This window comes from Eleginops maclovinus, chromosome 21, assembly GCF_036324505.1.
Source record: "Eleginops maclovinus isolate JMC-PN-2008 ecotype Puerto Natales chromosome 21, JC_Emac_rtc_rv5, whole genome shotgun sequence".
Classification (NCBI taxonomy): domain Eukaryota; kingdom Metazoa; phylum Chordata; class Actinopteri; order Perciformes; family Eleginopidae; genus Eleginops; species Eleginops maclovinus.
The window spans coordinates 3,928,159-4,050,054 of NC_086369.1; the positions used below are offsets into that span (position 1 = coordinate 3,928,159).

The window sequence follows — 121,896 nt, forward strand, 5'->3', positions numbered from 1 at the left end:
ACAAAGCACTACAAGTTGATAAAAACAGAAGATGCCAGAGGTTTTTAAAAAACCCATTTGTGTTTAGAGTTGTTAAACATAAGTTAGAGTGGATATAGCCCGCAAATGCAACAACACATCATAATCTCTTCAATGTCCAATCATTACTCACTCTAAGAAAACAGAACTCCTCAGGCAGTTCACAGCAGGACACATACACCATCCCAGTCTTAATGTGCTCACTTATGAACGAACACATTAGTGGACCAGTAGACAGGCCATTCATATTTGATGTGCTGTCACTGGCTCTGCCCTTTTGCTGGATATTTACACACATTTCTCTCTTATTACTGTGGCCTGCTTCTCCCCAGGGGGATTGTTTTACGGGGCTGTGACAGCGAGGCGGCCGACGGGGCCATTAGAGGAGCAGAGCGGGGTCTGGAGGTTGGCCACCAGCTGTTCTGCCCACACTCTCAGCTGTTCCTGCAGGCCCCCGCCAAAGCAGGGGGTCTCAAGTGCTCCTAATACAATCCCAGCAAACCTTTAAGGGCTAATGGACTATAGATATCATTGTGATCATAGAGGATGTTTTGCAAAAGGTAAACAATTTTTAGCATCATACATTTCCTGGCAAACAACCACATAATGTCTTTTTGAAAATCGAAAAAAAGAAAGAGAAAGAGAAATCAGTGAAAACGACTGTGTGGGTGTTTGTACAACAAAGTAGTGATTACACTTAAGGTAGAAATAAGCTTAAACTCTCTGAAGAGAATAGGTTATGTAGCTTTAAGATTTAAAACTGCTACAATTGGGTTGTAGTAATGTCCATTCTAATGAAATAACATGGTGAGTAGTTTGAGAATCTTGAGTTGTTTAATGATGATATTCCTGCTCCAACGTATTGTTGCTGCATGCTAACTCAATCTGACTGCATCAAAGGGCCGTCTCCACACAGTTAAGATACTTCAAATCCAATTTCACAGATATGCATTAATCTGATACAAAAATCTAAACGGCAGCTCCCGACAGGATATTACATTTTGCATTGACCAAGCTTTTTCATACCACATATGAGCTTTTGGGGAATTTTCAAACCCAGAGGACAGGTTTACTTAGAACCAGGTTAGAGGTGAGTTTGACAAAAAGGTAATACACAAGGAAGTATACTCATTCATCACCAAATGTCCTTCGGCACTTTCCTATTAGCACCTGTCAGGTGGGCTGGGCTCATTATTACATCATCATAATGGTGTCATCCTTGAACTTCATCAATAGTAATTGCTGTAATTTGTCACATTGAGAGGGATGTGCATGTAGACAAATATCTGCACCGGTCGACGCCTGAAAAAGTAGCAAGACGAGAACTCGACAAAAGAAAAACAGGGAAAGACATTTCCATATTTTGCAGGGTGATGGGACCTTTCATTTGAAATATCCGTTGGATCTTTCGTCGATACCGTTACAGAAAGTGTGAAGAAGTGAACGTGAAAGAGAACCATAAGGCCTACAATTAACCACGGGATGTACCAGTGGAGTCTTAGCGAATCGTGGTCACCGATCCATATTTTTTTGGAGCGTGTCCTACCATCATCTTGTGCAAGTATGTCCAATATTAAGTCCTCTATTAGTTTTGTTAGTGTCTCCGTCACCTGAGAAAAATTTCTTTAGTTGCTTGATGCACTTGATACCGTTGACTGTTGCATGATTCATGATGAGCAGATTCAAAGCTTATTTTGCTACCAAAAGCTAGCTGCTGTTGGATGATACTGTTTTCCGGGTGTATAATGAAGTATACCATTTGGAAAATAAGTGAGTAACACATTTTGTTGGTTAATATGATACATGTATTGGTAAGTTATACATGTATGTTGTCCCAACTGAATGTGACAACAATGTTACTAACCCTGTGTAAAACAGTCCTTAATGTGATAAGCTGTAACTTAGTTTCTAGAGTTGGAATAGCACTGGATTCAGTGATCCTAATAGACCAACAAAGAGTAAATGGAGGAAGCAATAATCGTCACAATGTGCTTCTTTTAAACAAATCCACAGTGACAGACTCCCTGAAGTGTGCAAAGGGAGAACAGGGGTGGGATGCACTTAAAAAGGACCCATTCTGATATTGCCCGCTGTCACCGAAAAACACTTCTGTGCTCTCAAACAAGACTAAATAATAAATGTTGTTGGACACAGACAGAGGAGACTGCAGAGAATTAAATGCACACACCTAAAACAGTTAATGCATTTCAACCCCATCCCACCTAAAGACATAATAGAGGTTTAAACGAATGGGCACAACTGCAATTGTATAGTGCACCAAACAGTATGAAAATGCTATGGACCTTTTGTTAATTCAGTTAGAACAGTGTTCGCTGTATATAATTATGTCTGTGGTTTGCTTCTTTCATTTGACATTGGTTAATATCTCCCTGAAAATGTGTGGGTTTTGTTTTCATTACAAACCCGTTTTGTTTTATTAATACTCTTTTAAAACACAATGACGTAAAGTAAGGCATGCAAACTGTTAACTTTACATGTAATGTTATTCCTATAAATAGATGATAAAGTATTCCGGACAATGGCTCCGACATTTTCCAGATCGGTTAGTTTCCCCACGCTTGGACAGGTTGATGTAAATTAATGTGACAGCAGGGACGAGACAAACTGGAGGCGTGTGTTTAAAGTTGTCATTACGCCATTCAGAGGAGCATTTGAAGGGGGGTGAGATAGTCCATTGTTTACTGCTCACACCTAAACCTGTCTCATTGCAAGCGGCGGGGACAAAAGTCACAATGAGGAACATAATTTCAGCTAACAGAAAAAAATGAAATATTGATGATTAAATGCTTGTGGATGTTGATGAGTTCAAACCAAAGTGTATATAACGCTCGACTCTTCATTTCTTTGAGCAAATAACGTACTTTCAGCACGGTGTCACACTATTTCTATCAAGTTAACTTGGAAAACCAAGTGAGACAAAAAGTTTAAATTGCTTTTGTGGAATTTTTCAGACGTGTGGGAGAGGAGACAGGCAACACGGCACCCATTGGCTCGGCTCGCTCAAGCAGCCCATATTGTAAGCACGCCAGCACATTTACAACATTAGTCACATCACTGCTCTTGTGTCTGCCTGACGGAGAACCTGCAGAGAAGAATGCAGTCGACCCATTTCTTCTCTCAGCCCCCTCCCTCCCACTCAATCGCAGTGCCTCTCACCCTTTATAACAAGGTCAGTGGGGATGCAATCATACCGACATCCATTCAGAGCAAAAACAGTAAGGACATGTTTGAGTTTCAGGTAAATTAAAGTACCCCCAGGTCCCTGAATTCACATGCGAGGAGAGGTCGATAATAAGAGGGATCCAGAGAGTCTTAATATTAGCAGGGTTGAGGGGTGGGAGCGTTTTGATGGCTGTGTGTGTTCAGTGCAGCCGTAAAATCTGCTGTTTACTTTGGTAAGTGTTGGAGACACTGTCCTCTATCATAAAACCTCCATTTCCAACCAATTTATACGATTATTTTCTATTCTGGGCTCCACATGTTGGTATTTCATAGCAGACCGCATGCCCCCCTGCGGTAAATCACATTGCCTTTGTTTTCTTATTGACAAACCGATCACTATTTAGCGGTCAGTCATACATTGGTAGATAATATCTTGTTTAAAATGAAAATAGCACTCTTAATAACTCATGACATTTCTATCATGGTTTGGCTGATTCTGAAATGTGTAGTAAGGTGTGTTTGTGTGCGAGGTGCTGAACACAAGTGTACATCTTCAAGGTGTTCACAGCTCAATATCCATAATACTATAGCAAGTGTTTCTCCAAATGACAGTGGTGAAAAACTGCAACCATAGAACAAACTGTGATGGAATAGTAAATGAATAACATTCTCAAAGTAAGGGTCACTTTTATACTGCCAACTTCTGGCTCTGCAGTTACAGAGACTCAATTTTCGGCCAATTACTTCTCACCGTTTCTAACTAAAACAAGTGCCACAGTCAGCAAGTTTACTCGTGTCATGTACAAAGTCAAACGTGTGCAATTGCTATGGATAAAACCTTCATTAAACACTTCTGACATCCAGAGCTAGAGGAGCAACAAACAATAGGGAGACAGTGCCTGTTCAAGTTGATTCCAATGAATGGTTCAAACACAGCGGGTACTTCTCCATTGTACTAGGCTGATGAACAGAAGATCCAGAAGAAGAAAATAAATCGAGCACACCTAATTAAATCTTTGCTCTCTGGGAATTATCTCAAGAAAACATTTGCGTTGAGGCATTTAGTCTTTCAACAGTCAAGAAATTGGCAGCAAGAAAGCTGCTTGTTCAGCAAACGCCTCGAGCAGAGGAACAGAAGATGGCAAACAATAGCAGAGGAGAAAGACCAGACGACAGTGGGCATGTGATTTACATTCATCGACACATTGCAGCTCAACATTTCTCACGTCCTACGTCCCCGTGACACAGGACTGGTTTCTCTGGTTAGTGTGGACAGTTAAAGGAGATTGTAATAGTTGTTTGTCTGTAAAATTGTCACGTGGACAAAACTCAATACACATCATTTCCACGGCTCAAATCCACATTTCAAATACGTTTTTTTTTAGGATGCTTTGGCTGTTACAACAATTGTGTTTATTATTAAGGGGATAAGATGTGGATGTTGAGATAGCACAAAACATGTAGGTTCTCAATAATAATATTAATGACCTAAACTGAAAGTAGGGTATATGTTTAAACCTCTTACTTCAGACATCATTTATGTTTGAATGTATAAAACAATTTATGAAGAGAAAAATGACAGCACAGAGCAATGGAAATTTAATGCAGTCTCCCCCAGACCTGTGGGCGTGTATTGCATGGTGATCAGCATAAAACAAATAAAAGGTAATTACGAAAAGGAATCAAATCTGATATTAGCAATATATGAAATCTTTCGTCGCCAATGACAACCCATTAGGAAAGAATAGAAAACCATTCTTTGCCTGTCCGTCTGCAGTTCCCATGGCGATGGAGCACTTAACCTGCCGGCATGGTGCACAGCGGGGTTTCCACCTGAACACAGGGCCTGTCACGAGAGGGAGGTCTAAAGGGACGCAAAACAAAAGGCCATGTGCACGCAAGGCCGGGCACAATCTGTCCACCTCTGCACTTACACAAGAAGACAACTCTGACAGGCAAAGAAGCGGTTATGTTCCTTAAAAGTGCTGAGCTAGACAAGCGATATGACGGTGGCACGTGGAAACATCTGACCACAGCAACGGCTGTACACACGAACACAACCTACAGTGATGAAAATCCATGTTTTCTTGACAGTAAATATAAGAGGTATTCTTGTCTCCCTTGTAGGAAGCATGCATGCCTGAGGTTATGATGCTCGCAATGAGACTGTCCTGGAAAGACTTTATCTGAACATGAATGTCTAATTTAGTGGAAAGCAGATAATTGTCTTGTTCAGCTGTGTAACCGTTGTTATATATTAGACAGTACAAACCCTGAACTGAACTGACATTTATTTGTAGTGGAATAAAAACAAATTGCATTTTACTTAAGTGCCAATCAACAAAGCAATGGACGGAGCTATTCTACAATATAATATGGTCACACTTCTCCATGTCTTTGTCATCCAAATCTGTAGAAATTAGGGTTTACAAAAGGCAACACAGAAGAGATGGAAATGGTGTAACAATCATGTATAAGCCCTTTTTATGCTCCAACAAATCAAACCATCTTCCAAAAAACCAATCAACAAAATACCAAAATGTAAAGTGACAGTAATCCTGATAGAAAGGCAGGAGGTAGGCAAGTGGACTGCCCCCTCCTGCCAAGACTGTTGGAGCAGGAGACTCCGGGGAGGCCAGTCGAGGCTTTTGAATGGCTGAGGCTGACAACTGACAATGAGGATCATGTCCAGAGGACAGAAATAGAAATTAGAACAAAAGAAAAGAAGGCAGAGCGCAGCAGGCTGTCTGTGATGAGCCATAAGCCAGGATGGTTAAGAAGGCGTATTGCCTCTGAACTGAAAGCATCCTTACGGTCCATTGTGCAGGGAAGGTTAGTGATACAGATCCTGTTGCGGGAGAATGCGACAACTCTTTCTCTCTCCGTTTAATGTGGCCATAAATATATCCTTATGAAGCGGATACCAAGCCCTGTGGAAAATAGGGTGAATCACACTCAACATATAATTGCAACGTTGCTACAAGCAGCAGTAAGCATGTTTGAATCCACATCACAATTACCTGCTTCTGCCTTGATGTTTGAAGTTTCCTATGAAAAACCATATCCCATCAGGCAGTTGGGGGCTGCTTAAGGGACGTATTAACGTATTGGAGTTCAAGAGGAAAATAGTTCTGTATAATTTATTTCGTAAATATTAATCAGAATCAGCTAAATCTGTCTCTTTGGACACATGTGTCTGCTACAGCTCCCTTCCATCCTGTCCCCCTGAGCTATGGTAGCCTGTAATTGACACAAACAAATTAAAGGGATGAGTAAAATAGCTAATTAGACACGAGATCTAGCAAAAAAAGTATAATGCTGAAGAAACAAACGATGATGCAAAGTACTGTAACAATAACTCTGCTTTGTGAAGTGGTTCTCTTGGCTTGAATAGCTATATAAGCCTTTTGACACCTGCCACTTGGTAATTTGCTATTCTCTTTTACAAATGATAAAGCCTGAGCAAGGAGAGGAAGAAAGCAGAGTGCGGTACTAATATATTTAGTACAAACAAGACTGACACTGGCATTATAAACTAAAGACAGCTCGATGTCAGCTGCTGTAATGGAGTTCCCCAGAGTCTTTCAATACAGGAAAAGGACTATTCTTCTTAACAAAATATAAATATTTTAACCTAAAAATAGGTTTTAAATAGCACAAAACAAACCAAAGTTGTTTTATTTGCTGCATGACTACTGACAGCCTTGAATATTTAATATGTGTAAGTCATCAGCAAATTTGCGAAATGATGTGGTGCAGTTTCTAGCTAGAACGAGATCAAAGAAACATTTTGTAATATTGTTTCATCTAATGATATGAATATATTTAAAAGTTCAGGGAGATTTTAGTCAAGTAGGAGTATAATACGATTTCTCGTGGTGGTCGCATTGAGTCATTGTGAACAATATGAAAACAAGATCCTGAAGCTCAGAATAAATCCTCTAATGGACGCTAATGCAGCTAATGCAGAGGCACTGTGGGAACTTCCATGTGTGATTGAAATGGATGGAATTGATCCCACCATGCACATTGTGAAGGGTAGCATATTGGAGGGCACGGTGCCCTAACAAGATGGATGAGGCACACATCTCTTGGCCGAACTACAAACAAAGGAGAGAAGGCTGGAGGGGTCGTAAGTGTGCAGCCAAGTCTGATTCATCAACTTTTACAGTTCAAATAAAAGGGAGTGCAGCTTGCCAGCTTGATTATCAGATGGCTGCTGCTGCATTAGAGAAGATGACATGCTACATTTTCTCTGATGTCTCTGCACTGCCTGGGAACCGCTGGCTATTGTACCGGAATTACAGTGCACTTTCTGTCACGGCTTGCACATATACATTATATTATCCATGATCCTTGATGTGAAGTGCAGTTTTCCATAGGCTTTTTATTTCACATGAGCTGCTTTCCGTCCTTTAATTTAAAGTGCTTCTTGTGAGTGTGAAGAATTCTTCTTTAAGGCTGTACGGACAATGAAGAGTACCTGAATAACTATCAAAGCTTCTTTTTTTTTCACACGCAGTGCTTTCCAATAAGCTTTTTTCAATCAAGTACATATTATGTGTATTGTTTTTATTTTGAGGGCTGAATGCAGGAAGTTTTGGTCATTCCTGCTTTTAAATGACTTGTTAATGAATTGGTCTGAGACTCTAAGACCAAGTAATTCATATATGTTAATTTGATTGTCTACTTATTGATCTTTATAAACTTTTCGGGACATTTCTACCGTGACGTAATGACATGATGTTTAATATGAGACGTTTTAAAAATCCCACTTGGGACAGGTCTCCTGTAGCAGCCAGCCAGCTTGTTGTGGTGACAGCACTTACTGAGATAGATATAAAAACATAAACTCGACATGAGACATTATAAGCTCCTTAAGCACATCAGTCGGTATGGATCACTGCCATATATTGGCTATTGTGAGTGGACATTAACTGGGCTTATTGACTTTGTAAACAACATTATACGCGAGTAAAAATGCCCGAGAGGCATTTAGGGCAATAAACAGGACCAAAGGTATCAAGACAGATAATGCCCTAACCCACCCAAACACACAGAACACACATCCACACACACAAACATAAAGATGGTATAGGCTCAGTCTTTGTGCCTGTAGTTTTAAGGCACCTACATTCATAAAAATGGCTCCTTGCATATTTTCCAAGTTGTTCTGGAAGGCTAAAGGTTGAAAAGAAGAGAACTGTAAGCACCTGCTCACAGTACCATTTTAAAACGGTGCACTATAGTTGTATTAGTGTCTCCACAGGCATCCACAGCAAACACAGTGGGGACCTTAAAATCACTGCCCTGAAACCAACAGTTGTCCAGTGAAGGTCATGGAGCGGAGAGTATCTGCTCTAAAGGCCTGCTTTCTTGAATAGATGAATCACAAATGACCAGAACAAAGTTTATTTCCCTTTGCTTGGTAAGGTGAACTTTTTGACAAAAGAATTGTCAAAAGATAAAGAAGCGGATGAAACTTTTACAAGATCAAAAAATTAACACGACTTCTCTGAAAAGTGGGCATTTGGGTATGATGTAACTGCAGAGAAAGGCAAACATCTGACGTACAAAAAATGACACCCCATTGTAAATTGGAGAGCATGATATATGACAATGTCCTTTTCAAGCTGTCAACTGTATAGGAGGTGAAAAGAAAGAATGGCTGGGAATTCAGGAACATTCTTGATGTCTGAGATAATAGCAAAGAGAAACTAAACACGTTGGCCTGAAACGTCTTTTTTGCTGAAAAAGGTCTGAGTCATCACATTCAGGGACTTGAGATTTAAATATTTATAACAGCAGATGTTTTCCTTGACTGAGGCCAGAACCTCTTCATCTGTGTATTCACCAAGTGCAACACCAACGCCTGGTTTTGTTTAACATTCTGTGTGTGTCTGCATGGGTCTTCAAATGTGCTCCTGGAGACAGCTACTGGACTGAACTATGTCAGTAAGTCATTCCAAGTGCTCTCAGGTGTTCGTATGTCAGTCTGTGGACTATTGTCAGAAGGCACAATTGGTGTCACAATTGTGCAAGATTTAGTTATGAACCTTTACCGATGTTGAGTTGAGATGTGGAGTGTAACAAAAAGTGTGGTCCAATCAAGAGGGACCAATAGGCCATTGTAAATAACATTGAATTTAGCAACTGCAACTTTAGCTGTAACCTGGCTGCAAATACAGAAATGAAGAACTCACGTTTAGAGTGAAAGCATAACAGTATTTTCTGTTCAGGAACTACACGTCTTTCTCCCTCCCATCCAAGCAGACCTCGGTGACAATCTGTTGTCTGCCAATTATTAAAGAGGCGGCTGGATAAGGAACTGCATGGAGGAGCTTCACACTTGTTTACTCAAGCGTGTAAACATCGAGTAAAAGAGCCCCCGTTGTGTTGTATTTGTGTTCGGGAGATAATCCCATTATATTGGCATTAACGTACTCCCTGTGAACCAAAGTCATACTGCACTATGGTTACACTAATTGAAGTCCTAGCAACTCCACATGAAGCGTAGCAATCATACAAAACAACATGAACAACCGCATGAATATTCAGGCGGGACAGGAGTAGATGGACCGTTCTCCTGTCACCTTAATAATTGCAGGACAAACGCAATTGGAAGCAGCTCACCAACGGTCCCCAATCCCAGCAGCTCGTTATTAGAAAGAAGCCCAGCGGAGCTCGTTAGAGGATGAGGGGAGACGCGGTAAATAAGGTTAATTGGCCGATCTGTCAGAGCGGGTAAGATGCTCACGCTGACATGGAACAACCGGAACATGATTTCACCCTTTGTGCCAACACCCACCCACCTTCTCCTGTTTGCCTTCATTAGCATTGGAGGTGTGGTGCGGTGGATGACTCGGTGGAGATTGTAGCCAAGGTGTGCTTTGTTGACAACACAGGTGATAGGAGATCAACCTCTTGTGTTTAGTTAAATAACCATGTCATATCTACCAAGTCATTTTTGTTTTTTTTGACTTGGGTAAATATAAATGTTATTTTTGTTGTTGTTTAATTAAATCTTAAGTAAAGTGCCTTCATCATTTTAATTGTAGGACACCAAGTTGTTGTTTTCCATAAACAGTAGCCTGTCAATGTATTAGAAAAGGACTACAGTTTCCATAATAAATAAACAAATATGACATCAGCCCTCTCGTTTGCTTTAGCGCAAAGATAAATAAAAACAGTTCAGTGGACAGAACACTTTAAAGAAATAGCCTCAGTGTTAATGAGGCTGATAAGACAATTACTTCCAGGACCAACTCATTAGCTCTGAGTGGGAAGAGGACAGGAGAGTGCTGGTTGCTTAGTAAGCATGACATCAACAAACCCTTTTGTTCTATTTCAAACTTGGATTTGTTTACATTCACTGTTTTATGAGTGTGGGACTCAGCAAAGGCAGGCTTTAGGGTTTCCGTACCAGCCATCAAGATTTCTGGCTGCTCCTGTTAATGACAAAAGACAGTTAATTAAAGGTCCTGTCTTGTGGGAAATGTATCCATCATCCTGCTCGCTAAAACCTTCACAGCCCTGCAGGAGAAAAGGGAATTCCAAGCGGCACATATATCTCTATTGTGTTGCACCAAGAGTGTGAATGCACAACCACATTGTCCATCATGGAGTTATGTTCATATTTAAAGACAAAAAATAACTTGAGATTATCTTCTCTGATTCTAAACATGACAAATTCTGAATGGTGAGTAGCCCCCGTGCATTTGTGGGATAAGTAAAGGAGCATGCAAAATGTATCCTTCCGGAGGCCAAAACCTGTGCACACGTTTTCCCAATATAAATTATTCCTGTGCTTTAAAATCCACTGCAGTTTCAATGGTATCCGGTCTTAGTCGAAGAGAGCAAACTCTTAAAAATGTGTACAAATGAGAGCAGCATATTATGCCATTGTATGGAAAAGATATATCATGAAGTCAGGGGGGACAGGGCTAATATTTAAAGAATACAGTCAGTATTTAAGAAAAGAACCCCTTCAACCAGCAGCTGTCAATCACTGCAACATAACATTCTTGGTCTTTTTTCCTAGTTGAGATATACAGTAATTATGTTGTGGATGTGTCATACACAAACAGTATAAAATTATCTATGAAAGGGGATTTATTATTTCCATTTCACTCAAAGCTGAGATATTGAACATGGAGCACGTGAGCCATATAGGATAGTAAACCTGTTCTATTTATGAAAGTTCAATTGTATTTTTTTTTACAAATTGTATGTTGGCAGCCCCATTTGTAATTCCTTGTGGATGTAGGGCTGCAATTGCACTGCCTGTGTATATTTAAAAGAAACTATCTGAAACCTTTCTTACTACATACAGTACATCATTCAGGTAAAAAAGTCAAAGAGTCTCTCCTGTGTCCTGTAGAGATAATCGAAAACTCATACCAAAACTGAATTATTAAAAGAATGGAAACATCTAATGTTCTGTATTTTGACTCTAGCTTCAAGCCATGTTCTTGATTCTAGTAGCATAATTAAAACAGGTGCGTATTGGCACAGTCATTTTACTGTCTTTGGATATGGGGTAGACCTTCCTCCATTAGCTGATGTGCCTTTGATGTTAATTTATACTGCTGGATCTCCTTGTCTCCACTGAACCAAAGTAATGGATTTTGAACTAGTGATCAAAGCACCCCCAAGAGTTCCTCTTCTGCCTTCCAGCGTTTAATCCGTTTGCATTTAAGCCGTCTATGTTGAACAAACCACTTGGTCCAAGTATAAACTATGCGCTTTAGTTACGACCTCCAGAAACTTCAAACTTGGGGCAAATATTATTCTTATATCAGGTGTCAGGCTGCAGATGCAATAGACTTCTGTTGATTTAACGTCACAAATGATATGGGGCCACTCGGAGACGGATACATGTTGAAGAAAATGTAAAATGGCATTCCTATATTGAACAAAAAAGAATTTCCACTTCAGTAGACACCTTCATCAGATTATTGTGTGATGAAATGTGAATCGACCAGAAGATATAATTACTTTGAGTTGTCATGTTCTTAAGATACTAACCTGCTAAAATAATCTAATGATGATAACCAATTTAAACCAGTGTGATTACCAAGTCACTCTAAGGGTTTAAGATGTGTACTTAATTTGTTCATGTACAAGAAGTCATGACAAACCATTTTGAAAACATTGACCATCTATAAGGCTTCAATGTTTTAATGCCTCCATTATGCTGTGTAGAAATAATGAACGAAGCTAAATGTCCCTCATCCCAGATCCCAATCTAAATCATGTTTTAATCAAGAGAGTGCCCTCCCTAATAAACACTAGTTGTGAGAAGCGATAGTTTGTGTGTGACCTTGGTTGGTGATGTATCTGTCAATGCTTTTATTTATGCACCCATCTCATGATCATGCATCGATAAATCCTAGGAGAAACTTTAAAGGCACTCATGTTCAAAGGACTAAGCTGTCACCTAACAGGAGAGGAGGACTTTATGAGCACGAGGAACAAAACCATATAAAATAGCCCCTTATTTAATCCTTGGTAGATCGAGGGGGATTCATCAATAGGGCTATTACGGTTCCCCCAAGGCGAGAGCTGCAAGACTGATAATAAATCAATACTTTGCCATGCATTGGCTTTACTAAATACTTGGCTGACAGAACTGTGCATATTTCAGTTTTAATGTTTGGCCTCAAGCGCTTGAAAATGAAAACAACAAGATATGCTGCTTTTCTGATTACTTGAGCAAATGTCATGAACGTAGACAAATTGTAGCTAATGCCAGGACCGGTTTTCTGAGAGCACAGGCTTTAGTAGTTTCTTATCCTAAGGCAGCTAAACCTCATAATATCTAATCTGAATGAAGGGGTTATAATCCAAACTACTACATCTGAATATCAAAGTCTTGTTGAAATACAAAAAAAGGTGGTAGAATATGACAAATACAAGTTCTGAAACGAACAGCATTGTGATTTCAAAGCATTACTTATACTCCCTCGTGAGTATTGCTTTCAATATCTGGATATAAATTACAGAAATTACAGCTGTCTGACAATCGTTTCATATCGAGGACACTGAAATGAAGGCAGCTCCAAGCATCCTAATGTTGAATCACAATACAACACTTACTTCAAGTGATAATCCATCTGCATGCTGCATCACTGTTCGGACATGGTCCGTTTTAAAAGGTCACAATCTAAAAGGTGTGAAAGGTCCTGGTTCGGTTAAATGACTGGAAGGAAGTCAAGGTCAGTCGCATGAGATTCCAGCACATAGGAAGATGGATCCCACGCATACCTCATGGAGGTTATTGCAATGTTTAACCCACATTAAACAGGACCAATTATCTTGTATGGAGTAGTTTAACAGCCCTCACCTTACTACATAATGCTGAATAGAGTGGTGTAGGGATGACGTATTGTTGTACCCTAGGCCAACCCAACAACTATAGCATGTCATTTATGATGTAATATTGCAGAAAACAAGATAGATGATAGTTACAGATTTCGTTCAGGAGGAAAATCTACACCAACACTACTTTTTGTTAAAGCCTTTACACATTGCCAGAATTCAAAACTAACGTTAGTCTTTAAGCAAATCAATGTTCTGAATGATAAAGATCACAGTCTCATTTAGACACTTGCTAGCAACAAACATTCCAAGACACAAAGGCTTCAGACATTCACCAAAGGATTGTTTACGGACGTATTCCATGTCGTAAAAAAAACAAGTTGAAATCTCTTAAGCTTGTGTATCGACCTCATTCCAGGCATCTAACCACAAACGGAAAAAAACTAGGGAGCAGGAAGCTGTAAAATGCTAATTAATTTCCTGGTTTTAGGAGGTTCTTTTTTTCCCTAACCACTATATCTAAATCAAGTATGAAGTTATTTCTAGAGCTAGAAGTGTTGAGAGACAAAATGAAACGTACAATATACAAAGTGGAAGAAATCATGACAACTAATCTAGCCAATAACTATTGATTCCCAACAGAGGGTTGGGTGATACATGAAGTCCGCTAAGGCTAAACAGAGTATGATAATATATAGGGTTTACTTAACACACAAAAGCATTGGGTATCCCACACATATGTTAGTTTTTCAAACGTAACATTAATTACATTGATGGTATTTGTAAAGATGTAGCCATTACAGATGCAGTGAAAAAGAGCCCATCAGTCATGTCTATAGTTGTGGGAAAAAAATGCACTTGTATCCAAAATAATAAAACATACAGTTTCTATGTGACAAAAACAGAGTCTTGTTACTATAAATGCACACTCTTTGTCAAGCAGTGACTGTTGCAAATTGTCTTCTGCATTTAGATATATGGAGCTTGATAGCGGGAAGAAAGCTTTGGCTCATTGCAGATCCTGCCACTGTTTTCCAGGCAGCATAAAATGGAACACCCTAGTGCTATTCATCATATGCTACTCAATTATGAATGTCTGAAAACTTGAACGTGCTGCAGTAATATATTTGCAGGGGATAAGAAGAGAAAGCTGAAAGCTCGGAAAGTCGGAGCGAATCATGACGTTATTAGAATGCAGAAAGGATCCTTTGGCAACAAGACTTGGAAATAAAACCCTTTCTTATATCCAAAATATGGTTGCATTCACCATAAAATGTAAAGTGCACACACTCATCCACGATTTGTTATTGATTTTACAGCATATAAAATACATGCAAGAATACCAGAAAATACTGCTTAGTTGGCGTCTGTGACTAATGATGCGTTTAAAGGCTGATTCATTATGGTACGTGACGCCCTGAGGTTCATTTTCTTTTTGATGGTTTTAAAACACGGCTAAATAATCAGGACGGACTTATTATTCCAGTCATTGTCCTCTTGCAGCCCTAACTAATAACAGTGAATCAGCCAAAGCCATTGGGGTCCCCAGACTTAATTACCCAGTCTCTTTCTGTCGAAGGAGGCTCAATAGAAGATCTAAAGCAGCCTTAGATGTGTCCGATCCGATCTTCTAACTGTGATGAGATTTCACTTCCTTTATGGCTCTAATTACTGAAATTAGATCTCCAGCAGAGAATCTACTGTATAGAATTGCAATGGGCTGGCCCTTTATCTCTGTAACTGTAACCTAGTTCCTTTGTTCTTGGCTATGAGCCCTCATTTCTTTGAAACGTTCCTTCTTCCACGAACATATCTGCTGGTCCTGTGGTGAAACATGATGCGTCACAAGATGAATCACAGTTGAGAAATGTTATTTCTTAAATGTTGCAATCATTTCTAGATGCTTAACAAGTGAATCATTTGTGCACATACCTGGCTCCACTTTCTCCTACTTCCCAATATGAATAATAATGAGGACTGACCAATGGTGTGTGTGGTTGCACTAGTCCTTGACCTGGGGTAGCAAACCTTGCCAAAAGCTCAATTTTACAGCCTTGTTATCTTTAACATACATAGGACTAATTAAAACCTGAAAAGTTCAGCTTCAGAAAAGGTTCCCCCTTGGAGGTTTTACATATTTTAATAGGGTACTCCAAGGGCCAATCAGTAGCTTGCTCCCTACTGAATATCTACACAGTTTCACATGCCTTCATTTCATTTAAAAAGCTATTTACTTAACATTTCAGCTGTTTATGAGCCACTGATGGCTGGGGTTATTCAGCAGTCACAGTGCTTGGTAAAAACATACTTATACATTTGCTTTAGAGAAACAGCTGCTACAGCTAGAGTACAACATTGGAAACTCAAATTGTACTTGTTTTATAATGCATCATTTGTAGTTGTGGTCATGCGTTATGCATTTAGGTGTTGGAGTAAGTCCAGAATAAAGCTTGGGAACAAACCAGCTGTTGGAAAGTCTGTAATCCAGCTCATCTCGCTCAAGCCAAATCAAAAAGTACCTCTAATTGATTAGAATTTACCGCAGCCGTTTGAGAAAACTGCTACCAGCTTTGCCACAGCCAACGCTAGAGTTTGTCAAGCAACTCAAGAAAAGCTATCACGAACATTTTCTTCAAGGACACTCACAAATTGCATCACTTCTGCAGTGCAAAATGGCACAGGGGTAAAAAAGAATACAAAAATAAATAGCAGCCATCCATAAAGAAATCCACGTTCTAATCAAACTGTGCAGATCATATTCTTCAAATGTATAAGGCGCCAAGCCATTTAGTGTTTATATTAAATGGTGAGACCTCTTTAAAAGATACAAAATCAGGCCAAAAAACAATTTCATTGTGTGATAATTGATTAAAAGCTGCTTTCATCAGCCCACAGATTCCCTGAGCTGCTGTGCAGAACTTATTTCCAGACGATTCAGCCGTACTGTTGGCTCGCTGGTAGTCAGTAAAATACACTCCGCTTTAGAGCAGGCCAAAAGTGACGTCCAAATATGCTTTCTTATAAAAACACTATTCAAATATATCTATTTTTCCAAATTTGCCATTTTGGGAGCCCAGTTGATATTCCTGTCGCTCCTTTAAAAGTAATGAAATGGACGAGGAACTGCTGATTCGTGAAGTTAAAATGAGGATTTAACTATACAAAAGCTCCTCATTTTACTATGAAAAAAACCAAGATAAGGTCACCTGAAAGTTTTACAGTAAATATCCCAATATAAACGGTGTGTATTTTATCCTATCTTACATGTAATTTGAGAGTACAGTTGTGTTTTGAATGTTAAGTGTGTTATTGTGCACTGCCATGTGCGATATGAAATTCAATTCCAGGATTTATCATAAGCATTAAAAGTAAACGATCCCACTGATGTGAGGTTTAAGTAGTACAGGAAGATAACTGTTGATCTACTGACCAGGCCTAATACAGTTAAATAAGCACATATTATTGACTCACTACCTTTATAAACCCCCGAGAAAATATATATTAAACCCAAAAAGGGTAAAAAATGAATTTAGCTCAACCAAGCATGCAATAAATGGTGATGGCAGAAAACAAATAAACACATATTTCGCTTTAGTTTAGAGTCGTGCTTAGTAACACTGAAATATCATCACACACTGGATGCAGACAGCCAGGTTAGGACCCGGAAAATATTCATGAGATTATTTTAATCAATCTTGTAGCTTTTCAATACCAGCCTTCTTCGGACAATGCTATCTAATGTTTTCTCTTTGCATAATAAAAAGACAAACAAATACAAGATGTATTTATTTAATAATTATGCATTACCATGCAGGATGGTTGTGACATTACAGTGTTCCTTTTAAATAGTTAACCGATGGAATAATATGTCTCTATGCACTGTGAATTTCTTCAGCTCTCTACACTAGCATGTGTAAACATACAGTATGTGACCTCCCTGACACCATCTCGCTCATATCTGTCAGTGAAAGCTGTTGGTTGACATTAGACAGAGATTAAATAAGATATTTGGGTTTTGCTGTCGACATGTTCAGAGGATTAATGCGGTCAGAAGTCAACAGGCTCTCCAACATAGGCCGAGCGAGACTCCCCTGCTGGTTCGTCACAATCACACAACTGCAGCTCCTACTGTGCTTATCAGGAAAAAATCATCATGTGGCCCAAAGTCCTGATTACAAAGTACTCTATGTATAATGGAGCTAGACTTACTGATCGAGAGCAATCTGAATTCATTTTAACAATCCCCCAAAACATTAATTTGGAATAAAAAGATTGTGCTCCGAATTCTCTATATATGGCAAGAAAACTGACTGAAGCGACTGAACGCAATTAGTTTGAGAGAAGAACTGAGGCAACAATAACATTTTTAGTACGGGAGCGGCAGTCGTGATAAGAAGTCAAATTATCTGAATGCTTAGGAAAGGTGCTTTAATGCTTCTTTTCTTATCTCTTTCAGAACACTGGACCATCCTTTACAAAAAGAGAGGAGATAATGCTGTCCCAAAATTCCCCTGCGGCAACATTTGAGGAGAAGCAGATCAATAACATCCACCCCCTCCTTGAGTTGGAATGAAATACTGCAATAGACAGAAGGGTTAAAGTCGGTTGCTGGGATAAGACAAATATTGATAATGAAAATAGAATAATGTTAAATGTGGCAAATGTTCAGCTACCGGGGGTATGCATTTTTAGAAATGATTGCAGGGAGCAATGTTACTGTTTCTTTCCAGGTTTGTCAGGTGTTGTGTGTGCAGACTCCCAAAGTATCTGGCACAAGTTTATTTATTTTAGAGAGATCAATAAAAATCTACAATCCTGTCAAGAATGTTTGATTTCTGACTATTGTGTTATTAAGATCTAACCGGGCTAAACATTCCCTAATTAGAGCATCACTGAAAGGTGTGAAATAATAAGCAAAGAGAAACAACCTTTGATCCGTGCCTGGCCAAGAAAGAAGCAATTACAAATGCTGTGTACAGCAGCCAGCGCCCTCTGAATGTGTGCCAGCTCCAAACACTGGCACACTCGTCTCATTCCCCAACTGCAAATAAAGCGTACCGGAGAAACAGCAGGCAAAGTGACAGCTTGGGTAGAATACCATTTACAGAGGGGAAAACCAGTGAAGCTTACACCAGAAAACATACAGGAGCATTAGAACACCTTACTGTGAATGGTAGTGGAAAGCACTGTTGGTATTTATAGTCTACTACGATGCACACTAAAAGGCGAAGCTTTTACCATAAAAATGTATAGCTTGAGTGCTTATGTGATTGGGCAACATCTGCTTATTTGAAATGCTTAATCCTGAGCTTTCATTACTTGTTGTCAATTGAAATACATAGTCAGAGGGCACTGGGTATCCCTCGCCTTTTGGGTTTGAGAGTTGTTTGCTCCTCAAGTTATGAACTCCCTTTGCTTATCCTTCTTGAACAGCAAGTAAACAATTGTAATTCATTGGAATTAGAATAGATCTCGCAAAAGTTTTGAAGCCTACCAACCACTTGGACACAGTCATTTGTCCATTGTGATCATAGTTTGCTTTTCAGGGAGCTCAAACTTTCTTGGAAGTATTTAGAGACTTCTGAGTGTCAGTGTCACAACAGGGCCACAGATAATGCCCCGTCTGCTTAAACTGTGAAACTTCACTTTGAAGTCCAGTCAAGGGATCAAGCAGAACATTTTAAGTCCTTAATCCCTCATTTTTAGTCAAATTCATGGTATCCGCTTAATATTTACCGCAGAGAGGTTTGCAATTGTCCTGCGTACTAGTTCAAACTCTTAGAACCATACTGATAATTAATGTGACCATTAGAGAGACATATGCTGCATGTTGGGAAATTGAGAAACCCTGCGGAAAAGGCTTTTAAATGACGGAAATAGCGTACCTTTGAAAAGGAAAAACTGGCATGTATTTTTTTAGTGACTGCAAGGTCATGGTGTTTAAGCACAGTAGTTTAATTAAATTTGCTGTCCATAAAGTTTTTTGGGAAGCATTATGCAAATACGATTTTAATTACTGCCCATTCCGAATGTCATCAAAGTGCTTGTCTAAAAGAGGATATAATGCTTTCACCAGCCTTCTGTGATTCCCCATAATTCTAAAATAAAATAGGAAAATAAACAAAGTAATAATGAATTGAATTAGTTTCAGTTCACAACAGAAACTTTTTTAAAGATATTACTTTCTTGTCTACTGAGAATAACTCTTAATTAAATTGACCCGCACTAACCATTTGCACTTTGACAATGCCTGCGTGATGATACAATATAAATAGATACGTTTGACAAGTGTGAAAAAACAAAACAGAACGTGTTTATTTTTCTAACCATTTACTATATTTGTACATCAGGTAATTTCTAATGTCTCTCATACAGCTCTGTTGCTTTTCATCCACTTAACTTCTTTATATGGCAGATGTGTGGGCAGATGATTTGAATGCATTTAGGGAGCACACTATATGGTCAATGCAAAGCACATGGAAGCTGCTCATGCCTGAAATTGTACAGTTCAAAAGGGCACTGATTGTGGCTGCACACTTAGAAGATCAAATATTGGCTAAAGCTGCCATACCAGTTGAAAGGAATGAGAGATCTGGGGAGGGAATTAAAAGTTAAAATGGGGATGCATGGGCTCTGATGACATGGAGCTTGATCAAATATTGATTGTGTACAGTAGGGAAGCTGAAACTGCTGAGAAATCCCGAATCTATAGCGCGAGATGTGCGATACGTGGGCCTCCATTACTTAATTATCAGCGCTCAAGTCATGTTCTGACAGCTCCTCTTCAAAATAACCTGCCAGGGGTTTAATCTGCTACTTTTCTCTCATTTCCACATGACTGCTTCACCCTGAACTCAAGAAACTATATTAAGGAACACAGAAATATGCTAGCATGAAAAACAGGCACTGCTTAAGGAATGTATCACCACAAAGCCTACCTTTGAAACTAAAAAGGCCATCTATGGGAATTTAGAATTTAAAGGCAAGGCAAGGCAATATAGCACCTTGCATGTATGTTGAGTTGGAGGAGCATGGGATATAAGATTTTCATTGCCAACATATACGTTGTATATGCTGTGCATATGACCAATAAAACCTTGAACACAAGGCAATTCAAAGTGCCTTACAAAAATAAAAGACATTTAAAGCATTAAGAAACACATTATAAAATGGCCTTTAAAAGTAGTAAGAGTAGCAGCCGACCTGCAGGGTTCTGGGAGTTTGCTCCAGATATTTGGAGCATAATAACTGAACGCTGCTTCTCCTTCTTTAGTTCTGACTCTGGGGACAGCAAGCTGACCCGTCCCAGAAGACCTAAGAGTTATGGATGGTTCATAATGTAGCAGGAGATCAGAAATGTATTCTGGGCCTAAACCATTCATTGCTTTATAAACCAGCAGCAGATCTTTGAAATCAATTCTTTGAAGGAGAACACTTGCATGAGTGTGTGAGTGCAAATGTTCCTTAACAATCACAATCTCCACAATCCTTAAATTGTGATCAGTCAATGAAAAAGCAATGCAAGTGTATTCAACTCATTTGATTTGTGTGTGTTTTTGTATACATTTTTGTTGAGAGTTAAATACAGGCATACTTTCTCTACAACTTAAAACATAACTCTCTAAGTTAAAGGTTTCAGAAGGGACCTAGAACTTAGATGTGGACTACATAGTATGCTTTTGTAATGGTGGGTGAGAATAAGAATGTGTTGTCAACGGGTGAGTATGCATCCATGAATACATGCATGAGTATGCAAGAGAAATGTATCAACAGAAGTAAGCCGTTAGCCCTGCTCTCAAGAGACCTTCATTATGAGGAACCTCAGGTAACAGATGAACTATTAACAACCTCTGTGGTTTGTGAATTAGATGTTGAGACAACCTAAATTCAATCAAACCATTGGTGGACTAGATACAACAATTTAATAAATGATCACTGTATGATTTACAACAACATACGGTCTGATTTGTCCTGCAAATATATTGAATACCTTCTTTTGTTTCACTTTAAATTTCACTTTTATATAAATAGACACAAATAACTTGCATATTTACAGTACAGCATCAGGGAAAATGCAACTATTTCCAGGTACTGCTTTAACTGAGTCCGATTTCAATGAGGTGGAATCTCCACAATTATCCCAAATCAAATATTTATCTTTAGCTTCTATAATACTGAATGTGTTGTAATAGAGCTGAGCAATACCATTCATATAAGTCTGCTAACACCGCTATCGCTTTTTCTGGAAGATGAAAACTTGGGGGTCAACCAAAACAAAGGTCAGGAGAAAGCCAATAAAGCATTAAGGATGTCCCAAGGCCTAAACAACACGGCAGGAACGTTCTATCTGTACAAACATACACAAGGAAATGCATTCCATTACTGTAAGGGGTTTTTAACTGTTCTTGATTTGAAGATGAAAGTGTGTCACTTTTGTCATTTCCTCTCCAGATATATAAACTTGAAATCAGCTGCCAGCCCAATGTCAACAAGGTGGAAAAAAGTAATATGTAACTCTCCAAGGAGTTCCGAGTTGACGTTACCGCTGGCGCACAACACTTATTGCGGTTTATGAACTATCCTTACCCAAAAGGCTCAGATGTCCACCCAGCACTTCCTGTGAACCGTGCCTTAAAAGAGTAAATGCATGAAACAGATAAATAAGTAAACACACACTCATCTTTATATTCTGTGTTTGTATATACCCACCTCCTGTCATATTGTTAGGACCAGCTTCAAACAAAGTGAGAAGCTATACCCTTCAAGACTTCAAAAGTGCATCTCGAGATGGGCATTTGGCACATTAATAATGGATAATGTGTGATTTTATCATTTAAAAATGAATGGACGTCTCTTCCGTTTCTTTTTTATCGTCTTTATGTGCAAGCAGGTGGAACATCGAGACAGCTCCATGGGGTGTTAGAAAGGGGAAACTGTCAAGATGGCACCAACTGGCTTTTTTCCAGCCCTCCTCTTCTACACGCTATGGAGGGGTAAATGCATTTGCTCCCCTTCACTATGGAAGGGGGAGGGATCAAAGAGCAGTGGTGGTGTATGCCTCACAAAGCAATTTCCCCCTTCCTCTGCACATATAAGTGGATGGCCCACATTTCACCTGTGTCCCCCATTAACATGCATGCATTGAACAAAAGAACCCAGCATCTATTTGTTTTTATGCTAGCCACATATTGCTGGTAGGAACATGACCATACTTATATTGTGACAGGACAGAATGGTCACCATCAATATTCAAGCCAACTCATCTGCATTATCTTTGAAGTAAAGTCACATTACATCACGCTGATGTGCCCTTTCAGATTCCCGAGCATCTCGAAGCATAGCGGGGTGCTATCTGAAGGCTCATGTCACGTACAAATATCATACCCACTGCCTACACAGAGGAGGTGAGATCTGATCAGTGTTCCGCAGCTTTAAGGACATGCAGAAAGGTTGGACGGCTGTGGGGTGTCTTCCTCTGACATGCAGCCCTGTCTGCACCCCCCCTCCCTTATGAACACCTTTGCTTCTCTCTACTCCTAGATGCTTCCCACTGGAATGCTTGGGGGGGACTGTGAGCAACATTTTATCAAAAGTGGGGGAGTTGATATGTGTGTGGATAATAGGCTACAGAATGAGAAGCAAATGCGGCATGCATAGCATACTAAAGGTCAGGTAGAGTTCTTCGGTAGTAATTGTGACTTATTCTTATAAAATGACAACTTTATTTTTAGAAATATCACAACCTAATCAAAAGTGTAAGACTAAGATCTTATACTCTCGGAGAACAGAGTAATGTGCAGAAGTTTTGAACATGAATAGAAAATCTTTCTGAGTTCTGAAAGTTTGAAAAATCAATTATAATTGAATGTATCATTGATCGGATTAGGTACCATATGCAGATCTGAAGAGCTAACGTCCTCTGACCAAAGACACAATATAGGAGGGAAGCGTAAATAACTCCCAAGTACAGTAGATGTCGACTCGGCAGAGATAAGATTAAATAAGAGAAGTTGATCAACAGGATTAGCTATAGAATGTCAGAGCGTTCCAGCATGTGCCATTATATTCTAAAATGTCAATAATTGATGCAAAAAGTAAATCCCTTCTGTTTACAGGGACAATGAGTGTTCTACAGTTCTGTACCGGACCACCTGCCCGAGGTGCAGACAGAAAGAACATAGATCTCTGAGAATGTCGAGAAAGAATCCAACCTTTGCATTTCTTATTAGACTTTAGTTATAAATCCATTGTACAGGGGCTACTGTTGTTGTTGCATTTATGTTACAGAGTTCCTAAACTTTATGTTTGGCCTACAGCCCTGTAAAAGCAAAACACATTTAATATTATTCTTTGCATTCTGGGACAGGATCTACAAAGACAGATTCTCATTTTCTTTTCTTTTTCCTCTCACCTGAACCTTTGTATTATTGATTTATTTTTATCTGATTACTTGCTCCTCCCGTTTGCCTGAGGAGGTTGTAGATTGCCCAGTTGTCTGCCTCCACTCAAGAGCACCACAGAAAATATACATGAATGGATTTGTTCTGATAAGAGGAGCAACACAATCAGCCAAGAAAAATAGCTATCAGCTCAGCAAAAAGTCACCAGAGGTTACCAGATAATCCGACACTGACCCACGGTCCCCACCGTTAGTGGAGCCAAGCGTGTTTTTGTTTAAAACTGATTTTATATTCCTCATGGATTTGTTCTTATTTTATTTAGGTGTGCTGGCTCTTCAATTACCAGTTTAGTCCACTAACTTGATTTCTCTGTATCTGCACTGTCCCTTTGCTGTCAGATGCTTATTTCCCTGACTAATAAAATGTATTTCTGACAATTGCTTTAATATTAAACAAGTGTAACATATAGATAACAAATACATCTCATTTAGTTTTTACCATGTACTAAACATTCATTCATATTCTGGGTCCCATCCTGAGACCACTTCTCTCCCCCTATCCCAAATGCAATCCATTCCTTTCCCTTTCTTAAATGTTCTTTCATTAGCAGAGTTCTTCCCTGAGCCTTTAACTCTGTTAAACTGACACATTCTGGCCTTCCTGACAGAGACCAATTAGTGAGCGTAAGGTTGAACAGCTTGAGACCCAAGGCTGCCAACAGTACTCTTTAGTGCCTGTTGGAAGAAACCATTGGATAATGATCCCACACTCAACATCACCATAAGCTAGGTCCAATAATGGCCAGATCCCCCTCACCGGGCAAACTAGCCCTGCTCATGGCAGGTCATAGAAAAATATCTGTTGAAATACTGTGTAATAACAACCATTTTTTAAACCCCTATAGGTGTTGTGCAATGGCACACAATAAGCCCTCAGCAGAGGATCCAAACATTCACAGCAGAACCAATTTATTCTGTCGTCTTCAGATGTGCTGTGTATGCAGGTTGTTTTTCACATTTGTCTAAATGGAACAACACATACAGATTGAAATCTCCTCGTCACTAAGAGCATTCAAGCAAGAACAGCATTATTTGTCCTGCACAAGCCTGTTGATGTTACTGAAGAATGCCTGTGATATCCCTTGCCAACAAACACATTAAATATAGAACATCTAAAAACTTGATTTCCTTTGGTAAAAAAGGAAATTGAAAATGCCCTTGCATGTAAGTAGATCACTCACTGTATTTCCTCAAAGAGCCTCATTCTACTGAATATCCAAAGCTTGTTTCCTTCTTACTATGATACACAAATGTGTGTCAGGGAGAAAAGCACTATGAATTATGTTCACAGCCAAGGACCATATCAAATGATATTCCACTATTAGCTCACACATTCAGAGGCAACAGCAAGTCCCACCAGCCCCTGGGGGAGATTACTGAAAGAAATAGCATGGCACTTTTAGCAAGCACCCACTCCATCTGTAGCCTTTTTTTTATTTCCGGATTTCCCTGCAGAAGTTATATAAACAGACTTATCAATTTTCTCTAATTTGCCACACATGTTGACCACTGATAAACACTCTATGCATAATGGATTGGACAACTCATTCAGCGTAGTAAATGACACAGTGAAAAAGTGCAGCACGTGATAACATGATTTCTGATGAATTTATGGGAAAATGTGTGCTGGGACGCACACGGTTTTAATGGTGTGGACAGATGTGTGGCTCAGTATGAAACAGAAAAGACAGCTGGCAGATTCAGTCAGAGAAATAACTTGCGGCATGTACTCTGATGTGTTTATGAGTTGTAGTAATGACATGCAGCCGGCGATACACGTTTATGAAGCTCAGTATTTACTCCTGATACTTTAATATGACTTGTTATTCACAGTTGAAACCGCTCCTTAAGGAGAAGGTGGTCATTTGCTAGTGGAATCCTATATTTTTTATAATCTGTGTCTGCCCCAATCTTTATAATTTTCTGCCTGTGTGTGTATTCAAACCAATCCAGCTGAAAATTAATTTAAGCCCTGCTTGCCAAGAATGGCGGCTCCAGCAGTGCTACAACAGCATCGCTCTGGCATTAATGACTCAGTGCCAAATGAATTAGACTGACAGCTATTTACTGACCCAATTTTAAAACTGGATTGCTGGAATCACCATCAGTGACAAATTGAGCTGTGGAGGGTAACTGCTCCAAAGCTACCTGGATTGTTAGTAATATACAAGTGGCTCATGAGTCATGCGAAGGGCTCATTATTTTCTGCTTTTAAAATAAAAAATAAAGGTGCATGATAATAGCATCAAAGAGCCCTTCCAAGTAGCCATACAGTATGTCTCAGAATGCTTCCTATCTCCATAAGTATGAACCCAATTTATTCAATCTTTCAAAAGAAAAAACTGTTTAAATATACTTTTTATATTTTAGTTGCTCCTGAAAGACTTCAGTAAAAATAGGTAAAAACCAGAAATAACTGTTGATATTGCATCTTATAAATGTACTGTATGGAAGGTGTCTACACTGAGATGCATGTTTTACTGTAGTTGTGTCAAAGGTCAAAAGCAGTTGGTGACATTAACACGTTAACACATTATGTGTTGACCTGTATTCATATTGTTACAACACCCGCTCTAGACATAGCCTCGAGCTAAATGCTTTGGTTGGATATTTCAGCTGAAGGACAAAGCATTTGCTCAATGTCATTTACACACAAACACATTTGCAAACAATGCCTTGGCAATCATGACGAATGTGCCGTGTTGTCACATGATAGAATATCAGTGGCTGTGCGGGAGGCTCGTTGGGAGGGAAGACAAATTCAGTTTAAACACATCTGTTGATTGGCCACACCGTGGGAATTCAGAGGATAATAACCCTGTGAAGGCAGTGGGAGAGAGCTGGGATGAAGGGATCTAAATCCATGCTGTGGACAAACAGGAAAGCTGTTTCCCTGGCACCGTCCTACCCTCAGAGATTACACGTCTCTCGTTTTCATCATAACATCCAAGTTGGCTCGCCACCATTAATAGGACAGACCTCAGTACTTATCCCATCAAACTGCAGTGGCCAGAAAAAGCGACCACAGAGAAGCAACTGTGTCACCTGCACACCAGGTTAAGTTAGAATAGAGGGGAAAAAATGGGGTACATTTTAGCAGCCTGAGTGAAATACTAAAATACTCTCTCTAGGTTCAAGTTTGGGGCTGTGTGCTGCAGTCAGGTGGACAGCATATAAAAGTAATATACTGTAGCTGCAGAGCACAACTCAGAGCCTACGGTGAGTCAAGGCACTTTCTGCACCACAGCCCTCCTGGCTGTTCAGCCCGTCCTCCTTCACTCGTTCAATATACCTCCACCTCTGCAGGCAAGAAACCATATGCTGGCCGCTTCATCTCTCCACAGTATTTAATGCGTTTCTTCCTTCCCACTCCCACTCCAAACCTTTGCCAAATGCTTGCTTGACTACACATCCCTCAGCCGATGCGGCAGACGAGTAATACGGGCTCACTTCGCAGCCGCCCCTGGCACTGACAGCAGTGGGCTTGTGTCTGCCAGGACTGATTACTCGCGAAGATTGCTGATCAAATTGTCAAATCATCCAAACTTTGAGACACTCCTACCTGGACAAAATGTGACCTCATTCTATTTGTCGAGTAATTTGTCTGACATCCACATTTTTTCACAAGGCACTAAATCAAATTGCTTGTGGATTTTTCTCCCGTACAACCAATGCATTTCCCTCATGGTCAATATCTTAAAATCAAGAATAAATCTCTCAGCTTTGTTACTGTGCTTTTACCTTTAGCAGGCGGAAGAAACACATCATCAGGGAAACACCGCCTCTCTTAAACAGGCATTTTTAATCTCGTTCATTAGGTTGGCAATACAGCTTTGGGAAACTGATTAGATGTCTCATTCATGCAGCCTGCACTGATTGTTGTTAATGGCAACCTGTGTTGCGGGGCATTGTCAGACCGAGTGTTTGGCTCGCTCCGTTCAACTCTCTGCAACGCATGCTGTCTTAATTACTGCTCCATTCAGATCAATGTGGAAATGGTACTGTGATCCGTAAACAGCATTTGAATTTTTCTTAAAAACACTCTCACTCCGGTCTTGATTGTGAGGAGTGTGTTTATGTGAGCATGCTTAATCAAAGATTTGTTTGTTCTGATTGAACACTTAGCCTGACTTTTTCCTCAAGGCTAAGCAGCGCTTAGTCACCAACTGATTCGTTGAAATAAAGAACGCTCTCAGCCAAAATAAAGTTTTCACCACAAATGTAAATTATGTCCTTTTTTTCTATATCATTACAATAACATATCCAAAATGTAATTTCAAATGTTGCATTTGTTTGCTTTATTTTTGTGGCATTTTGTGTGTTAAGTACGGCAAACGTTATGGTACATTCATGGGATGCCTGGGTCTTCTATGCTGTATAATATGCATATGTCAATAAAGCCTTTGATCCTTGAACCTTAAAATGTAAGAATAACCAATTTTCCTCTCGAAATAAAATAAAAAGTCAAATCACATTAGGTTTACTGCAAAAAGTATAATAAAATAGATTACATTTCATCAATCTATTACAATGATTTGTCCCTGAAGCCGTTCAAAACCAATGTGTGCTTGATTTGAATGTCACCATAACCAGACGTTTGTATTCGCAGATCTCAAGTATTTGTTTCAGGATGATGCCTCTGATGCTGGTAATTGGTAAAAAAGTGTGTGTGTGTGTGTGTGTGTGTGTGTGTGTGTGTGTGTGTGTGTGTGTGTGTGTGTGTGTGTGTGTTTTTTTGTTTTTTTTGTTTTTGTGTGGAGCGGGTGGCTCCAGATGCCCTTTTTGGGCCAGACCTCCCTCAGGACTCCTGTCTTCAGCCGGCGAGAGGCAGACTGGTGAATCCATTAACTTAGCCTCTAATAGGAACTACACCTGGGTCCCACCCATCCAACAGACACCCATGTCATCCCCAGCCATGTGGAATGGAGTAGAAATAGAGTAAAGTGAGAATATTTCATCATGGCTTGGAAAACGGATGTCCATTTAGCCTTTGGAGAGATGATCATGTGTTAGAAGGACCTCAGCACTATGAAACACGGAGGAACGGAGAGTATTTCAACTGTGGGGCTTCACACATTTGTAAATGTACAAGGCTGTGATTATAGAATGCAATTTTATGGTCACCAATTAAACTTAACAGATAAACCAACATGCAATTAAATCAAAGCATTTATACCGTGCATTAGATTTACAGTACACATTTTCTATTGTACAGACAGTATAATTAACTGTACTTGATGTTTATAAGCAATATTTCATTAATTTACTCAAGTATGTGTATGTTTCCAACCTCATCGGTGACTTTGATGGCTTCCAAAACGAGTCAGTTGGGAAGAAAATTCTGAGATTTAGACTTTCACCAGACTTCACCAGTATTTTTTATTTTGCTAACATGGTATGGCCATATTAACTTATTTAAATGAAAATGTGCAAGAAACGCTACTGTAAATAAGCTTTACAAATCAAAACATCACTTGTTTTCTAATATCCAATATTTAATTTGTCAGATAGGCTATGGGATGTGTGCTACACAGCTTTCTACTTTCTTTCAGCAAATGAGTTGTTGAGGCTTTAATCCGGTATTTTCTCTGTCTGTTCCAGAAGGTTATGTTTTCCCAGCTGGAGCTTTCATCATATCTGCAGTGCGCCTTCATGACTGCCCTGTAACGTATCATGACCTTCAATTAAATGTCATTCAATCCTTTCTATGGACTGATGCCAGTGCACTTGTTGTCTCTGTGTCCTGCACGCGTACTTGCGTGGGACTCTTGTGTGTCTCGCACAGCAGTTGGCCGGTCTGAAAAGCTGTGATTGACGCCTGACTCTGAGCATCCGTTCCACCTCTTGCTTAGCTGAGCCTGTGCCAAGAGGATTAAAAATGGAGTCCTCTTGGGCCATGTCATGCCATCTGGACAGGGTTGATCTGGGAGCAGGGCTGTCAGCCAGGACTGCTGAGAGTATAAAATGATGCATAGTTACATTCAAATACAGCTTTCAGCTTTGGAGAATCTTTGTCTTTTTCATATTGGCATCAATTAGGTGTTTCCTTTTTTTTCCCCAAATTGCTTTCTGTTGACTATGGAAATGGTATGATTGGAATGATTTGAGTTGATGTGGGACAGTTCAGTGTAATATTCCACAAATGTGTTTTCTCTTTGTGTAGATAAAGTGGTTCCTGCTGTCGAGCTCTCTACTATTTCCCTGTGTTGAGATGTTCACCTGTCCTGAAACTTAAGAGGGAATTACGTATGTGTATATGTAACTGAAGAAAATTGCTTTGATTCGAAAGTGAAAGCGTTGAGGATTCAAACTGTTTTGAGAGAGAGTCTTTTTAAGCAAAGGGAAGGAAATGAAAGGGTTTTTTTTTTCTTTGGTCGTTAGCCTTGTCCATCTTCAAGACAGTCAAAATGAAATATAGAGAGGACTAAATGCTAATGCCTCCATAACCTTTTCCATAGAGTGATGTCTGCCACCTTTGATTCCCTCTGCGCATCAAGGTCTAATTTTAAAAGGTTAAAGCTGGTGGTTGCTCCTCAATATGACAGGGAGATCCAATATGACATATGTATTCTGCATGACCAAGGAAGGCAAGTAGCGCTGCATTAATTCCTGCAATACAAAAAAGTAAGGGAATTTAGGTCACCGTCGGCGACAACTGCCAGACTTCAGAGGAACCCGTAAAGTTTTGATGTATTGATGACGTAATTCTTCCTCTTTGGTGATCTCTGTTGGGAATCCGTGGAGGAGGTGTTAGTTTTCTGTATTAGCTCTGTTTCTTTGAGAGGTTATGGGTATTAGCAGTAGACTAGCTGATGCTTCTTCTTCCAACTGGAAACCCTCAAACCTGGGTGGTTGTCCTTACCCGTGTACTTCCTCATCTCTGCATGTAAACAAATATCACAACACCAACAATACACCTCTGCACCCTAATATCCTATATCAACCAGCCATTACACAACATTGACCTTTGGTTAACATAATATCATTTTGATCCTTCTATTAACTTTATATATTAACCAAATATCAAAAATACCCCTACAATGACCTTCCTAACCCTAATACTTATTTATTTTTATTCCCTGCTATGTTCCAAAAAAAGTTAAGACTCTACAACTAATCTTAGTCCCAGTCTGCTGTTAACACTAACTCGTACTGTAACTTTTTTAACTACCCCTTACAGATGTGATATGTCCCACATAGAACATAAAAATGCATGGATGCGTAATTGCACTCATACATCATCTTCCCAATACGGCACTACCATTTACTTAGAGCAGTAAATTAAATTGTTTAATTTGCCACGTTGATTTATTTTCCGTTTTAATGACATGCCTTTTGGCCTCCCTTTAAGGAAAGGAAAAAGATAAAATTGGAACCCAAAAGCGACAAATTAATTGTATTATCTGCCAACAGTGTTGCCAGTGGGTATCCACCTATGTAAATGGGAAGACATTTGCATAAACATTGGCCAAACAAAACATTTTATTTTAAATGGTATTTGCATAAAGCAGTAATTGTCAGCTGCTTATTGCAGCGTGACCTTAACAGGGAACAAAACCAGTACACATCACGCCCCGTCCCTTGCTGGCTCAGCTGTCAGTCCAACAAGAAAAATGGACCCCCCCACTACCACACCTTTCACTCCAATGACCCCCAAACATCCACAGCACATCCCTGGACACATCCCAAAAACTTATTTTTCCTCCTTTCCAAGAAAAGATGAATCAACACACTTGTGACTGCAAAGAGCTAGAAGTTCTCTAATTCCGGTCGAGACCTCAGAGGGGGTGAAGCTCATGAGCTCCGGACAAAAGCAGCATCTCTGAGTGTCTCTCCAATTAGAACATCCCCGGTGACCACAGCACACACCACTGGCTCTGTATGTGTGCCATTGGGGGGTTTGGGGGTGGGGTGCTTACTAGTTGGCTCTAATCTGCTTCATGATGAAGATCCCCTGTGCTCAGGGGACCTGACAAGAGGGGAGGAGAAGGGGGGATTGAAATACTGCTGTACGCCAATGCAATCACGACTGTCGCTTGCCTCCGAGCCAGCAGCAACCCTCTCACATTCCCGTCCCTCTCGCTCTCTCTCCTTCACACACACACACACACACACACACTTCTTCTCTGACGCGTACACTCACACAAGCTTCTTTCTCTCACTTCACCGCTCACTCACTCGCTCCCTCTCTCAGTCGTCATTCTGTAACGGCACCGACGCGCTCCACTTTGGTTTAGCTCCTGTGTATTCTCTAGCTAGTCCGAAGCTGTTTCTCTCTGTAACTCACGCAGCATCTGATCTGTTCCAGCGTGGGCTCTCCAACTGTAAACCAAGAGCGGGATAATGAAAGCAAGGCTCCAAAGAGGAAAGCAGGGAGAGAGAGGGAATTAAAAGAGGAGTAAAAGGGGAGAGTGTGCTCTTGCAGAAAGGTTTGATTCAGTGATTATTTGGATTAAACTGGCTACGTCTCTGCTCTTAAGTGTCCCACTAATGGTGAGTGTATCTTCTTATTTTTATTTTGCACATACCCTAGTTCACCTTTGTAGAAATGAAACAGATTTCCTGAACTCCAGCGTGTCTTGCCGTGTGCAGGTGATATACATTTATAGGTTGTTGACAGAGCTTCTCACAACAGGAGGTGTTTTATTTGATTGTGTTACCGGCATATTTCTTTCTTCTGAACACAGTTAAGACACTTGTTTCTAACAGCTGGCTGAGTGTGATGAAATGTGGTCCAGCTGTGTCCTTGCTAACGTTTCAACAGAAGCAGTTGTGAGGAACACGACTGCTGTAAGTCCGAGGACCGCAGTTGGGTGTCACTTGTGCTTTCTGTCATGCCTTAAGGACTGAAAGTAGAATTCAGAAGGTGTTGATAAAAGCAGATTGGTTCACATATCAAGCAACATTCTGTATGTGCTGGCCTCATTTGCAGGTTACTTTATTTGCATATGAAAGGCTATGTAGCTTTTCAACACTGTTTTGGAGAGTGTTCAACAGCGATTATCACACCATGGCATGTCAAGTGCTTTTGGCAAGTCCATCTAATTGCTGTGTAAATAAGCCGCCAAAATCATTTAAACCATATTTATGTATTTTAATAACAATGACAACGTGATGTTATACATGAAAGTTAAATTCTACATGGGAATGGAAGGTGGATCTTATCATTGTAAATGTAACAGCTAGTGTTCACACAGTGCAGTGTTGAGACAGTGTAGTGCTAATAAAACTACTTTCGGTTGAGAGCAACAGCACACGGGGTCTGATGGCTCAATCGGTGGCAAGAGATTATTCCTTTTGTTTGCACTCAGTGTATATCAGCAATATTATTAGTGGCTAAGACCATTCTAGTAGTGTTGGAAAGGATTAGGGAGAACAATCTGAAAGAATAGAAAAGAGGCTCGACGGAATCTGATTTGCTGAAAAACGTGGGATCACAGATGTAACTTTGCCCTTGATCCACAGCAGATGCTCATTCAGATGAGCCAGAAAGTAGATGTAAGGACACAAGATTTTTAAATGTACCCTGGAGCGATGCGGAGCCACATCTGCTGCGAACTTATACATTTGATTGTTACATCAGCAGTCCCACTGGACGTTGTTATACCATCCACTTTGCATCTCTGGAAATATTCCAAGCCACAGTGATCCCAAGTACTGTGGTGCATCAAATGCATCTAGAGTCAGAGCAACTGGCAGGCATGTGGACAAGGAAATATACAAGGCAACGCCTATCGTCACTTTAAAGACTTTTAAATTGATGTGCATTGCACCAGAAATAACGGAGATGACTTGCTTACTATTCTCAGTGTGCGTGTAAGATTATTTCAGACAGATTTTCAAAGTCAATTACAGATTAGATTTTAAAAAAGCCTACCACTATTTTAGGCACATCTAATGTAACTCACTTTTGTGTCAGAGGCTCTGCATTTCCTTATCAGCATTCAGCTGAAAACACCTGCTTTGGAATAATCAAATTACGCTCCAAGGAGTCCAGTTCCACAGGAAAAGAGGAGCTGGACCCTTTGAGTACACAGAGGCTACTGTGCAGAAAATGAGCATTCAGGGCATGCAGCCACCAACCGCTCAGGTATTATAACTGCATGAGAGGGGATAAATGAAGAGAGAAGCACTATACTTGTGCTATATTAAGTGATGATGGTGACAATACCTGTCCATGTGTATGTTGTGAACAATTCAGTGGAAGTTTGTTCTCCCGTTTCAGAACAACAGGTTTACTTATACTCTGTGCAATCAAGTTAGATTATTTATTTTAACAGGGACTTATGATTAATTGTACTTAATAACCCTGGAGCCCAAACAAAAGAATGCCACTTTATTGACATTAATGCTAGATTTTTCAGACAAGCTCATGAATGACTTTGCATGTAACATGGAGTATGGTTCAATATCACACCGTGTCTTTCTTTTTGACTGAAGAATATCAGTCTGAACAGATTAGGTGTTTGTTTAGGACTGAAACAGACCAGAGAGGTCAAAGCAAACCATATCGTTATCAATTACCTACGTTGCCTGACAGATCTGCCACAGCGAGACCACTTGTCAGGGTGAATGTGAAGTCTCCATATGCCTCTTCCGCGCTGTCCGTGGCCATGTAAATGTAATGGAAAGACTGAGTGCTTTGCGGTAAATTAAAGCACATGTCCACTCAGCTGTCATCAGGTCGTTGATCCACTGCACACTGTCTGTTAAGGGGGAGCTGTTATTTATGGGATGGTGCGCAGCCTTTAGCGTGAGCGGAACTGCAGTGATCAGTCATCCGGATATGCCACCTATTACTGCATTTTGAAGTAAGTGCCCATCAAGAGCCTTGGGCTTAACAGAATCAATACTTGAGATTATTTGGAGTCTCCAGACTCTCTTCACCTTGGGCTCTTCAATCTGTGGCCCCATTCATCCACTCTAAATCAGTTGCCTCTATGTGTACATATGTGAATCTATGTGTGTGAAAGTGTGTCTGGGTGAATTTTTCTGCAGCACCATAAGAATTATTCAGATAACTGTCAGACACTTGCTTGCACAGTTTAAAGCATCTGAATGCTAATCAGAAAAAGTGGATCTGGTTGTTCCGTCTGCTGTCTCAAAGCCAATCTCAGATGAAACGATTGTTCTTGCATGTGCGTGCTTCTTGTCAGGCAGCAATTTCTCCCGCAGCGAGCCACACTCTGCCAAGACCCCTGCAGACCCCTAAGACAGGGCTCTCCCACTATCACCAGCAAGAGCCCTAAACATCTCAAATTAAAGTCTTACAGTGATGGATGACTCTCAATCTCCAGGAGATATTGTGCATGCTTCTGCTCTGAATGATAGGCAACTCTTCTCAACTTCACTTAGCAATTATTTATATAGATTTGTCTCTGTTCATCTGTCAGCTTTTCGGACGTGCTGTTTTTTTACTCTCAGTGGATGAAATACCCTGCAGAGGTAAAACATCAGTTTCTGCAGCCTACTGACACTAAAGGCTTTTTCTAGAAAGCGAACAAATATGCCCTTCCCTGTGGTATACGCATGTTGTTTGAAGTAGTGGTGAAAATAGAAGAAGTGAAAAGGAGGCAGTTACCTGAAGATACAATTTTGTATCGAGGACACAACTGTTTTGCCCTATGATTGTAACAAACAGTGAACACAGTATGGTGTGTTATGTGAGATAAAAGGAGAGGCGACTGTGCGGAGTTTGGACATTGCTTATTACTCTAGCTGAGCACTGCTGTTTCTTATCTATGTCCACAGTTGAGTGTTCAAAGAAAATGACGACAGTTGTTTGAAACTTGATTGATATCATTAAGCTGCTTTTTTGTGATTCCCCTTGAATGGCTTTCCATACACAACTATTTCCTTTGAAGATATTTAGAGGAAAGTCCGAAGTGAGGTCAGTTCGAGGTCTCTCCTTGTTAGAATACTTTGGGAAGTTTTTCTGAACAACAATTGATTTAAGTAGTCCAAAGAAGGCTTTTGTGCCTTTGAATACATGTGTTCAATCCTTTTGAGAAATCCCCCACAGATTCCTAGCCGGCATTGGGCAGTAACAGTTGTGGTCATAAAAATCACTGGAGGCCACACACAGGCACAAGTACAAGTGGATGATAGACGGTGTTTGGTTGCCAATGCCTTTACTCAACTATTCATAAAAGTTGTCCTTTGTTGTGTCTCCATATTTGGCAAGCAATACTTAATGTGTTTTCATTGCTTGCCAGAATAAACAAGACTGCCAATTAGCAGGTAATATAGGTAATCCAGTCCTTTGCAATGTGGATGAAATGCTTTCTATGTGACAACACTTAATCACAAGATCCATCCAAACAATATACAGTCATCTCTGGCTGGCCTCCACTCGATAACCTTAAACACAACCTCATTGGCCCCCAACGGCAACTTGGGAAAGATTTCCTGTCACACAGGTGAATGACTATTAGTTTACTGACCCTAGAGGTAGAGGGAGATTGTAATGATTTCTGGAGAGGGTGCTAGGGGGCCTTTCATTATAGGGCCTGAGCAGCGCTATTGCACTACTGCAGTAAAGTGAGAGGCAGAAATAGATATGGAATACACCATTCTGGTGAATTGATTAAATCTTGCAGATGATACCCAGGCTATCAGCATACCTTTCAGAGAAATAATGGAGTTAAGGCATCCATACAAGTCATACATGTTTATTTTCAGGTGAGTTTAGGAGAGAGAAAAGAAAGCGCTTGGAATCCTTGGTACCATGGCAATCTGCCAGTTGTTCTTTCTTTTTATTATCGGATGATGACCAAGCTGTAGTTAGTGCTGGAAATACCTACTATAGTGGTTATGAATTTCTCTATTTGATCTATGGGAGGCCAAGCGGGCATCTTCACACTTTAAACCAACAAAGAGCCCCAATTTCAAAGTTACATTATACTTATTTTGCTTGATAAAAGCTTAAACAATTAAGGGATTTCAAGTTAAAACGACTAGTAAAAAGGCAAGCCAATTCCCATCATCCTAATATTGATACTGAGATACACCAGAGTAACATAGTATTTCCGTGATTGAAACCATCTAGGGTAATAATCAATGCTTGTGTTGCCTAAATGAAAAGCATCTCAACCTAGTATACGACACAACCGTTTCTTCCTTTTTTCAAGGAGCCTCTGCAATTAATTCTGTCCTATACAGTATGCCACATCACATTTTCACATTTATTCATTCACGCCAAAACTAATCTTCATTTCATTAAAAGAAAGAGTGCTCCTTAAATCACATCATTTCCCAGTGCAGCAGAGAGCACCTTCCTGTGAAGTACCTCTCACAAACTATCACATATCACATTTAGCTTAACACCTTGGAGCAAGCTTCCCTCCCCAGCATATAGACTGCTTTAGATGCAACTGAAGCAGTATAAATGTTAAAGTCATTTTCTATCAGTTTAGTTGTATCTTAAACTGAATTCCTTTCACTCACGATGCTGGGGCGCATACTGTAGAAGTTAAGCTATTCTAGGAGACATTTTAGTAGGAAGTAAACTCTACACATTTACAGTTGTGACTACAAATGAAAGACAACGCAGGTGCGTCGTATGAAGTCTAACATATCTGAGGTAGTAAACCAAGTCTGTGTGCTAACAGCAGGCTGAAATTTTATCTGAAATATTTATCCAAAGAAGTCTCTCTTTCTGGTATCTCTTCCTCTCATCATTATCATGGCAGAGAGGGAAATTACATCATAACTTACTGAAGTAGAACAGAGGTTGAGCTAGCACAGAAGCAGGCAGCAGTTTGATATGGGAGGATAGGTGCTAACTGCAAATCTCAGCTGCACTTATCCATGAAATATCAGCCTGCTGATTTATATTTCTATTATCATGTTCTGAGTTTCTACCGGGGTAAGGCTGCCAGTCATGTTAGGCACTGCTGAAATGATGGCGCTTCCATTAAACAGCTTTATGAAAGTCTGTTAAAACTGCAATGCAACTTCGTTTTAGCTCTTAACTGGGTCAATCATAATTAACTAAGGACTTTCCCCTCATAAAAGCAGAAACGTAACAAAAACACTTTGCGCCAAGGACAGAAGAGAGTTTGCTAATGATGATAGCTATAATAAGCGACACCAACAGATTTTATATGATAGGAGAGATGGTGAAAATGTACTTATCCAGGCATAAGCTGGAGCAATTTGGTAGATTTGGCATACAAATAAACTGCTTTCCCAGAAACAACAATAATCTGTAAACAAAACGCAGACTTTTCAAACTATTAAAAAGTTCTGCTACAGCAATACAATCTGAGCTGTCTTAGATGAGAGCGTGAGGACAAATACACACTTTCCTCTACATTCACTCATGCTTATCTCTCAACAAATGTCTTAGTTGAAAATGTCATTGAGGAGACATTGTCATGTTTCTGAGTTTACTGTTCAGAAGAGTGTCGATTAACATAAAAGCCCTCCTCCTTGCACCTAAATCATTGTGACTCTAAAGGACATCTTTTTTGTGTATGGGTTTTTTTCCCTTAACAGCTTACCATTTCAAACAGGGTTGGTCCTTAGGCCTTATATAAACCATGAACCTGGGGAGTGATAAAGCATTGCACTTCCTCCATTAAATAGAATAAGAAATCATCTTGACAGACCCTAAATCTTAGCCTGGGTAAGTCTTCTTATGAGCGAGACTTCCTCAAGGTCAGTGCGATGGTACTTTCCTTACTCTGTGCAGTGCCTGTGATGAATAGGACACTGTGTAAGGTGCAGAGGAAGAGAGTGCAGAAAGAACGGAAGGGGGGGTAGCATGGCAAGGATTCTCGGGGGTTAATGTATTGTGTTTACTTGAAAATCGAGGCCGCGACAGTTTCTCAGTTGTGACAATGATTAAAAAGACACTGAAAGTTAGACACCTTGTAAGTTAGTAAAAGTACATTGTTTCCGTCGATCAAGATGTATATTTGTTACTTAAAGGGTTCATTTATAAATAGAATTGAATAATGTAACTAAGGGGTCTTACTGTACTATTAAAGTGCAGATTGGGTTACTTAATATCAGAACAGTTTAAGGATCTCAATGAGTCCATTTTGCTCAGCTTAAAGTGAGTGGAGTACCAACAATGGACTTTTTAAATAAAGTATTGCCTGAGTATCACACATTTATAGAGGGCAGCACTACTATGGAGGGCAGAAATGTGTTTCTAGTGTGCTTCAAAGAAAATAAAAGAGAGAACGATATTTTACAAGGAGTGGATTGGAATCAAGAGTCTGGATTGTGACAATCAAATGCTTTGGTCGCTGCAACAGACAGATGAAAATGTGGCAAGAGCATCAAACTGTCTCTCTTGTCGTGTAAAAAAAGAATAGTGGTACCAGGGCCATGATATGGACCTGAACAAAAACAAAAAATGGATAGCACAAACGCCGCTACAAATCTGTTTGAGTCCACTGGGCAGCACTTTTCAGTGGTGTTTCTGTGGTTGGCCATTATACCTCACTGGTATTGAATGTTGGATATTCAACTTGTGGTGTCCATCTGAAACTACAGATCTGCATCTCTGCTTTCTCCGGGTGCAAGAAACTAAAATAGGCTCCCACAGAACTAATGATGCACTTCATGCTCGCGCTCAAGGTTAAAGTCATGAAGGAGATCTTAATTGTTAAAACACCTTTAAATGATGTGTAATCCAGACCCGGAAAAATAACTCAATACAACTGTTTCATGTGATGGGTGATATGCTCGCTAGAAGTTAAGAGCAGCTTTAAATTCAACGTGCATGTTAGATCACTGCACAGATCGGTGGGGTTTCCTCAGCTCTACATACTATGAAAAGAATCCAGGATCACAGGAGTGACTTTTGTTCTTACTACATTGTCATAGTTTCAGTATTACTGTTCTTCATGCAAGCAGAACCATGAGTCAGAGGAAGCTAAACTCACAACAAACCCCCAAAGACTCAGAGCTCTGGATTTGACAGCTGTGACCTAGCCTGCTGAGTTTTACTGATGAGCATGGGTCCGTTGACTTCATGGTGTAGAGAATAAACAACACTATGCCCAGTCACCCTTGTGTGAGCGAGGCCTCCACCAGCCACATATCTGAGAGGCTGCAAGATCCACTGGACTGACATATCTATCATCTCTCTTATAAGGAGCTATAAATCACCCGGGTTATTTTTTGGGAAACATCTCAACTTTAAATTGGGTAAGTTTTGGATCCAGTAACTTACTGTAAACCGCAGGGTGTTACGAAACAATTTGAGGAAGGGGCTCTCAATTTGAGGTGTTATCTAAGCATCAATTTAATACCTGCAGCAAAACGTAATAATTAATGTACTTATTTTCTGTTCTCTTGTTATTAAAACCACACTTTAATTTGAGTTGAAACCTAACACACGTGTGCCACACTATTTCCACAGACTTTCAATAAATTGCCGAGTAACTTTATGGTGTTTACAAGAAATCTGTCAATTTAGACATAAAATAAGGCCATGGGTGAGCACATATTAACACCACTTCAACATGTCATCTTTAAGAAAAAGTATCCTTAACTCACTCTAAAGCACAACGTGTTGATCACTTTTGTTGTAGAAACTACTTCTGCTTCTAACAATGCCTCTGAAGACAGCAATGATTCCTGTTTTACTATGCAGAACTCCATTGATGGCTAATGCATTCTGCCATGTTGCACATTTACTGCTAATCCATAATGCATTCACTGTAAATACACAGAAAACTATTTAGAGGTCTATGGCTCTGACATTTACACAATAAACAAAAGGTTTGTGAGTTTATTACGATGCAACAAGCCACTGAATACAAATATAAAACGCTCTTCCAACAGACACAATCTAAACACACTGCAGATGTAGGTGATGTATGAAGTATTTGTATGTGGATATACAATCATGTGTGTAAAATGGAATAAAAAAAAGGCAAATGACCGGGACATGTGACCCACCCAAGAAGCACATGGATGAGCCGTTATCTTTTCATATGAGCATGAATTACATAATTAACAGTTGCTCCGGGGAAATCAGGATATGAAGTTTGAGGAGCATAGTGTCATCCCAGACAGAAGATGTCTCACAGCGGCTGCTCAACACCCCTTAATCAATTTCATTACCACACTTTAGAAAATCCGGATATAGATACATTTTTCACTTAAAAAGACAATGTAACTGAGATGGGGTTATACTTAATATCCAGTATGTAGATAATGCATTTGTAGTCATTGATGACATGCCAAACCTGTGTATTGTGCTCTATTCCACACCAGATCTAACAGATAAAGATTAAAAAACTACATTTTAAGTGAAAAATATAATGATGTTTCTTTTATGTGAAATCAGGGGTTGAAGCCAGAGTAAGGCAATCACTTTCATCTTAAACAATCCATTGAGGAAGATCTTTCCCTATCACCAGCAAGACATTTACAGCCTGCACTAAGGGACAGCTCAGAATAAACACCTTATAGAATAGTTTTTATCACTTCAGCTCCCTGAATTATGGATAAACAACTTGTTTTTATTTCTGGGGAAGATTTTCCTTTTTTAAAAGGATTCACATTAACCTGCTCTAGTTTAAATACAGGGCAATATATTTCAAAGTTTACCTGCAAACTGGAGCTGAATAATGGAGAGGAGGAAAACATGCCGTATGTGAAGTTATTCATAAGGCTTTTATAGCCATTGTCAGCATTAGACTCCATCTATTCAATATTTCAATACAGCTTGCAAAGAATAAAGTACAAATGGATAGCGAGTGAGTGAGAAAGCTCCTCCCTGTGGGACTCTTAGGACAGTATTGTTGCCACAGACCAAAGAAATTTCCTATCTGGAATACAGAAAAATGCTTTTCAAAACTGAGCCAGAATAAGAGAGGCGTTGCCATTTTAGAAAGGTGATAAAAGGCAAAAGTCAGCAATATTTTTTTGGAAGACTGACACTTGCGAAAACACACACGTGCACGCACAATAAACTAAACGAATGTGTTTGTGACAAAACTAAACTTTGTTAAAAAAGAAATTGAATGAAAATACAAAAAGCTAAACGTTTAAATGCGAGTATAAACTTAACAGTGTTAGTGGTGGCCTTTCTTAGTGTCTGTTCATTAAAATGCTTTCATTAATAACACATTGTTGTGAATGGAGGCATCGTCTGACGTTGATCATCTTAAAATGACATGAATCGGCCCAATGAATCGAACTACTAACATTTACATGTATAACTAATAACACCTATATTTCTCCCATTGGTGTGACGGACATAAAGGTTCCCTTTCATTCGCATCAGTGTGAGAGCGCCAACCTCAAATCTTCCTTAACCCAATTGTGTATGCTCTACCATTATGCACCATTGACCCAGTGAGACAGAGTCATGCAGTTAAGCCTAATTCTGATTCTGGGATATTGCTTTCTCATTATTCTCTCTCCCTCTGGCCTCTTGCGTGATAACTGTTTGATTAAGGCACTTATGACACTTGGGAGCCTGAAAGGAGCACACCTTTTAATATTACCTGGCAGACAGATTAGAGCAGCACTGCTTGAGGCTAATAACGTTGAACTGAGATGCTTGATTAGGAATGCTGATGGGCCTCCTGTGACAAAGTATTCTACGGAATTAGCAAATATTAATCAATAAACAATGCAAATTCACTTTACCCAAAGCGTCACACTGGATCTTCTTGCCGATTCATTTGAAGTTTTGAACACTTAAGAGTGATGTGGTATGCAAGCAAGATCATTGCAGCTGCTATTAAAAAGTAACCAGTTTCATTCATCTGCAGTAAAAAAACTTGAAGGTGGAATGCAGAAAAAGGTAGCAGTCCACTTCAGTGAGATAAAGAGACTATCATACCTTCAGAAAAGCTCTGAGTAAACGCTCTGGCAATACGTACTGCTCATGTCACTTTAATTAAGTGCTGGAAAACACTGTGCTTAGGTAGCTTCCTTGATGCCTTTGAGGTCAGACTACTCCACTTATTAGTGGGGCTTAGTTGAGGGTCCATTATATTATCTGTGTTTTGAGAAGGGGTCTTGACAGCCTGAAAAGGGAGTCTCAGGAAGTGGGAGAGCGGCGGCAGCCAAACTGTTCAGAGAGGACAAAGGGGTAGGTTACCAGATGATAAACAAAGGCGGCAGCAGTAGCGTGGTACTTACTTATAAAATCTCTTTTCAATTTCAGACAAGCATTAGACTTATGTGCCTTTCGCTCTAGTGTTCTTTATATAAAAAGAAATCCTTCCTTTTAATTGAAAGCGTATCACCCTCGCCCGTCCTAATGCTCTCAGTCAGCTTTGTGCTTTTTATTGTTTTCAGTAATCACAGCCAGGTGACAGCAGGCAGGGGAAGTAACAAATAAATAAGATCACCACCGTTTCAAAACCATAATCCCACAGAGCATCCCACTCAAAGTCACTGACTCAAAGTGTCTCCTCTGCTATTTGCACAGAAGGTATCGCAGGTTAAAGTGGACCTTTTCTACTGGCACTTATCTGGGAGTAATATCGCCCTGCAACATGGAGTGCATTGCTGCAAACATCAATAGCTCACAGTGCCGATTGCTAAAAGGGAGGGAGATGAGATTCCATGAGGCGGAACGTTTATAGAGCACACTCTGGTCACTGAGGGCTGCCTGAGGCAAACTCCTAACACATTGTCTTCTGCCTGCTTTCTTTTTGATCTGCATTAATTAATTAGATAATTATTACACTAAATTTCAGCTGTGTGCACTGTGCATAATGGCCCATTAGTTTGTGATGATATGATCGGGCCACTGGGTTTACAGCGATTGCATAGTCGTTGAAATGCTAGAAGTAAAATCTCCTTCTTTGTCTCTCAGTCCCTTTATATTATCCTAACTTGGCACCCTGCAACACTCCTCACTCACTCTGAAGCTCTCAGAGACATGGACGCACATGTGCCCACGTTGATGAACATGACCATTATGGCGGCAAACACACACACACACACACACGAAAACAGACCACCATTAGCATAACCAATGTGATGATCATAGCTATACATCAGTGATTTCCAACCCTAATGCTTTCTGAGTTTATCTTTGCCTCGATAATGAGGCTCAGCTTAATGTGACTCTGTGTGCCTAATAACCCAGAACACCATGAAAAATATTTGCTTTTGTCTCTTTCGTTCTGGCTTTATTTTGCAGCACAGTTGAGCAGAAAATGGACAACACGTAGGGGGACAACGAAGGAAAGAGTAAAAGCAAGGTTAAAATAGAGCGAGTTGAGGAGGAGTGGAGGTTGACTGGAGGCCGCAGCATGGTAACCCATCTCAGGTTGATTCACTACCAACCCCTCCCCCTTTTGACAGGGACTGGAGACCAGGGAGTTCAACTGCATCATTTTAGGTTCACTGACTTGGCAAAATCTACCGTTTAATGAAATTAGGTCTAGAGTGCTTCGTCGGGAGGTTTCATTTCAAGGACATAACTCCAATAAAAGGAAAAATCCGCCCGGTTCTATTACTGCTATGATATGCTTGTTTAAGCTTGCACCTTACATTTTAGCATTTATTTTTCCTTTTTAAAAATAAAATCCTCTGTGCATTCAGATGTGACGTAACACACATCAGTATAGAGTATAGCATAGTAAGTAGTAAAATCCATATAAATCAGACATGTGCTCTTCAGATCAGAGGCTTTAAGAGTGCCACCATACATGTGTTTGAGCAGTGCTTCTCATCTGTTCGGGTCTCAAAAAAACATGGTGCCACCTACAACGATTCAGCACAAGCAGGTGACTCAGCTCTGACTTACGTATGTTACTTCAACCAGCTCCATCTGTTGTTACATTTCTCGTATATCCATCCACCGTAATGATTTTGTTACACAACACTCAGGCTCCGATCCCATCCTAACACTTGGCCAGGGAAAAAGATATGAATGGTCCCAATGAATAAATACTGCCAAGAAACACACATAACAGAAATGTACAACTAAAGATGGAATGAATATATGAAGAAATGATATGTTTTAAATGAAAAGACAATGATCATTTAAAAAGGAACATAATACGGTGAAAAAGACCATAGTGTAAAGAATATTTTGCAGGTGGTAACATTTTCCAGCTAGAAAAATAAGTAGACTGCTGTATCTTTCTGATAAGTTGACAGCCAAATAAGACAACATCTGAAGTAAAACATTTTAGAACTTGGGAGGTAAAGTAGGGCTGATGAAGAGGAGCAGGCGGCTGAAAAATACAATAAAGCAATGACTAGTACAGCAGCTGCACAATGGACAGCACACTTAGAGCTGAAACAGGGAATCAGCTTCCTGACAATTCCCACATTTAGAATCCTTTCAAGTCTTACCTCTGATCCCAGCCCTGATCTAACACTACTGACAATGCATAACTCTACAGGAATGTATTCTTCCACAGAGAAACTGCCCTTAAATAGATTAGCTATCTCACACATGCAAGAGATGAAAAGAAAATACTGTGGTGTAAAATGTGTCACCATTGTTGATATGACTTTCTCATTGCTGGAACATAGGCATTGATTAAAGCAATGCTGTGAGGAAACTAGGGCTGAACAGTCAAAGCTCAATCACCAAATAAATGTTCCTTTTGGTAAAGTATAAATTAAGAATGGAATAACTTTGTAGTGTTAATAATTGCAATCTGTTTAATAGAGATTCACACGGTTGAATTCCAATGAAACGGAAAGGGAAACTTGGTCAAAAACACTTGTTGAATCACACACTTGCTACAACATGCAGATCTTCAGTGGATTCAATTTGATTCCTCACAGACACAAATCTGTTGTGCTGACATACTGACACTAAGCCAGGGGAAATATCGATGTGCAGACTAGAGTCACATTTGTTTAACTATCTAACCTCAGGCATCATCTAAAATCTATCAAATGTAGTGTGTCAAAAAAGTGTCTTAATCACATTTAGAGCATGACCAGAAATGCAGCGTATCTGCTGATCTACCCATTAATGCTTATCAGCCAGTCATCTCTGATGGAAGGAAACTGGCTTCACCTATAAAAAAACTACTTTCAAACCGGAACACTATTTTTCATTTAACTGGCCTGTAGGGTTTATCTTTATTAACTGTTCATTAATAGCCCTAATGTATCCCAGAGCTCTCTGTGCCATGGAAGAAGTTACTCTGTGCCCTCTCTGTCTTAAAGGAAGTCTTACCAAGCACTATGCCTCGAGTATACTCATGATTTAACGATTCCATTAATTAGCCTCACGTAGGGCAGGGAACCGGAGCGCTCAGGTCACACTAGTTTCCAAATAGAAATGAAAGAACAAATATTTTTTTAAATCCTAATTTGGAGAGGAGACCAAACGTGAATGTTTAAATTGTTTAAACACATTTCCGGTGTTTTATACAGGAGCATGAATGCATTATATTAAATGGTGAAGTTGAGCAAACAAGTAACTATTGGCTGTTTTCATAACTGCCTTTTATTGCTTCCATTGAAGCAAATCCAATACATTCATACATTATGAATGAAATGTAAAGTTATTTGGTTTCAATATATATCTCAGTAATTAGCAGGTTAAGCCCAGTGCCAAAAGCTTGCTGTTAACAATATGTCCAACAGGACATGCAAAGCCCTCGATTACTAGGGTATAATCACAGGTCTTATGTGATGAATCAATTGAAAAGATATGAAGAGAATAGCCGGATCACAGAATGAAATGTTAGACAGCTTGGTCCATGCTCATAGTTAATGACAGTAATCTATCTTGGTGTTGGGTTATGAGGTCACGGTCTCCTGCTGCAAGTATCAGGTTGTCGGGCAATAAAATATGGAGCATTCGATCCACAGAACCCGTTGATGGTACAGTCCTTTGTCACAGGGTGTAATTAAGGGACAGGCTGAACATACGTAAGCCTTGATTAACAGGTCTGTGTAATAAATCTAAATGTTAATGTGCTCTGGGTGCCGGGACTATAGCGGACTCCCTGCCGTTACTTTGCATCCATTTCATTATTTGCTGCAACAGATGTAGTCCAACAACAGCAATACCTGCAGAGTTTGCTAACCTTAAATCCTTCAAACATATTGGTAGCCTCGATTATAACCAGAACTTATCACAGCGTGTCTATTTTCTAATTGAAGGTACATTTCCTAATCACATAATCCGCAGTCTCAGCATTTACTGTAATGTATGGATGTTGCAACGCACTGTATGAAGTCCTGCATTTTATTTGTTTTGCTCCAAGGGATGACCTTTTGTACAAGTGGATATTCAAGAAAACGAATCATTGACAACAGATGATAGAGGAATAGGAAGATGTCTTACATTTCTTGTTTGATGGAATTAAACACGGTGGTCCACCTACAATTTAGCAGCTTGAGCTGAGCTTCATCAAGAGCGCATTTCAGTTTCTGTGTCAGAATAATTGTAATTTGCATATTGTTCTTTTCATGTCAGCCATTTGATGTAGTCTAGTGAATCCATTTGAGGCGTTAAATAATCAAGCAGACCTTTCTGAGTTAAAACGTGCTTCACGATTTATTCCAAATGCTTCTTTGATTATGTCAGATATGTCTTGGGACAGAATTATCATCGGAAATGATAAGTGTTTAGAACACATTTCCAATTCTGAAGGAAAGCTCAGCATGGTTGTGAAACGTCCTTAATAAATACATTTTAATGACATGTCAGTATGCTGTCAAATCCAAAGGACCATGCTGTGTTTATTTGAGGGCTTTTTTTATCTTGACCATATTCAAAACTGTGGGCAACTAAATGTGTGGCTACACTTCTATGTCAATTCTACGTTCAACAGCACAGTAACGATTGAGTCAAAAGCCCCTCCAGCCTCTTTGCCTCAGAATAATGTGAAGTTCATTAGGCATCGGCTAAGGGTGATTGCCAGTTCACCTTAAAGTGTTGTTTTCTATTGCTGCAGTGCAATGGAGTCCCATCATTAGTTAGTAATTGGGTTTTCAAAATAATTCAATTTACAAACACGTACCTGCTACTAAACAACATACACATCCACTAGTCATTGTTGTGCACTACTTATAGACTGGCTCTAAAATGAATACTGTCTGTGTTTGTCGCTGTATATAAAGTGTTACTAGTTCTAGTGTGCATACTGTATGCCTTGGTGTTTTTTCCTCCACCCTTGAGTTACTGTTCTGAGTTTTGACTGAATGCCAACTACTTTAATTGAAACATTAAATCTACCCTAATGTTCAAACAACACAGAGACAATGCCGTTTTTTCAGCAGAGAATGATAAATGTGTAATGAGTCACGATGGAGAGCACCGCCTTGCACTAATCAGTCTCTGATCAGGTACTGGTGCCAGCACTCATAGCACCCGCAGTGTTTGCGTGATGCAGGTCTTCTATTCTCATCTTTGCTTTAAAGGAAGATAGTTTGATGCTTGTCCTATTCAAACACCCTGAAGGGAAAACATACATTTAGAATTTCACAACATAACCAAATACACTACCTCGAGAAAACATGTCTTTTTCTCACACCGTGACACTTCTGTTGCCTCATTGCAAGACAATTTAAACTCTTGCTGACTTTACAAAAGCATGTCCAACACACATTTGGAAAACTATATTATTCTCTTAGCAAAGTAAAGAGAATCCAGCATGAACAGAAAAGAAGAGCATTCACTGTTATGTTTTTAAAACACCATGGACTGTGGAGGTTTAGGACGAGGAGAAAAATATCAGAAAGCAGAGTAAATGTAAAAATAATTCAGAGTGTGCCTGAATATCCTCAACCCTATACACCTGCAGCAGGCAGTCTGAATTAGCTATTTTACTGCCCTAACGGTTTTAACCTTGTATTGATCTGTTCATTTCTCTGCAGGTCCAGCTTTCTTTTGACTGGCTCAGGCCAGGATTTGGCATTAAGGTCTGAGCCTTGAATATACTGACCTTGAGGCACAGATCTTGCAACCTAAAACTTATTTTGTCATTTAAGCTCATGATGAGGGTTTCATTCTGGACAAATGTTGCATAGACGGTGAAGTGAATGATGTGGATACTGCTATTCCCCATCCTTAACTCCTCTGATGAATAGGAGATGAAAAACAGAGGCCAAAGCAGCCGCTTTTGACCACAAAGTACGGTTGATTGGCAATGCCAAAGTAACAACGTGCGGAGGGGGTTTATTGGTATGAGACCACCAACACGTGGGTTTAGAGTTAGACGAGGACAGGAACGCTCATGGATGTATTAACGGCTCTGAGGAAGAGCGTTGATAGGAGAGTGCAACTCACCAGGTGTCACTCAGGACTATATCCATGCCCGAGAAATTGATGGCAGGGGCAAGCAGGAAAACAGGGATGATGAAGCCTTTCACTGCCACAAATCCATATCAGTGCATCCAGGATAGCTGTGGCATCACACTGTGTGCAGACAGTGTGTATAGTGTGTATTAGGAGTTACTACACTGAAACCTTGAGTAAGAAAACTCTACAAAACTTTCATTAAAGTCCAAATGCTAAAGGCAGAAAATCCCTGAGAAGAGATTTTTATTAAAAAAGGACTATTTGGAACTAACTTGATCACATTTAAAATGAACATCAAAGAGTACCACAATGAATACATGACTCAGCTGATGCTTGACCCCTGTAATATGATTATTTAGATTTGTATAGTTTCCGCCTCTTTAGTCACCCCTTCAGTTTTACCAACTGTTAAGCTTTGTAGATGCAGACAAACGGTAAGGCCTTATTTGTGTTTGAATACTGACAGATTTGTATTTACATTATGGCAACATGATAAGCAGTCTTGATTCCAGGTAAGATCTCAATGGTACAGAGGTAGAATAAAAAGGGAGAAAACAATTCTAGTGCATATGCTGTGCCAGGAGCATCATCCTGGTGGAAAAGGGACAGTTGAAATTTGCATTTAGATTACTGTCGTAATACAAAAACCATGGTGATGAATGTTGCTCTGAAAAAGAGACTAATGTGGTTGTATTTTGAATACAATTATTAAGTTAAACACTCCAGGTGAATCTGTATGGAAACACGTGCTCAACTTCCATACTGAAAAACAACAGCTAATACAGTACAGAACACATGACTATGTATGAATGTGAGCTTTACACAATGTACAGTTACAGTATATAATGTCTTCAGTGCCATTGTTTGAAGATGTCATCTTTTGAAGTGTACTGAAAATTAGCAATAACAATGCCAGGTCATAATATTTAGAACTTGTATCATTATTTCTCAAACTTGTTCTCCATACAAATGAATAAAATATGTATATCATATTAGAGAAATACTGTATTTAAGTCAGGCGTTTGCCACACATCACTCTAAGTGCTGATTTTCATATTCATGAGTACCACATTGTTTGTCAATAGTGCGTACCAAAGGGCTTAATTTGTTTTCAGTTCTCCCCCATCATCAAATCGTAAGAAGTGACGGATCCGCAGCATCAGAGCCACTTAATTAAGCTTCACCGAGCTTCTTCGCATAAGAGCTGTCTCAAATAATCAAATAAATAAGGCTTGCACAGGGCGAGAATCCCCCCGTCGACTGTAGTCATTACCGTGGCGGTGAAAATGTGAACAAAAGGAGAGAAACTGAACACAAGTTAGGGAAAATGTATTCAGCCATAACTTTACTTCTTTAAGTTGAGAGAACTTTGCATCGCAGCACAGCGGGGCCACTATCTGCCGTTTCTCCATACCGTATTATCAAATATAAAGTTAGAACAAACACGTTTTTATTTCTGAAGACCGATAAAGGTAGACTTGTGGCTTATAAGAACCTCATACCAAACCCTGAGCTGTGAGAGTCTACTGGCATTCTGCAGACTGCAAAGCTGAGCATGTTAGACATATTTAAGCTTCAGTGGATCAGAATAAAGAAAAACTCATCATTCATATCTTTGAGTGGAATCAGATTGCAAGATGTTTCACTACAACAACCTAGGTAGAGTTATATATATCAGTCTGAAATGACCCCTTTATGTCTACTGCATCAACATAAGGACACAAAGGCTGAGTGGAGAAGCATTTGTTCTATAAACATTGAAAAAAAGATAGAATATTAAAAGCAGCCATGAATAGCAGCAATTATTTGAAGTTTATAGCATAACTAAAGCATCAAATTCTGAAAATTACAAGAAAGAGGGGGTGTGTTCATATAATAAGCTCCAGTTTTGTTGATTAGAAAAAGGACTGGCACCTCAAAACTGCCACAAGAGCACATATGGTTGGTTGTTTCTCTGCCACAAGAAAAAATAGGAATTCAGAAATTGCTTAGGCCACTGCCCATTATCTCTCCCTCTCTCTCCGTCTCTCTCTCCCCCCGTCTCTCTCATCTCTAATTTATTGCCATCTGCTCAGCCTGGGTGTGAATCTGAACGCGAGCTGACTTGCTCGCCCGAGCTTTATCTGTTAACATTTAGCAATGTCTAATTAAGCAAAAGTGGGAAACACGTTGGCTGGGAAATGCTGCGCCCGGATAATGACAGTCATAATAGTTGGGGATATATGTCTGTCGCAGCAAGCAAATGCACTTATTAGATCAGGGTAATTAGGAGAAGACAACAGCTGTAATAGGCAAAAGCTGCTCGGCTGTGATAAAGAGGCCATCTTGCAGAACATCAATTGTTCTGTCATAAAGTTTCAGCTGTGCAAATGACTGATGAAGGTCACTAAAGGAAGATACCTAAAAGTTATCCATTCACAATACCCATTGAAAAAAAAATAGAAATACTTATAAAAGCAACACTTATGATCTGTACTGGATCAACGCCATACTGACTTAGTTGGCTCAATCTCAGCCTTCAAGGTGGCTTTACAGTGATCCAGCAACAGCTGATTGCTCTTCTATATGAATTACCTACAACCTCAACAAAAGTTTATAGTCAAAGTACATTTGTCTGACATTGACTAGGTGCTTGCTGACTCTATATTTTGCCTCTGATATGATCAAGTCTGTGTAGCTAATCCTGCCATATTGTCGTCAAATTAACAGCATTATGTCATCAGCTGTCACTGTTTCAGTTGCCAGGAAACACAGTGGTGGCCTTGCATATATCAATTGTCCAGACCTTTAAGTTATGTACTGTGCATGACACGTTTCAAAAGCATACCATACTTCTGTAGAATAACTTCCTGAATACATGTTATGCATTTATATGTTTTATGAAGATTAAAATGTTAGCAGTTGAGCAGCGTGAAAAATAGTAAGCCCATGATCCATAGCCAATTAAAATATGCCACCTTAGATTTTTTTTGTGAAGTGTTTAAGTTTCTAATTCATGGAGATTGGTTCTATCGATCACCATCTTTCACACATTTATTTAAGTGAAAGTGCTTTTTGTGCGAGCAGTGATCAGCTGTTTTGATTTCATGCGGTTTTGTTCGAGTCTTTACAGTTAAGAGCAGCTGCTTTACTCAATACTATCTGTATTTCTTTAGTCTGCTTGACCCCCATAACCTCCTCTGTCAATAGTTGACGTTGCTTTCAAGAGAATTTAATTACACTCTCTGTAACAAAACAAGAGGGTTCAGAATTCAGCCTTCAAGTTAGTCTTTTTTTTTGTTCAAACTATAGCAGCGGGGGACGGGGGCATGTTGTGAGTTTGCACTGCACACACTGTAGTAGCAGGGAAATCCAATTCCCCTACTGTTAATTTAGCTCTTGGGTTCATAGTCAAGATAAAATCTCTTGACATTCACACCTCACACTGTAATGCACATTCGTTCAGTTCGAAGAACAGCAGCAGCACCGACTCAAACACGAACACGACATCAATGTTGAGCCGCTCCGCCTTCAGGGCTTGTGTTTTGGTTCTTTTTTTGTATGTGTGTGAGTGTACAATATGTCACAGATTATCCACAGCACCCAGCAGCTCTAAAGACAAAATCCATCATTTAAATCCTGAGTGCTGATCTGAAGTTGTATGTATGTTGCGTTTTTAATCGTAACCTTTCATTGGAGCAATATCTGTTGCATCATACTTTTTTTTTGGCAGGGGATCCAGACGTGATCACACTAGGGAGAGCTGAGTCAGTGTGGAGCTTTTTCATCGCCTCAGGCCAGTTTTGTCTCTACAGCTAAGCCTGCCATTTCTTCAGGGGGGAAAAGTTCATTTTTGAACAGAGAGGCAACCTTCCTTCAGCAGGACATAGGACTAATTTATTTTTCATCATTGCTGTATTATTCCCAAGGTGATAGAGCATCTCAGGGAGTGTATGTACTCATTGATATGAAGGGTGGACAAAATTGAACTGAGGAACCATTAGTTGTCGGTTTATATCTACTACTACTTTTTCATGAATCCCAGTACGAGGGAAGATATTGTGAGAAGGTAAAACGAGGGTTGCAATCATTTCAAAATTGTTTTATCACCCAGCAATAACATATGTTCTAAACAAGGAGGGTCAGACATTGAATACATTTAAAGAGCAATGACAGTCTTTGATAAAAGAAGAGCACAAGGACGAGTCCTAAGAGCACAAAATGACATGGGAAGGAACACTCCGGCCCTCATTGAGAGAAGAGTCTCGTTCTGAAGCAGCAGAGGTTGCAGGGTCAGAATAAGTTGTAGCCCGACATGCTGGAGAACCGTCTGACTGGATGACAGCCGCTGCCTGTGCACCAATGGTGCTCCATAGCTGCCTGAAGGAAACAGTGCTGCCTCATCTCATCTAGGTCTTTCACTGCCTCACAATCAGATCTGGCATGTCTCTGACTCTGAATATTTGTAGCTGTCAAAACTTCCTATATCCAAGACCTGAGAAAAGATAGCTAAACCCTGGATCATAAGGCTATAGAACATGTATGGGAAAGGATGTTTTACCAGTTGTAGATTTAAAACAAAAATACTGTAATATTTTGTATGATTATAGAAAAACTATTCAGGCCTGTGTGTGAACTGGTAGTTCAATATGGTGACTCCCCAGGCTACAGGCCTGATAAAATAATATATAAATGAGTCAGCGATTTTGTCAAAATGAAAACAGTTGCAGTGGTAGATTAAAATACAAAAGACAGCTAAATAAAGATTATTAATTTAAAATTAAATAACGGTGAATAAGCCCACTCTGCTGTTGATTTCTGTTCATGCGGAATAAGAACTCAATTGGTAAGGGTTTAGGTTGATACCAATCTCACCAGCGGAAAGATGTCAAAGTGAAAAAAGAGAAGTGATGGATTGACAGTCATTTCATTTTGAAAATATATAAAAGAGACAAATTGACATGTGTCTCTTGTGTTGCTGTGACAAACTTAACCTTGTCATATTTGTCTTGCATTGTGAGACTTGCCAAGCTTTCTGACATTCCCTTGTCACAATATTACCATTTTTAACACATTCCTGAAACTAGTGATGTATTAGGGAACCAGGTTAGTGTTTGCCAATGCAGGTGTCAGGAATCAGAGTCACTCATTCATGTTAACTGGCATGAAAACAACATTTGATGATTTAGAGATTTCTTATATTATCAGTGACTCCAACATGACTAAAACCCTGTGCAAAGGCTCTATCCAGTCCTGTTCTGCCGACATAGCACTATAGCAAAGTAAGCATCAACACACATTTATCACAGAAATAGCCTTGGCAACAGGAGTGGTTGCCATTTATCACTATTAAAAAGATGTGTTTTGGCTTACTGTTGTAGTGTTCTAATGAACTCAATGAAAGATAGAAGTGTTCTTCAACAGGACAAATCTATGGTTTAGAAAATGTTGTACTGGCAGTCAATGGTGGAATCATCTCTTTAAAATCATCACGGTTATTTATGGCTGCATCTGTTTTTCAGCAAGTTGGCTCATTTAAAGTGATTTGCTGGTGTTCAAAAGCACTGTAGTGTGTAAACTGAGACACAAACAGAAGGGTTGGACAAAATAAGACAGAAAAGTGCAATAGGCTTTGTAAAACCTGAATCGTAGTGTGCCTACATCATGGCATACCCAGCACCAAAATTAACAACTGCACAGACATGTGAGTGGAAGGCATCATTTGGCTCTCCCCAAACATAATGTGCGTGGGATGCAAGAAAAAAGTGGGGAAGACGACTCATTAAATCATATTAATGAGTCTAGTGTTCAAGGAACCAACTGTTATGCTTCTTACAGCTTGGTGCGATGCATGCAAGCAGCCCTTAAACACAAAATCATAAAAGAACATTTCAAAAATGGGCTAAATGATCTTTCTCTTCCTAACACAACAGCACTCCGCTGTGGTGCTATGCATCTAGCAGCGAGTCATACACAAAAACCTTTCCCTTTAAAATGGTTAAAGCCAAAGTTGCATCTTTAATGACTCAAAGTTGTCTGTAACTAACGGAGCCTTTTGATTTGCAATTCATTACTTTGGTAGTGCTATAACCTACGCATGAGGTGTTCTTTGGTTATTTAGCTTGACTGGCCAGCTGTGTTGCTGCTCCCATTTTCATTACCTTGCTTCCACCTACACTTCTCTCCTCCTACACTTCCCCTGATGGGCTTCAATGATATTACAGTCGTTGGCCTTAGCTGTGCAAAAACAATGTCTTCAGAGTGATTTCCCTGTCTGGCCCACACTGTTTCCCTTATCTCCTCACCCTGAGCACACACATCTCATCAGTCAAAGCTGTAATTCAAGTGAGGCGACTGTCTTGATCACTTTGGTGACAGCGCTGAACTCAACACATCTGTTTATGTGATTGGAGGCTTCAGTGCGTCTACAAACGTCTTCAGAACAATCTGCTCAAACATGATACTGGATACTTCATACTGGGCTGTACTCAGAAATGTAACACATGAACTGGAATCATTACATTTTGGGAAGAAAAACACAGGGATTTGTTGTTTAAAGATATAGTTCATAATGAAGAAAATAACTTGTCTCCTACTGTGCTCTGTTCAAATAAGGTCTGTAGATTGTAAAGTCAGAAAAAATAGAAGTGCATTCATCCATATTGATTCAATGCAAATGCAATGCTTCATTTGATGATGTATTACTGTTAAATTGTGGGACTGATGAATGCAGTTTAATGTCGATGTGCTTATATTTGAGAGGATTACATAATGTTGAAACTTCTGCATCCATTTTTTTAACTCAAAACTATTGTCACGTAAATAAACCCAGTAGGTTCTTTACCAAGAAGCAGCCTTAGAGTGGAAACACATGTTCACAACGACACATCCCATCTGAAAGTCCGTTATCTCGTTTCCAAACTTCATCTTCTTTAATTTATGACATGTCAAAGATGACATATCGTATATATGCACATTATATTACTGTGTTCTCCTGTTTGCTCTACCGCAGCCCCTAAAGGGTAAACAACCATGAGTACATAATCATTAGACGATTGTTTACATACTAGTAAAGCGTGAAAAAGTTGTCATTAGCCAATAAATGCAGAGCACCTTCCCTTTCTTATCTATATGCTTCTGCTCTAACCTGAACAACAACTGTTTAAATGTTAAAGCAAATAGGACTTATCTGAATGACTTCACAATGCAAAACAATGTAGTTGTTAAAGAAAGAAATGAAAGGATATGCAAAACAGTGCTTGACCCAGATGACTCATTTCTCCCCTTCATTCCAGAAGTCAATGCTTACTTATTTGTTTGTCATGTTTATGGCAGCCTTGACGCCTCATAACTTTCTGTGGGAGTCTCTGGTGGGAGGTAATCTGCAGCAGCAGATCGGCGAGCCATATGTTATTTGATTATTGAAGGTGATGTGTGAGAATGCTGTCAGCCCACTGTGTCGTGTTATCTGAAGACGACACACAGGTCAAGGCTCACAACCGGAGCTCGACACATGCTAATGAACTTATCTCATAAAATATGCATCAAGCCCTCTCGGAGCCGTACAGTGGCAGAGGCATGATTTTGCAGGAATTATGGGAACACGTCATTTTCCATTATGTCAATGCTAAATGAGGAGTGACCTGCAGGAGAGGCATGTCCGACCCGTGTCAAGATAGTTCCTGCCAATTTTGCACGGAGAACTTTGCAGATCAGTTTTGACTTTTAAGATACTGCGGTGACAGAGAGAATAAATGGATCGGGGTGCACGGCATAACCTTGTTGAAGTAATCTCCCGTTGAAGCCGATGTTCCAAGTCTGTATAATTAATCAAAGACAATGATGTCAATGAGGGCCCCGGTTATGAAATTAGAGGCATGCTGTCTTCCATTACTGTACAGCTCATAAGTGCATTAGGAGGGAGAAAGGAACAATAAACCAGGTGTGGAACCCATTAGGTCCATTGTTCATCCTAACCATTTGGGGTTCCCTTCTCCTGTTTTCAGCACAATTAAGTGTGTCTCGTAACGAGGCCAGAAGTGAATGCTTTAGCGGTGATATGGTACTAGTCAGGCTTGTAAACAAGGTGTAAACAGCAGCAGGGCAAAAGCTGTTTGCGCAATAATGAATGAGGCTTAACAAATTGGGTTGCTTCCCGAATATGTCTTTGTCTTCTATGCATTAGGCTGTGTAATGAATGATTTGTAATTAGGAAATTACAATTTAGTCATCTTAATGACGAAAATGGTGTTGCCTGTCAAACAAAGTTCACCTGACATTAATTATTATTGGTGAATCTCTTGAATATTGTAGATTTTACATATAGTCTACCTTTATCCACAGCACTTAAGTCCCCAATGTGTAGAATATGTATTGCTGTTTGCTTGTAGAACAGAAATTGTAAAATAAAACATTGTATGAGGGTAACTTATTCAAAGTGGACCAACAAATGGTCCAATTTCTGTTAAAAAAAATAATCTATTGCAAAAAATAGGGATGACTTGTTTCAAAATTGTAATAATATATTCATGTTTTTTTTCACTACATTTGTGGTTAACTCATGCATGCAAAAATCACTGGCTCATGACACGACATGCCATCCATCTTTTAGCTCATTGGTACTTCCACCGAACCACTTGAAGACATAAACAAAGCCTATTGGAAGAAAGCAAATTAAATATTCAGCGGCTCGTCTGTCATCTGGATTATATATTAGTAATCTTCCGTAGGAGTTGACTCTCATTGAATGTATGTCAGTCAAGTGACATGCAGCAGCAAGCAAAACAATCTCCTGTGGCCATTGGTTGTCAAATCTGCTTCTCACCAGAGTGATGTCTGAGAGAAAGCAGAGCATCTTAAAGAAATCATGGTGAGCAGGCTTTTTGCACTGACATCTCATACAGTACACATGTCAGTTTGATATATGAAGTGCCAAAGCATCATGCTACATCTTCAGACGGATGCCTTTAACTGACGTAACAACTGCACATCTGTGTCCTTTGAAAAAGGGTTCATCTCCATTTGATACAACTTTCTGACAAGTTTGATTAAAAATTCTATGACATGTTTGTGAAACAAAACTTGAGAGCTTCTGAGCAACCGCTTAACCTTTAGAAGCAATCGCAGTTACACTGACAGGTGTGTGGCACAGTGTTTTTTCACTTCTGACAAGTGATCTAGATAATTATGGGATTGTACGGAATAGTTAAGAGCTCTGTTTATTAATAACTTGCACAAAAAATGGGTCCATGTTATCTCTCCCTGTCAAACACAAATACAGTCCTCAGTTGACACCTAATAACTGAAAATAAACTGATACGTTAGCTAAAGTATAAAAACGCTTTTTTTTTCAAAATTGAAGATTTGGTCATTTCTGTTATGAAGCTGTCATAAATAACCACTACAGATATTCAAAACTTAATTTGAATCAAATAGAAGCTCAATAGAAACTTTGAATGTCAGAAAAGACTATTGGTAAAGAGTATACATCAATGACAACAGTCTATTGAAGTGGAATCTGTCACTGGGCAGAATAATCACTTTTATTTCTTCTATAAATTCATTAAAGAAAGTCGATTACCAACACAAACTTTATTTCCAGATTGAGGATTTTGCTGAAAGATTGTTTTTTTTGTTTTGTTTTGTTGTGATGGTGTCATAAATAATAACAGATATTCAAAACTTCATTTAAAAAAATGCTTTGAATGTCTGAGACGACATTTGGTAAAGAGTATTTATCAAAGACAATTGTCTAGTGTAGAGGTAATCTATCACAAGGCAAATCATTATATATATATATATATAAAATTTGAGAATGTCGGTACAATAATTTGTCAACGAACAGTTAAAAATTAAACCAATGAGGAATATGAGCTAGGAAATTCTACGCCATCAGTATTCATAAACAAAATGCTGAGTGACCATGTGTGCCATTAGATCTAAAAGCAAAATTTAAATCCAACCTTTCTTCTCTTTTCTCTCCTTCAGGTGATAAGCTCCATAAATCTCTGACTGGGTTCCTGACTTCTTTTTGGGCACAGGACCAGCCCTCCACCTAATCCATTCCCCATCACCTCCCTCACCAGTTGTTTCAGCGTGGCTCAGCTATCATCACTGGACTTTATCTTGGGGACCTGAACCTCACAGATCGCCAATGCTAACAAGGAACTGCCTGCTGCTGTTCCTTTGGATTCTTGTCGACGAAGGCTCAGTCTCTTCTTTACGTCCCCCTTCACCGCCACTGGGACGGAGCAGGACGGGGAGGGAGCACGCCAAGAGCTTGGTGGGCCCGATGAGGAATGGGGCGGCTGGATTTCAGCGGGTCAAAAGGGGCTGGGTGTGGAACCAGTTCTTTGTACTGGAGGAGTACATGGGGTCAGACCCGCAGTACGTGGGCAAGGTAAAAAAGATTGCATTTCATCTTTTAATGGGGCGGGAGGAGTCATAAATCACAAAGTAAGGAGCTTCGAAGAAATTGAATTTGTGGTAAATGGAGGGAGCAACAGAATATGAGGGAGATAAAGTAGGAGAAAGGCACAGAAGCTTTGTTATATAGAGTATCATTTATCTACCATATGTTCAGACTAAAGACTTTCACACTGTTAATTGAACATAGCCCTCCTATCCACATATGATCACAGTATTCCTGCTACTCTAATGTATTTCATTCCCCTTTATCTTATGTTTACATATTGTTCTTATACCCCAAATACCTTGGACGATTTTGCCCATTGCACTGTTTTACTATTTTGTCTTTTGGTTTTATTTCAAGTTTATCATACATTGTTCTGCTGAAGGAGCCTGGGTATTATCAGTGTCCCTGCCAACAGTAGCTATTGTGCACATGACAGATAAAACTTTGGAATACTTTGAATAAGTTCACAACTACTCTGGTGGGCACTATTACCTACATACAATTCCACGATATGTTTATCATTTATTCATGTATATAAACTGTGTGACAATATATTAAGACTCTCTTTCAAACTAACTAAGAAGGAGTACACCTACACTGCACCACTGCCACAACCGTCTTTCATTGCGCTGCTGCAGCTAAGCCTCACCGTTTCAATCTAATAATGCTCTTGTAGTAAAACTGCCGCTGTTGGTTAGTGATCTAAGTTATAACTGGGAAGAAATCTATAGATGCTAATGGAGCTGAGCATTTCTAGGTTAGGCCAGCCAGACACACATGACATTAAAGTGGTGAGAGAATCGATGACCTGGTATCAACACATTTGAATTACAGTCCTTGTAAAGCTGTCAGGACATCATAGTTATGAGCCAGGGGCGATGCTGACAGCAATAAAAAGACAGCAGAGCGGCCCGATAGCCTGAACTGAATCCGGACTGAGATCGATACGCACGCCATCAGACACTCTTGTTTTTGTCCTGCTTCAAACCTGGGCCATGGCTGTTTTAGTGTAGTGATTTATTTTATTCTCTGCTGTGGCTCAAGAAGTAAACTCTGCTGGGGTTTAAGGCTAAAGTTGTAATTTGTTACTCCTAGCTTACCTAGGATAATAGTAAGATTGACTTATCTGCCCGAGTACCGCTGCAATCAGCCCTGACGAGCCACACTGTTTGTGGAAGTCTGAGGCTAAAAGCAAGGAGGGAGGGAGGGAGGGGGGGTGGGGGGGTTGGCTGCCGTCTGCTGCACTCTTAAATCACTTAATCCTGAGCTGCTGCACTGCTTCAAAATAATTGACTGATTCTCTGCCATGTGAAAAGCATTTGGAGAGGAGATCCTCGGACCTTTGTTGGGACAATCTTAAGGGAAAGGCTTTACTGCATAAAGCGTGTAGCTGTCGCAGGATGGACGCTCAACGGAGACTGCCAGAGTGTTAGTGGCACGTCTTCCAGAGAGTTATCAAGTACTTTCACAGAGCCTGTCAGGGCAACAGTTTTATTTTCAAGGCACATAAATGAACTCTAATGGACCATGAGTCTTCGTGCAATGGATGCTTGCCCTATAATACATCAATGCCTAATTGAGGTAATGTATTCACTCTAGAGTGTAAACATGATTTCTATTCAGTGACCCTCGGGTAAAAGAGCTATAGCGTCTCAAGTGACTGCTGCTTTCAGTGGCAAGAGTCTTTCTGAAATGATAAAGAAGTATGAAAATGATTAATAGGATAAGGCTAACATATGAGCACGAACTCTTCTCAGTGACTGAGGAGAAACATCTCCTTTAAAACCTTACTCTAAAAGCATAAAAGGGCATATAGACATGTGTGTGTTAATGTTGAGGGGATTCAGCAGTCATGGTTCATTTGCAAATAAAACGTTTATTATTTATTTATCAATTAATTGGCACAGGGCCCAGCACACGGGGGCTGTAGTGCCCTACTCTTAAACTATTGCAAGGTGTATTAACATTAAGGGAACTTTGAGGTGCAATATCAATTATTTTTTAATTGTCTATTAAACTGATGGTAATTTTATTACCATAAGGCAGTGCCCTCTACAGAGGGGCATTAGTAAACTGCTCCTGTTCAAAGTCAGCTTTAAAGCATATCCCAACCTGCAAACAGATACAGGTTAGTTGAATGTTTGCCTGTATAGGTGTGATTGTAATACATTATTGCAGTAATGTTACCAGTTATGACAGCATAGATAATGCAATGTAAAATATAGAGGAGAAAGAGGGGAGAGGGGTCAACCACTGACTATGGAGTGGAGCCTTGGAGTACCAGTGTTACGGATCAAGTAGTCTGCCTATTACCAGGTGAATATTGCCAGAATGCACCAGTGGTTGCTTGTAGCGACGGCAGATGTTGTCCTTGTGAATGTCAGACTGTGTCTTGGACTGCAGTGAACCAAAACCAACCACAGGATGTACACATTCATTAGATCCATCTCCACACCACAAACATAATTAGCTAATGCTTCTTGATACCAAACGCTTTCACCATTATACAACTGTGCATTAAATAGAGAGTTGTCTAAACAATTGCCATGATATGAAGTTAGCACTAACTTTATAAGTGTGCATGTAGCAGTGTGGTGTACAGTTATTTTTCAGGTACCACTGCTCAGGACCCAAGTCCCTGGTTGGCGTTCGGACACCAAAGGGGGTTGAACAAAATAAGCATCAACTCAGATCCTTAAGTAAATTGAACTCAAGCATTCGAGTTTAAAGACAAAAATTCACCATCATTCAAATTATCCTGTAGAAATTAACTAGCTAGTTCTCAGTTTATGAATGATGAGCCATCACGATCAAATTCAACCACAACCGATGTGTAGGTATATGACATCATGCTTCTCAAAGCACCAACATAATGCCTTTGTTTTATGTGAGCACCTTAGTACTGTGCAGAGAAAGACATACTACAATACACACATCTTCCCATGCTGTGATCCATTTCAGATTAAGGAGTGCAAGCTAAGCAACACTTCTCTTTTTCTTTGACACCAATATAAAAATATGCCATGTCTGCATTTTCACTTATTTTGGTGTTATGGTGCGAGTCCATTATAACAGAGGATACATTAAGACTCTGGCTGTTAAACCATTGTATGAATGCAACCTAATTTGGGAACAAAAAACTGTGAAAAATAACCAGTAGTAGTAATATATTCCTATTGATTTTACACACACTATCACTAAATCTTAATATATTTATGCCAGAGTTTATATAGCCTCTTCTTGATCAGGCAGGGAACATTAGTACAGTAATATTTAGGAGCTGCAACCTACAAACCATTCTTTGTTGTCATCCTCTTTGCTCTCTAAGGTGCAAATAAGACAAGACTCAGGAATAAGTTTACCGCCGCTAATAGTCCCTACTGTACGCATTTAAGAGGAAGCTTCTGCTCTAGGTCCTTGCTAGAGGGCAAAGTGAAATGCAATTGCTAAGTAAGGCATACTTCATTTTTAACAAAGAATCACAATGTCTCAATGGTCTATTAAAAGACAGGGTGATTATAAAAGATGTATCCTGATTAAGCTTATTTTGAGGCTGCTCTTCTGAGAGAAACACAAAGCTGTGTTACTCGAAAGGACAACGCAACAATAACTAAATAATCAACCATTGTAATTGTATAACTGTCTCTTGAAAAATGTCCTCTGAAACATATAGATTAGAAATCACTTTGAGCCCTCAGATTGCACATTTATTACAAGCCTCCATGTTGTGAGTGTCTGACAATCTCCTGTGGAAAACAACCACATTATTGCAGATTAGCAATTAAAGCCCAGAAGGCTTATGGGGGTAAATGTAACAACCCTGAGCGCTCACAATTAGATAATGCTGAGGCCGTTCCTATGCTGAGCAGTGATTATCTGCAGGAAAACTCTTCCATTAGTGGTGTGGTTGTACATCAAGCCAAGCTGCTTCCTCTCACTCTCTATTAAACTCTTAGCTGTGTTCAGGAGCTATTTTTTACCATTTCTTTCTTACATCATTGCACTCTCAGGTTGAACATAGTGGTCATGAATTGCTGTTTGACATATTTACCCAGAAATTACGATAAATGGGCATTTAGAAACCACTTAAACAGGAGCGTTGCTTCTCATTTTGGAGCATGACAAATACATTATAATTATTACTTTGCCATCTCCTTAATGAGGGTAGTATTGACAACCTGGTCTCCAGATTCACAGTCCATCTGAATTTTGAAGAAATATCTACAAATGGATTCCAGCATATTACCGCCCACTGAGATCAACACCACACAACCATGCTTTTTTAAATACAGGTAATAGGGACATTATAGCAAGGCAGTGATCAAAACCCTTAAAAAGGGGACTTTAAATTATACACTTGGCAAGGAAAAGGCAGTTAAGGGAATCAGAAGCATAACAAAAACTCCAGCCATTAAGTTCACAAAGCAAAAACCTTCCCAATAACAGTTCATGCAATGAAGGTTAAAGACAAATCCAATCAATTTAGACAGTCACACTTAGGTCCTATAAAAGTAAAGGAGCAAAAAAAAAAGCTCAGTACCCTTTTCACAATACAGAGCATGCAACGGCATGCAGCGGCATGCTCCAATGCCCCGTTCCACACACTCACGAACAAAAGGTCGCTCATTTAAATACAAGTCAATAAACCACTTTTGCTAGAAAGGGCAGGCCCGTTTCTCCTACAACTTGTTTATTCCCTCGCTTCCTGCCCGACAGGGAATGACCATCCCTATTGTTATTGATGGCTCTCCCTCTCTGCCCCACCTCACACCTGGCTGAGATTTATTACTGATGTGGAGCCTGCAATGTAATCTTTCAATGAGGACCTATAAGAAGGACATAAAAAATGCTTCAACAAGACCCATGCACCAGGCCCAACAAAGAGAGAGATTCAATCACCTGGCCATATGAAATCCACCAGCGTACTAGTGATAATGTGACACACCTTGTTGAATATGGCTAGGTTTAAATGCTTTTCAATTTAGCTGTAAAATGCATGAAAACCTGAATGAAAAAGCAGCAAACTTGTCTAGGGAGATGATAGCCAATGTTTTAAAAAGATACTTGAGGAGGGGCTGACTACAATAACAGCAGCTAATTAACTTTGACACCAAGATCACAGGTTTCATAATGTAATTGCTTTGCAGGCCGAGGTCTAATCAGTGACCTAAAGTTAACAGGGTTGAGCAAAATGAAAAACAATAATCATACCATCCATAAAGCACGTCTAATGTAGTCACTGAAACAACAATGCTGCAATCACTGAGATGTGTAATATGGCACACCATTGATGTATCAGCAATTACATGGCCCTCGACTATATTATTAATATATGGAATTAATAGAAATGATATAAGCATGTCTGATTGCTGATAAACAAACCGCAGTATTGGTGTGGATTTTGTAAAATGTGAGTAAACCCTCTTTTTTAGAATGCTGATAACTCTACATTCATCTAGAAAAAGTATTGCCCAAGTAATTCACTGTCAACTTCTGAGTAATTGGAAAGGATTGCTCTCCTAGAGGGTTTGCATGAGGTTTCCCAGTGATCCAGCCACTCGTTAGAACATATTAAGAGGTTGAGGGCCTTTACAATTGTAATGTATGTTGATGATGAATGTTGCGGGAAATTCAGGAAAGAACATCTGAAATAAAAGCTAATGACGCCATTCATCTGTCCTGCCAAAGTAATATATTTCATATATTTTGTCCTTATGGGTAATGGACGAATTGCCTGGATAATATTTCCAAACTGTGTGCTAATGCGACGATCAGTATCACTTATTACCCCGGTCAACATTTTCCATTTGTTCCTTGACATTGATGGGCAATATTGTGGGGATTCTGGGAAGAAAATTGCATTCTGCATGTTGTATCAATATCACTATATTGTTTAATCAAGTGAGATATGAGGAAAGGGAATCAAGCCTTAACCCTAGTTTCTAAGATCAATAACAATCATGTACATTAATGTGATATGTCAAAATCATTCTTACACCATGTTATCTGGTATGTAACCTCACATGGAAACACATATGTGATGTATGATAAATATGCTTAGTTGTCATGCATCTCATTATTGTGTCAGACTGTGTGCATATGTTACAGTTAAATCAACAACGACACGTTGTGAATGCATCCTTACAATTGCAAGTCATACGTGAATCGCACTGAATATATTCAGAGGTGAAAACGGTAATACTTGTCGTCACACACCCTTGTCTATATCTGGCAGTCTATCACATATGGTTTCGTCTCCCTTTCACGTACACAAACACACATTTCTACCTCGTCTGTGGTTGCATATCTAGCTGCAGTATAGCTTCCTATGTGTGTGTGTGTGTGCATTTTCCCTCCATCCCTATTACCTGACTGAGACATGACACAACCCAGATAGCAAGCTCCAAGCTGTCAGCAGCAAATAAATGACTCGCAAGCCAATATCGATCAGCTATAATAAGCTGGCAGCATTTGACACAGCGTTCTCTTCCTATCAGCAACTCACCAGTGGACTAGCTTGGAAAACTTTACCATGCAACCGGCAGTGATGATGTGGTACGGCATGGCACAAGCCACTAACTTGGAGACACCTACACCATTCAAATGTCAACTTACTGTCACCACACTACTGGGTTCGTAGGACAGTGTATGAATGGTTGCTTGATTGAAAGGTATTTTCAGACCTAATAATGAATAGCAGCCTAAAAGTAGAGTGAAGACAGCAGTGGGTCCAAGGATGCATACACAGCACCAAGGATACAGAAGAATTCAGACTGATTAACAGCACAACATATTTATTTCAATAGATCTTTCAAAGAATAATAAATGTCACAAAAACTGTCTTTTGGCAGCGCTAAGGGCATTTTTTTATGAGGTTCTTGGAAACTATCGGTGCTTTAACAAGGTGCAGAACAAGATGCATTCTTATGGTTGCGAGTTATACTCAGAATCAGACTGCAGCAGAAAAAATAAACCGGATTTTTGTTTTGTGTAGCAATAATATAGACATACTGTGGAATCCTCACTTTTGTGTAATTTTCCCTTAAAAAAAGGAGAAACAGGACACATGGATTACATGTTGAAGAACACAAACTATAAAAGGCTATCTCATTTAAAGTTGGACTCTACATGGCAAAATCAGGACAGATATTTAACTGAACTTATAAATGATTGGAGCATGAACACTCTAACCCTTTTCAGATTGTTCACTGATCTGTTAAGGTACTTGACTGGTGCAAGGTGGCTTGGCTGTTCAAGGAACAATGTCGGCTTGCTATCAGCAAAGAGTTGTGGCCACCATATGCATTCCTGAGAGGAGCTCCATATAATCCCGGCTGCAGAAATCCAATTACAGCATTTTCTACAGAGGTTGGTTACATTCTCCCGTGAAATCACTCAAATTAATCAATATGCGTGTTTACTGCATAGCCAATGAGGGACCATGTGCTGCAAATCCTGACAGGAACAGGGAACACCCCTCTCTCTCAGAGCCAATAATTCCCTGCACAGCACAATCACTATCCTAACTATGTTACTCTGCCACTGCAAGTATACATCAGCCAACATCGTTCTCATTTGCACCAGCATTTGTGTAGCTTAAGCCAAAAGAAGCATTGTTCACAATTAGCAGATGAGTAATAGGCTTGATATTTGTTTTGAAAAACACTGGAAATGATATGTCATGGCTTTGCATCTTATAAAGTCTAAAGCCTGTATATAAAAAAGGCATAAACCTGGCAAAATGTGGTTGAGCAACAACAGCCTCATGAAACAAAGTCCTGTTTAACAGTCTTGAAAAACTCATGCAAACATAATTATTCAAACAGATGGTGCCTGTTCTGATGGTATCAAGATTCCTATTTCACTTCGACACCACTACCTGTTTCTTTTTATAGCTGCCACGTCAACTGCTAGCTTGAGCAATGCCTCTTGCTAATTATGCCCTTCATGAAAAATGGAGTGTAAAGACGGTCTCAAAACAACCAAATCATCATATGTCTCTTTGGGTCTGCTCTTAGTCATTCTACTAAGGTTTTATGTTATCCAAATGTTTTCAGTTAGGCATCATTTGTATCCTTAATGCATAGTCTCTACGTTGTTGATTTAAACTTATTGTGAACTATTGTTTTGGTAGAAGAATGGACATTTGTTTCCTTGTATTTCTGCAGTGGTAACAGTAATCTGCCTCTCTTCTATTGAGCCCACTGACTGTTTTGTGGTTTGAAAAAAATAAACCTTGACCACTTCCCCATATTATTTCATAATTGATTACAATTGTTACATTAATAGAATATTTAATTATATCTGTTAACTTTCATTTATAAATAATGAGGCCTATTCTTTTTTATAATTGCATTTGCATTTCTTTTTCATCTTAAATGTTGCAGTTATGAATAATTTGCAGGTGCCTCTCCTGGGTACTTCTATTGAATAACCTGCAAATGAGAAAAATATGCTTCAAGTTGTTATATTTTCCTTTTCTTGTCAATCAAAGTGTAACTGAATACAAACACCCCATTGCTAATACATACAAAGGGGTAATTTATTCAGAATAGGAGCCTTCCACCATTACAAAGTATACTAATCCAGTATTGTGTGTTGATGATTATGAGAACTGAACAGCTTGATTAGTTTTCAATATAGTGTTATTTAAATGAAAAGGGTATGATGTAAACTACCATAAACACTTAAAAAATATATTGCCAGTCCCAACATGTGGCACAGACCCAATGTTTGATTATTTAAAAGCAGTGTGTCAGAAAGATGTTGATTCAGCTCTACAAGATACATTCATTGTTAAGGGTTTGCTATTTTCTCCTTCAGCAGTCGGTGACAGATTAGGACAAACATATTGAATAATAATGCAATCACTATCTGTATGCCACTGTATTGTGAATTCTCAACAGAAAGGGAGCATATATTTGTGTGAGCAGCGTGTTTTTCTTGGCCCGGTCTACAAAGTAAAAGATTGTGAACCCTATTAAAGCTAGCCTACATTGTTGCAGCAGCCCATATGCAACTCTGATCTCTCTATGCCGAGAGCAAAAGAACATACCAACTTTCATGGTGCTTATGAATGAGATAGTTGTTCACTGGTATTGTCATGTCATCTGCCTAATAGAACAAAACTAACAATCTAGTACAAATGATGCTGGGGATCATATGAATGGATTGCAAGAGATTACAGGATTACAAAGCAATAGAAATCAACGCGGATAATACATGAACGGAGACACAGAACAGCTACTTTTGTTGCAGGATCCCCTATTACTATCTGAAGAAAACAAAATGCACTGCAATGCACAGTGTTTCATTCAAAACAAGGGCAATCCTGGAGGCACAAGTTTCCAGGGATCACCTGAGGGCAAGAACGTCTTAACCAAAGCGCTGGCAGCCAAAAGGCCCTCAATTGAACTCCTCTTTCATTTGACGCAACAGAAAAAGCAGTTTTCTGTATTCATAGCATAAAACAACAAACCCTTTGGTTAGCTTGTTTTTAAACATTTACCAGTTGCAAGTTTCAAATGTTTGCGATTAAAACAGAAAGACTCACATCGACAACAACTCAAGTTGTAAAGAGTTTCATCACATAAGGCTTGATGAGGCTGACTAGTTATTGCTCTGCAGCCTCACCTATAGCCATTTCATATGATGGATAACTATGATCATTACTCCAAAAATCCCACACACACACACACACACACACACACACACACATATATATACACAGGCAAGCTGGAGGTACAGATTCCAGGAAATGGCAAGATGCCCAAGCAGCATTGAAAAGATCAGAATAGAAAACAATCAAATCAAGCAATGTATGGATGTGGAAAGAAGATGTGTTGGAGGCGTTGTGTACTTGTGGTGCAGTGACACGTTTTGATGAACAAATCCGTCACAGCATCCATTTCCAACCTGCTATCAAAGGCTTTTCTACTGAAATCAGTCCAACTACATTACAGAAGTAAACCACTACAAACCAGCATAAATCATTATATCACTTCAATATTTAACTGTTTAAACTAAAGTCAAAAACAACCACCACTCAAAGCCTTTTCACCCAATGTTTCAATTTAGCCATGAACAGAAAATCATTCCACAAGAACCAAGCATCACCAACCCACATACAGTACATGGGACAAAACCACGCCATACATACGTTCACATATTTGTGGTACGGCGACCAACACAGTATAATAGCAAGGAGGCATTCACAACAGAAAAGAAGTGAGGGGACGCGTGTCAAATCCGTCATGCAGTCCACAATTCCATCTGTGGGCAAAGAATTAGAAACCCTATCCATATACAAAATGTTTTGCATGTGTAACACAATGTCTAAGATTCACAGCATGTTAGGAGAGGTGCATTGTTGGAGGAAAAGACATATCATTCAAACATACATTGTGATAAAGGATTTGTGATGGCAAATGAGTAGCACAGCGGCCAGCAACCAAGCAGCAGAGTTGAGCAAGAGTGATATAGAATGGAATATGAAATAGAATAGCATGTCCCTTGCCTGTGTATACAGTGTGTACACACCTTCAATCACATCAGACTGGGCAATAGGTTATGTTTGAAATAAGTATTGTACTAGTATGTGAAATGTATTCAATGTCACGTTCATTTGAAATGGATGTAGAATGATATAAGTTGTGTTGCACTACATTACATCAGACAAAGTCAATACTTCATTTTGATGCAGATGCTTAAAATATGCTTTGATACAATACTGCTGTGATCGTATTATCAACATACACTTCCACTGACAGTCAATACATCGTAATAAATTATCGCCCAGCCCACATGCACTCACACACACACACATATAGCCTACTGCTACAACAAATGTAATACAGTAGCAAACAGGGGAATAATGAACAGCACGGCGGCTGTTTACCTGACAGTGCATTAGAAAAAGTCCAGGAAGATCCCTCACCACAGCACAGGATAAAACAAAATAGCCATTTCCTACTTTTGAAGTCACAAACTCTCCAGGCCATAGCCATGTTCAAAGCTGTCCAAAGCGCACCGGGAATACGCGGACATGGCACCTTCTAAATCTGCTTCTCCTCCGTGTTGTTCTGTTGGAGAAACACTTTTTTTTGTTCAGACCACAGGACAGGTAAAATGTGTTTTCAAAATGTGTTTACATCTGTCCAGGTGAGCAGCTAAAGCTAGCTCCGCTTCCAAAGCAATGGCAGCATCCACTGCGTGGCTTTAAACTAGTTCAGAAAAGTTTTCTTAGCTTTGAATAAAAATGACAATAAAAATAAGTAAGAATTAAAGTTAAAGTTAACTTTATCATGGAATGTACTCTAGATAACCAACCTTACAGCTCACAATACCCGGAGACGTTCGTTTTTGTAGCGTTTCTTGGCTGATAAATAACGCATGCAGTGTTCAAACATTTCAAAGGCACTGCATCCACCTGCACGGCAGGCTCTTCCTGGAAATGAGGAAACCCCCAAATTGCACAGCTGCGATGTGCAGTTCCAATTAGGAAGTGAAATGCATCGTCGTTCCCTCGTTTCCTTCTTTTGTCTCGCAAAAGCATCAATAGATGCACTCACTGAGGAAAAGGGTATATTGTTACTTTCCGGATAACGAGCCTGGACATGTTAATTATGAGAAGCTGTAAGAATTGTTATGTTCTATGGCACTGCATATATTGACCTTCCGCTGTAAAAATGTAATCTTCACCAATGTTCCCCTAGCAATAATAATATTGCTTTACCTGCCTACACTTTCCTATCTATCTGAGTAAATACAGATTAGTTTGTAGCCTACTTTTGCCAAATATTATTGCCAAGTTATTATTTTCACAGTGTTTATGTGGACAATACATAATCTACATGTTTAATTTTGTGCTCATTGCATAAAATGTTATGGGAGCTAGTTTTCACCCAACAAGGGGCATGCACCAAAAATAAGTTTAGCACATTTGAATAGCAATGAATAATGCACCATGGGTGAGCGTCTCATAATGCAATGCTATCCTTGTGTGAACAGGGCAATTTGCACTGAATCACCAATTACTCCCAATGTGTTTTTGCTAGAGCCTGCCTGTCCTGGGTTGTTTTTAACTGTATCCTATGGAGAATTATTTGCATCATCTCAAATGGTCTTATTCTCTCTCTTGTTGCAATTACCATCGAAATTCACAGGAAATATGTCCATGTGAAAACGATAGACTCATCTTTGCATGTGGGGTAAACAACAATGAAAGACTGAATTATTCCCAAAAAAGTGTCATTCAGTGATTCACTTACCCAAAGTTTCCCCAAATTCAAAGTGTAGAATTATGCAAGATATGGATGCTTTTCTGAAAGACAAAAAATAACCATGTTTTCTGGAGCTAGCATGTCACATTACATTAAGCTGATGCTCTTATCCAAAACAAACTTCCAATAAGTGCATGACGATTCAAAAAGGAAGGATCCTGCAAGTACATTCACTTTGAATACGGTATTCTACGTGATGGGTAAAGTGGGCATTTATTTATTTGTATATTTTATTCGCCAATGTCGAGTGGAATCAGGTTTCAGTGTGTATCTCGTTCCATCATTTTGGAGCAAGGATATAGCAAACAAGCATCATTTTGTTGAGGTATACCTGGATCCCACTCGCATGTTCTCTATTTAGCTGTTTACTTTGTATTCCCTTGCTACAGAGCTTTAAATATCTGTTCTTATCACCTGGAATAAGACTCCTGTTCAACAGAAATTCCCATGTCCTTGATAAGAAGGCAAAAATCCATATCCATATATGGCGATGATTACATTGCATTAGAGCCCTTAAATATTTAAAAGGCTTTGAATTGTACGAGTGATCTCCCCGGGGGAGGTAAACATAACTATGTCAATAGGCTTTCTGCCACCATCCCAGAATGTGTTTGTCTTGCACAAAGCAAAGAGAGCTGCTGGCCCTGGATCTATATTAACAAAGATGTTCTTTGGCTGTTGAGTGTTGGTATTACAACTGTGCCGAGAGTCATCTGGTCACAGACCTCGGCTGCAAGGTGAAGTATTAAAAGCAGTTCTTATGGAGTATTTGCCTAGAGTTTTACAGTCTGATCTATGCGACTTTGAGAACTCCTTTCTCAAATAAGACAACAGTTTAGAGCATGCATGGATGGAAACGGGTCCAGGGTATTGAAGAGTTATCACCACAGTGTAATTGCACAGAGAGAATACATTATTTATGAGAGATTTAGCCTCATTAATCTGTGAAACGCTCTGAAAGTACGATCATTTTATTTTTCTCATGACTTAGTGTTTTGCAGCTCTTTGCCGAGACAAGAATTTGCTCTATGATGCACAGTCAGTTTCCTTGACACACTTTGTGAAATAGTGTTCTTTGACAGCTCTTCCCTTGTGCTTTCAATGAATCATTATCTGTGCCAATGTTTGCACTCAACCTGTCTTATCCCTCTTTTGTCTTGCAGCTGCACACTGACCTCGATAGTGGGGACAGTGGTGTGAAGTACACTCTCTCCGGAGACGGGGCTGGCTCCATTTTCACAATTGACCAAACAACAGGGGATATCCATGCCTTAAGGAGCCTTGACAGGGAGGAGAAGCCTTACTACACCCTACGCGCCCAGGCTGTTGACATCGACACCAATAGGCCCCTCGAGCCCGAATCAGAATTTGTAATTAAGGTTCAAGATATCAACGACAATGAGCCAAAATTCCTGGAGGGACCATATAGAGCCAGTGTCCCTGAGATGTCACCAGTAGGTCAGTAACCATCCATAGATAGATATTCTGTTGATCAGAGATAGACACGCTTACATGGTTAGATTCCTTTGCACTGAAAGTTTTATTTTCTCCTCTTAACTTCAACACTTACGTTTCCACAGACACAACCAGGGGGGCAAAGAGGCTCCCCTCAAATTTTGACATTTCCGAGAACCAGTTATTCTTGGTGTGCCCTGAGTATATTTCGCAGCTCTGTCTTAACACATCCCCCCCTGGGACACAGATCAAGGTAATTCCTTAGGAGAATGGTTCCTCTTGATCTGAACGGCAATGAATCCCTCAAAACTCCCAAATCATCAGTCTCTAGAGAATAGGGAGGAAGGAAAAAACAAAGTCTGGTCCCAGTGAAGCCTCAAAATCATAAGCTGAGCTGCAACAGTTTTGCACATACGGAACAGGGATTATGTTAAAAAAAAACACAAAGTATATTAAGAAAATCCTCTAATAGATAGTTGACAAAAAGCTAATTAACTTCTTTTTAGATAATCACATTAACATAGTCAAACACATTTTAGGAAAATTAAAACAAATAGTTTGAGAAAAAATACTTGAAAAGTGAGTTATGTGTTCAACAATAAAGATTGAATTTAAAAAATACATCAGATAAAATCTGTTAAAAAACAAGACTAATGGATTATGTGTTCAGAATGATGTGTTACCCTCTCTCATTACTGTTAAAACCTTAAAGTGCCAGTGATAAGGGTTGCCAAATTATGCAGAATGACACCATTATCAGAAATATCTTAGCTGAGAGTGCACTTGTGAGTTTAAAACAGCACCCCACAATTTGTGTTAGGTAAATATTTACTGCCAGTGCAAAAAAGAATCATCAAACTGACTAAATGTTATTCTCAATATTTATACCAGCAAGAGATGTGAGATCAATGGGTTCATTAACTGTTACATCCCTCGTGTTGTCTCCATCTCCCTTCGGACGTTTTATGTTATTGGAAAACAAAAGTAAAAGAGAGATACTAAACATTAATTTGCAATAATGCCTGGTAATGAAACCAATCAATGGCCAGACATTATGAAATCACTCAAGGCAATCCAGACACTCCCTTCGACTTATAAGCAATTCAATTGTCCGTGAATCATTTAGAAAGTGACAGATGCACGGGTTAAATTAAAGCATTTAATTACCACCAAATTTCTTAGACTCGATGAATTTGTCTCCAAACATAAAACAAATCTATATTAAAAGATTGTTTGTGGCCTGTCTCGCCATTATTAGATAATACAACTGAATATAGGAAAGGAAAGGGGAGAGAGAGGGGACGACGTGCAGCAAAGAACTGTTGGTCGTACCCAAATCCTGCCCCAAAACATTTTTTGACCCAAGACGGAACTCACACAGGTCATTGATTGGATCAGTTTACTCATCTTTGAGATGGAAAATGTGTCTAACTGAGATCTTTTTTTTCAAAACTCTTCATGTGCCTCCGGTGTAAATCGACATTGTCCTTTGTATCAAATTCTTCGACTTTCTTGCAATCCTGATTTTCCATAATTGCAGGAACATAATTTATCCGGCTTGCTGTGCTCTCACACCTAAAGTAATAGCTGTTGCTTTTGTCACCTGGAAATGTGTGGGTGTCTGCCATGCTCAAGGGCTTATACACTTTTACTACTTGCTCCCTTGCTAAACTGAAAATGAGTTCATGTATCATCTAATCTATTGTACATTGGTGTTACAACACTATGCAGTCTATCTTTGGTAATCAGGCACGTGTGGATTTGTTAGTAAGGATAGAGAGACTAATCTCTCTCACCTAAAGTTTTAATGCTATTATTACCATCTGCTCCGACTGCAAAGCCTATTTATTACACAGCAAGTTCTTACAGGGAAGCTTAGCAGAATTTAGATTAAAGGTCCTCCCTTTGGTCAGCGTCTACTATTTATATAAGCGATCCACAATCCTGCACCTGGCTCAGTCAGTAGGGGCTTGGACTGGGAATCGTAGGGTCGCCGGTTCAAGTCCCCGAACAGACTTGAAAAATGGAAAGTGGACTGCTACTTGGAGAGGTCCCAGTTCACCTCCTAGGCCCTGCTGTTGTGCCCTTGAGCAAGGCACTGGACACCTCCAATCCCCCCTCCCCATTGCTCCCCGGGCGCTGCACGATAGCTGCCCACTGCTCCTAGTACTAGGATGGGTTAAATGCAGAGGACTAATTTCACTGTGTGTGCTCTGCTGTGTGCATGTATGTGACAATAAAGAGGGTTTCATCCTCCCATTCTATCTATCTATGAAAACGTTTACCACAGCATGTTCACTCAGCTGTCTACGTCAACCTTTCTATTATAAAAAATCTGCCCATCTGCCCAAGAAACATCAGCCTTGTTTTTTCCAGAGTAAGTCAGGCTGACAAGGCATTTTTAATTCTCCTCAAAATGGTTGAACATGGAATTTGAATACATGTTCAATAAGGGCCATGTGCAATGCCAGCTAGTTAAGGAGGATGGGCCGATCCTCCAACAAGTAATTATCCCGTCTCTCTGACTGCAGGAGTTTGGAAGACTGCCATACTAATACTATTCTTGCCATGGCCCCTTTGTTTACTTAATTGTAAACATTTAAATGAATGGTCACACAAGAGCTTTTATTTGCTTTAATTATTTCTTTAAATAATTCCCACTTAGTAATGCAAATATTATAAACCCAGCAGCAACTTCCAATGCCAAAATGCACTACTTTATTTAAAAGTAGGTCACGTACAGTGCAGTTTAAAACAACAAAATCTCATGATGTATTGCACTATCCGGAAAAAAGACACCAACATGGTGCTTAGTGTCATTGGCCATTTGAGTTTGAATCAGAAAGAGGCCATATATCAGCTCTTCGTGGCCCAATTTTGAATAATTGTTGAGTACATTTTATGTTTTTATGAGCTTAATAAATTAGATTTACATTTAAGAATCAAAAGAGCTCAATGCCAATAGTTTTACTGTTTAGACATTATATTTCTTTACATTAACATAACATTTCCCCTTTTTTATTTAAAAATGATGCATAAGTAAGGTTGTGGTAGCTCCGACGGTGACCTTGAGTCGTCAGTACTAAGATGGTGGCCTCCCAATCTGCCCATAGTGTACTACCCAACAGCAGCTTTTCCGAGTATGGTTAAGGTTACAAAAACCTTTTCCAAAATTAAGAAAGTCTTTTTCTCAAAACATTTACCACTATCATTAGACCAAATCCAAACCCATCTTCCCTTTTCAACACTCCTCCTCATTGCACTCAATATGCGACTTTGTTCAATATTAGCTGTTGCCCTCTCAAATGTGATCCATCATTTATTAGTGTCAGGTGAGCTCATTCAGCAAACTGATGGACTTCAGAGACTTTTGAATGTGGTCTGATGAGGAAACAAATCAAGTGAAAGTCAATATGTCTTCCCACTGTTTTCCCCAGGGACATATGTGACGCAAGTAACAGCCACAGATGCAGACGACCCCACCTATGGAAACAGTGCCAGAGTGGTGTACAGCATCCTCCATGGCCAGCCATACTTCTCCGTTGACCCCAAAACAGGTAAAGCACATTCTGATTCATGTAAGGAAATCATTCAGTCAGTGTAGAGTTCAAAAACATCTCCATGTTTTCACTTTAAATGTGAAAGTCAACAATAAATACCTGTTTTATGTGCACCTGGCAATTGCTGCGAGGCAATTGTGCAGTAAAATAAGGTCATCTAAGCCATTAGGCTTGAATGATATGTATGATTGAGTGTCTTCCAAACAGTGTGTGAAATATGCTGCGGTGTGGGCCAGTGCAAGCATACATCATGAGAATAAAAACGATCCAAGAATTGACCGTCGGGGCAATCCACAAATCATGAGGCCATAAGGACACATGCTCTCCAATAAAGATGTTGAATTATTTTCTTAAGGTACGAAGTAAAGGGTCAATTGCATCTAGAATCAAACAGCATTGATATTAAGCATTTACAAGGTTTCTTAAAAGTCCTAAAGACAATTGCTACCCTGCCGGATTTAGACTTTACATTTAGACTTACACTTAAATTGATGATTCATCACCAATCATCACTTGTTGTAATTGTTTGAACAGTAATTCAAGTAACGCTTATTTTCCTTTGATTATCCTTCATTCTCCTGCTAGAAAGACTGCAAAAAAGTAGGTATACAATATACAGTTTTTGAACCCTGCAGAAAACCCTATTTTATATTATTTAAAATCATTAAAAAATATATAAGCATGCAGGAGAGTTACTGCAGAGACAGCTAGATGAAAACAGTTTTAAGTACAGTAAATATGAAAATGGTAGTTGCTTACTTTATGGAACATATAAAAATATAAATTGAACCTCGAAAACAGACAGACCGACAGACAGACAGACAGACAGACAGACAGACAGACAGACAGACAGACAGACAGACAGACAGACAGACAGACAGACAGACAGACAGACAGACAGACAGACAGACAGTCTCTAAATCAAGAAATGAACAGTAATTTCAAATCCACCATCGTCTATCTGAGTGTATGCTTCATGGACACTGCATGGTTGCGTAGCATTAGCTGGCAAACTGTAATAAAAGGGAACTTAAATTGGAGGCAAAGACAAATAAAACAATATGCAATATAACAATATAAGTCCCACTCTGTTTACACTTGCAGGATTCTGGTGTAGGCGGTGGGTGTCATGGGAGGTAAATGGCAGGAAAAAGGTTGCCGAGTGGCAGTGACTGCTCTACATCAGAAATACCTTCAAACCACCAGTGTCTGTCGGCAGTGGGCTGCTGATGGCTTTCCATCTGGGGCAGTTCAAAGCATACGAAAATAGGTTCATACATATCACCCAGGCAGATACGAGGGAATCTGTAGCTGATTATGCCGCTCATCCCAGAGCTTCACAGAGCACGTACTGTGACTGTATTTCAAACTGATGCTGGGAAAAAATCAAACTGTTAAAGTAAATGTTTGCACTGCTGGGCCTGCATCTATCTGCAAATGCACATCGCAACAGGAACAACTGCTGGGAGGAAAAAAAGTTGAGCGATGGAAGGGTGGGGGACAAGTAAATCTCCATGTCTGTCACAGAATTATCGATCTCAGAGATAAACATACCCCTTCTCTAAACATGGTGACAGAAATGTTAAATGCAAACAGTGTGTGATTTTTCATTCACACATGTTTGTGGATCAAGTGCTCCATCCTCCTCACCATACTAAATGAAATAAGAAGTGGGGAAAAGCACAGACACACCTACAGTATGCTGCCCACTGCCTTTTACCCTGCCAACCTCCAGTGGACCTCGCTATTAATCTGCAGTACAAACGCTCTCTGATCTCAGGGTCTCTGATCCTCAAGTGAATCATTATATGGCTTCACCAGAGCTCCCTATTGAATGTCAAGTGTCTCCAGTTTGTGGAATGACCTCTATTTCAACCTTGGTTAGAGTGTCTTCCTGGGCAGTCAGCTCCTTAACAGGAACTATATTACATTGTGCATTATGAGGTTAATTGTGCATTTAGTGCCAAATATATTCTAGGTTACCACTGTTTTTCCCTTGGGTCTTTTTTTAACTGCTCACTCTCTTTTTCTTCCTCCCTATTCCTCACCGCTCTACATCCTATTTCTCTTGCCGTACGCCAGGTGTTATAAAGACAGCCTTGCCCAATATGGACAGAGAGGTGAAGGAACAGTACCAGGTGTTGATCCAGGCCAAGGACATGGGGGGCCAGCTGGGGGGGCTGGCCGGGACCACCACTATCAACATCACTCTCAGTGACGTCAACGATAATCCACCCAGGTTCTCTAAAAGTGAGTAAATAATTGAAAAATAATTGCAGCATGCCAACACCTACTTTCATTTGTATGAAATAGCAGTGATAAAGCTGACTCACTTTTTGCAGGTTCACACATTGTATGATAACAAAATAAACACTGTGTAATTACAACAGGGCGGGGGGTATTCATCATGTATCCTCTTTGTAATTAGGTTTCATTATTTGTCATTATGCTCTGTCGTAAGCAAAGGCCTGTTTATTTAACATGATTGCATCTACATGTAATACTCCTGGCAAATGAACTGTACTGTAGTATTGCTATAGTTTTGCTCATGGGGCATCCTTCTATATTTAGAGCAGGTTTGCTGCTGCATCAGGGATTGAGTCAGTGTTTAAACACTCCATGTTCTCCATCCGATATTTTGAATAAGCTGCTAAACCAGATTAATTTGATTGTGCCGTTCACCAGGTCATGTAAAAAGCCAAGGCGGGAAAAAAATGCATTACTGTAAACAAGTTGATCTGTGAAAGCTTTTCTACTTATACTAAGCACACGTATTAAATTGTGTGTATTTTATTTTAAAAATCAGCTAGTGTCTGACAGAAAAGGCAAAATACTGTTGTGTATTGATGCGGTCTCTCCAGTCGTCTCCCCTGAATGTAAATACATGCCGTCAGACGGACAAGCTTCCCTGGCAGCGGGGAAAAGATGATATTTCCATAATGCTGTCACAGCACAGAGGTGGGGCCAAGTATGGCGGCCCCCCTGCCCTGTCCCAAATCCTCTCTTTGTTGTCTTCCCTCTTCCATCTTTATAGGCTTACAGGTTAAAAAAAAAAAGAAGTCTGCCGGCCATATTGGGGAACCTCATCAAATAATTCTGATTATATTCCAGCATGTTATCTATGCCACATCTGTCCTCTAGTTATTATAGATTAAGCATTTGTAAATCCTCTGAATGATCTTTTTTTATGATACCAGATGTGGTTGTAACTGAAATGGTCATGATTAATAGGGGTGTATTAACTGCGTGTGGCTTTGTTGAATTATCCTATAAGCAGTGGCATGTCACAGCTGTTTCCTAACTTCTCCTAATCTGCAACTCATTCTTTTTGGCACTGGTGCTGTGTGCTGTCCTTCAACTGACATCCACCTTCTAAATACTGTAAATGTCCTTGAAAGTACTCGATTATTTATTGAAATTTGAGCATCCAAATTCACCCCAATGCCTCAGATCCCCTCTCAAAATCCAAGGATCAACAGTGAGATAGCAACACCATGTAGCGTAGGTTTTATCCCAAAAGTATAACATTACATTTGGGATATATTTTAAATATATATGCGTCAAAAACAAAAGAAGGTTATTTTACTGAAACAGACGGAGGGAAAGCCCGGTGACCTTCACGGAATGTAGAACTAATCAATCAATTTGTTTTCATCAAAGTAAAGTGGCTTTATTGGACCAAAATTATAATCAGTACATCACAAAGCCAGAGAAACCCAAAAACGTAACCCCAAAAGATACAAAAACCAAGTGTGTCAGTTCAAACAAAAACAGCCTTGTTGACCAGAAAAATTCCCCTAAAAATAGAACTGGGTTAGCAGGATCAGACTTCCCTTTCTCTTGCAGCACTTGCGTGAGTTCTCCACTTGTTAAGCAACCCCCCTTTGTGACCAGGAGAGAAATATTACTGTTTTTTCTTAATTTTTGTTTTCATTTCCCCCCATCCTGCTACAACCAAGTATAGTGTGTATTTTGAAGGGCATTTCATGCAATATTTCCCCAAAACTTAAGAAACATTGGTGTTTGTTTTAGTAGATTATTTAAGTTTTCCACCTAGAAAAATTAATATCCTGTATGCCAATGAGCTTCTGTTTTCACCCTTATTGTACATTTTAATGTGCAAGGTCATCCTTCAGAGAGTGTGATGCTTTTATGTGTCAAATAGCACCATCCTCAGAGATTCAAACATCTCTCACCTTTCTCATATAAAGGCAACATAAATGACATTCCATGACGATTTTTTATCAGAACAGATCTTGAGTAATTATTTGTTGCACCATTGAAATGGGTGAGGAATTTGTTTAATCAAATGAAGAATTTGTGTCAACAAAGCATTGAAGCCAGCCGTGGCATCAGAAAAATAGTGGTTGTGTAACCTCTGACACAACACCGGTGTTAAAAATAATGGCACATTCACTACTTGACCTTACATGGTTCTGAGTATGGAATGAAAGGCCTGAAATGAATGAATTTGGACACTAGTATTGTGCTACTGAATTGCCCATGGCACCTCTACGATGCTGCCAGCTGTTCGCAACAGATTATATTTCTCTTGGATCAGCAGATTATGTTGTTGCCGATACTAGCTATCTCAAAAAGTAAAAGGGAAAAACCGAAACAGATTCATTTCCACCTATTGTGTGGTGTAAGGGATAATCAATCAATCTGCAGTTTGTTTGCTTGTAGATTTCTTTCCAAGCACTCAGTGATTTTTCTCCTGTTGGGAGTATCACAGCCCCTGGCTCTTGTGTTTGTGGATCATACAGGTTTGAGTCTGCCAATTACAAGGGGCTGTACGGCCTTGATGTCCAAGCACGTCCAAATGGAATAATGTCATGCTCATAGCTACAGGGCAGACTTCAGACAGAGCATATCAGCAGCCTGCCTGTGGGTGGATAAGACACATAAAGGACAGAGGATGTGAAGAGCTCTGCGTTTTCCATCCGATGTCAACTGATGATAATAAATGAATCCGGTCTGATGTTTGTTTGTTTGACAGGTTTCTTTCATCTCCGGGTTCCTGAGTCCTCCGCAGTGGGCTCTGCTGTCGGAAGAATCAAGGCCCATGACTTGGACATCGGGAAAAATGCTGAAGTAGAGTACACCATCGTGCCAGGTGATGGAGGCGCCATGTTTGACATCACCACGAATGAACACAACCAAGAGGGGATCATAATTCTCAAACGGGTATGGAATCCATTTTTGTGTTTAATGAATTCCTCACTGCAACCTGCAAAGTACTGATGCATACCTAATTATGCAGTTTTCCCCTTTTTTTTAAGCCACCGTCAATAAAATTCAACACTTCCTGTGTATTTTCACAAAATAAAAGCCTAGTTTCAATGTTAAAAACGTGTTGAAATGCATTGATGGAAGCTTATTAATATGCACACTAAAATACAACACACATAAACTCGTATCACATCACACACTGTCTATTGATTCTCTTCTACATTTTTCAAATGTATCTTTACGGTACATTGCAGATAAAGGCTTGCTGCTATAATTATGCTCTGAAGGCCCCGATCAGAATGTTCAAACATAGAAATGGCATAAATATATACAAAACGGTGCCCTAAGGGGTCATATCACATCTTGACAGCATCATATTTCGTTATACAAGTCAAATAATATGACAATTTGAATGCCATAGTTTTCAAAATGGGCCTTTAGTAAGACATAGTGAAGCAGTATTGTCAATCAAGACAAAGCAACACATTTTGTGTGCTTCAATTGGTTGTCTCCTGCATTTGAAACCTCTTTCATGCTGGAGAGGCTGTCGAAATCCTGTCCAACGCTTCCTTCCTGCATGTGACATGGAATGGGAAAGAAGCGATATAACACTGGGGAAAAATCTGGCAGCTATACATATACAGTTGTGTATGTGTGCAAGTGTGTGGGGGGGTTGTTCCAGCACCCCTAGCATCTTATACTTCCTGCAAATATGCCACTGTGTTATACACCTACTGTAGATGTTCACTGGTACTGTACTGTTTTACGTATTACATTTAAACGTATTAAAATAAATGTTTCAAATACATTAAATCATAGAGAGTGTGCAGGGTGTTACACAACGGATGCTGAACCTGTGATCCCTCAGTTGTGAGACGCTCTCTTTTTGTTTGTCTCTTGCAGCCGATGCCTAAGAGCAAAGGAACAGCGCTCTCTGAGTGCCTGTGCTATATAAAGCATTAACGCAGCCTGTCAGGCCTCATTTACTATGCCATATGTTCTTTTTTGCTAAATGGATTATACAGCCAGTGCATAGTGACCTACAGCAAGAGGTCTCGGCCTTTGGTTGCACTTCCTCTGAACAACGGTGCAAAAATATCATATTTTAAACCTACTTTTAGCACGTTTGTAGTGCTATGATCACTGCACGAAAAGGGAAGTGGCACGAAAGCACCAGAGATATAAAAGAAAAGTATTACTCCAAGGAAAAACCCTTGGGATCCATCATCTCATTTTCAAGGGGGACCTACAACTGCCAGAGGTGAAAGAAAAAGGACACAGAGTAACGTTAGAGGCAGAAATAGATTGACCTGTTTGCTAATCTAACAAATAGCTAGACTCTAATAAGTCTTATTATGCAGTCAATTATTAACTATGTCTATATATAGATTGCTTCCCCCATTCCATGATCAGGTTCATTCAGTCTTTAAATAATGTCATGACCTTATGTCCTTAAGATCTGAAGTCTGGATTAACAATTTATGGATATTTCATTTCTTTTCAAATATATCAAAGTGCAGTTTCTGTGATAATTCCATTAATAACTATAGCAATTTTAAATAATAGGACAAATTAAACAGCTTCAGATTTGCTCCATTGAAAAGCCCGTCAGCAAATTTCTCAGTGTCGGCTTTAATAATGTATTCATGTTGTTTGGGTTTATGAAATCTCATAGTTAAAGAGGTTAAGATCCATAAAGGCCAAACCCACTGAAGATAAAAATGATTATTCTCCTACCCACAGGCTTCACGGTGGAGATATTATTTCTCCTCGGACACTGAAAGCATTCAGCTGCCTGACAGAGGGTGATAATATGCATTTATGAGCAGAGAATAAAAGAGTCTCAGTATCAGCTTATTAAAGTTTCAGGGGACTACACACCTACTTTTAAGATGGTGATAAGCGTCAGTGTGACAAAAAGGGCATTATTAAGATCATTTACGATATGAAAGCCTCATCAGAATGACACCTTTCCCATATTTGGTCATATTAATCACAGCCTAAGTGCTGTGTAAAGAGGAATCTGGGCTTACAGATATGATACATTTACTAGTGACTCTGCAGATTTACATTGTTAAAGTATATATAAAAATCAATCATTTATATATTAATATAGGTTAAGCTATCAGCAGCATTTAAAGTGAATAAAATAATCACCACAGTCATCAGCTGCAACATTGAAGGTATGTTTAATGCATTATGAATAAATAATACCAGATGAATGAATCTGCGCAATGAGTGTATCTTTCATGCTCAAACTTTGTATTGGAATTTTACATGAGGGTATATTCCTACTTTGACTTTAATAAGATATCTGACCACTTCTGGTATACAAGATGTGCAATGTGCAGATTTTCCACAGTTTATAATATTCTTCCTGCCATTTATAGAGAGCCGCTCACACTTCCAGCAGAGTGCTGTTAAAACACATGTCATCAGTATCACTCGAACAGCTGGCAATTGGTTGGCTCAGTGTTTCCGAACGTGTCATGTTACAGATAAGGACCATGATTATGGTAAAAGTGATTTGATCTTGCCCACACACCAAACTACACATATGCAAGCCATCATGTACTCTGACACATCCAAGAACTCGTTGCACACAGATATGCTTTCAGCCCGCTCCCACAATCCCCTACACATCGATCCCTTCATACCTGGTGCTGCGTTTTCCTTTGGCAGGATGCAGCAGACCCCTGCGGTGAGTTTAGATGCCCTTTGTTGTCACTGCTGTTGAGGTTCAATAGAAGGGAAAAAAAAATACTGCAGAGCATTGCCAAGTTTGCATAATGCAACAGCCACAAAATGTCTCTATGATATGATATAGGGGACATCTATTTAAGGCCAGGAAGATATTTATGAGAGATGCTCTGACTTGTGGATGAGATTAATTGCTTTCCTGGATTGTTCTTATTATTCTCCCAATACTCAGTTTGAGTCTTCGGTACATTGGCACTTGAGAAGCACACTATTATATCCTTAATATATATAATACATTTATCAAGGCATCATATATCTTATGTGAAAAAAGTTCCTACTCTACTAAAACTACTTCTGTCCCACACTCATGTCAGCAATAACCATAATGTTGAATGTCAGGACATAACAGTATACATTTGACTCATAACAAAACAAACAACAGGTTTCCTCTAACATTTTGCAACTGATAAAGCAAATTAAATGATTGAAGAATTAAAGGACTTGGTCTCACACTAAATCCTGCCTCTTTCATGTAAATTCACCTCAACTAAATAAAATGTCTTTTTTTGTCACTTCTTTCATTTTCGGGGATACCGCATATGTTTTGTCTGATTTGTCGCCAGGCAATTCTATCTGTTCCTGCGCCTTTCAGGGTATTTCTGATCTAAGTGTGTAAAATGTTTCTGGGGGAAATGCAAATCTGAATTTGTTTTTCTGACATATCAGATTTGGGTATTAGCTAACTGGTACATTTTTAGCACAAGCCCCAGCAAACACAAAGGTGTGATCCTTTGATCCCAGAAAATATGCAGCTGAGTGAGTAATTGATTCCCTGCTCGGTGTTACCGCGGCTCGGGATGCTCTGTGCACGTGTATGCAAACTCCATATCATGCTTACATATATGTACCTACTGTTCTCAAAGGCATGCCAATAGATCATTTTAAAGTGACCTTCTCATTGACAGTAATGGAATAACCAAATGAGGCAGGATGCAATTATGATGTAAATGAATGGTTTACATGTATAGCCTCAATGGATGGGGATGCTTCTCTTCTTTATTGTTTTCACTTGTAGTGTTTGATTTACTGCCATATAACACAGAGGCAGTGTGATGTACTCCCTACAGTGGTAAGCTACTGCACAAAGGCATTACTGATGGGGGACGTTCTTATCCCCTTTACCTGCCCAGGCTCCCCTGCAGTGTAATGCACTAAACAACACGTGCTTCTGCCAATGTGGGACAGTGATAGGACATGGACGAAGTAAAAAACAGAGGAGAGAGGGATGAGCTGTGCCTGGGAAAGGTGTGGGGAGCTGGAGATGAAGCCTTTATGAGTTGTTCACTGTGTTCCCAGAATACTGACCCGCCCACAGACTTATCTTATTTCACATTGGTGGAATATCCCCAGAGACAGGTGTGCAAATGTGTGCAGACAATCCCTCTCGCTTCCCCTCTCCCCCCTCTGCCTCTGTCTCTTTCTTTCCCTTTTGACTTCCCCTCCAATGCAGCAGCATCGACAAATCGCAGCAGGACAGAGTCGTAAGCCACATTGTACACAGAGCAGAGTTTGGCAGACCCCAAATTAGAGACTCAGGAAGGTTGGTTATGATAAGAGGATCAGGCTGAGTAATGGGTACAAGGGATGATCATCTATTTCCCAGTCTGACGATACAGGGGGGAGAGGAAAAAAGAGGCACAGAGGCATGAAGGGGGTTTGCACATCCCATCTGCAAAACATAGGATTAAGGGAGACAATAGGTAAATCCACCGATGAATTCAGACAAAATCGTGCACACAGAGCAACATGCTATACATGAAAAAGCAGGACACAAAGCTATACATACAGTATGTGGAGCCCACACACACACACACATCAGCAAGATAACCTTGTGTTGGTAAAACATACTTTTAGTCAGATTAAATGCACATTTTCTTGTTTATTTACCTCCTCCTGGGAGAACAGGGGATGGCGGTTATGTGTAATTGAAATATGCTGTTCTAGGCCTAGAGGAACAGCATTGTTCGCCATGTGTGGCAAAATATTTACTGGCTCATATTCAGGGAATCCATTGTAATACAGGACTATCTACTCTCTGAAGAAACCGAATGCCCCCGGCGGCCACAGTGCATTGAGTAAAGAGCAGTGACTGCATACCTCTTGGCACTGACTCCAAATCCATCGCCCCCAGTGTCAGAGCGGTTCAAAAAACATGAAGTACAGAAGTGCCGGGGACTTGTGCGGTGCTGCATTTACACCTCAACCATTGGTGAAATCTAGCATTTAACCATGAAGTATGTTGTGGTTTGAGCCCTGGATTTCCCAGTCATAGGTCATTTAGCTAGAGAACTCAACTCCAATTGTTTCCTATGGCCAAACTACAAAATGAGAGTAATATTATAAGCCATCTGCACATATAAGCTCCAAAAGTGCAACATAAATGCATCTCATTTGTTTGTTTGTGGTTTCTTTTGGGGGCAACTGTGGCTCAGGATAGGTCTTAGATATATGGTAGATAGGTGCTCCCCAGGCCTCAACATTTCAATGTGTCATTGAGCAATATTCTAAATCCCCAATAGCTCCTGATGGCATGGCTAATGGTGCGTGAATGTATATGAATGTTGTTCTCCCTGAGCAGATGTCATCTTGTATGGCAGCCTCTGCCTCTGTGTGTGAAAGGGAGAATTCTGTTCTCTATAAAGTTAAATAATATAGGGAATATTTTATTTGAGACAGACAAGAGGGGGAAGGCTTGTGCCACAGCCAGAAACTGTGTAAATGTTTCAGCACCATGCACAGAGACAGAAAGAGACTCAAATGTAATCAAATAAATGTATATATTTTATATCACTGACTCTAGTATTGCCACAGCAAATGCAGACCCGCCCAATGTTTTGAGGTCTTATATACAGTAAGTACGCAATTAGTTTACATCTCCACACTGATCTGTTTCCAGATTTTCTTCTAATAAGGTAACACGGTTAGAAAAGTGGCCAATGATTACTCCAGATTGCATAAGACGACAATTATTCCCACTTTCAAAGAGCTGCACCTTCAAGAGATAATTCTTACAGTGTTGCTTGACATTTAAGACAAAAGCTTGCCACCAACAGCGAGCAAACACTGATAAACATTTTCATTCAAAGCAAATGCCACTAATTGCCTGGATTGCTTAGCTCAAATGTTGCCCAATAGAGTTCCCTAAAGTCATAACGATCGGCAGTATCGAAGCAAGAAGCCCTTTTCATCTTTGCCGCCATCTATTAAGGACTTAATTTCACTAAAGTCAGACAGTGACTGCAGTTTAATTTCTCTATCAGAAATGTCATTACTGGGCTGTTTGAACAGTTAATCATTTCAGAGAATGAAAGCTGTTACTGCCTTTCAGTCTTGATGCGACACTACCCGTCAGTTTAAAAAAAGGAACGGTCAAATGAAAGAAATGAACAGACTGCCAACATTACTGAAAGCCAGAACATAGTGAGGAATATTGGTTGAACAAGAAAGAACAGGAAGGGCTTTAGTGTGATATATTTAAACGCTTAAACAAGGACACATCCATGCATTGTCCAACAGCTAAATGTCCTTAGAAAGTGAAACATGTAATCTCTAAATGGCCAGGGGGGAGTTTGATTTCAATATATTATAGCTTAAAACTGATAGCATTGAGAGCTCATCCAGTAGAATGATATCGACTGAGCCTTGCTCACTGACAGGAGTTGAAACTAATCTATTGATTACAGTGCACAATGTTCCAGTGGGAGGCGAAATTAGTTATTTTCAGAAGGGGTGTTAAAGGAGTCGAAAGAAGGAGAAAAGAAGGAAACAATAGCTGAGAACAACAGGAGATCCAGGTGCACCACACACATAAATAACACCTCACCAAGCAGGGAGCGAAGTGTGTGTGCAACTACTTGTGTGTGGTTACGCATGTGTGTAAGTAAATGAGTACAAAGAGACAAAAAGGAAAGAGATTGTTACAAAAGGGCGACTGAGGTGGTGCTAGTCGATGAAGTGCCTTCTCTCTGGTGGCCGTGGGAAGCGTGGGTGTAATAGATTAAAGTAGAGTCTCGGGGCTCATCCCACGGCTAACCCTGTCCTATTAAGAGTGGCAGTGTGAGTCTTTCACAGTCACTCCACTCCGCTGCAGTTTGGACAGGGCTGCTGGCAAGCCTCTCCATGGCACTCGACTGTTGTGAGCACTGGGGGGATGGAGATGCTTGGAGGCAGCCAAGGACACAAACCGATGTGACTGATGGCAGCACAATAAAGTGAGCATCTCCTCTCCACAGTGCTAAGACCCCCCAGTATTAAGAGAGGCATCGAATCGCTCTCTGGGGCATGTAAGCTTTTCTTTGGCGATGATAAGCCCATTGTGCTTCGTGGCCAGTTGACTGCTGAAGGCACAATGGTGGCTGGAGGAGTTTAGCATTCTTCTGCATGGCAGGATTTCACTGAACTGTCAGTCAAAGACAGCAGTGACCTTATGAAGAAGTCAGTCATTACCAAACACAGACATCAGGCCACATTCAAACCACTCAGTCATAATTGCTTATCTCTAAATTGTAGAGGAGTTTGCACCTCGAAGCGGCTTTGCCTCTGAGAATTAATGTGTTTTGGGAATTGTTGAAACCACACTTAAATCAACCAAACAGGCACATCTTTAGCGTTTAGATGATGGGTACTGTCAAGTGGGATCAAGAGGTTTTGGCCTCATGAGAATTAAGCATCCAGACATGATGCCGTGTGGAGGAATGTGTTGGCGTAGACAGCTGTCATTAGAAATGTGTGATATTCTAAGCATATTCGGCTAAGCTTTGATTTACTCTCAGAGGATAAATCATGTGAGTGGGTGTTAATGATTCATAAGTGGTATTGTAAATATATAATGCCATGGTAAATGGATTCAAGGATGCTCTGAATACCACAGCTTAAACAACATTTGCATTATTTTTCACCCTACTTAATCATCAGCCTCTCCAGGTAATACCTGTGATCAGCATAAACAAACACTGCTGTGGACTTGCTGCGCTGCCATAATAATTCTCCAAGGGGAAAGGCACCCATGGGTGTTGGCAAAAGACTGTCCCCGAAACTATTGGCATTGCAGCTGAGGGTGGAGAAGTCTGTTGATCTGCTGGTGAATACTATAGTGTCACAGAGAAGCCCATCTTCAGTATGCATATCATCCTGCTCCTCCAAAATAACCAGCAAGCTGTAAAAACATCTGCAGCTAACACTCCAACTGCGCAGGGAGCAAGCTTTGGTGGGTGGAGGGCGAAACATATCCAAGTATAAAGTGAAAAACCGATTTCAGATGATGCATTTCCACATGTCATATCGCAGTATAAGTCGTAAGGAAGCACACCCATTGTTCAGAATTCATACATTTGAATATAAGGTATTTTTTCCCATTGTGTTTGAAGCTTAATACTGTACCAGAGAGACTGTGATGCCTTGATTAGTCCCTGTTTTAAGTTAACAAATTCCCTTGGAACATTACAGGTTCAATTGGCAAGAAAAAAAAAAGTTCCTTCATTCAGTATCACTGCCAGTGCAATGAAGGTGCACATTTACATATCAAAGGGCGCAGCACCATGTCTAGAATTTCAAGTGTGTTCTGTTGTGATGTTGAAGAGCAGCAGCACTGACATGAGAGGAACTCGGTCTGTCCTCCTTACAAATTCCTCCGTTGATACACTTCCTTGTTGTGTCCGCAGTAACCCATAAGATGTGCATAACAACTGAAGCTGTAATGACACTTCAAACGTGTATCTGAACATGCATAGGTGTATGCAACTTGTTTTAGGATAATATATGTGTAATACTCCCTCATGCAGCTCTGATTCTGAGCCCTAAAGTAGGTCATCTTCGAGGAAGGGGGGAAATGGTACTAGCAGTTAGAGAATGAATGGCCGTTTTTCCTTCCTGGGAAATTTCCCCTATGGCCTCCAGATCTGATTTGATTCTCCCCAAGTCATGCGCTGACACATTAGCACGTCTTCTCATTAACTCAGAATTTCTCATTACCCCCTCCTGGCCCCAGCCATCCCAGTCATACTTGGACCATCATGAGTCTTAGGCACTTTAAAAAGGCAGTGAAGCTCTTAACATGAATGATTTACACCCAAATCAGAATATGTAAATGTAAAATGTGCTTGGTGGTTGATCATATCTCTGTCCATGCATTGTTCCAAGGGTGTCAGCAAGACACGTTGAATTATTAATTGAATTTTGTGATCAAAGATTGTACAAAATCATCTGAATTGGATGTGTGATTCCGTTCAGTGCAGAGGCGTTAAGGTCATGTAACACGCCCTCTGGTGGTGATTTTGTAGGGTTTAGCTAAAAGGAGAAGAACATCTCTTTGAGTTAGTTGATTATGTTAGCTTATTAGCTAGCTAATCAAGGCATCTGGTTAACTAAATGCCTCTAATAGATAAACGAGTCAGAGTGAGGGCATCTGATTGGCACAGTAGTGGCAGCCATGCCCGCAGAGCTTTCATGCATAGTCCACCATCGATTGTTTAATTCAAAATAGATTCAAACAAAAGAGAAGGGCACTGGGCAAGGGCGTGAAGTAACTTCAGTGAGCTAAGGTCTAGCTGTGGATGATGCACCAGCTAGCTTCCAGCTGCTAGCTCATGTTAGCTGTATGGTTGGTTGGTGCAAGAAACTCAAGGGCAACTTTAGTTCCAAGTCTTGTTTTTGTTTGGACCAAATGAAGTTAGATGTTTAGAGTTATAGTAATTTAGTCCAAGATAAGGCCAGATTTGGCAAAAATGTCAGGTAGGAAGTAAAATCAGGATTACATGAAAATAGGACAGTTTTCAATGGTGGGGGTTAGGCCCTGTATCTGAACTATGGTGATGCTGCATGTTGAGATGGAAAGCAACCCTTCTCCTCGTCCCCTTGAGAGTCTGGCTAATGAAGCCTGGTGTGCACTTCCTGCTGTCTACCTCCCCAGCATCTCCTTCCCTCCTCCTCTTCGTCCTCCACCTGTGCTTGTAATAAAGCTGAGGTGTGCAAGGCTGTCTACATGCGATGGTTCAATGACGTAGCCTCTAGTGCAAGAGGGCCCTATTTATGTCTTTTTAAAGCTGCTATGTATATTTTATTACTGGATGAATGTCATATCAATCCCTAATAATATCTTTTTTGATTTACAGAACAGATGTGTTTTACTTCCATGTCTTAAACTCACTTTATTAGATACACTGAGTTCCTTTTGAAGCTTATTTCCAGCAACCTGAAGGGATCTGAGTTATCTGAAACATTCACTGCTGTATATTTCAAGCTATTTTTTAAGACTTTATAGGTGAAAGTTGGCCGGAATTATTTTAGTTTGATTGCAGGGATCGGCATTTGAATGACACCCGTCATCAATTTCATGTGTATACACGACTGTATCTTCTGGGAGCTTGGTCTACTCACTGTGTTGTCACTTCTTGAAAGAGATTGAAAGGGACAGAGTGTATTTCCTGTTGAAGAATCTTATAGCTGTTCCTAGCCAGTTGCATCTGGCACACTGTAATCAAACCAATCATGGCGGTTGATGGTCAATGATTGCTTTCAGATTGGCTTGCCTTCTCATAGCCCTCTTCCTTTTTTTTCCTTTTTCTTTTACGGACACCTGCTGTAGCAGCAAGACTGTGAAACCATGGAGATGGAGGAGAGACAGAGAGCTCGAGAAGCATCTGCTATCACTGTGAAATCACCACTGCACAGCCTCTGATCATTCCTAGTGGTTACACTCTAATTACATTGCTAATTCATGTGCATTTAATTTGGACAGATGACTGGTCATATTTCCCTTCCACCGAAGAAAAGCTGTTTTCTGCACCCTCCAGTGCACCTCCCCACTCACATCCACTGTCTCTTTAAGGACATTTTGCTGTGCCATTACCAGCTGTTTTTCACTTGGTGTCGTTCAGAACAACATGCCAGAAGAGCGCAGGTCCTGGGGCAGAGAGATAGCATTGCTGCCATAGTGGTTACATGTTAGTCAATTTGAAATACACCGAAAGGAATGTCTCTCATGTGACTGTAGGCCAGCAGAGCGTGACCGACTGCGAGCTCGCCAAGTACTGTCGGTCACACATGAGAGGGCAGGAGACAGGCAGGCGCACGAACATGGGTGTCACTGCTGTCGAATGTTTACACCTCAGCTGCAGACATGCCGAGGATGCAGATTCCACCCCTCGCCTTTGACTAATTGACCCTGAGCTGATGTGTCAGAAACTTGAAGAGGTAGAACAGATGAACCCCTAAGCTGTGGTTGGGAGAACTCTTGTAAAGGGGCGTAGTTCTGCTGAACCAGTAAAGTGCAGCTTGACTTCACTGAGGAGGTGAGAGAGGTGTCAGGGCCTCCAGTGTGTCTACCACAATTAGCCGCTATTTGAACAACAAAAATATGTGTAATCGTCAGCTGTAACCGCTTAAGTTCTGCTCCTCAGGCGACTGTATTTCAACGTGTTTTCAGTGACAACATAGGAAATCACCCAAATGCTTTAATAGATTCAATAAGAGCATGCTGATGCGGGCAATTGATAGCAGTTACTCATCCTTGAAAGTGCTAGACTAACAGAAATAAGAAACTCACTGCTAATACTGTTCAGAATTAGTCAATGCATTCTTTCAAGTGCTCTTAGTTCATACTGGATGAATACTACAGAGACAATAAATGACATGGGAGTGCTGACACGTTCTATACCCATAAAGATGATGATTTTTAAATCAACTGCAGGCTTTTCTCTGTTTCTTTTTTTGCAGCCCCTGGACTATGAAAGTAAAAAGGCATACACCTTTAAGGTAGACGCCTCCAATGCCCATCTGGATCCACGATTTCAAAGCTTTGGGGCCTTCAAAGACACAGCAACAGTGAAGATTAACGTTTTGGATGTGGATGAGCCCCCGGTGTTCAATAAGCCCTCCTATTTGATGGATGTGTATGAAGACACACCCGCAGGCACCATTATTGGAGCGGTGACGGCACAAGATTTAGACGCCAGCAGCAGTCCAGTCAGGTAAAGTTTTACTCTTCAGTGTGAAACAATAGACACTGCACAGGCAAGTTTAAAGGGGCCACATTATGCTTTCGGGGTTGTCCCTTTGCTGTACTGTGTTATATAGGTTTGTGTGCATGTAGATGGTCGGAAATCACATTGTTCCCTCGAGAGGGAGTTTCAAACACACTCCCCCACCTGCCTGAAACGCCTCAATAGGACTCCTTTGTTTACTTCCATAAAGTAATGACATCACTACGAAACACTTGCACTTCTATTGGCTTGAACTCCAAAACAATGTCGGCATTTACACCTAAATAACATATTTGAATTATTTTCAAATGTTTATATAATGTTCTCTTGTTTTTTTTAGATTGATAAGTAGTGAACATTTTTTTAACTGGAATTGTCCCTTGCAAATAGTCCAAATTCAGTAGATAATACACCTTAAATGGACTATTCATGGAATTCATTGTGATCGTTTAAAAGTCCTGTGATTTAGATTTAAAAAATGTATTTGTAATTTAGTAAACTTTGCAGGGGGGATTTAAGATAGTGTGACCCCCAGTTTGGCCATCTAAAGAAGCTTTATGTAGTCTTAGTGAATAAAGATGGCCTGGATCTGCACATCTTCATCTTCAGAGGCTTAACTATTGAACCGAATATCCCTCGTTACTCCCGCGGGGATAAAAGAGCTAAAGGAAGAAGAACTGTAATACTGCCGCCAGTGATTGAAGGTTTTAGAACCCTAATCCATTCATCAATGTTCCCAGTCTCTATTCATTAATGTCATCATGGCTTAAATCTTCAGAGTATTGTCAGCTTTACTCATCAGAGGGCTAATCAATCTATGTAGAACATTTGACATTGTCATGAAAAATCCTGCTTGCATCGTCTCTTTGCCGCTCAGGTTGTGTCGCTGATGTGATTTAACAGATAATATTATTAGCGGTCCCATAATTGGCATATCTGAAAGTCCAGGTTGATAAGGACTTGTTAAAATGTGCTTATTTATGCAGTCTATGACATTTACATAGTTGGATAATTTACTCAATAGAATGTGATGAATACAAATATTGTTTATGATTAAACTATAAAAAATGATGTTAATTCTGAAGGAAAATATCAAAAGAAATGCCTGTTTTTAGCCGGCATCCCTGAAACTGAAACAATGATAATTATTGTGTCACCTTAATAAGCCGATCTTTGTTTTAATTAATGTTTGCATCCCACCTGTTGGATTTCAGTTTTTAATGAGATTAGCTTTACAGAAACTGTTGCACCTCTTTTTCTGTAAATAGACTGTAGGTTATCCCCATGGGCTGACATTTACCAAGGCTTAAAATATTCCAGATATAGCTATGTTTCTTGACAATTATATAATTGGCTGTCAATTTGAAACGTTGATTCGGCCAACTATTTCCCTGCAGTTAAATGCATTTCTTTGAGGCAACTGTTTGATGATATCTTTAATGGGGATTTATTTTGCAGATGGAGATAATTAACATAACTTAATTAATGGTAATCATATATTCTATATTCTTATTTTGTGGGGGTGTGCAACTACACAACACTGTGCACATCGCCTCTGTTGATACAAGGGGAAGTGGATATGTTTTTTGTAGAATATTCAGCAATTAGAACTAACTAAATTGAGTAAGCGGCCGTTGTGCTTTTATTTTTTTTAAACCAAATCCTGACTTAGCTACTCCAGTAAAGTTTTTGCAAAGTTTGCACATTAAAAAACCCTGGATTAAAAGCATTAAATATAATCCTAATTGAACATGACAATAATATAATCAGTATACAGTAAACAAATAGAGGAAAACAGAAGCACAACATGAATATAATTGCATACTCTTATAGTTTTAACATGTTTTATGTTATGATCATTTATTTTTGGGACATTCAAACATCACTGCTCAGTTCCCTACATCTGACTTGACTCGTATCCTGATTTTCACTGTAGGCCAATTATTCCATTTCTTTTGCAGCCTCTCTACCACACATATAAACAACACTCTAACATAAAACTTGAGTGCTAGATAACAATAGAATGTCAAAGAAGTGCATTCTTAAAAATGTATGAGAACCCTTCTGTTTCCAAACTCGTCCATTGTAGCTACTTTGTAGTGCTAGTTCTTCCAAGATGTATCACTCAAGCGCAACACAGATGGCCAAAATACCTGTTGCATGGACAGAAAATGTTTTATTATGAATGTGTTATCCTTGAGAAAACATTCATAATAAAAAGAAGATGCAATACGTAGTGATTTGGACAACAAAAACACATGTACCCACTACTCCACTTTGTCTCCAGCAGTTTAAATATTCATCACTACCGCAGCTCTCATTGTTCTAAGGGTGCCTTCAGAGAGCAGCCTTGCATTTTCTACTTAAAAAATAGACCCAATCACCCATCATGCATAGGGTATAAGCTTTTAGACTTTAGTCCCAAATGATTGCGCTATTTAGCAGTATAGAGCCGAGTTATCTCTTGCTGGGGAAACAAAGGGCATCATGAATACTTCATTGTTGGCCGAAATTGAAAGAGCTTCCCAAAGTTCCAATGGGTCTCAAAGACAGAGGGGCGTAGTCACAGGAGGATTGTGCTGGCTGTTAAAGCTACAGAAAAAAGGTAGCAGTTCATCTGTAAACCTGCGCCAAGCATATAGCATCCAGGTGCTATTAGCACATATTTACAGTAATAAAACCAGTCCTATTAGTAAGTGCAACAATACATACGTTCTTTATGGATTTGCTCCTTTGCTTTTGGCCTTAAATCGTAACATCACAAATCTCACTGAAGACCCTTGTTGGACATGAACTCTGAAGGGTTTACTGCAGCAAAACTGTAAGCTCCAAAAATCAATAACTGTGGAAAATAAACTTAAGTTGTGCCTTCTCTTTTTAAATCACTCATCTTCTCGGGTCTGAATTACCACTACAGCAGTTCAAAGTAGGAGATAACGCTGTTATTAATTTCCATATCTGCTGTTGTCAGTACTGAGTTGGGTATAAGAAGACTCTTTATATCTGTGAATTATTTCTCACAGCCCTGTTCTCCTTGAAGATAATTCAGAGATTCAACCATGTGCAAGTAAAACATGTCTTTCTATCTCACATGAATATAAAAAAATGTAGTTTCTGCCAACTGATTTTTACATATTGCATGTTTGGTGGTTAGAGATGTGTGTTTTGCTCGAGAAATCCCCAAACATTCATTCTTTAATCTGTAATATTCTGGGCTATGAGGCCGTCTGTGTAACCTCTGGGCCGTGCTGACACTAAAACATATGCTTCAGTAGCAGCAGGACTCCAATAACACCCCACTAAAATAGAGTTTGTGCCCTGAGGAACATTTTTGAACCATTGATCTTTTGAACTCCTGATTTGAGTTTGGCTGCAATATTTATGAAAGAGACTCAAACTAAACTATTTGGACATGATCGTGTTCACTTCAAGTATGCGCGCCATAAAGAGTGTAAGAGAGGTTGACGTGGAAAAATGTAAATTGAAACAGAGAATTTTATGGAACCAAAGCTTGTAGAAAAAATCCACTTAAATGGTTTTGTTATCATTCTCATTACAGCGTAAGACTCCAGGGTTTGAAAGTACGCTAACCCTCTTTCCATTAATGACTCAAGTCCAGTTTGAAGCTCTTTAGTGGGAAAAAAACAAGCAAATTCATATTCATGAGAAATACCCTATTAAGATCAAATAGCTTACCATGAGAAAGAAAAATAAAGGAATAATGGTGGCATAGAAAGGCTGTTCTTAATGTAAGAAGTCCAGACTCAAGCCTGTTAGAAATTAAGCCTCTGTGTTGAAGAAATGCCCCAGAGCAAGGCATTCAACCCACAACCACTGACCTTGTTTTGAAGAGGAATACAAGACAACATGTGTTCTCCTCCGGGAACTCCACTGACGATCACAAAGTTATTAATAAAAAATCACCCTTTTAAGATCAAATAGCATAGTTTCATGAATGTCGCTGTCAGTGGCATGCGGTTTGGTTTCAGATCCCTGCTTTGTTTCATGGTTTGCATTCAGAATGACTTGGAAAGACCAAAGGACACTGTACCCTCTGTTCTCAGACACCAGTCTACATTTCTCCGCCTTTGTTAAACATCAGCTCTGTGAGATTGATACGGTTTCAACGATGCCTAAAATTCATTTACGTTCTGAAGGAAAAAAACCACTGGCTCAGCATGGCCGAAGAACATGTGGTCCATTACACGATTGGAATGTAAATGCGAAACCTCAGCATATTTTGTGGAAATGACCATTCAGAATGAGTAATGAAGGCTATGCCAACATTATATTACACCTAACTCATATACATGAGCCCAGAGGGAAAATCCCTGTGGTTTAATTCTCTGGTTTATGTTGGAAATGGACGCCATTAAACAAACATTTTTCACTCAGGTATTCCATTGACTGGAAGAGTGACTTGGACAGCTACTTTGACATTGATCCAGTGGAGGGAACGATTTCCACGAATGAACTCCTTGACAGAGAGAGCATTGCCCAGCACAATATCTCTATCGTGGCCACCAAACTTAGTAAGTATGACAACAAGATCGATTGTGATTCATGCACGTGTCGTTGTCCTTCCCCCTTCATAATCTGTGTGAAGGATTTAACACACTTTTACTCAAGTCAATACTCAATCCCATTTTGCAGGAAAGGTTTATTGGTGACTATAAACCATGATGGCTCTCCCTGGGGGATGTATCTTTAGGACATTGTCTCCTCTAGCACACTCTCCTCATCTCTGTTTTTATTTTTAACAACTATTTTTTTAATGACGTTGGCATCGGAAGGGAGCTTTTCTTTGCCAGAGTCAACTTTTACTCGCTCCGCAGTAAAATGTCAACCTTCTAAAGTTTTACACCGAGCAGATGTGGTGGCGTCACAGCATGTTGTGAAAGGGTGAACTAATGCGGAGCTGTGGCTTTAAGATATGTCATCAGGCTAATTATGTTTTTATGAAGGAAGTGGAGCAAATTTCCGGATAAATAAGCAAACCCATCGTCATCAAGTCATCAAATCTGCTAAGAACCGTCAAAGTCATTATCCCAGAGGCAGGCTGGTGCTCAATCAAAATTACACACGCTGTATATTCATTAGGATAGACTGTGAAATATGGGCTGTAAAACTTGAGTCATTGTCGCCTTGGAAACTGATATTACTCACTTCCCCTCAAGGTCATGGCAGTGACATGCTAATTCTGTTTTCAATGTGTGTGTGTGGGTTCCTTTGTGTGGCTTTTGTGCATAAATGTCAAGGAAAGGGAGGATGAGGTAGACTGAAAGGATATGGGCTGGTGGGAGGAGGGAGTGGGAGGAAGATGGGGGTTTTACTGCACAAGGGCGTTACATGTTCAGTTTATCATCGCAGCATCTCTGCACTTCTTGCCCTCTCATATGTGTTTCACTCCTTCCTTATTCCCCAAGTCAGGCTCTGACCCAGGCCTCTGTCCTCCTTCGTTCTCCTTCAGAAAGAGTAATACAAAATTCACATGAAAACCAGTGTTAAAAAGTAATGGTTGGGCTGGTGCAGCAGGGATAGAGATAAACCCAGCACCCCAGAGCTTGTATCCCAACTTGTGGGTTCAAATCTGTTTTTGACCTTGAATGAGATTTGGCAGAACTTTGTGTTCTGAGTATTGGCTAGCTCCTCTGAGATGAATTCTATTATCATTGTCGAAGTGTAGCGTTCAAACCACCAAATACAGCAATTAATACTAAAGCAAGATACATTCACATTCCAGAGAAATACTAGATTTTGTGGAGCAGTCACAGTGTACCCTGCACAGCATTTTTCAAGATTGAAGACCTCTGTATTTGAACCCTATTCTGTGTATACTGTGTGTCCTTGTGGCTATTGCTTTAAATGTTTATCCACCCACACTTTTTAGTCACCATTAAAAATCCGCACAATATGAGTTTTTTGGATGACATTTTCCCTGAATAAAAGGCATCTTTACTCTGAAACGATTAGTGAATCAACCAAGTTTTCAAAAAGCCTGAGAGATTTGTGCGGTCATTGCGAGACACTGCAGTCATGCAGCAAAATGAGAGCAGTCCCCACAGCTCCCCTGAGACTCAGAACACAGCAGAAGCCAAGCTAAATAAGAGCCGGGGTTAAATTAACATTCTGCTTTTTGGCATTTGAGCCCAGTTGCCATTTTTATGAGTCAAATGGAGGGGAATTTCTATTAAATGCAATAATAACCTGGGCTGTAATAAATGAGGATGCACACATTCCATCAAATTGCAGCAGATAAGTGTAGCTCCACACTTAAAATGGGGTTTGTGATGAAAGCTTGCTTCCTTAATCTGTCTACAGTTGCACTTTTTAGAGTTGGCTAACCACAAAAATCTCCCTATCTCTGTTTGGCAGCACATTTTATAGATTTGTGGTTGATTGCTTGCTTGCTTGCTTGGTTGGCTTTTTATTAAAATGAGCTTAATCAAAAAAGTAATATCCAATAATAAAACCAGTATAAAGTAGCCAACTTTATGACTGACTAATCAAGCAATACAGAATTCTGTTTCAATAAAATAGATAGATAGCATTTGTTATAGAGCTGAAATGCTGACGCTGTTCCCATTTGAATGTTATCACTATACCATTGCTCCATCTGGTGGACTGAAAGATGTATCACTGACTTATGCCGTGACAGTTGTGGAGTTTTTGAAATGAGATGAGAGGTGAAACGATAAACTTGTACAGATTTCATTGATCTAGCTTTGCAAACTTTGTAAAGGCCAACAAATTCAGGACCTTGATGACAGGAAAGATCAGTATTTTTGCTGGCTGAGCATCAATGTTAGTAGTTCAGTCAGTGCGAAAGCAGAAAATCCCCAGCTCGGTGTCATTTTCACCTCAGTGGGAAGATTGCTTTTGCCATCAAGGTCAGAGACAGGTTACTAACTGAGCCGGGTCTGCTTCTCCAATCCCAGAGAGACCACTCTACAGATCCCCCTCCTGCAGTCCTCTAAACCACCCACCTACACACACACACACACACACACCATAGGCTCCCCCGCACTGGCACTTGCACAAACAAGCGCACACTAAGCCCCCCGCTGCAGAGCAAAGCCTATTCCCACACCAAATCCATAAAGTTTACCTTACTTGGGCTTTCACACAAAAAGAACATTTCCCCCGTTGTGCCCCGGCAGTGAGGAAACATTGTAACAAACAAGCCTGGATTCAAGTGTGTTCCTCTCGTGGGGGCTTTCATGCTATAATTAATACGGCTAAAACCCATAAAATAACCTAAGCGAAAAAGAAAGAATCTCTATAGAGCCATATTCCATATTGTGCTTCATTTGTGGCTGCTGTGTATTTTTATTTAATTCCCCTTTACATTTTTAATCAAAAGTGCCATAACACATCAGCGTACGGGAGGACATCAACATGCTCCAGACACATCTGAGGTTTTATAGCAGAAGCATTTAACCACAGCAGCTTAAAGTGGGCGGGCAAATATGCGGTTTAAAATTTGCTAAAACACCAACAGGACTTTCTTTAACTACTCCTTTGCAACAGATAAACCTTTATGCCTTGTCTCACCATATGATGGCAGTACTTTCAATATCCACATGATGTCAGCACTCTGAAAAAAACAAGCCCCTATGTTTTTTTCTTGCTACATCTGTCACATCTCTGTTGTGTTTTCTTCTGCAGATAGTCCGGTTCTGAACAGCCGAGTGGCTGTCACTGTCCACGTGTTGGACATCAATGAGTTTCCACCTGAACTGGCCAGCCCTTATGAGACGTTTGTCTGTGAAAACTCCAAAGCTGGACAGGTACTTTCATATTCTTTCTGCACACAATATGCTTTTGTGCTTTTTGACATGTCATGTTAATTATTCTGGATTTGACAAATGTTAATTGGTTCGTTCTCCAATAAAACTGATAGGGCTGCAAGGTGATTGTTAAAAACAAAACAAATACATCTAAAAGGTGTTCAAATAAAGTGTAGATAATAATAAACACTGTCACAGAGTCAATGTTAACACTTAGGCAGAAATAAACACTGATCATGATATTTGTGGAGAAAACACCTATTGGTATTTTGAGCTGGAATAAATACACATAATTAGTTGTCGCTTTGGTTCAGAACAGAAGTTTTATTCCTAGTGTTTTACTCAAGGTCACTTGAATCAAACCTTTTCATTTCAAGGGAATTTCACAGGCCCTTCATTACCATGTGCATGTAAAACCTGAAATGATTGAGTGGTGGATTCAAAAGAGAGAAGCAATCAATCAAAAAGCGCAGCAGTGTTTTTCATACCAGCAACATGGAGTGCATTTCAGATGATATATTTTGGATGCAGTGGATAATTTGCCTGTGCGCATTGTAAACCACCTGTGCCTGTAAATGAGCCCATTAACCGGCATCTATATGCAGTTAGCGTTCTGTGGGAACGGCTTCTTTGGCAGTCTGTCAAATTGCTGTAGACTCCTCATCACATTGAGGAGGTTTTGCGACTCCTCAGGCCTGTTGCAATCAAAACAACGGCTGTGCCCCTGCATTTGAAGGCATCACTGTCCTCCCGTCATGCAGTTAGCTGCAGGTAGTGTCATGTTTTCCAGCATTAAAAGTTTAGTCAAGACACCTAGAAACGTGTTGGAGTCTGATTCGATGTTGAATTCTTAAGAAATCTAAGCACCAAAATGACTTTGACAGACAAAACAAGACAGGGAAAATCCCCAAAAATCATGACTATAGAAAGCCAAAGATGAAGGCTGATGAAAGACAATATTTATGATAATTTAACAGTAATACAAAGAGTAAAAGTTTTAAAAGGTACACCAAAATCTAACTAAAAATAAAAAGCAGGAATGGAGACAACCACATCCTCAATTTCAGATCAGCAATGCAACATGTCTGTATTCAGAATGCATCCTCTTACTCCCTCGAGTTAATCGCCTCCTCCCCCTTCCTATTCTCCCTCTCATCCATGGCCCTCCAGTGCACAATATACACTTAATGCAGCATTTTCTCAGCAGGATTCCAGCAGGTGTTGTGCGCAGCTGGTGAATGATAAAGAATTGCAGATCCTCTCGTGTAACATCCTTCACACATCTCCCTAGAAGATTATCTGCCCTCACGCTGCTGAAAAAGAACATACAAACTGCTTGTTTAGGGCTGCCTCACACTGTGCCACTACCCTACCTTGGAATGCAATGTGCATCAGGGACAAAGAGCTGTTTTCATGTCAGTGTGTTGGAAGAGCAGGAGGAAACTGACCTTAAACTGAGATTGTGCAAGTATAAATAATAAGGGCAGGGCAGGAATACAGCAAAAATGTTTCCCTATTTTAATGTTGATTGCACTGAGAGTCAACTGGTCAAGTGTGAAATGAGAAAAAGCACAAAGGAAACATAAAACAAGAATATTTACCTCCTCGTATTAGAGATACTTAGGACAGCCAGTGCTATGTACGCATTCCTCACTCTTTAATGCATTTCCTCTCATAGGCTTTTTATAATGCCACATTGAAATGCTAACCCGCTGAATCAGTTTGATATGCTGGAATAATTACATTTACATTTACAGCATTTAGCTGGCACTTTTATCTTGCTTAATTTCCAACGCAGCAAAAGCAGAGTAGCCTTAGAGCCATTTACCATATACAATAGCAGTCACAGTTCCACTTATGATCAGGAGGTGGGAGCACACTGAGTGCAAGAAAAGGAGCTTTTCTTACATAATGGATTATAAAATGGCGTAATTAGAAAATACAAATAAGAAACGTATTGCTTTTATAGCTTTGCACCAAATAGGCATGATAAAAATGTACTTTCCCCATGACAGTATATTAAATAGCAGGTTTTATTCTTCTCTGGAGCTTGTGATAGACATTATTCTAACCATATGTATCTAATTTATCAGTTGGGCAATCAACAGATAATTCAATATTTGATGTTTATATGAAATAAATGTGGTGCACGCTTCTAAAAATTGGGTTTATGCACATTTTTGGTCAGTAAAGGTATATCTAAAAGTTGTTGGAGAGGCGTGACATGCAACACAGGAATTGAAACATCCACTCTGACGCATTTTGGTACGTGACTAAACTGTCCTTTCTCTGGGAAACCTTGCACAACATGCAATTTAAACAATATAACTTTATGGTGATTTTTGATGGACATTAGTCATTAAATCTGACCTTCCTGATTTACTGAAAAAGGAATGGCAGTTTTAATGCAAGGGAAGAAATTGATAGTTTAGATGTATTCATCGCCGAGCTAATCTGTTGCTGAAAAACCAACAGTGTGAAGTGCACAGCTGCTTTAGGGAGAACAACAGAGGCTCATCACACCTGGTGTCAGGTTATCAAGCACAAAGGAGCAAAGGGAGTGAGAGCACCATGGTCTGGGGTGATTCCGGGCTCTTGCAAGAAGGACGGTGGGGGGGGGGGGGGGAATTCCGGGGATGAGGCTTCAGGTCTTCAGCAGGTGAAGCCTGGAGAGCAGGGGGCTTTCAGGTCAGTGGGCTTCAGACAAAGACCTGAGGCATTCGGGGAAAAGAAAGAAGTTGAAAGTCGTCAGCAGTATGCTACAGAGGCAGCTGAGTCAGCAGTCTGTGAGCAGCGGGGTGGAAAAGTTAGGAGTTGTTTGTTGTTTCAGTTATTGCTTTAACTCATTTTCACATAACACATTCAGTTTGTTGTTGCTACGAAAGGTGTTGAGGTGATCGAATTGTTTTCTTGCAAGTTATTTTTGTACAGCCCTGTGCACTGAGGAGATGCACTGTAATATAAGAACAATATGAAACAACTGCCTTCTGTCCATGACCCTTAAACAAGCTCCAGCAGTCCTGAATTAAGTTAATCCATCACAATGTGTTGAGGTGATCGAGACACTTTAACAAGTCATCAATCAAATACTCAGCGCCTGTATCCAAAACTACAGCAAGAACAATTTACCGCTTTGTTTCAGCGCTGACATGAAGTCAGTTCAGGACAGTCTGACACTTCGCTTCAGTGTTGTATAATAAAAAATTTTAAAATCCAGAACATTTCAACCTGTATGAGTTTGAGTTTTTATTAAAAAGATACGTGTGACATCCAATGCTCACACAAAACGTCAAAATTCTCGACAAGTGTACCACATACAGGCAGGACCTTTAAGCATCATTTTCATTTTTCACAGGTGATTCAGACCTTCAGTGCAAAAGACCAGGATCTACCAGCAGCTGGACAACAGTTCTCCTTCAAATCGTCCAAAGAAGACCAGAAGAACAAGAACTTCACCATCCGGGACTTTGGAAGTAAGTGTTGTTGTAATTTGTCCCCTCAGAGCAAAACAGCTGAGGATATGCCACCTAGTCTCAATTATAAGAAAAATATTTGCTGCTCAAGCTTTTTGGGGATTTTGCTTTCCTGAAGTGTGTTATACAGGTGTGTGTGCGTTTAAATGGTCTGCAAAGGCTAAAATCCCTAAATTCCACCAGAGGGAGTTCCTCTCCCACACACTCTGAAAAAGCCTCCATTGTCGTCCTTTTTCACTTCCGCAAAAATATAGACATAACTATGTAACACTTGTGCTGATATTGACTAGCCATCCAACACATTCTATGTGATAGGCTAAGGGGCAGGACATCTCCAATCAGTACCGATCCGGCCAGCTAACCAATCAGAGGTGCCACTGAACAGGCAAATAAAGCACTTTTTGAAAATTAAAGTATTTAACTGTCAATGTAGAGACACAAAATACAATTATGAAACCTGAAAAGGAGCATAATAGGGCCCCTTTAACTATACAACTGCATTACTCTCTGCATTGAAAATGTAAAATGTTGATGTATGAATGATGAAGAAATGGAGCATGCGATCATTGATGGTTTCTTAAAAGAAACATCTGAATACTTCAAACAGCCCAGATAGTGACCTTTATAAGGATTCAAATATACATTTATAGTCTCACCGCTGCAGTGTAAAAATGATAACAATTGTGTTTGCCGGCAAAAAATCCAATTTAGACCAATATTGATCTAAATTGCTACCCTCAGGTCCCTACATGCAGTCATTTAGTTTGGAGTGAGGACAATCAACCTGTCAAGATCAATCATTCGCCTTCTGAAAAAGTTGTTTGGTCTAAGCTCATATGAGTTGCATGTCTCAATGCTAAAAATAACTGGACCGTTTGACTGCATAAGGGCATACATGACACTCATATATATGTGAGGCATACATGACAGCTTGCATTGGCCGAGCCCTTTGAAGTCTAACTAGAAAGACGAGTAATGAAAAGTGGGTCATGACAGGATGAGGCCAAGGAATCAAATGCATTCACCATCCTTGACAAGCCCAGGTCCGAACCTTCAATCCAGTTTTACCTTTTGGACACACTCCTGCAGTTTCTTGAGTGCCAGAGGCCGTGTGAGCACCCTCTCCCAAATACAAAGAGGGATCTGATCGGCAGGGACAGGAAGCGCAAACACCGCGGGCTTCGCGACAGGTGCTGCAAACACAGAGAGGGAGAGAGAGCGCCGACAAAACCACAGTTGCGCACGACATGCAAGGTGTGCTAAAACGCCTGACCTCCTGTCAAGAAAAAGTGCCAGGCCCCGTCAGAGGAACAAACCCAGCTTGACAGGGGTCAGAAAGTTTCTCTGCAGTAGAACAACCTGAGACATTCCCTCTCCCTCTGTATACATTGTCAGCCTCTATTTCACTCTTCATCCTCCCACCTCTGCATGTCTCTCCACGTTTGTGTGTTTTTTAATATTTTTTTGATCTTTTATCTCACATTGCTAATCTGCTGTTTCTCTGGAGTGACGCTGCCTGCACATCGAGATAAGGAATAACATCCCATCTCAGTAGCTTTCACTGTGCAGGTAGACGCTGCGCAGTGTTTCAGGGAATGATGTATGGGTAGGGGTTGGACTCTATCGGCTTTTAAAGAAAGCGGTGTAAAATGGGCGAGAGCTTTGATAAGACAACTCTTTGATACGTTGCAGTTTCTCATCACATTCATGGAAGAACATTTGGAGAGGATTTGATATCAAACATGAAAAGTTATCAGACATTGAAAAGTTTTATCTTTCCCATTCATGGACCTCCAGACTTGCTTGGAGGATTGTCTGATTGATGTGAGGGTATACAGGGTGAGATATCTTCTTTTGCTTTGGTCAGCGCACTTTGTAAACTGTATAGATCAAGGAAGAAGGACTTGCTGCACTTCTTCAGGCCTCTCCATGCAGATTTGGGAGTTTCTTTTTATCTCAGTCCTTTAAAAAGAAGCTGTTTTTGAAGATCTCTTTTATGTTTTTTCCCCCTTCTTCTAGACAACACAGCTGGAATTGTGACTAAGCGGGGCGGCTTCAGACGGCGTTTGCAGGAGATCTACCTCCTTCCTGTGGTGATTGACGATAATGGCTACCCTCCTAAGAGCAGCACCGGCACTCTGACTATCCGTGTGTGTGGCTGCGAGTCCGATGGCTCCCTGCTAACGTGCAGCGCAGAGGCCATCTTTCTCCCCGTGGGCCTAAGCACAGGAGCGCTGATCGCTATCCTCCTATGTATCATCATCCTGTTAGGTGAGGCCTGCCATTTTCTGGCTTGTAAACATGCTCCACTGTAGCACTGCCTCACTGATAATAATAAAGGAACCAGGGAATTGTTACATGTATTGCCTTAGTGCTACACTGAGAACAAGTGAACCACAAACTGGGTATAACACATTAAATATCTCTTCATTTTCTTTGTTGATGGTAAGTGGAGAGTATGGCATTTTTAAATATATTTTGCTTTGCCTGTAAGCAATAACCTTTTCAAAAAATGCAATATCCATCCAAGCAGATCTGCAGTTACTCAGCAAACAGTCTTTAAGTTTTGATTGACAGGTTAAGTAAACCTTTTGACCTTCAACATCAATTTTAGGGCCGATTCAAGGTATTGATTGGCTTTAATGTGAAATGTTGAGTAAATTGTATGACACAGCTTAACATAAGGGAACCTTACCCTGGGTGAAATGGTTAAAAATATAGTTTATTTAGCAGAAATGTTATTATTAAAAGCTTTTCTGACCGTTATGTAGTCTGCTCTGTTGGATAATACTGTATTTCCAAGCAGCAAATCTGCAGTGTCTTCCGCAAACAGACTTGATAGATATTTGATTGACAGATTAGGTATGACCTTTATCTTTCCTGGTGCAATTTGGGGATGTTGATTGGCTTGTGATTTCAAATTAAAAAAGATCTTATTGTAGGATATTGAGCCCAACACCTGAAATGAAAGGACAGGATTTCTTTCAGATTCTTTGCCATTTTTTTATCCAAACATGCAAAGCTGACTCTCAGACTCATCCTGGCACCTTTCCAGCAGTGTCTGCAGTTAATTATAGAACGCATATGAATTTAGTCATTCAATGAGCAATAAAGGTTGGAGGGAGGGCCTCTTTTCTCTATAAACTAAATCCAATCTCGATGCCCTGTGGCTGCTCCTCGAGCTCAGCTTTTACGTTCCCCACAAGGTCATGGTTGTAAAACTCCTCCTTAATTCCCTGCTATTAATGTCCTAACTCATCTACATAACAGGGAGGAAGTAAATGAAGGTTTATGGGATCATTTTCTGAATTTTGAAAATGGGATGGTTGGTTGTTAAGGAAGTTCCTATTTTACAGCGGAAGTCAAGGGTAGCCATGACCTTTATATTTAGCTGCATTTACTTTTCTTTATCTCTGTGTGGCCTAATGATTTCTTTATTTTTATATGTGAGCAAAAATTAACTATACATGTCAAATAGATAGTGGAGTAAATCAGCTGAAGTGGAGCGGAATATGTAAGTAAGAAAATATGAAATTAAAAGCAGTGAAGTAGTAAATATACTATAGTAGAAATACTTCATTTATTCCCATCGCTGCGTAAAAAGCATGTGGTCAAGTAGCTGTGTGCTGCAGAGCTTTGTTGGTGTGTTCCCTTCATCTGAGGAGAACGTTTTCAAAGCTCCAAGTCTACTCGCCCCCGAGGCTGAGGCTGACGCCAAACTGTCATGCTGTCCCCGGGAAGGAAAGTGGCGGAGAGAATCAGAACTCACACTGAGAACATTTTCATAGAGCCACTTAGTTCCTGTGCAGGATTTGTCAGGATGACCCAGTTGTCCTGTGAGGAGGAATGATGAGGTAAATTAAAGAGACCAGCTCACAGGCTTTCATCTGTATTGCTGTTTCTTTCAAACTGATGGATTGGCTGCACCCCAGTGACAGGCTGTGTTCAACCAGTGAATCCTTCTATACTGTAGCTGGCTGTTGTTGAAGTCTACATAGGTGCCACTGGGGGGAGCTGGCACACTATATACAGGAAGATAAAATCGCATGACACAAAGGGAAAGAAGGTAATGTATTGTAGCATTATGGTGTTGAAAATCACACTGTGGCACTATAGTGTTGAAAATGTGCAGAACCTCGAGCAAAATCTGAAGGCTTGTGTGCAAAACTGTGTGCTTTAGGTTTATCCAACAGTGCTCACAGTTGTTGTGCTACCTATGAGTGTGTAATGCTGCCTGCACACATTATTTGCTTTGAGACTCAAAAGCAATTCAATTCCCAGAAGGTGTTGATGTGCAGGTCAAACTGTGAAAATAATGCATTATATGTCTAGGTGACTCACAACCATGGCTTCAGTGGGATTTAATTTACTTTCTGTCTTTGTGAAGCATGGGTTACATGTAAAGCACACAAACCAAAATACAGATGGCAGCATATGTGCGTGCCTTGGAGTCAACAATACCATTCTGACATGCTGATTTTATGTTCACCATCTTGGTTTAACTTGTACGCATGCTAACTATTGCTAATTAACACTTGACACAAGTACAGCTGAGACTGATGTGGTTTTTATAGCCTTCCAGAAATTAAAACCTGCTGGTTGTGGATCATCAAAAATCATTGGAATTCATGCTTTAGGGCACATGAATATATATAAGAAATCTGATGGCAGCCCATCCAAAAGTAGGTTGACATTTTAATTTAATGCTCATGACAAGATGGCACCTTGACAGTTCACCAAAATAATCTCGGTTCATCCTCTGGGGACTTAAAATATCTGTGCAATATTATCATGGCAATCCAATCCAAAGTGGTTAATGTATTTTAGTCCTGACCAAAGGTGTGTGCCAGAAAATTGATAGCTGCAACATGACAAAGTGAAGCATTGGTTTCTAATACCCCACTATTCCCCCTGTGTTAAAAAGTCTAAAATATTATATTTCTATTTTTTTCCCCAAGTAATCGTGGTCCTCTACGTGGGCTTGAGACGGCAGAAGAAAAAAGAAACCCTCATGTCATCCAAAGAGGACATCCGGGATAATGTGATCCACTATGACGATGAAGGAGGGGGAGAGGAGGACACGCACGCCTTTGACATGGGGACGCTTCGCAATCCCAAGGTTGTCAAAGAGAACCTGTTCCGCAGGGACGTCAAACCTGAGATGAAGAGAGGTCCGAGGGTACCTGTCTCTCAGGACAGCGCTGACATCCGAGATTTCATCAGCCAGCGCCTGAAGGAGCACGATGTGGACAACTCGGCGCCGCCCTACGACTCCCTGGCCACGTACGCTTACGAGGGCGACGGCTCAGTAGCTGAGTCGCTCAGCTCCATCGAGTCCCTCGCCATAGACCCTGAGGAGGACTATGATTACCTTAATGACTGGGGGCCCCGCTTTAAGACACTAGCGGGGATATTTGGGGAGCAGTCAGAAACTCAGTCGGACTCAACCACCACGGACAACACACATTGATGTTATTCACAGACTCGAAAAGCAACTATGTAACAATGTTCTTTCGGTTTACGACACACAATATTTGACCATTGTTTTCCTCACGTTATCTGTTTCCATCTTTCTCCAGCTCTCTGTTTTCTATTTTATTTGGTACTTTACCATGCTCAGTCCCAAAATTGTAAAAAAAGAAAGAAATGAGGGAACATATGGTAACATGATTAGATGAGCCAGGCAGCCTTTCAATTATCTTTCAATTGAAGGGTCCTGTCTTACATTTGTTTCCTCTTTGGGGAATACGCATACACACGGAAATGTTTTCATTTCCTAGAACATCCTTAAAAAGTGCCTCAATATAATTGTTCTTTCACTTGCTATCTCATGCCACATATCCAGTGTTGTTCTTTAGATCCCCATGGCTGATTCAGTCACCATACTTTGCTCTGTCTAGCGAGAGCAATGGAAATCCTGTGGGGACAAAACGTGGCCCGAAGAAGGCCAAAGATGTTTTGAATGTTATTTATTGTTCTATTTATTTATTGGCTGATTGATTATTTTTTTGTGTATTTATCTATTTATCTCTCAGTCATCAATCTGTATTTTTTTATTTTTGGAGGAATTTTGTAATTAAAAAAAGGCCCACATGAAAATGTCTGTTTCTGTTAGGTGGGTGCTGTGAATAGACTTGTACTAGAGTTGTAAAAAAATTTATTAGGGCTAAATAATGCAGTTCAGTCATGTAATAAACACAGTTTTTCTTAAATAAACCACACTTGGACAAACTTCCTTTAAGTGTGTTTGACTCACATTATGTATGGTCTATTAATAGCTCATCCACTTTAACTGGGTTAAAAAAATAGTGCACTGTTCATGATGAGGGTCTCTTCGACTCATGTGCAAGGGCCATAGCAGTTTACAGCAGATAAGTACATTAATTGGAATTGTAGAAATGTAAATCATGAGCATATTTATGGCAAAGAAAGTATCTCCTCATAGCCTGCAAGTTCATATTCTCCTTTAAATTGCAATGCATGTTAAAATTGCAACAAGAAATGGAGAAATGACTTTTCCATTTACTTCAGACCAATCAACAAATAAGTGTGTTTGAATGGGAATGTAGCTAGAATTGGTTTAACATTTGTATGCTTAGGGAACGCATTCAAGTTGCAAGAATAACAAGTCACAGCGAGGCTTCAGTAAAGTTTAACAAAAGCCTTATTTCTCCAGCCTTTGAACGAAGTGGCTCAGAGTTTTCCTGCCATGGTCTGGTAACGACATAGTGGAAGGTCTGGATGAAAGCCAAACCTGTAATATATAATGCTCTACCAATGGAGGTGAAATGATTCCCCTTTTGGTCTCTCTCTATCACATCCAGTAGGTATTCCCCAAAGCGGAGATTCATTAATTGCATGTGGAAGTGCTTGAATGGACATTAAGTAATCTATGACACTTGCAGGCAGCATGCATTGCAACAATAGGGATGACAACTCTACGCCCATGGCCTCCTTATGAGTTACGGTTGTTAGTTACTTAAACCAACAATGGAGTCAAATTCTCCCCCAAAAAATTGTTGTTTTTGATAATTAGAGAGATCCATAAGATATTTTTGTCAAGCTCTGTACGAGCAACTTGATTGAACCCACAATTCAAACAGTGAAAACAAGAGAGACAAGAGTGGAGTCAAAGGCTTTATTGCAAGGAACAGGACTGGGTCTGGGTCTGGGATTGTGGCCGTGTTTGGGGGAAGGAGCAGATGGGGAAACCCAGTGAATGGAGCAGAAGGTATTCAGGAAGCCAGGGCCTTGGAGTTAAACTTGGAGCAGGAGCCAAACTGAAAATCCAATGATCAGGGAAAACCAAGTGAGCAGGCCAGGATGGGAGGGGAATGGGGAGGGGCGACGAAGAGGAGGATGTTTAGAGGCGGGGATCCATAGGCAGGTCAGCCACGTCCAGCCAGGGAAACAGACACACAGATACAGACACAAACCCAGAAACTAACACAGAGGCAGTACTGTGGATCCTCACAATATCAGCGGAAATAATAAAGGAAACTTTCTAAATCTGAAAATTCTCAAAGATCAATCAATTAATTGCTTCATAGCTCAACAGTTTTGATCTTGGTTGTGAGGATTTGGAGTTCTTGTCAATTTCAAAGCATGACTAGCCTATAATAGCTTTGGAGTTTTAGCCATGATACCGACTTATACTATGACATATCGCAACTTCTACAATATTAATTGGCAACACATTTTGTGGAAATTGTAATTATCCCCAGGCAATAAATCCAAAATGCTTTGGGTAACCATGAGGTTGACATTTGTGGTTTTGAGTTTTATGTCTGCTCCCTCATGATGAATTGAAATTACTTGATTGATACACTGACTTTTAATTTGATATCTTTTCATTACTCTCTGACCAAATGTGTGAAAACATATTGGCTATACTTAGCTGTAATTTGGATGTTGTATTGTTGTTTACATATCAGAAAGCAACTAACTGTTGTTCAGACAATGAAAAGCCATTTCAAGGCAACAGCTTGTACTTCATTAATGTTGTCCTATTGGTCAATAGATATAATGGGGAATGCATTTATTTAAATTAGTTGGTGACATCTGTTTGCTGATCTTTAAATCAGCTGCTGTTCTGACACTATGACTCATCATGTCCACTAGAAATAGGCAGAAGGTGCAAACAGAGACATCAGCACTAAGGGGGGGCCACAGTGCTGGGTGTGGGACGAGGCTGCCATCTGATGCATAAACACGAGAGAACTGGCACAATCTACACAAAGACTCAGGGGAGAGCTACTATTACCAGAAGCCAACGCCAAAAGAAGTGATGGCATTGATGCTGTTTGTGTTGGACAGGGTTCAACCCCCTGTTCCCCGGTGAACAACACTGTCCAGTTTAATTGTTTAGTTTGCTCTCCAGCTTTATCCTGCCCCTACCATGGGTGCGATTGACTTAAAATCAAAATGTCTTCTTTCTTATGAGGCATTCATCAATAATTGCACACAACAGCACAACCATATTTGCCATAACAAAGATGTGGCAAACATTTCACTTTGCAACATCACAATCACAAGGCTTTCAAATGTCGGACGCATTGTTTGATTGTAAACCAGGGTGTTTACACAATTACAATTCTGACTCACAAGTCTGTGCAAGCGTAGCTGTCATGATTCAACAAAGACGAGTTGTCACAGCATCTTTGGAATTAACCATTCCATTGTTGTAGACAGAACTGTTTGCTTAGGCTGTAAGAAATGAATAAAAAAACATCACCAAGTCCACTCTCTACAATATGCTTAAATATATCATTCACCTCTGTCTGCACACTTCTGTGGTTCTTTAATGGAGTGCTGATGCATATGGTTGCTTTAATTAATATCAGTCACTTTGTATTAATATTCTGCATCTAAGGACTTTTCTGAGAGCATATGGAAATAAAGCTGTCACCGCTGCTGCTGAGTGCTCTCTAAGCCGACAGCTTTGCTTTACAGGAATGTGCTGATCTTGGTGTGCATATATTTGTGACCACTAACCTCCGTTAACCCTCTTAATTATGTGGCATCAGCGGTAAATAACCTTGAGGCGGTAGCATGTAAGTAAACACAGCAGTCATTACCGCACCTGAAGAACACGTTTATTGAGTGTCAAGCTATAATTAAGACTTGAATTGACGGTGAGACAAAAACAATTGCTTGCATGGGCAATTTACACACATTACCAGTTTATTACGTGCACCTAGGTGGTGTAAATCTAAAGCAATTTTAGAGTAAGTCCGGTAAGTAATATCTTTTGCTCAAAGTTTTCGGTTGAGTTCATGTCGGTTGGTGTTTACGTGTACTGCATTGTATTGGTGTCAAATCCCATTGAAGTGCACCACTGATGCCACTACACTACTACATGTTCTACTAATTTACTGGAAAATCACTCACAGGAAGTCTGAGCTACCAAACACAGCCCTATCTGTGCTGTTTCACTGGAGACAGAGTTGAAAAGAACAAGGTGAAACAGTCAGGCAGTGGAAAAAGCATTGTATTATTTCCTTTGAAGGTATTACAGAAACATTAAGCTGCCAAGTAACATCCTAAGCCTGTCCTCCTTTTCTGAAGCTTGTAAGAAAAACTCCTAAATTCCTTCATCTTTGTTTTCCAAGATTCTAGAAGCACTTTGATCCCTAATATATAAAGTGAGATCAATGTTTTGGATTGTTCTTTTGTACTTCAAGAATGGCAGAACTGTAACACAAAAAAAAATGGATGGTGTAATGTAGGAATGTAAAAAATATCCATTCACTAAATCATGCAATTTCAGTCAGAAGTATAGCTCAACATTTCCTAAAAATGAATTAGTTAGCCTCAGGAGCACATTATACAAAGTATGGCTGTTTGTCTACTACTGACAAAATACAAATAAACATTTACTTTAACAAAGATGAGCCATAGGGAACAATAAAGAAGACAAGGCAAGTGTATGTGTTTGGGACCTTTGAAAAATAGAGGCTAGACAAAGGGCTTTCAATCAGAAAAATGAAATGCTAATTTGAACTCAGTTATTAAATAACATACATTTCTCTAATCCTTCATATGAAAACAGCAAACGTTTGCTGTATTGATATTTTATAATTCATCTAGCAACACATAGAAGTACAGTAAGTCGATTTCTGATCTTCACCTCCCTCCTCCCTTACTCGTCTGTAGTTCAGAACTTCCTGGGTACAACTGCTCCTGGCGAAAAATGGCAAGAGAGGAAACAGATGCATTAAACATAAAATGCCACGATAACCCAGCATGCAGCTTGTACCCCAGCCCAACCTCTTTCTCTCATGCTGTAATATGGCAGTGACACGATATAAGCTGAAATAAATGACTGCATCGCTTCTGCAGAAGGTTAAAGTTGTATGCAACAAGAAATCGAACAAATGTGCTTCTTGCCCCACAATTCTCTCATTGTCTCCTTTGTGCTGGCTCAGTAAAATACTGTTATTAAATGTATGACAGCAGGATGGTTAACTCAAAGAGCAGAAGGTTTACTTAAGCCCTCTTCAAAGGTCCTAAGTAATAAGGACTGTGTTACGATTAAGGGTTTGAAGGGGTGCCACTATATCTGACTCCAGATCAATTGAAGTGAACAAATGACTAATAACAAAAGGAAATTGATGCCAATTTGCGTAATATTCATTTGACTTGATTTGAATTAAAAAGTTCCTGTCACATCAGCTAAAATCTGAGCTCCAACATACCATCAGGTCTGAAAAATGGGTCAAATGAGTGGATTAAAAGTGTTGAATACTCCCCCAACACCAAACGGGGAATGCAAATAGAAGTAAGAGAGTCTATGAGAAAGTTGACTACTTCTCATTTGATTACCACATTAAACATTTTATTGACAAGTGTATTGTCTCAATTATTAGTTGCAGGTCTTCTTCAATACAACATGACATTTATTTGGTAAATGATGCTCTTATTAAGAGTTAAATACACTTTTGTAGGCTAAATAATAAGATGGCAGCAGGCAAAACCCAAGAATACAGAAAAGAGATGTCAATATTCCAGCATCAACATCATTACTTTGATGCTTTGTTAGGTTTTTCCTGTTCTGGGACCTGGAAATCCCCAAGTACTCATTTCTTTTAGACACCATTGTTTTTACCAGTTCATTAACTAAGGAGAAAACCGCTTCCTTGTTCACCGCTGACTGAGCTAAGGGCCATATGCTAAACATGTTGAGCACACATGGCTAAAGCTCATTCCTTGTACCCATCCAATCGCCTGCTTGTGTGCTTTACTAACGGACACAGACCATTTCCTTCGCAGTCCCAAACGGATGTGTGAGTGAGCTATTTTTAGATCGCGATTCATACCAGGTTGTAGACAGTATTTGAGCTGCATGACGAGCTACAGGCTATTTGAGAGCCAAATACTAAGGAAGGACCAAATGGATGGTCTTAACTAAAGGGATATTGGTGATGCTCCTCTGCGCTCATCTTCCATTAGAGCCTTATTCCAGTTTTTATCAATTTATCAATACCTCTATACTTTTTCTTTTGCCTGAGGGTTCACAGCTAGTTGCCTCTTTAATACCCTGAAATATAGGATTAAGTTAAGGATGTTTAGCTTGCTTGAAGCAGTTCATCCAAACTTTTTCGACCAGTCTGTTCTGTACCATAACAAATGATGGTTGATCCAAATTAGGATGATTAAAAATCTATTCCTAAGGTATTCTCCAACTGCAGTCGTGCTTCTGGTATTTTGGTGGAAATCATTTGAACAAAATATAGCAAACAGACCCAAAATGGGAGGACTCACGGCCCAGAACATAAGGATGTTACTTCCAAGTAGGCAGCACTTAGAAAATAAGAACCAAGGGCAACGCACAGTTTTGACTGTTGTGAACACCAGTTTGCTTTGTAATCTGTGTCGGGGCTTTGGGTGTGGATTCACCTTGTTACCGTGCCACCCAATTTGGATCTGCTGAGAGAGCTTCGAGAGTATTGAATTTAGCAGAGCAACCTTGCCTGAAGCTTTCTTCTATGCACTACTGGAACAGTGAATGAGTAAGTGTGGAGGATCCTGATTCCAGCAGAAAAAGAATCTACCACAGATCTGTGAAATCAAACAATTGACTGATTAACACCACAAAGCTCTCGGAGATTGCATACTTTTCCAAATGCGGACTATTCCCCTATACATGTTTTGGTATTAACAGGACAGTAATGTGACACCACAACTGTTCTCTTCCTGATTCCTATTGACAGCTCTCACCATATTTTACACAAGGTTAGGATCAGTTGTGTGCCTGACAAAGGACGGTCTGCTGAGAATAGTCAGGACTTGGGTAAAAAGCTTGTTTGTGTCATTTTGGAGAGCCAATGTATCTTGTCATTGTTGATAATGAAATGTTATGGTAAAGAGGCAAAACATATACAATGGAAAAATGTTTTGCAAAATCATTATTGTTAAAGATTGGCCCAACAATTTGAGATTAAACATATAATACAAGACTTCCCACAGTACCCAGGAGCAGCCATTCTGACTTCATTCAGCTTGTAACATTCGTCATTCTGTAAAAATACAGATATATTTTTAAAGAAATGTTAACAGAGTCAGAATTGTAGAGTGTACCCACCAACTTTTTATTCTGAGTTTAAATGACATCCTAACTGACTCCTCGTTAGATAAGAGACAAGAACATTTTAAGAAGTAACACTTTGTTTTACATTCAATAGGAACAAACATGGTGGTGTGGCTGTTCAATACAAAGTGAGTCTAATTAAATGTCTATTTAAACACTGGTGTTGTAGGAAAAAGAAATAAGACTGATTATAATTATCCGTGATAACCTTCATGTGAAACAGTTAACACTTGGGGAAAATTACGCCTTTAATAACATGCCAGTAATTTGATAATTTCATGCTACATCATCTGAGGCAACTGAACAAATTTCAGAAGCACAATTCTGTTGAAAAAAACAAAATTATCTTCCACATAACCCAGAATTACGCCGCCTCTGATTATCGCTGTGCTCTGTGAAAAGGCACCTTGCTCACCCCTGTTCAACTGTGAGGTGAAACACAGGCGTTCGGTCTGAAGCAGTGAGATAATGTATTCCTACAACCAGTCCGAGAGGATGAACAGGCGGAGAGGGATGCGGCTGATATTGGCCCTCATGGATCCCTTTAGGGCACCGCAGGAAGAAAAAAGCCATGAGAGGAGGAAATAAATATTGAACCTGGAGGATAATAATTGATTTGTTTTCTGGGCTGTTCAAAGGGCTGCACTATACCTTAAATCCAATAAATGTCATCATTTGACAACAAAAATGTTTAAATCAAAAACCTAGAGTAATAGGAAAATGTTTGAGATACTGTACTTGTGTATTTTTGTTTTATACTTTAGCTTATACTTGTATTCAGCTCTCCAATTATACAGAGGTTATTTTACTTACCTGCATTTATTTGGCAGTTTCAAATTGCAGATTCAAAATTGCATTAAACATGTGTCGTGTCGTGTCATGTCTTATTGTATCACATCTAATTGTATTTATTGTTGTATTGTAATGAACTACCATTAACTCAATCTGTTACATTTAGATGCTGCTCACAAACCAAAAATAATCCCCGATAAATTACATAGCGTGCATTAACATGCCACTGCTAACATATTTGAAGTGTGCCGAAGTGAAAGGCTCCTTTTCTGGCATTACTGGTCAGCATAATGCATTCATTTCAAAACTCTTTAGTTACAAAGAATCCAAAATTGATCACTTTTTCTAAAGCCACCTGTGAAAAATATGTCTCTTTAATATCTTGAATGCTTTTACGTCATTCAGTGAAATACACGGTATATATTGTCTGTACAACTTTCATATGTATTCATTAATAATTCAATTATTGCATAGTGCTATAAGGACATTTCATACCTCTTTATCTTGCTGTGCTCTTTTTTATATAACACATTACTTTGTTACATCAGTACGGAACACATATTTATTTCTTTTAAAGCCATATCTAGATTTATAATGAAAAGAACAAAGTGAATTCAGCCTGTATGTCGCTAATGGCTGCCTCTCTCACACACACAAAGACATGTCAGGTTAGCTTTTATGCTCGGGCTGCTTTACATGATGGAGAAGTGACAAATTACGTCCCTGGTGTTCAGACAATTTGATGATAGTAATTATGTCTTCATATTCAAACTGGTACTGCATGTTCAATTATTAGACACATTTTTCACACAGTTTTTAGAGAATTACATATTTTTGGTCGGAGCAAATATTTGTAATTGATGAAATATATTAGGAGGAAAAATAACAATTTAGGATCTCTGATTCAAACTTATCTAAAGATGAATTGATAATGGCTGACAAATACTGTCACTTTTCTGGCTGGTACAACTTAGTTTTCTTGGTTTGTCAGCATGATTGAAATAGGAGCAAGCCAGATACAAGTAGATACAAATCCCTGCAATAGAATGGTATCTTTGGTGCTGCTTTCAAGTGGTGTCAAAATACTAGGACTAATTCATTTCTGACTATTTACCGTGACTATAACTCTAAAACAATATATTTCTGAAGGCTTTGTGCAATAATCTGCAAGACATCTTTTTTTTAGCTTGTTCTAAATGAACACTCAGAGCTCATGAACACACTGAAGTCTGAAGAACAGCATCCAAACTGGAACAGAAAGCATCATCCACGAGCATGTGAATGCACCATTGACCTTAGTGAAAGGTCTGCTCTCTCTAATGCCTTAATAGTTTATTCAGTGTCTTCCATTGCTTCGATTCTTCTGAATTTAATCAAATTCATGTGTCTTTTATCCTCACAGTATCTAGATTATATCCCCTCTCCCAAATTTCGAACAATTTATGTACTATTCATGTGAAATGCTCGAGTTTCTGATCTTAGATCTGAGAGGTAACTTAAACATTAATTTAGATCTGTCTGCCACTGCAGATATGAGTTAGTCTTGAGGTGAGAGTGCTGCAGATTCAGATCTTAATACTGAGGGTGAAATCTCCAAATCCGTCGGCACTCGGTCTGCATTCGTATGCAGATACCTGTTTGTAGAGATCAGTGTGGATGTCATTTTATACCTATTTGACCTTTATTGCCAAAGATGGACATCACCTCCAAGTCTTAGGATGTGTGCCTTCTTCTTGACTCAGATTGTTATTCAGCCACACAGTTATCCTAATACTGAGCTCCCTAAGAGAATATTTTAAGATAAACTTCCCATGAAGAATTCATTAATATAATCTAGGCTTTTGATGCATGAGTTTGTTCTTTTTATCCAGTTTCCTCTTGTCATTCAGTTAAATCCTTGTCTTTGGTCTTTTATCTGAGTTTATCTCTTTTCCACCCCTGTTTATCATCTTCCCCTAACATAAATATACACTCGGGTGTCACCACACTTTTGACGCCTTTGCAACACCTGAAATTTGAGATTACTCCAGTGGAAATCCTTGGTGCCAGCCTATTAATGAAAAAGCAGTTCATCAACTCTGCCAGGAGGGATAACTGTGATTCTATGTCACTGGCAGCCGATGTTGTTATTAATGAGCTTCCTTTCAGAAACCTTGAGTGTTTGAAAGGTGTTTTGCTTTTAGATAATTTGGCTGATTAGTGGATAAACATGTTAAAAATGAAAAGTGTGACTTCGCTTTTTATAGCAAGAACTCAAATCAAACTCAGGAAACTGCATGAAAACAGCTTGAAATGATTGACACATGAAACTGTAATTGATCCTATTTGCTACATACACACATTCCGGTTAAATCAGTCACTTGTTTATTAAGTGATTTCAATTTGTATGTAATTTGGCATGATAGTGAGGGTGAGTTGCTTAACTTGCTGGAAACGTTACTAAAACTGGTGCCGAAAACTAGAAGCAGACAGAGGCACAAGTTCAACTCTAATGACTTTGCCGAAAGCACCAACATTGCTGAAAAATAAAGTCAGCAGGAGAGAAAGAGGAAACTCATTTCCCATGTCAGTTCTGTTCACTGATGAGAAGCATACTATTTTATCTCAACAACTGCCAGGGGGGACGAGGGAATAGGCGAAAGAATATAGAAACATCCAAATTGGCCACTGCATTCAGGTGTAAGTGCAGACTTTTACAGCGTAATGCTGCTCTGCACGATTAAACTCTCGTTACCACTCCAGTAAGGAAGGGCAAAACTATTTTTAATGCCTAAACACGATGGTAATCAAACCCAGCAAACAGTTTGTCCTCTGCAAACTACCAATATGAGGGTTATTTATTCAGCAGAGTTGTTGTAAAGCTACTTGTAATTGTCGAAAAATCCTAGATTAATCCTAGAGGCATATTTCAGCAAGAGCAAAAGAGTCCCTATTATGCTTTTTGGGGTTCTATAATGGTTTTTGTGCATGTAAATGTTCTGCAAAGGCTAAGATCCCAAACTTCCCTCTACATACTCCCCCCTGCCTGAAACACGTCCATTAGACTCCTTTGTTTACTACCGTTACATATGAGACATCACATTGTAACACCTTAACGCTCCAACACATTGGAAGGGCTGGACAACGTCTATTAGTTTGATCAGCCGGCCAGCAAACCAATCAGAGCAGACTGGGCTCTTGAAAAATAAAGCCGTTTTTTTAACAATGTAAAGAAGTGGCACAAAATACGGACCTGAAAATGAGCCCAAAAGGGTCCTTTTAATTTGTTGTTTCTCAAAAGAAAAAACTAAATATATAAAGCAGTGTCAGAAGATGTTTTCTCAGTGACATGGTTGTGTGGACCATATAAACACTGCAGGAGTTTTATTGCAGTTTGATTGCAAAAAAGCGAGTGCAATAT

The 121,896-nt window shown here is 39.8% G+C and overlaps 1 protein-coding gene across 1 annotated transcript; it reads left to right on the top strand.

Moving 5' to 3' along the window:
- Positions 1-32,092: 32,092 nt before the first annotated feature.
- LOC134883891 (cadherin-12-like) lies at positions 32,093-111,326 on the top strand. Its single transcript, XM_063912379.1, has 12 exons — positions 32,093-32,473; positions 59,160-59,571; positions 73,031-73,325; positions 76,760-76,879; positions 78,965-79,132; positions 81,882-82,069; positions 93,587-93,840; positions 98,248-98,384; positions 101,521-101,642; positions 104,998-105,115; positions 107,135-107,386; positions 110,074-111,326. Exons 2-12 carry the CDS (start codon positions 59,326-59,328, stop codon positions 110,583-110,585), a joined length of 2,412 nt encoding a protein of 803 aa, XP_063768449.1. The 5' UTR covers positions 32,093-32,473; positions 59,160-59,325; the 3' UTR covers positions 110,586-111,326.
- Positions 111,327-121,896: the final 10,570 nt, after the last annotated feature.

Bases quoted from the DNA above. Each gene is read 5' to 3' on its own strand.
- LOC134883891 (XM_063912379.1), top strand. From the start codon at position 59,326: ATGCTAACAAGGAACTGCCTGCTGCTGTTCCTTTGGATTCTTGTCGAC. The intron at 59,572-73,030 runs GTAAAAAAGATT...TTTGTCTTGCAG, and splicing joins ACCCGCAGTACGTGGGCAAG to CTGCACACTGACCTCGATAG. The intron at 105,116-107,134 runs GTAAGTGTTGTT...CCCTTCTTCTAG, and splicing joins CACCATCCGGGACTTTGGAA to ACAACACAGCTGGAATTGTG.